Below are 144,179 nucleotides of genomic sequence, written 5' to 3' on the forward strand. Positions count from 1 at the left end.
CTTAGGGGGTATTGGAACAAGTTGAAAATCATGCATTATACACTCGGTTGATGGTGAGAAGATACATTTCTTCTTTACCGACAGATGTGTTAAGTTTTCACTTAACCGACAAGAATTTAATGTAGTTTTAAAGAACCTTTTTGGCTATAAAGCACCGGGAAACCCTCATTTTGAACTCACCAAGCATTCAAACAATCAAAGAGTGCGAAACTGAGCAAGGGCATTCTAAGGCGAAGCTGCAAAGTAATTTTTAGGCATTCAGAAATTCAAATAAGAGGTATTTATCTTTGAAATGGCTTCCTCATCTTCTGTTCCCGAGTTTATTGCAAAACCTCTTATTGTGGAAAATGTCAAATACCCTAGACTCGTATTTAAGATTATCCCTAAGATTGCAAAATAGGATGATTCTGTTTGGAGCTTTTTAAAAAATTTCAAAGGGTGTAGCATTTGCAAAAGACCCTAGAATCTACATACATTGCAACATAGAAAACCTAGGGACTGAGGATCTAAAGAAAATATTCAATGAGGTTATTACCAATGGAAATGGTGTGATTAAACCTGAACATAAAATTGTGGAAGACTTAGGTTTTGTAGAGATTCTGAATATTCTCGAATTTCCAAAGGAAGTTGTCAGACTTGTATTGAGCAAAGTCCATAGAGAATTCATGTGGTTAGAGTTAGTTTGCAAGATAACCAAGGATGCAATTAAGGCAGTTACTGGTTTACCTTCAACAAGTAGTAGGCCTGATAAAACCAACAAGATACCTAACAAAGGAGTTATGGATTTAACCGGAGCCACATCTAATAATAGGTCACTTAGAGTGAATGATGTTAAGGATTTAAATGTGAGATATGTGAGTATGGTACTAGGATATAAAGCAACTCATGCAAATAGATTGAATTCTATTTCTAGCCTATGTATTCATAGTGCATATGAGATGGTGAACAATAATGCTAAGATTGATGTGTGTGAATGGCTTAAGGATGAATTAATTGACAATTTGAAGAAGATAAAGGGAGACAAGAAAGGTACTTTTCATTTTGGAAACCTATTAGTATTCTTGATGCTATACTTTACCAAAGAGATACTTGACATAGGTCACAAGGATTTTGGTTATGGCATCCCAGTAGGAAGACAGATATAGGAAACTTTCAATGGTATAGGCACTGACAGTGTTAAGAACATCACAAGCCGCTTCAAAACATTTCAAACTAAGATGAGAGCAAGAGAGAGACTACCATAGAGCATAATTGATAAGTATGACAAAGAAATTTGTTTTGTCATTAAGAGAGATGAAACTTGGATGGAAGCAATAAGTCCTAGAACTATTTGGATAACTGAGATGGGTTATGAGGTAGACCTATCTGTTTTGGAAACTTATGCTAAATCTCTACTTGATGCACTAAGAGAGCCATCTAAGAAATTCTTTGGAAATACAGAAACTATTGAGAGCAATATATCTATGTAGAAAAGGACAAAGAGAAGAGAAAAAATTATCAGAGATGCCTCCAAGAAGGTCAAAGAAATCAAAGAAAATTTCATGAATATCAGTGGTATATCAACAAGTGAACTTGAAGGACTGCAACTTGAAGCACGTGTTTCACCAGTTATAACATCCTCCGATACTGACAGTGGTAAGGCTATTGAGTTTAAAAGAGTAGAAAGCAAGAGAAAACCCTCACTGGTACCCTCTCCTTCACCTAAGAAAACAAGGACACTAAGGAAGAAACAACAGGCAGTTAGGGAACCAAAGAAGAAGCTTACTCCTAAGAAGAAACAGACACCGGTTACCCCCACACTAGATGATTTATTGAAAGCGATTACAGAGGAAGGTAATCTGTCTAATGTAAATAAATGGTATAATTATTCCAATGATTCTGACAAAAGCACAATTGAAGAAAGTATTATTTTACACTTAGATATTTACAAGAAAGTTTTGATAGAAGTGATTGATGTGATACCAAATGATTTATACATGAGATTGGAGGCTAAAAGGCTATCTGTAATGGAACTGGACAAGAAGTTGAAAGTTGAAGCACTCTTGGTTGTACATCTGGTAAATTCTAAGGAAGAGATAGATGAGCTTATCTCTGAAGCTAACCGGTCAGTATTTGTTAGTGGACACCGGCAAGTGAGCCTAATCGCTGGAAGGGTTAAAGAAATTGCAAATGAGACTGCAGATAAATGGGACATATTCTTTGTAGAGAACGAAAAGCAAGAGGAAAGAAGTTGACCTAAAATGGAAAAGACATTCAAGGTATATCAAAAGGACAAAGGAAAAGGTAAAGTAGGTGGTGTACCTTCCATAAAAATAATAGATAACATTCCTCCAACAACCCAGGACACCCCTCCATTAGCACCTTCATCACCGGTCCATACAGCTAATCCACCAGATATAGCTATTGAAGGTTTAACCCTTGATGACACTAATCTGGAGTTTGAGATACTCTTTACCATGAATGTAGATACTCAGGTGGTAAACATTGTTGTGGGTAAAGAATCTACAGAGGTTAAGGCAGACAATGTTGAGGACAACAAGATTTTAGAGAAATCAACACAAACTATTGACTCTTAGGAAACTGAGATACCAGCTCAAATAGAGCAACCAGAGACTGAGAAACAAACAGAGGATAAGATAGCTAGCACAAGGCCATCAAAATCTAAGAAACTGGCAGTGGTACTAACAGAGAAACAATCTGAGGCAGAGGTACATGTTGAGTCTGTGACACCGACAATTGCAGAGAAGCCTAATCAGATTGAGAAACCATTAAAGGTAGAGGTACAGTCACAGATAGATCCACCAGAAGAAAAGATAAATAAAGTGGATGCATCTGATGGAAACAAAGAGGATATAGTGAAGGTGATTGGTCAAACATTTGTTGAGAAGAAACCTATAGCAAAACCAAGCACATCTACAGGTGAATTTAGACCCACTAATATTATAGAGGTACTTTTGGATTCAATTAAAAGGATTATTGATTGCAATGCCTTAGCATTTAAGGCAATTGATAACACATTACCCATTCTGAAAATGATTGCACCCAATTGTAAGATAGATCACATTAATGATTCTTTAGGGAAATTGGACACATTGTCCAAACTCATTGTTGATAATGTAATAACTATAGATAAGGTTAACGAGGATACCATAAAAGAGAGAGTTGACAAAGAGAAAAACACATTCTTTGAAAACACCATAAATAAATGTACCGATCATTTGGATACACTTTTACTGGTATTCAATTCTACAATTTTGGAGTATAAGGAGTTATATAGGGAAGCATGTAAACCTCACTGTTTAATAGAGGACATTGATGAGGAGATCAAAAAGACAAAAAGAAATTGATGACATTGCGGACAATATAATAGGTTCTTCTAGACTTATATCAGTTTTTGAGCAGGAAATGGCAGTTTTTGAGGAGAAGTTAGAAAAACTTGAGAAAGAGAAGGCAAGAATAAGGTCTAATGCCTAGGAACTAAAGGATAAACTTGGTCTTAGACAATATTATTACTCAGAGAGGTGAAATATCTAAGGCAACAGTTCAAGGAGAACAATCACCGGAGCAACAATGCACTATCTCACCGGTATGATCCAGCAGACATAGGCAACTTTAACTGACAGTAACAATTTAATGCAGAGTCTGAATATGATTTTGGCAGACATCTTTCAGATTGTAACCAACCAGCTATAGACTTTGAGGTATCATTTTTGTACTCTTTTGATTATTTATGACATCCTTTGTTATTGATGTCAAAGGGGGAGTAGTGGTGAGAAAAATGCATGTGCAGAGGAGATCACTTGCTCAGGGGGAGCACATCTTTTTGGATTTTAGTTTTGGATAATAGTTTTGATTTTTCTCATGAGTGTTGCCATCAATGCCAAAGGGGGAGATTATTGGCATTCTACACTCTTATGAGAATAGTTTATATTGTCATTGATGGCAACCAAATGGCAAATCACCAACAATTGGTTTCTACATGCCCGACATCACAAACTTCATACATCGGCAAACACTAGCATCGATAGGCACTTACACCGACATTAAGATTACATCAGAAACAAAGCATACCGGCACTCCAGTCGACATGGGATGAAATTTTGTTTATTGTAATATATTTATCTTTTGTAAGCCGACATGGTATATTGTAAAAGACTCATATATGTATGAGATCTTATAAGTCATTTTGGTGTGTAGTAGTGTTGTCCTCGATTTTAGCACGGCCAAAATTGTGAGGCAACCCTACAAAACTGGTTTGTTTTTTACCTTACGACCTCTGGGAAAGATTGATTGGCTTCGTCGATTAGCTCATTTTTGCTTCTCACTTTTTCATTTTTATTGTTTTCTAAGTTCTTTAGATTTGCAGTTTTTCCTGCAGGTCGAACTTTAAAGTCCGACCTGTAGGGTTTCTTCTTTTCAAAGGTAATTGCACATCGGACTTTAAAGTCAGATGTGCAAAGGTTTGATTTTCCCCTGCAGATCAGACTTTAAAGTCCAACCTGCAGGTAATCCCTCCCCTGCAATTCGGACTTTAAAGTCCGATCTGCAGGTTGTTTGATCAAAAGTTGCATGTTGGACTTTAAAGTCCGACTTGCAAGGGTTTTACTCATGCATATCAAACTTTAAAGTCTGACATGCACTGCATGATTAGTAATTAATGGCCGCATTAATTGTTAATTTAGGGGTTATTTATTAATTTTTGGAGTTTATTTCTTCATTTTCGTTTTGTGAATTCTCCTCTACACGTGCCCTCTTCCTTCCTCCTCCAATTTCGCTCGCCATCCTTGTGGATTTGTTGGGTTTTCATTATATTTTGATCTTTGGCCACTCAGATTCAAGTAGGATTTTTATTTGTTTTCCATGTTTTTCCTTTCCTTTTTGCCTTCGTTTTTGTTTTTGTTTTGTCATTGTCTTCGGAGGGCAGTCAGATTTTAAAATCTGATTGCTCTTAAACCTTATCGATCTGCTTGAGGGTAATCGGATTTTAAAATCTGATTGCCCTTTTAAATCTTCTTTCCCCTAGCCTGCATGTTGGGTTTTAAAGCCCGGTATGCAAGCTGATTAGCGGAGATTACTCTTTGCATATCAGATTTTAAAGTCTAATATACGGGAGGTTAAACTTCGCATATCAGACTTTAAAATCCAATATGCGAAGAGGAGAATGTCTGATTGACATGTCGGGCTTTAAAACCCAACATGTCAATCGGTTGCCCTTCCCCAACTAGCGCATCGGACTTTAAAGTCTGATGTGCAGGTTTTTCGAATGTTTTACCTATGTGCACATCGGACTTTAAAGTCCGATGTGCTAATAAAGTCCGATGTGCTAATGTTTTTTTTCCAACTTGCACATCAGACTTTAAAGTCCAATATGCAAGAAAAGATGTTTTATCTTTGCACATCGGACTTTAAAGTCCAATGTGCAAATTTTGACTACTAAAGTGCAGATCAAAATTTTTTCTCCAACCTGCTATTTTTGACAGTTTTGCTCCCAAGCCTGTTCTGAGTCTGATTTTTGGATCCGATTGATAAAATTTGATTTAATTGATGATGATAATTATCAAAGAAGCTAATCCTCAGTGTTGAATGCAATCATTTGCAAATGTCAAAGCCCTCTCATGACAAATCAGAGCCTTCTTCAAGTCAGGTGGAATCTTCTCCAAGTAAAACATCAACAAAAAAGATGAAGTACAAGTATGATAAGTACTTGAATTTGTACACGGAAAGTTCAGTAGACTCAAATATCAAGGAGATCAAAGATACATAAATTGTATATGTCAGTATGCAGGAGTTTATTGATTGAGTTGAGAAAGATCCTACTCACCTAACAAACCTGATCAAATCCGAGTTGCATAAATATGCATCCTTCCTAGTTGCAGCTCATGATCCGGATTTTGTACTTGCAGTAGCAGATCACTTCAATCCGAATACAAGACAGGTTAGGGATGTTGATCAAAATGTGATCATGACTCTGGATAATGTTTTCTTCAATAGTGTTTTCAAAGGTTCTCCAGTTGATGAAGTAGCTGACATTTCTCAAGAAAGTGCTCAAGAGTACTATGAGAAGAATGAGGTCAAATGCAAGAAAGTGATCAATAATGTGTACCTCTCTGCTGCTAGAAATTCTACCACCTCATGATGGCCCAAGTATTTTCACAGGAATGACTTCAATGAGGAGTACAATGATATGATCACCATGTTATCAAGAGTGAAGGGTTTAAAGGACTCTCACTACTTTCAAAGTTGGATGTGTTATTACATGAATATAATTAGGTAAGGGGCTGCTAGGATTGATTGGGGTGAGCAGATTAGTGATGCACTCTAGGCACAGTTGAAAGAAGTCAAAGTGACATTGAAATTTTATATGACTTCTTACTTGGTTTATGCAGCCGCTTCCATGAGGCAATATCCAGGTTTGTCTACTAAAGGTGACATGAGATTAGTTCCTGTCTGGGAATACTATGATCAACTCATGATCAAGAATCAAGGTAGCCACTTTAGAAGAGTTAATGATGCCTTATTTGTTGTGTTAAAGTGCATGTTTGATAAGAGTCGTCAGAAGAAAAGATTATCAGAGGCTGCATATAATAGGGTGTCTCATTTTGGATGTGTTTTCCTTCAGTTCCCAACATTCACTTACATCCGGATTGGATGTTTCTCAGGTGAACCCTTCATTATACCAAGGTATCCTTCTGACAAGATCATTCTCATGGAGTTGTGTCAGCAACTAATCTATGTGCATGAAAATCAATCACAAGCACATAAGATTGGGTTGAAGTTCTCCAAATCAATTAGCAGGTACTCAGTTCTAACTAACCCCAAATCCAAAAACATGGAGGAAGAAATGCAATGGAATACTATGAGAAGATTCAAGGCACGAAATAATTTTGTTTTTTGTGGCATGAAGAACAAGCTCAAGAGGAGTTACACCCATGTCTATAGGTTTGAATATGTATGGGCAGACTGTCAAAATGAAGAAGATATAAGAAAGATGGATTTCAGTCATCTTACCCTGGAACAGATTGAAAAATTGGATTTGGCAAAGATCCTAAAGACCATGGAAGACACTGATGACATAATAGACCCTATATATTATAAAAAGAAGATTGTCGACTCTCCGCTCCCACCGGTGCAATGGTCAAAAAAGGAAAGTAAATCTATCACTCAAAGAATCTCTCATATTTTGGCAAACACAAATGCATGGTTGCTAAAAAAGAATCTTAGAATGAAACAACTTCCTGCTAGTTTTGGAGATGATGATAATAGTGATGGCCCGGTTGGTAAAACAACTACGGCTGAAACAAGAACTAAGGGCAAAGTAGAATCACAAGCATTATCCTCAGTTCTTATAATGCAATCCAAGGGGAAAGGACCCAAGATCAAGTTCACAATTAAAGGGTCCAAGAAAGTTGAATCATCTTCAGCAGTATAGGAGACAACCATGAAGGAACCAGAGCAACAAAATGCCAGAGAGATTGGAAAAGAGAAAGAGATGGAAGAAGGTAAAATTCCTCAACAAGAGGAAGCACAGGTTGAAGAAACGTCACATCTTGGTGAAGTTAATGTTCCAGCCACTTCACATGCACCAACTCATTCACAAGTGATTATCCATTCCATTGATTCTAATTTTGATCAAGAGGAAGAGGAGTTCGATGATGAGGACCTAGGCATGGGCATGACTCAATCAGAGACTACTCAACAATTCTTCACACTATCCAACTTTTCCAGCCTGGATGATATTCCTTCAACCACCATTGAATCTTCAATATTGGAGTTTCCTGAAGTTATGGAGCAAGTGTTCATGGAACAATAAATGATGACTTTACCTTCTACGATGGTCATAACAGAGATTCCATCTCAAGCGAGCATTGAAGTTATTTCTACTACGACAGTTATAACAGAAATTCCACCTCTGGTTACTACTCAAGTTGTTTCAACTGCACCTTCAACTTTCTCCTCTGTGGTCATAACTGAAGAAGGGTCAACATCAGCAGTTGTTGCTACATCAGCAGGTATATCATTGGATACTTCAACATTAATATCAATCACAACATCTACAACCACTGTCAGTTCAAGCCAGTATGCTCCTGAAATGCCAAGTGAGACTCAGCGAGAAGCTACTACTCCACCGGCCAATTCTAAATTACCACCTTGGATAGAGGTAGTAGCACCTAAGAGGAAGAAATAGATGCACCTGAGAGGAAGAAATAGATGATTTCACCTGATGAGTTTGACTTTGAGTAGTTGGTTCCTCCAAAGCCCAAGGGAACAAAGAAGCCAAAGACTGTTTCCGAGTGTTAGTAGACACAACCTCTAAAAAGAAGTATGTTGAGGTCATGGTGCCATCATCGGATAAGAATAAGGATGATATACGACCTAAGGATTACATCATGCAAACTATAGAGCTTGGGGAGGAGACGCATGAGAGTGTTAAGCTGGATTCTCAAACGACTTTAAACTCTTTGTTATGAAGACTTGACCAAGAGAGGGATGAGAAGAATTAATTAAAATAAAAATGTGAAAAATTGACTAATGTTCTTCTAAAAGTTACCCAATACTCCCAGGAAGTTGAGCCCATAGGATCCTCAATGGACACTGAAGCTCTCAATAAAATTGAACTGGTAGGAGCCAAGGGCCAAGTGGTGGATGAGTGGATAGCACGGCTAAAATCAGAAGGGTCTCATCTCCTAAGTTCAACAGTTGGGTTATTGACAGATTTTGAAGTGATCCAAAGTCAGATGCAAAGTGTCAAAACTTCATTATCTCAGGAGATTGAAAATATTGAAAAAAGTATAACCCTTTGGAGCAAAATGGAGGACTTCAGAATAGACATCCTCATTGAAAATAAAGTGGTTCCTTCAAGGGAAAAATATATCCAAACCTTGTCGCTACTGTCTTACAGGAAAGAGACAATAAAGTTGATGATAGCAGAGCTGGATCGAGAACGGAAGGAAGGTGATGATGAGATTGATCTCATTTCTGCTAGGATTACTAACCTTCCTTGTTATATGTATGATGAAAATCAAAATCTTGTTACTAGTGATACCATCACACAAGAATTTATGTCCTTAATGGATCATTGCACTGGACAAGACTTCTCACTTGGTGCATTCGATAAGTTACTGGAAATCCAAGTCAGTTTTGAGGTCCTCACATCCATGCTGAAGGATGGGAAAAAGAAATTTGTAGAGGCAGAGGATATGATCTCTCGTGTTTGTGTGATCATAATTTCTACCTAGATGTCGAACCAAGTAGAGATGGAGGCCATCCTGACTAGGTTCGAGGAATTCCACAAATCAAATGGGGAGGAGAAAAATGAATAAATTGTCCCTTTTTGGCATTTTCTTTCTATGTAGTTGCATTGTTAGATGTTGCAAGTTTTCTCATAGCTACATATTTTCTTTCTATTGTAGTTGTAGTCAAGTGGGACTGTGCAGTTGAATTAGTCAACTGTGCCCACATTTTTCTCCAATTTTATTATATATAAGGGGGATCCTCATTTGTATATTTTTATCTTGGATTATGCTAAACAAAACTCTGCCAAATTTTTGCCTCAACTAAGACTTTGAGCTTTGTTGTGAAAATTTGATTAAGCAAATAAAGAAAGCGATTTTATTTCATCCCAAACTTTGTGTTGTGTTTTAAAAGAATTGCTTATATGAGTTAATGTTCTTACTTTCATGACTTATATATGTTCTTGAATTTCTTAATATAGGAAGTATTGTTAAACGGATTAAAGATCTCTTGGATTATGAAAGTAGACTTTGTGCTCTTCGAATATTTGAGAAATTTTCTATTGTTAAGTAATTAGTAGTAGGCTTTGTATTGCTACTATTGCTTGTAGTTTTTAGGATTAAGGAATTATACTCGAGGACTTTGAGTTGTAAGTTGAATTCCTTTTCATTGTGATAATTAGTTAGGTTGGTGTTATATTCAAGAAAGACTTTGTGCTTCTTGTTTATAAAATCTTGATATAGTTTGTCAGATAAATTCGTTAATTTCCTTAAGTATCAAAGTGATAGGGAAATTGTAACAAAGTGAAGGGAGAATACATTAACTCTGAAAAAAGAGAGTTATATGCCCAACACTAACCCACGAATTTAAATTTCTTATTAATTAGAGAAGAGATTTCAAAGGGAACCTCCCCTTGATGAGAGGAGAGATTAATTTCTCAATATAGCTGTGAGTGAATCATATATTTTGTCATTGGTACGCTAGTGACAAAATATTCACCCAACAAGTAGAAGACATGTATGGTAGATAATAATTGTTTAGTGACAACGAAAGTTTTGGTTATAGACTGAGCTTAAACTAGTACTAAACCTGGCATTAGAGATGTTGTTTTGAGCAGTACATTGTATTGGATTTGATAATCCATTTTGTAGTTAGTGTGACTCTTCATTGAGCAGTGAGCGCTAGGCTATTGGCCTCCCTGCATGTGCAGGCCCCTTATTGTAAGTAGTATTTATTCATTGGCCAGTGAGTAAATATTGTGGGTCACAAATCCCACCGAGGTTTTTCCCACACCGGGTTTCCTTGTTAAATATCTTGTGTTATGGTGTGTTTCTATGTTGTCTCTATTATTTCTTTTTACTGCAATAATTCTTATTTACCGGTACACTATTTTGGGTTGCAAAGTTATAAATAAGTTTAAATATTCTGTAAACTGGTTAGAAACTAATTCAACCCCCCCCCCCCCCCACTCTCAGTGTCTTTGGGACTATCATTGAATCTAACACGATTGACCCCAGATGTTCTATCTTTTGCTCTGGTGATTGCGGCGTTTGGATAACATGTTGTTGCATCATGGTGTGGTCCACTTCTCATTCCTTCCCACTGCAAGAATGCTTAGTGAAGACCTATTTTGAATTGCATTTTTTTATCTCTTTAGCTAACTTCACAATTCTATTTCATAAATCAATATAAACAAAGAATTATTGTAATGAGGAATATGATAGAAAGATATAGAGGAATTAGATTGAAAAGAAGATATATCTCCTGTTGGTTGTGCGAAATTATGATTGGTTGTGGATGATCAATATGGTTGTGTGTTGATATTGTTTGGTACCGGTGGTAGTGAGCATAAGGTTTCTTTCGACAAGTCAACTATGTGTTTTAGTGGTGGATTCTTTCTTTCTTCTTCTTCTGGGCAGTGAGCCCTCTTTCTTTTTTAGGTGATTTTAGTTGAGGAGTGAACCCACCTGCAGTGAGCATTTTTGATACTAAGCTATCTTGTAAAAATAACCTTAATCTATGTCACCCTAAACATGTGTTTTTATAATTGAGAACTAACATTCTCCATGATTTTTCCCTTCTTGGATTTTCCACGTCATATCGAGTGTTTAATGTTTATATTTGCTAATGGTTAAGTAATTTGAGATTCGTTTACTGGATTTTTTTTTTGAGGGAAAAGTAAAAAAAAATTAATGTATAACAGATTCACACCCCCCCCCCTCTTAGTTGTTTGGGATATTCAATAGCAGATGCTTCGTTAGCTGATCTTTTCATTTTCTTTCCTTTTGACACCAATGCAGTTTTGCTAAGTCTTCTTCCACCAAACTTACTAATAATCTCTTCAAAAGTTCCAAATCTTTTTACATTCACATCCTTAGGCATCTTAAGGAAAATTTTCGTAATATCCATACACTCATCTTCCAATACCTCATAAGGAATCTTGTCAACCCATGAAGTTCTAGGGATAATTGCCTCAATAAAGCAATTGTCTTTATCCACTAGGAAAGTGATATCCTCTTTGTACCATTTGACAATATTTGGAGGAATCTGGTTCCTCAGAGTCAACTCTTTTTGAATATCCAAGAAAAACTTATGATGGGTAGCATCACAATCATTCAAGTTATCTAAATATCCTTTTATTTGAACACAAATCAGAATATCTCTTCTCCAAGATATAATGTTCATTCCAAGCAAAGCATTAAGAGAGAAAAATATAAACACACAATGAGTGATCCATAGGCAAAGCATTAAGAAAGTAAAATATAAACACACAATGAGTGAACCATATTAAAAGGGATATAGGTCTTTCTTTGTCAGTCAAAGAATGTCCAACAATTGGCACCTCAATAATTCGCACAAATAATAGTCAACATTCTCCTTTTATAAGCTACATTAACTATAGTAGAAGAGGTTGAACCTTCTCGATTCTTGTAATACACCTTCTATGAAATTCCCATGTTTTCATCTTTGATATCTAGGTCATCAATAGTATCAATTCACAAGGCTCTTTTATCAAACACAACACAAGTTAGCTTGTTCACCTCATTGTTCTTGACAAATTTTAGAGTAGGTGCAGTTTCGAACAAACATAAACTAGTTAAATCACTTAGGGCCAATTTTAAAATTTGATTTGGTTGATCTAGCCACAAACAATCCTCGTGAATTTTGCTCCATCCTTATAATCTCATCATCATAAAAAATAGGAAAGTCACTCCATGCATCCAAACCCTTGTGCCTAAAATAGCATACCCATCCATAAATCCTTGTGCGCCATATACTAGATGAATTCTCTTGAAATCCTTAAGTTTTCTATGATCATATTCTTTCAAAGGAACATGAATATAATTGAAAAGATCTTCCTTACATGCCGCATTGTCAGGAATAGCAAAAAATGCTCCAATTTGATCTTTTGATGCCGAAAAAAAATATTTTGAATTTTGAACTAGGTCTAGCCTTCTCATTGTTACTAAAGATTTTAGGGTTTTCCATCTGAGAATGTAATAGGTAAAAATTAGGTTTTCACCAATTAAGCTAACAAAGACACTAATTTTGCGTAAATAACCTTTACATTGAAACAGGGAGGGACCTAATAGATTTAGGCATAATGATGATACGATGAATCAATAAGGATCCGGTCAACTACTGAGAGGGGGGGGTGAATCAGTAGATAGAAAACAAATTAAACTTTCACCAAACTTAAACCCAACTCATAAATCAATCACTGAACTAACTGGTTTAAACACTGTACCAATAACTGCAATTTCACTGTTAAGTTTACCGGTTGACTAAAATACCAATATAACAATGTAATAGATCTGAAACTCATATGCCACTTAACCAAAACATCAAACCACTTTACTAACATTAGTAATGGCACATTTCAGATCACTTCTGGTCATCTAAACATATCTAAGTGGCTTTACCAATTAAACATATTAACCATATCAAAACATGTAACCACAAAATCATTCACCACTTGACACGATGATTTTTGATGTGGAAACCCAAATGGGAAAAACCAAGGTGGGGATGAATACCCATAAGTATTCTGAACTCTTTTGAAGTTTTCCATGTTAGGAGCCAAGCCTTGTTAGAAGCTTTACAAAAATGTCCTGTAAGGAATAGATCCGGTTAAGGATCACCCGGTTGGGGGATTGACTACAATACCTTGTTAAAGGAAATACCCTATTAGGAATAACCTCGATAGAGGATTTCAAATCCAAGCTAATGGATCACCTAGTTAGAGGATTTAGAAAGCACCAAGCCTGTTAAAGCTTACCTAGTTAAGGGATTTAACTATTGTAATTGTTAGAGAACAACATGGTCTTTATTGGTATGGTAATAGCACTAATATACTTGATTAGATACGTTTATGCTCCTATCCACCTTCAAACATTCTGTAGATACTCCTTCTGGTTCGGCAATAATCAGACTACCACACACAACCAAAATTGCCAACACTATTACAAAACAACTCATCGACCTTATAAGCAATACAATAGGTCGGTAACACATCACAAAACCTAAGATCTCATAGAGATTACAAACATATCGATTCAAACATGACTGTTGGATTACATAATAGTCATCTGCAAATTGTCCTAGACAACCTCGACCTCTCCTAGATCACTGCACGTCGAATCCTGTAACTCATCACGCGTTTTCCACTTCATGCAATGCACTTGCTCATTCCGAGGATAAAACAATTATCTCTATGTGTCAAAACCACTTTTAAACTCATCACGTGCATCATGCATACATGGTATCTCCATCTTTGATCACCATTCAATCATAGATCAACACAACTGATTCACCAAGCTCCATCGGTTAGGGTTCGACATATCAACAAGTTAGGTTTACCAATTGATATCTCTGCTTCAATAGTAATACTGGTTTCCTTCACTACTCAACTACCGATTGCATTACAACATCACTATCGATTGCAATACAACTCCATTACCGGTTGCAATTGACATCAATGACAACACTTATACTTCATTAATTCAATCTTCATGCAATAAAAACAATTTCCCCATTTGGTATTGATGGTAATACAAATATCAAACCCTTGATTGTGATGATTGAGAGTAATGCACATACATAGGTATAGGAATCCTAGTTTACATTTTTCCATATACTCTCCTTCAATTGAATCTCCATGTCTTCAGTTGGTAACTGGCTACAATTCTTCTCCCCCTTTGACAATAATGCCAAAGTGAATACCAATAACAACTAGTAATCATTTCATGCTTCACTAATCTGCAACTAGTTGCTCCCCCTATGAAGTAGCTCCACTCTACACCAATCCTTCTTCAAGATTATCAATAAGCTCTGGGACTGATGTCTTCCACATCTGTTCAATAAACTTCATGTAGGGGTACAACCCCTAACTAACCTCTAAGATACTTAAAAGTAGTCTTAGGCAGAGTTTAGTAAAGATATCTGCTAGTTGTTCCTTAGTAGATACATGCTCCAATGACACATCTTTACTCTGTACTTTCTCTCTTAAGAAATGATACTTTAGCTCAATATGCTTGGTTCTTGCATGCAACACCGGGTTCTTTGAAATGTTTATTGCACTGGTGTTATCATAGAAAATCCTTACCAATTCAGTAATCTTCAACTTGAATCCTTCCAGAATGTGTTTCATCTAGATTGCCTGGGTACAATTCATATAAGTTGCAACATATTTAGCTTCAACAGTTGACTGTGATATACAACTTTGCTTCTTGTTGCTCCAAGATGCAAGCCTTCATCTAAGAAAGAATGCACCTCCAGTTGTACCCTTCCTGTCATCAACATTTCCTTCCCAGTCTGCATCTATATAGACTTTCAAATCAAAGTTACCTGCATATGGATACCATAATCCATAATCAATAGTGACAAATAAAACTTCACAAGAAGGTATATAATTTGTGTTTTCAGTCATTACTCAACATCTCCCTCAAAAGGAGAACATTTCCACTACTACAATTCAATTATCTTTCACTTCTATTTCATGGTTAATTCCAAAACCGGGGTTTGACTTAGGCAAACCCCTATTACCAATCTATTTCCCCTTCTTTATATGTGTAGGAAACAGGGTCAGAGCTATGATCTTTAGGATAAACATTATTTACAGTGACAAATCAATCCCCCATTAGAGTGCAAAAATTTTGGAGGACCAAGGTGATCGGCGACACGATCTCGACATATTGGAAACTCTTTTTTGGAATAGGTCCGAGTCTTCTTACATTGCTCAGATCTAGGTTCATGGCTCAATCCCGCAATTTTAGCTTACTATTTATGCATTTCTACTTCAATTTCCAGCACTTTTATCCTAATTTCAACAATTCAACTTATAAAATAGGGTTTATTAATTTACATCATCAAAAACCTCAATCTAAATCAAATTTCTTAGTCATAATCCTTGCTGGTTTGTAACTAGATCTATTAGATTGGATTCCCTCTTTTGAATGCAATGGTCTTTAAGTCACAAAATTAGTAGCTTCTTCCTTCTATGGTGGAAACCCTAATTTTTCACCATTACATTTTTAGGTGAACCCAACTCCTTACACTTGCAATTCTAGTTTTTATTTTTGAGATTTGAGTGTTTATGCAATTTCAAATTCAAATTTACATTTGAAAGTTTAAATTTTCATTGAATTTAAAAAATTTAGAGGCTAAATTAATAAAAACCCTAATTTTTTATTCTAAAATTAATCTTGTGGGTTGTCTAATTTGAATTCATCATTTCAGATCTAATTATTCAAATTCAAATTTCTCTCCTTTGTGCATGATTTTTACTACTATGGTTCCTACCTATAACATTCTCTTTTAGTTGCAAACATGTGTGTCTCCTTCGGGCTCTTCTAAAATTGGGCAACTAATCCAACTGCATGAGCAATATGCGGTCTATTGTGAACAACATAATGTAGTTTTCCTATCATAGACCTGTACTCCTTTTCATCCACAGATGCAAAATTATCCTCCTTAGACAATTTATAGCCTGTAACCATTGGTGTCCCAACTGGTTTACAGTCTCCCATTCCAAATGTCTTCAATACCTCTTTCACATATTTGTACTATGTGATAAAAATACCATTCTTCATTTGTTGAATTTGTAAACCTATCAAGAATTTTATCTCTCCTAACAGAGACATCTCAAATTCACTTTTCATCTCATTTGCAAAGTCATCACACGTGTCATCATTGCCTCCAAAAATGATATCATCCACAAATACTTCACTAACCAGTATCTTATCTCCTTCAGTCTTGAGATATATATTGTTGTCTTCGTTGGTTCTTTGAAAACCTATCTTCACCAAGTGAGAATGTAGTCTTTCATACCATGCTCTAGGTGCTTGCTTCAAACCATAGAGTGCCTCGTGTAGTTTGCACACCATATCATTTGCTTCAGTCAAAGCATAAACATCTAGTTGTTCAATGTAGACTTCCTCTTCCAATATTCCATTTAGAAATGTTGACTTCACATCCATCTGATATACTTTGAATCCTCTATATGGTGCAAATGCAAGTAGAGTCCTGACACCTTCCAATCTAGCAACTGGTGCACATGTCTCACCATAGTCTTCACCTTCTTCATGTGCATATCCTTTGCATACCAGTTTGGCTTTATTTCTAACCACTACTCCATCTTCACTTCATATATTCCCGAATACCCATTTAGTACCTATTACATTTTTGTTCATCGGTTTAGGTACCAATGACCAAGTATTGTTCTTCTCAATCTGGTCAAGTTCTTCTTCCATAGCCTTGATCCAGTGATCATCTCCAAAAGCTTCCTTTGCTATTCTAGGCTCAATGGTGGAGATTAGAAAAGAATTCTCTCTTAATCTTCTTCTAGTTAACACACCAGTATCTTTATCTCCGATAATCTAATCAGGATTATGATTGATTCTAACATACCTTGGAATAACATGATCATGGCCTTCAGGTTCTTCTTCTTCTTCACTTTCTTCATCTTCTGCAGAATCTAACTGTTCAGGTTGAACTGGTGCTGCAGTATTCATTTCACCAATTTCTGGTTTCACCGGTTTTGGTTCCAAAACTAGAATGTAAGGTTCATCTTCCTCCTTCTCCTTACTATTTTCTCCCAAGTCTTCAAAACACTCATCCACTCAAACATTATCACTTTCAATGATCTTCTTTGTCCAATTGTTGTAACATTTGTAGGCTTTGCTCTTGGTGGAGTAACCAAGAAATATGCCTTCATCACTCTTAGCATCAAACTTACCAACATAGTCACCTCTCTTGATAAAACATCTGCTACCAAAATCTTAAATTAACTGACATTAGGTGATCTACCATACCAGTATTCATAAGGAGTTTTATTCTTACCTCTTTTAACCAATATTTGGCTCATTGTGTAGACAGTTGTGTTGACAGCTTCTCTCTAGAATGTCTTAGCAACACCTCCTTGTATTAGCATAGTCCTAGCAGCTTCAACAACTAACCGGTTGTTCCTCTTTGCAATACTATTCTGTTGTGGTGTCCTAGGTGTAGAGAGTTGCCTCTTAATTCCATTGTCTTCACAGTATCTAGTGAATTCTTCTAAAGTAAATTCACCACCTTGATCAGTTCTTAAGCATTTAAGCTTTCTTCCACTTTCCTTTTCAACTAAGGCTCTGAATGCCTTAAACTTGCTAAAGTCTTATGTTTTTTCATTCAAGAATGTGTCCCACATCATTCTTGAGCAATCATTAGTGAAGATCATAAAATACCGATCACCTTGAATACGTCTAGTACTTATTGGTCCACAGAGGTCTGTATGAACCAAATCTAGCAAATGTTCGGTTGAGAAAGATTTGCCTTTGAAAGTTGAGGATATCTTTTTTCCTAATTGACATTCCTTACATAGAGCATTCACCGGTTTATCCAACTGTTGCAAACTTCTTACCGATTTGGACTTGCTAACTTTTACAATGTTATCAAAATTTACATGACAAAATCTTCGATGCCAAAGCCAACTATCATCTACTTTTGTAATTAAGCAGCTATTGACTTTAGAATTTAGGTGAAACAAGTTACCTTTTTTCTGCTTGCCAGTTGCAATCAGTTCATCTTTGCTTCCATAGATTTTGCACATCCCATTTTTGAATTCCAATGGATAACCTTTGTCATTGAGTTGTGCAACACTCAAAAGATTATGCTTCAATCCTTCAACCCAGTATACATCATTTGCACTACTCTTACCATTAAGAGAGATGGTTCCCTTTCCTTTTACCATGCAGGGTGAGTCATTTCCAAATCTCACAACACCTCCATCAAATTCCTTCAAAGTAAGAAACTTACTCCAGTCATCGGTCATGTGGTGTGAACAATCACTGTCTATAATCCAATCATCAAAACTATCCATGTGAGAGACTAATGCCTTCTGATATGATGTATCCTCTTTAATAGAAACAAAGGCAATATCCTCATTTGCATCTTCTTTAGACTCCTCATCTGTGATTCCTCCATCCACTGCAATGAGGCAATCTCTTTTACCTTTGCCTTTGTACTTGTTATACTTCTCATGTTTTTTCTCATTGTCTCAATTTGGACAGTTATGTGCAATATGTCCAATCCGGTTACATGCAAAACACTTCAAATTTAATTTACCTTTGTACTTACCCATATCTCTGGGTAACCGCTTGGCCAACAATGCTTCAAGCTCAATCAAATTGTCTTCATCATGAACTTCTCTGCTAGATCTAGACTCATGAGTGTAACTAGCTTCTTTACTTTTCCTTATTGGTGGGTTAGAAATTGAATCTCTAAATGCAGATTCTAATTTCTGAACACTTCCATCATAACCATTTAATTCAAATGCAATTAATTTACCAATGATGGAGTTAAGAGTTACCTTGATTTATCAATAGACTTGAGTTCATGAATGGTTGCAACTTGGATAGCGTAGACCAGTAGAAGGGTTCTCAACACCTTTCTAACCATTGTACCACCAACACTTTTGATCTCACCAACCATCTCCTTAATCCTCTGACCATACTCTTGAATATTCTTACCTTTAGCCATCCATATGTCATCAAATTTACCTCTCAGACTCTCTTCTTTGGCAATCTTCACATGCTCGTCACCACTATAGATATCCTCAAGTTTCTTCCATATTTCAAAAGTAGTTTCCAAACCATGGACATCAACATACTCTGAATCAAACAAGGAACTGATAATGGCCTCCAATGCTTGATTATTCTCTTGTTGCTCCTTCTTTTGATCATCTGACAAAATCCCACTACACACTTGTTATATTTAGTAACATGTTCCCAGTATTGACTTCCTAAGCTCTTGATATAGATCTTCATCCTATCACTCTAGATTCCATCATTTTCCCTATTGACCTTCAGACCTTCTTTCTTCATCATGTTCTTCTAGATCTTTACCTCAAGCTATTAGGCTTAAACACAGGAGGACTTGAAATGCTCTGATACCAATTGATGATATGATAAATCAATAAGGATCCGGTCAACTACTGAGAGGGGGGGGGGGTGAATCAGTAGATAGAAAACAAATTAAACTTTCACCAAACTTAAACCCAACTCATAAATCAATCACTGAACTAACCAGTTTAAACACTGTACCAATAACTGCAATTGCACTATTAAGTTTACTGGTTGACTAGAATACCAATATAATAGTGTAATAGATTTGAAACTCATATACCACTCAACCAAAACATCAAACAACTTTACTAATGTTAGTAATAGCACATTTCAGATCACTTCCAGTCATCTAAACATATCTAAGTGGATTTACCAGTTAAACATATTAACCATATCAAAACATATAACCACAAAAGCATTCACCACTTGACACAATGATTTTTGACGTGGAAACCCAAATGGGAAAAACCACAGTGGGGATGAATACCCACAAGTATTCTGAACTCTTCTGAAGTTTGCCCTGTTAGGAGCCAAGCCTTGTTAGAAGCTTTACAAAAATGTCCTGTTAGGAATAGATCTGGTTAAGGACCACTCGGTTAAGCGATTGACTACAATACCCTGTTAAAGGCAATACCTTGTTAGGAGAAACCTCGATAAAGGATTTCAAATCCAAGCTAATGGAGCACCTGGTTAGAGGATTTAGAAAGCACCAAGCATGTTAAAGCTTACCCGGTTAAGGGATTTAACTGTTGTAATTGTTAGAGAACAATAGGGTCTTTATTGATCTGATAATGGCACTACTCTACTTGATTGGATCCGTTTATGCTCCTATCTGCCTTCACACATTCTACAGGTACTCCTTCTAGTTTGACAACAATTAGACTACCACACATAACCAAAATTAACAACACTATTACAAAACAACTCATTGACCTTATAAGCAATACAATAGGTTAGTAATACATCACAAAACTTAAGATCTCATAGAGATTACAAACATATTGGTTCAAACATGACTGTTGGATTACATAGTAATCATCTGCACATTGTCCTAGACAACCTCGACCGCTCCTAGATCACCGCACATTGAATCCTGTAACTCATCAAGCGTTTTCCACTTCATGAAATGCACTTGCTCATTCCTAAGATAAAACAGTTATCTCTACGCGCCAAAACCACTTTGAAACTCATCACGTGCATCATGCATATGTGACATCTCCATCTCCAATCACTATTTGATCATAGATCAACACAACTGATTCACCAAGCTCCATCGATTAGGGTTCGACATATCAACAGGTTAGGGTTACTGGTTGATCTCTCTACTTCAATAGTAATACCGGTTTCTTTCACTACTCAACTACCCGTTGTATTACAACATCATTACCGGTTGCAATACAACTCCATTACTGGTTGCAATTGACATCAATGACTACACTTATACTTCATTAATGCAATCTTCATGCAATGCCAACACATAATCCCTCCCAGGAAGAGATCTCTGAAATATTGATTAGGTTCCACTTGGGCTAGGGTTTTGATTCCCTCTTTCTAAGTTGAATTGTGAAAATGTTGAAATGAGGGTAAATGGGTGAATATTGAAGAGATCGGGCATAAACAATGATCTATAGTCATTGTACAGAGCCACCAACCTAGATCAGAGCAGAAGATGAAGATGAAGATGAAGATATGTTCCCAAAAGTTCGACCTGACTTTTTGGGACCATGCTATTGGTCACCTTGGTCCTCCAAATTTATCTCCATCAAAAGGGGAACCTATCCATCTCTGCGAATCCTAACAATCCTCCCAAATGCAGCTCTGTACCTATTTCCTACACATAGAATGAAGGGGAAAATTGTTGGGAATAGGGGTTTGCCTAAGTCAAACCCCAGTTTAGGAATTAACCTTGAATGAATAAATACAAATACTAGAATAAATACTGGAAATATATACCTTAGATATGCAATAATTGATGATGATGTTTTGTTCTTTGAATGTAATCACATATGTTGTATGAAATGACATGAACATTATAAAACCCTAATCACATACACAAGCTTGCAAAGGAATGCTGTAATTTTTCTCCACAATGGTTGAATGAAGAAAATGCAACCTTGAAGATCTTTGAAAATGCTTGATAATGGATTCTTCATGGATGCAAGAGTGTTAGGAAATTGATTTCTTAGATTGTTGGATTGCTTGGATGAAATTAGGTTAATCAAATGTCTTTATATAGGGGTATCTAGGTAAATCATCGATTAGGCCAACCTCCAATGGTCATGTGGAGCCACAAGGATCATTTCTCGCTGGGGAAATACAACACCTGCCCTAATTTAAATTTTAATCCTATTGAGAGGGACCATGGCACTGGTCCTTCCACATAAGGGACCAAGATAAGGCTCAAGGGGGAGGGGTACCTCACCATGGGAACCACCAATGGGTGTTCCTGGCCTCGGAGTTGGAGAATGGGTACCAAACAGACTTAGAAAAGTGATGAAAATAGGACACACTAAAGTAGGGACACAAACATTAAGTGTATATTGGCTTGGTGATAATTTACGACGCTACAGAGAAAAGATTCAAATAAGAAAATTACCTTGAACAATTCTTCTTCACTTCTCCTTGTGCTCTGTTTCTTTTCGATCACATTTGCACAAATGACTTTCAAATAAGCAATATATAATTGTCAATTAGGGTTTTCCAAAAAGCTAATATAGTGTACACCCGCAATTGCCAAAAATGTTTCGAAAAACAAAAGTTGCTTAAAATCCATCAGAAAACACTTCAACACATTTGTAGTGCTAAGAGAAACCGAACACCAATCTAAGAGAAGATGACATATATTTTCCTTTTAAGATCTCCCCCTCAAACATAACTGTCTAAGCTAATTATCAGAAGAATGGTCTGCACCAATAGAAAGCGCAGATCCATCCACAATCTTTTCTTTAGTCTCAATATCTGACTTCACCCATTTCATCTTCATCTTCTACTTTTCCTTATTAATGCCAGTTTTCCTTTTCAAACCATTAAATATTTATGTTTTGCTTCTGTAATTTCTTGCAATATGACCCATTTTTTTACAATTGTGACATACCAGACTTTTCTGAGGTTTTCTATGATTCATCTTGATGTTCCCAAAATTTCTGTTTGTCTTGCACTCAACAACTTTGTGTCCATATGTTTTGAAAGCATTTAATATTTCATTAAAATTATGAACATAGCTCAAATTTGAATATCCATTCCTCATTATTCTACTTCTGCATTCAGTAGTCTTATGACCAAATTTATTGCAAGAAAAACATCTCACATGCCAATTGATTAATTTATGTTCAGACTTCTACATTCACTATCTCTATGTCCAAATACATTACAAGTAAAATAGTTACCATTAAAAGAAGAATACCTGATAGTAGGAGAATCTCTCTAGACATTTCTTAAATTCCTAAAGCTTTAGTTATTCAGAATTTTATCCTTAACATTTTGTTTGCCTTTGTCATTTCCTTAGCACTCACCTTATTTAAAGACATGTCCACTCTTATCTTTATTTTGTCTCTGCGAATTTAGAACAACATCCAATACTTTGATGCCACCTTTGAGATTTATCCCTTATCAATATGATATTTTACAATTTTCAATTCCTCCTTGAGTTTGACAACATCTTCAACAAGATTCACACATTCCCTTCTCTTCTCATCGAGGTTAGTTTCAAATTCATCAATAACCTTCTTTCCTCTATCCAGCAAGGTTCTTAAAAAATAAATATTTTCAACTGCTTTATTATGCTTTTCTCTGCTATCATCCAGATCTACCAAAGCCTTTCTCAATTCGCCTTCCATGTCAATTATACCATCCACATTATTCCATCCATTCTAATCCTTATCATCCATGTCATCCAATTCTTCTTCAAGCATAGTGTTCAAAATCCAAGATCTACCTCAACAACTAACTCTTTAGGAACTAGAGCTCTGATACCAATTGTTGAACGCTACCAGACGCTGAGAGGGTGGGGTGAATCGGTATTCAAAAAATATTATCAAATCAAATTAATTTTAACTTCATCATTCATCAACATTAGTGAGCTAAAAGTAAATTGTAGTAAAAACAATAACATCCACACAATGACACCAAATTTTTATGTGGAAAACCCAAACTGGGAAAAACTATAGTGAGAATTAAAATTACAATATATAGTAACAATTTTACAATAGACAAGGCTTCCTACCAAAAAGAGCTTAGTGCTCCAGACTTGCAGACTGAGATTCACAACCTTAGGCAAGATACAAAAGAGACACTTGCTCAGTAGAAGATCACTTCTTCAGGGCAAGATACAAAACTGATCTCATGAAGCAATAAGAATAATAGATTGAACTATATACAAAAAGCATCTATTAGAATGCAAATAACAGTTCCTGGAATATACACATCTGACTTCTTTGTATACCTTTGAACCACCACTCTTACTCACTTCACATATATCAATCATTTATCCATCTTGTACTCACATAACTTTTGCTTCTCTTATTCTCTCTATATCATGTCCACATCTATTAAAACCATATATACAATCATATAAAAAAACAACCACCATTAGGTTACCCAAGCATGCATGTGACATGTATATAGTGTTGCAAGGTGTGCATCATTGGTCTCCTTATGCTGTGCAGTGCAACACTCGAGTTTGTGACATGGCTTAATTGTCTCCCGTGGATTCTATAAGTCTAGTGGTTGTATTGGGTATTAACAGGTCGATCTTTTTGTGCAACGACAACCACACTTGTAACAAGTGGTATTAGAGCTCGGTCATAAGTTCAAACCCCTTGCTTGCATTGGGGGGGATTGTTGCAAGGTGTGCACCCTTGGTCTCCTTGTGTTGTGTAGCGCAACGCTCAGGTTTGTGACATGGCTTAACTGCATCCTGTGGATTCTATAAGTCTAGTGGTTGTATCGGGCATTAATAGGTCGATCTTTTGGTGCAACGACAACCGCACTTGTAACATATAGCATCAACCCAAAAATATATTATTCGAAAGGTAAAAAGGTTATGTAGTAAGTCGACACTCCTTTTGACTAACATCAAAAAACATTTTACACCCAGCTACTTGAACCAAAAAGCACAAATCGGTACCAAAAACTTGTTCTGCACAACGCACTACTTATCCCAAACCATAAACAAATAAAGTGGTTCATTTAAGGGAACCATGACATATGTCTCATCAAAACAATAACTTCATAATCTCCTGAGATATATCCGAAACAAATACTATTTATGGTCCATGATAAGTTTCTCTAGAGTAATCAATAGAAGTACTTCCAGAGCAGGTGAAGAACAACAAATCTCTAGAAACATATCGACACATCATTTCATATCCTCTCATTAGCACAATGTAAAGAGAGTAAACATCCAAACCAACATCTGCACACTAACTAATCCTATCCAAAATCCAAATCACCAATAACAGTCGGGGCAATATGATATTAACAAAGGTTTGACATCAATGACAACAATGACATCCATATGTGTAACACACAAAATATGTAATATTAGCAACCGAAAAAATTTAGGAGCCTTGCCCTCATTATGATTTCACCATTTTCATAGACTCGTTCACCCAGTAGTCACTGGGCTCCAACCTTGCCCTCGTGTTGCTCTTCAACTACACACTGATGTCCTCAACCCATTCCTTTTCTTTCTCACAAAGAAAGTCCAAAAGCGCAACCCACCTTGTATTGGGCTCCATCTTCCTTTCCTTCATGTTCAACATCACATTCTAGTAGATGAAGGGTTGTAGAGGGGGACACAATTCCCCAACTTAAATCCAATTTCCATCATTTGTTACAAACCCTACCCCTAGTTCTACCATTGTCATCAGAGACCAAATCCCAAACAACCATTTTGCCTTGACACACATCCTCATCACCTATTCAATCTCTTCCTTCTCTCCAAGCTCCAACCCCCACACCATCACCATGGACGCAATATTGACTTTGGTTCAATATCCGTGTTCCACATTGATGAATTCTTCACCCCATAGAATATCAATAATCTGAATGAAAATTGGTTTGAATCAAATTTAAATAAACTATGCATCCTGATCTTTGTTATCGTTCCCAAGAAGGCCAACTGCCGCTTAAAGGTCTTGATAGAAAAAATTGCTTCCATAATAGCCACAGTCTTGCCACTCGTCCCCACATACACTACATTGTCTCCACCTCACCTCACTATGTGTCAAAAAACTACCAAATTTGTCAATTTAAAAGCCGCTAACTTGTAATAAATGCCTCATTTGAATCATCATACTCATCCACCTTTGGCTGCATATAACACATTTCACAATCCTAGGCTCACATTCTAGAGATCCTCCTAGATCTCCCTATCCTTCCCATCATCAATTAACATTGCCATTTTTGATAGCGTGTTAGCTATGTTGTTGCCTTCCTATCTTACATGTGAGACTTTAAAATCTAAAAATGATTTAAAAAAATAAAATAATCTTGATATATTTATTTAGTTTCCACGATGGGGCTTCGCCTTTAATGATGACATTAATAATAATTAAAGAGTCCCCCTCCAGGTGAAGTCAAGTGACTTCCAATTTTCTTGCCATTTTACTTGCTAAAAATATTGCTTGTACCTCTACTTCATTATTTGTCCTAATCAGTAAATTTTTTGTCTTGAACACCACCATATCACCTTTCGAATCTCTTGCCACCCACCTAACTCTAGATGGTCTCAAATTCCCCTTCAAGGCACCATGAAAATTGCCTTTAACCCATCCCTCCTCAACTTTTCTCCACACCACCTCCTCAATTCCACTCAGAGTTGGATTATCCCGAGAAGGCCCTTGAGTAGGCTACAATAATATTATATTATAAACAAATAAAATATTTTATACTTTTATGATATATTTGAAATGTTCTCTTTTATATGATAATCATTATTGAAATCTATGATGTCTTTTAAAAAAAAAAAAAAATTTAAAAATTGTTTAGATTTAATTAATCAATATAAATAATAAATATTTATTTATATTCAAATAATAGAGTTTTGATTGGTTGCTAAGATATAATTGATTGATTTTTTTATAATGTGTATTTTAATATTTTAATTAAAAAATAAAAATTATATTTATATAATCTTTAGTTATTATAAATTTATGTCGTGTTTTTATTTACTTTTAGATGAGTTGTACACATGTTCTGGTCTTCTTAGTGTTACAATAAGTTTTGTGGTGGAGAAATATGATCTATTTCTTTGGATTTGTAAAATTTGTTCATCTATGTTTACACTCATATTTTAAACTCGACATTGGAAACACATTTAGCTTGCTATAAATATAGAGAAATCCTTTTGATTTTTTTGCTAATAGTTATACCTCTATGTCAATACGCAAATATACCAAACAAAATTTCAAGATACCTCTAGATGACAAGTCAATGTATAATATGAAAATTTGACTCTCTTACCTATTAAATATTTGATTGATATAGTATGTGCATCTCCTTTGCCCACATATAAATTGTTCACATTTATAGAGAACAAAGTTTTGAGGCAAATACCCTTTCAAAGGAAGGTTTACAATTGGCTATAGATAGATGGGAAATTACGAAACACTTGGAGGATTCCCATTTGCAAACAAACACACTTTTTGTGTTTGGTTAATCTTGCTCCTCTCTTTTGTTGATGGGGGGTTTTGTCTCTTCTTGGTGGGCTCACTCTTTTTGTTTTCTCATTTTCTTGGCCTCTGTTTTTATTTTCTTTCCTGTTGTTTACTATCCACTTGTTTTAGTGGCAATGTTGTTTCTTTAATTGGTTGCCTTTTTATGACCATGTTGCTACCTTCTTTGTCCTTGTTGTTTTTTCCTCCTACATAGATTTTTCAGTTTCTTCAAGATGTTATCTCATAAATTTCAATATGATGTGACAATTTTTTCTTAGGGGAAAAAAAGTGTCAATGTACATTGTGATTTTCTATGTGATGTAGATGGTATTGATATCCCATTGATTCTCAACATACAATTACCAGTATAAGTTGTGAATTTCTATGTGGGACAGATGATGTTAATATTCCATTGATTTCAGTGTAGAATTAATGACCTTGATCTTATCTTTAAATACAAAGTCTTTGGTATTCAATACATTTTTTTTTGGCAATATTAAGCAAAAATTCAAGATGCCTGGATGATGAATTGACGTGTAATATCTACGATGCAAGTCCTATTATAAGTTTTGAGTTTTTAAGTAATATAGATGATGTTGATCCCATTGATCCTCAATATATAATTAATGACCTTGACCATATCTTTGAATACAAAATCTTTGGTATTCAATTCAAATTTTTTGGTGATACCAATCAAAGTTCAAGATACCTAAATGATAAATTGATGCATAATATATAAATGCAAATGCTAGTATAAGTTGTGAAATTGTATGTGATATAGATGATGTTGATATTCAATTGATTCTCAATGTAGAATCAATGACCTCACTTATAATATTTGGTATTACATTCAAATTGTTTGATGATGCTAAGCGAAAATTCAAGGTACCTAGATGATAAATATTAAATCTCTAACATTCAATTCAAAATCGTTGGTGATACCAAGCAGAAATTCAAGACACGTAGATAATAAATCAATGTGTAATATCTATGATGCAAGTGGTAATATAAGTTGTGAATTTTTATGTGATATAGATGATATTGATCCCATTGATCGTTAATGTAGAATTAATGACTTTGGTCATATCTTTAAATACAAAATCTTTGGTATTCAATCCAATTTTTTTGGTGACACCGAGAAAAAATGAAAATAATTAGATGATAAATCAATGTGTAATTATACGATGACCTTGAACTTATCTTTAAATGCAAAATATTTGGTATTAAATTCAATTTTTGTGATGATGCCAAATAAAAATTCACGATACTTAGATGATAAATCAATGTGTAATATTTATGACGCAAGTGTTAAAATAATTTGTGATTTTTTTGAGTGATATTGATGATATCTCATTGATTGATAATGTAGAATTAATAACCTTGACCTTATCTTTGAATACAAAACATTTGGTATTCAATTCAAAGTTTTGACCATGCGAAACAAAAATTCAAGATATCTAGATGATAAATTGATGTGTAATATCTATGATGCAAGTGCAAATATAAGTTATGAATTTCTATATGATATAGATGATATTGATTTCCCATTGACTCTCAATATAGAATTAATAATCTCAATCTTATCTTTAAATACAAAATCTCTCATATTCAATTCAAAATTTTTGATTCAAAATCAATAATCAAATTATTTATTAATTTAAAAAATAAAATAAAATTGAATTCAAAAATTTCAAAATACAAATATTGATAAAAAATTCTTTCATAATAAAAAATCTCGATTTAATATATTAAATAAAAAATTATTTAATTATCACCTATCAACCTAAAAGAAATTGATGTAAACAAATATTTCATACAAAATAAATCAATTTAATATACTGATAACAAAATTCAGATAACAATAATGATCAGCCAGCAAAAATTAAATAAAAAATAAAAATAATATGCTTCTGCACCGACAAATCTTTGTTAACTTACCGAGATTTACTACGGCGTTCCGCGGAAACTCACGGAAACCAGAAACGGCGTTACCGGCGCGCCTAAATTACTTCGAAATTAAAAACTACTCATCCTCAATCCGCAAAGCCATCATGATTTAGTTTAACCATGGTCAACGGTTGAGTTTGCGCTTCTTACATGGTCTTCGCAAGGCACTGCAGACTTTGCAGACTTCACGTCTGCAGAGCAGGGAGGAGAAGCCCAAACATTTCCCTTAAACTGGAAATTCATGCAAACTGAACATACATTTATTTCTTCATTGATGTGCTACAACAATAAGAAGATTTTCAGGCTGCAAAATTCACCTGCAATATCTCATTTCACTGTGAAGAATTCAATTTCCAGCAGCTAATTTAATTTTTACAGGCTATGGCTTCTCTCTTCATGCGACGCTGCGGAAGCTCTGCCTTTTAAAAAATATCTATATAGAAATAAAACAAAAAATGATCAGGTAAATTGGCCGCACCCTGGCTTGAAATCGAGGCATCGGTGTGTTAACATTATTCTCGGCAGGTTGCTGAGGTCGTGCGGACCTAGCGAGTCTTTGTTTCCATGGCCGAGAAAGCGTTTGTAAAGGATCTCGCCCCCGCTGCCATTTGGTACATGGCAGGGAGGACATTGTTAGGGTTTTTGTTTATATTGTGACACGGGGAATGGAAGAGCCGGATGAGCCCTTGGATTCGATCCTCAGACCTGTTAAACCCTGCTGGAGGCAGTTCAAAATCGTGCCTGGTCAATTTTCTTCTTCAATGGGGGGAAGGCGGCCTGGCGTAGTGCCTCCGAGCCCGGGGTCGTTGAGAATTATCGTCCATAAGCCCGTAAGTTATTGGCGTTTTAATTTTTTTAATCCAATTTGTGTGTCAAGAGATTTTAAGCTTTTGCTTTCCATAGTTTTTTAAAGCAGAAAAGGCTTCTGGATTAAAAATTGGAACTAGCAAGTGAAAGAATCCACTTTTCGTGTCCAATTGAATGAATCGTCATTTCTAGATTTGAAAGGATTTATGTTTGTAGTTACACTTTACTGTCTATTGATACCAGAATTGGAAGAATCTGTGTTTCGTATCAAACTTAGGAGAATTGAGAGAATCTATGTATTTTGTCACACTTCGTGGTCCATTGTTAACAGAACTGAGAGAATTCATGTTTCGTGTCTCCTTTCATGGTCCTTTGTTAGCAGAATTGACAGAATCTGTATTTCGTGCCACACTTAATGGCCCATTATTCGTAGGATTCAAATAGTGTATGTTTCACACTTAATGGCCTATCATCACCAGAATTGAAAGAATATATGTCTAGCGCCATGCTTGATGGTCCATTGTTAGCAGAATTAAAAGGATATATATGTCTATCAGACTATCACACTTCGTGATCCATTAATAGCTGAATTGAAAGAATTTATGTTTCATGATGGCCGAATTTCATGGACCATTGTTAGCCCAATTGAAAGAATCTATACCTCACATCATCCTCCATGGCCCCATGTTAACACAATTGGAAGTATCCATTTTTTGTGTGCCACTACATGACCCATTGTTTGTATGATGAAGAGTCTATATTTTGTGTAACAGTTCATGGCCCATCCCTAGCATGATTAAGAGTCTATATTTTGTGTCGCACTTGATGGTCCAACATTAGCAGAATTGAAAAAAACTATGCTTTATGTCATACTTCATGGTCCATTTTCAGCGCAATTGAAAGAATCCATGTTTATGTTTCGCGGCACATGCCATGGCAATCTATGTTTTCATTGTTTTATGATAGCCATACTTCATGGCCCATTATTATCAGAAGTCAAAGAATCTACATTTGACGTTGCCTTTCATGTTCCATCATCTGAATTGAAGGAATCTATGCCTTGTCATGCTGCATGGTCCATTGATAGCAGAATTCAAATAATATGTCTTGTGTCACATTTGATGGCCTCTTATTATTAGAATTGAAAGAACCTGTGCATGACTTCACGCTTCATTTCCCATTGTTAGTAATTGAAGGAATTTGCGTTCCACATCACCCTTCATGATCCATCATTAGCAGAATTGAAAGAATCTATGTTTTATTTCACACTTCATGACACATCATCAGGGTAATTGGCCTTTTTAAGATCACTCCCATTCTTCAAAAATATTATTCAAATTGAAAATGGAGATTGTTGTCAAATTTTCTAAACCAACAGTTGTTCTTTCATAATTCATCATCTTTCAAAGAAATATGTATTATTTTGATGAAATTTGAAAACTTTTAAATTTTAATGTTTTTGTGAACCATTAAAGGAAGTGAATTTTGAAAAAAAAAACATGCCACCATTTTAATTTATTTTTCAAGTTGTAGAGATCCTTAATTTTTTTTCCTATTTGTGAGAAAGATATGAAAATATGTAATTGAGAATTGAACATAAAAACTAAACTATGTTTCCTAGAAATAACATCTGTGATAATTTACAGTGTTAAACTTATAACTTATAGAAGATGGACTATGTCATATTTGGCCGAGTCCTGTCCTAAATTGGTTACGCATTCAGGTGTTGGATTTAGGTATTGAAGTTTGTTTTCTGTTTGGGTGGGGGGCTAGATTCATAATGAAACCCTATCAGCTGACATCCACATTAAGCCCAAGGTCTCTCAAGGTCAATGGTTGGGGACAGTACATCTGCATTTGATTGGGTGGATTTATACACAGGATAATTCAAACAAAAAATTAGTTTCTGGATTATTATTGTTTGCCACATACGGTAAACGGTTAAATGCAGAAAGTAAATGCACAGAACATAATGGAAATATATTAAAGAACCAGTCTCTTTATTAATTCAACTGTCCATGTACATCAAGTGCTTATAACATCACACCCAGATATGACCATATTTTTCCACTTCGAAGGAAAGGTATGCAATATATAATGCCCGAAGGGGTGCGACCAACCGTCGTGTCCAACTGCCCTTCGGGAGAACTAACTGACTGCCGTAACCCACAATTACCGACGATAACATAACATAATACGACAATATAACAACATAACATAATACGACAACATAACATAATGATTATTCCCGACAACAATTATTATTTTATATTCTAGCCCCCCTAGCTTGAATGCTAGCCCACCTATTAAGATGCCTGGTTTATCTCACTTATTAAGATACCCTAGTTCAACTAACTAATTAAGATTTTTCATGTCAAATTATCTATTAAGATGCCGGGTCTCAACTTGTTTATCAAGATTCCCAGGTTCATAGTTAAAGGATACATGTTACTCCTTAAAGGAATAGTAATTATACACTAGACACTAATAGTAGATGGTCCCAATAAGCCAGGGATTATACCTAATAGGAGGAGTAGCACTTCTCCTCTGTGAATGGTAAAGGATTCGTAGTCTCACTACTCATAAGGGTCTCGTCTACTTGCTTGGGGATTGGCTTGTTAGGGCAGGTAAAACTTAATACAATGTTCTATACATAGAAAATGACTTCTTCAAGCATGTGTCATGCAACAGGTTGGGAGTTAGTTACAAACAGCACCAAAATATTTAGTTTTATTGAGGCAAGAGTTTGATCAAGCAATCTAAGCTTCATAGATGAACTTTTAATGTGAATACGTGGCTTGGAAATTGAGCATATCTGTAGTTTCAACTGTAATCCTGTCCACCTACTGAAGATTCTCATTAAGTTTTAACAGATTTATTCAAGCCTGAACTGAAAAGGTTAGATAAACTTGAGCTGTTGGGTTTTTTAAAAAACCGCTTGATTGATAAATTTTGAAATCACAGCTTGCACCTCACTATGCTGTTGAATATTGTTATTTCCTAATCGAAGGCTATCGTAATCTCAGCAATGTGCTTTTGCTGTGTTTGCAAATGAAAAAAGATACAGGGAGCTTTAATGCGCCTTCCTTTTTAGAGTAATTTGTGCTTTATTTTATGCTTTTTCTACAAAATAACTGAAATATCCCATTTTAAGACTGAATCTGACATCTTTTAAAGAAATTTAAGTTATCAGAAAACAGGAAGGATACAAAAGTTTCCAAGAAGAACCTTCTAACCAAAACTTGATTCCATACATATATAAAGAGAACACATCATAAGAAGATGTAGACACCATTCCATGATAGATAGATGGCAAGAGCTTTGCAGTCACTGCACTTTGGTGAAATACTTAAGGCTTTCAAACTGTCTGCATCAAACCATTCTCTAGGACAAGCCCTATGAATTGCTTCACAGGCACAAAAAGTACCTTGGATATCCAGGAAGTCCCTGATCCACCTCTACACTTTAAAAGTCAGGAACAATTTACACAGAAAACAAGGAAATGTCACCAATTGCTGATAAGAAAAAGCACATGTTTTTTGATGGCAAACAACTCAAAATTAGTGACTAGATCTTGATGTAGGAGCATCTGGGTTCACAACCTGCATCATTAAAAAACGAAATTAATGTAGGATGAGAAGAATTCTGGTTTTGATGTTTGTTTTTGAATAATGGCATGTTAGATGAATCAATGAGATCAAAGAAATTTTCCAACTGACTCCAGCAGCAACAGAAATACATAGCGCATCTTTTTAAGAACCCTGCTGGTTCTAACTCTCCTGAAATACTATTGCTGATTTGTTTTTGGATTTTCAAGGGTTTTGAACAATTTTAAATAAAAAAATAACAAGTGCACCAGGCAAGAATTGTTCATAAAACTGAAGAGATACCAAATATAGGGCAATTGAATCTATATTATGAATTAGATAACTGCTGCGAATGAAACTAATACATAAAACATACCCGTAGTTCTTCAGCTTATTTTAAATAAAGAATTTTGGAGTTTGCCAACCAGAACTGAGAAATTGACCAAAATAGGTGTACAAGTCCAGAATACAATTTTTCCAGGCCAAATATGAGATGAATCCACCTGATTATGCTAGGCGTTGGGAATGGTGCAACTACATTGCAAATTAGGAAGGCGTTTCAGCCTCCCAATCAAAACGTTCCTTTCCTGGACCTCACATGCCAAGCCTGAATTGTACGGCCAACAACTAGACACTGTATGACTGCATATTGAAATGAAATATGCTGCTAAAAGGGGTGTCTAACCCGATTTGCCCTTTCCTTATTGCAAAATCTGCAATATCTGAAATAAAGAATCTTTAATGAAGCACAATAAGACTCCTGAATGAAGCCTTCACAATTGCGATAATTCAGCTGATCTTCCATAGCCTCACAATCACATATCCACGAAGAATTTTCGTTCTTCAATGGCCAAACCTTTGAAACCCTTGTCAAAGAATTCCACAAATCAAAATAACAAGCAATGCCAAATAATCAATAATAGAGGTTGAATTGCTTGCTTTGCCTTTATAAACCCATAAAGGCATAATTCTCCAAAAAGTGTGATTTCCTCTTGAAGGGAGTAAAATACATTTAAAATGTATTTAATATTACTTTATGCAACATTTCAATTAATTCCCCACTTGGATGTACCCTTTTGATATTCACTTTATATTATTTAAGTGGCCCACTTTTTAATAAAGTTAATAATATAACTTTATAATAACTCCAAATGGTACGTTTCCCAAGAAAGTACACCCAAAATCATTTAAATACTTTTAAATGTATTTAATTTACTCTCCATAGTTTAATTTGTTTTTGGGTGTCCAAATTCACTTAAGTGATTTAATAAAAATCACTTTATAATATTTAAGTGGCTTTTAATTTTAATAAAGTCACTTTATGACTTTATAATATCCATATAAGTTAATTTAATAACTTAACCACTACAATATTAATATCTCCCTCAATATTCAGTCTTTTGACGTGCCGTGTGAAGCTGGAGTCAACATTGAATAACCCCCATATGTCCAGGTGCTTTTACTAAAGATAACACTACTGCCAGATTCCCTCAACTAAGTCCACACATTGACTGCAAAGGCCCTGGAACTGAACCCAAGACTGAACTGCAGAAGTGGAACTGCCACTGAGACTCTCTATACAAACATGTTAGCCTACAAGAGTCAAAATAATAGGCTAATCCCTCGAACTGTGATACTCACGAAAATGAGGACATTACAATCTTCATTAGCATCTAGTTTCAGTTCAGCAACAACTTGTAGCATTTTTAGTAGCCCTATCATCTTTGGAAACATTGTCTTGTGTAACTTCAGCAACAAGCAGCGTTGTGACCTAATCACACATCACCCCATCCCAGATAGGGACCCCCCCTAACTTTTAGGCCCTTTTGGTCGTTTGGTCTTGGTTTCTTGTGAGTTTTGGTGGCAGTCTCGTCAGTCTCTCCGCTTTGCAAATGTTCGAGGGTCATTTGGAGTTAATCTACTTTTCGTGTAAGCAGGTTTTATGAAGTCTAGGGCCTGTTTTGTCCCTTTTTAGGGTTTTTTCCTTTTGTCCTAGATTTTAGTGGTTTCTGTTAGGGTTTTGGAAAAACTGAACATACGACTGGAATCAAGACCCTTCAAGGAACCTCCTAGTAAAATTTGAGCCAAAACGGAGCAACTTTCTATTTTTAGAATGTTCCTATTTTTTAGGGATTTTACTGAGTCTCGGAATGTCGTCATTTTGCTAAAAAATCAAACTTACTATTTTTAGTAATTTCTATTTTTTAGTAAGTTTCTATTTATAGTAAGTCATCCCTGTATCCTATCTAGGGGTCTAACGCTGACACTTTGAAGTTTTCTATTTTTGGAAAGTTTGTTCTGACAGGACCAATCGGGCAAGGTGACAAAGATCAGACATTGGCGAATATTTCTAATTCTGGAAAGTCAGAAAGTAGACAGAGAAGGCCAGAAGATGGTTGAATGCTGGAAGCCCACTCCCGAAATGGAAAGCTTGGGAAAATTCTCTAAGTCTGGAAAAATGAAGAAGGCATGGAGGATTCACAAGATTCACTGAATCCTCCACCAAGTTAAAATTCCACCCCAGGCCAGAGATAGGCGCCAAAATGGAGGTCCCGTGGAGGATTCACAAATTCATTGAATCCTCTACCAGGGAAGAATGCCGCCCTGCTACCCATGAAGGCGCCAAAGGTGATGCATCATGGAATTCACTCCGCAGTCTGTGAATCCTTAGCCAAGGTAGAAATCCGCCCTAGGAGTTGAAAGGGCGCTCAAGGAGAAGTGTCATGGAAAAGTACAAAACAAAGAAATTACACGCCCTAGTCCACGTAGCGCCCAAAGGGAGTAGAGAGCGCCAAATCCACTAAGGAATGGAAGGAGGTAAAAGACATAAAATCCCACTCCATGGCATTTTAGCGCCCAAGAGAGGTAAAGAGCGCCAAATTGAAGGATACAAGGAATCCATGGAAGTGAGGGAATTCCTTCCTCAAGTCAAAAACCCGCCCTAGGAAGATGGAGGGCGCTAAACTAAGCATTCCAAGGAGAGCAATGAATAATGATGAAGTCCTTCACCTATGCAAAATTCCGCCCTAGCCTTACATAGGGTGCTCAAAGAGGGTATGCATAGAAAGATGGAAAAAGTATGAATTCCATGACTAGGAGCAAAATGCGCCCTGGCACAGTGGAAGGTGCCAAAATGAAGTGTGCAAGGAGAATTGAAGAAGTTGAGAATTCCTTCCCATAGGCAAATTTGCGCCCTAACAAGGAGTAAGGTGCCAAAATGGTATGTTCATGGATAACGGACAAAATGATGAGTTCCTCCTTCAGGAAGGAATAGCGCCCAAGTGCTAGGTGAAGGCGCCAGGCCAAGGTAATCATGGAAAATGTGAATAGCATGAATTCTCCTTTCCAAGTGGAATCCACATCCATGCACAAAGATAAACTCCTGAATGATTAAGGCATGGAGAAGGATCAAATTCCGAGACATGGTGAATTCCATGCTTAAGCTTGAAAATTGAAAATTTGTCTAAGGCATGAAAGTCAAAGGGTCAAAGAGGAATTAAAAGCAAAATCCCCTCGGGCAGATTTTTGAATTTTCTATTTTTAGACACCAAATCTTATCAAAATCTGGAAAGTTTTGTAGATTTGGACTCATGAGATAATTCTCTCTCCTGGACCCGGGTCCTAAATTCTAGGAAAATTCCTAAAAAAATAGGAAATGTGGCAAATTGGTCAAAAGGCTCCCTGCGGACATGATGAATTCAAAGAGCACAAAAAATCCCTTCCTCAGGGAAGAATTGCGCCCAAGAAGAAGAAATTCCAAGAAAGGTGAAAAATTGACTAAGTGATGGAAATTCCTTCCTTCACAACAGAATTCTTAGAAAAGGTGAGAATTTGGCTAAGTGTTGGAAATTCCTTCCTTCACGACAAAATTTGTAGAAAAGGTGAAACGTTGGCTAAGGCATGAAGAATTTCCTTCTCCAGGGGTAAGGAACAAATTTCTTTCCAAAGGAGAATTCCTTCACAACAAGAAATCACACCCAAGGATGAATTGAAGATAAAATTTCTAAGGTAAGGAAGGAATCAGGGATGAACTGAACAAGAAATTTCCCCCCAGGGAAAAATTTGAAAAATCCATTCTCGGGCATCAAATCACATCCAAATCTCAAAAATTTTCATAGATTTGGATTCATAGGAGAATTCTCTCCCTCTTGGACTTGAAACCCTAATTTGTGGAAAATTCCTAAAAAATAGGAAATATGCAAAATTGATGAAAAATCTCCTCCAGAGCAAGGAAAGTTGAAGAGACTTCAAGAAAATTCTTCCTGAATCAAATTTTCTCTCCCCAACAATTCGAGATGTGTAAGAGCGGATATACAACGGCAGGGTCCACTTGCATGGCGAGGATCTATTGAACGCATGGCAATATGGTGGCGCATTCATTGTTGGAATATTTGACCAAATGGCGACCCGGTCATTGCATGTTGAATTTATGGCGGATTCTCAGTGCATGTCGCCGTTGCATGAAGGATGATGGGCATTTATTCCTTGCATGGAGATGTTTATTATATTCTAGGCATGATCGATATAGTGGGGTGCATTTAATGCACTAATGGGCGCTATTTTGGGCTCATGGAATAATTGTATATGGGCTTCATGGGGTATTAATTGCAGATTCCCACCTTGTTGCATCTTGAGTGGAGAATCTTCTAGGGTTAAACCCTAATTAGGGTTTGCATTGCCTGAGGCCTATATAAGGGGTGATCCCCCTCATTTAGAAGGGGGGAGAGATTATTATCTGAGATTGTTGCATCAGGATTGTGAAGTAGCCAACTTAATACATTGTGTGATTTTGATGGTGTATTATTGTTCTATTTTGGCAATCTGCATGGTCTTGCTCTCTTCAATTAGATTAGATTTGCTTATATGTTGTTAGGGGAATTGGATTTGATAGGATTAGTTGTTGCAGAATTTGAGCTCATACTTTTGGTGTGCAGCTGATTGTTGTATACAGTGCAAAGTTAGCTTGAGCCTTTTGATGTGTATACGCTTAACTTCGATCATCAGTAAAGATTGTTCGATCCGGTGGTCTATATTGATGATTTGAAAACCCTCCATGCACCCTTTGAAGATTGCATCGTCTTCGTGTAGTTGTGCTCTGCTGGTGAAACGAAGTGTGGTTTGATTTTGCATGAGTTATCCCATCTCCTGTTCTTAGGATTAGATTAGCTTTAGCATAGTTCTCTCTACCCCATTCTCATTTACATTCCGCATAATTTGAAAAATCCAAAACTAGAGCTTTCATTGCAAATCATCCGTGCAGAAATCCTTGAGCTTGCATGAGTTTTCTTCAATTGAACACACGTAAGTCCCCTTGGGTTATCAGCAAACCCATCAAACAACTGAGTCACGTCCACGCATTGAAGGAACCTTGGAATTAGCCGTTTGAACTTTAAGCAATCCTAGCATACGAACTGATCTTGATCAAGAGAGGATAAGGTGACCGTTGGTGACTTTATTATGTGTTAGACGCTGTCATAAAAAACATGTCAACAAGCAGCACTATAACTTTTGCAGCAACTAGAATTACTTGAGCAGCAGGGTGTCAATGACCATTGGTAGAGATGTTTCCCAATGATGTGAAATCTAGACGACACTTGGTTCTTTAACTTTATTTTCTACCTCCAACTGTCAAATGAGCACATGACCTCCTTAGTTGGTTTTATTCTCCCATAGGCATTTCATCACACACTGTTCTTAATGATTTTGTTTGGGGTTGAGCAGAGCAGATGGCAAGTTTTAAATTGTTGCAAATATTGCTTTAATGGTGCAACACAAAGCTAGTTTGGTTTTGGAAGGTGGCAGATCTGAGTTTAAATGATCAAATCATTCTTTTCGTCATCCATGTGACATCTTAGGGCCAATAAAACAAAGACAATGTGTGGCTGTGAGATATGAACAGAAATGTGGTAGGTTGTTTTGGAACAAAAATTATACCCCAAGTCGTGCAAAAATTCAGAATTCTTTGATGCTCTTCCCTTTGCATGGCGGAGTTTTAAGACATCTTTTACCACCTTTGAAGGTCTACGGCGGAGTTTTGATGGCATCTTCAACACTACCCTTTGCACCTTGGGTGGACTTTGGTGCTACTTCTACCATAGGTGGAGTTTTTAACTATCTCCCCATGGCGGACTTTGGTGATATCTCCATGCAAGGTTGAGTTTGGTGGCATCTCCCCATGGCTTCCTAGAGCGGACTTTGGAGCTTGCTCTTCCTACCTTGGGCGGACTTTGGTGAGTCCTCTACCTTGGGCGGACTTTGATGAATCCTCCACCATGGGCGGACTTTGATAGATCCTCTACCTTCTTCATGGTGGACTTCTAAGGACACCAAGGGCTACTAAGGCATGGCGGAGTTTTGGTGGGTCTCTCCATGGGCGGAGGTTTGAAGGTCACCAAGGAGGGCGGAGTTTTTGTGTTTCCTTTCCAAGGCATGGCGGAGTTTAAAGACACCTCTTAGGGCGGACTTCAAGCAACATCCCCTAGGGCAGACTTTAAGCAAGGCTCCCACCACTTGGCATGCTTGGGCGGACTTTTGGAGGTCTTCCCTATAGCCTAGGCGGAGTTTGATGTTATCTATGGCGGAGTTTGAGACTTTACCCCATGGGCCTCCCAACCTATCTTACACATGGCCGAGTTTTGAGACCTCTATGGTGGAGTTTAGACAAGGCTCCCACCATTTGCAGACCTTGGGCAGACTTTTGATGGGTCTCCACATGGCTATGGCGGAGTTTGAGGACCATTCCCAAGGCTTCTCCAAGACAATGGCGGAGTTTGAGGACCATTCCCACATGGGCAGCCTTTTGATTGCACCCCTTGGGCGGACTTTGGAGTGTTGGCCACCAAGGATGCTAGGGTAGGGCGGAGTTTTACTAGGTTCCCACATGGCGGACTTTGGAGAGTCCCAAGACATGGCGGACTTTGGTGGCATCTCTCCATGCACCCCACACACACATGGCGGACTTTTGGAGGGTCTTCTCTTCATGGCCTCCCGCATCATGACATCATTTGAACCTGCAACCATACTTTGAAACCTTCGTTAGCCAGACTTAGAAGAATTCTTAGAAAAATTTCAAAATTTCACAGCTTAATCAAATTTAACCGGATTAACTTGAAATTTGAAATTCGTGCCTAGGTGGATCATCTGAGGCATCACGCCCCCTAAAATGTAGGGATTTGGCTTTTTGGGTCAAGACTTGGAAATTTTGGATCCCGGTCGAGGCAGTTCAGTGGTAGCAGTGCAAACCCTAAGTACCCATTCTGAAAAAGTAAAAAAGCAAACTTTCTAAAAATAGAAAGAAAACTTTCTAAAAATAGCCATACCAGGGATTGCGCTAGAAATGCCAAAAATGAAACTTCCTAAAAAATAGGAAAAAGCAAAAAAGCAAACTTTCTAAAAATAGAAAGTTGTCTAAATTCATCCAGATCGATTGCGATCTTTGTCCTTTGGCCTCTCTAAGCGCTTTGAAGGTGTCTTGACTCTAGAATCATTGGGTTTGCAAAAACTAACTTCCAATCTTAGGACTTGAAATGTTAGAAACTGAGCAAGGCTTGGTAAAATTGGAACGAAAGGTCATAGGAAACTAACAAAAACCCTAGAAAGCATGAAACAGAGAGGGTCCCCATTTGCAATGGGACGATTTGTGAAAAAGGTCACAACATGCCCCATTGCCCCAACTCATGTAGTAGTTCTGCGACTTGGGGATTAAGAGATTCCCATCAATATTATCCAAGACCGCATCAATTTCGCCCAAAAAGGCATGCAGAAACACCATTTGACGTAGTTTCTTAGCTTGTGCCTTACTCATCCCCATGTAGATGAGCATGGCTGAGAACATAGCTGAGATGTCTGAATTCATGCGATAGCGATGGTAGGCTCGTACAAATTCCTTCCCCAGTATTCTTTTGATGGCATGTAGGACCAGAGGCTGCCCTGTGGCCACCATGGCACACAGACGCTTGTCCATTACCACTCCAAGGAATGCCATCTGCCTTTTCGTAGATTCCAAGAGAATCGGCGTGTCCATCTTTAAAAGAAAGCTTCTGCAATGCAAATATCTTAAACCTCTGTGGACATAGTGAGCTCTGGGTCGTTTTGGCTTTCCTTATAAGCTGTTATCCACTTATCACAATGATAGCTGCCTCACCCATATTTAGTGAGGTGTCCTAGAAATGATTATATCATATCTACTTCACCCCCTGTGCTGGATATCTCACATGCTTCAACCTTTAAAGACCCTTCCCATTCCTTATGTTCGATTGTACCATTGGGTGAAATACGCAGCCATCTTATGAATGTTTCTATAAGAGATTGCCAGCACATGTCCTTTTAATTACCCCAATCTTCCTTAAATCATTTGCATGCTTTGGCTTGGAATTCATTCCTACGATTTCAAGATTTAATTAATGCCACTTTAATTCGGTGCAGCCCTTCTCCACACAGTTAAGACATGATATTCCTTGTTGTTACCTGTGAGATTCTTGCCGTTTCTTGCTAGTAACAGTGGTTTTCCACTGTCCTAAGTTATGCTTTAGAATTATACAGATCTACAAGAATGTTTTTAATTTCCAATTGGTCTTATTCAAAATTTAGTTTACACATTTGTTCCCCTTTCAGTATGATTCCCATCCTTAAGCTTTTCTACATCCTCATTCAAGATATTTTGCACCGAACATGGCTACATCAACATTTTTATGTACATGGGGGTTATAGATCAAATATTTATACTGATGTAACTAACATGTCATTTCATTTGTGTAGCTGGTGGTGAGACTGACAAAGGATATAATAAAGACATACCATGTTTGTAATCCCACATTCACATACTCTGAAAATTTCAACCCAAAGCGCTACCTTACAAAACCTTCCATGGGAGTGCTGAATGGTGGTCTGGATAACGTAAATTCAGACTATATTTTAACAGTAAATGCTGTGCTGGTGAACTCAGATAGAAATTGCAGGTACAATCAAATCACTTCCTTCTATTGCATTATATTTTTACAATATGTTCTTGCACAGGAAAACATGATCTGCTTGTATAGTTAATCATCCACAGAAAATGTTTTTTCATGCTTGATTAGTTAATAGTAATAGTAATACTTATTAATGCAAACATTTTCTTCTCTTTCAGTTGCATATATGTGCTAAATTTATAAAATAATTTTTCACAATTGTGTTTATGGAGCTATATAATTGTTGTAAGTCTGGACTGCCATTATATGTCAAATGTTGACTGTCAATTTGATTTGATGTTTTAGTCCTTCAAGCCACAACCACTTTTAGAGAAGTGGTTTTGGACATTGTAAAGATCCTATTTATGCATAGGCAGTATTTTACAGAATAGAGATATGGCCTGGATTATAAGGTACTAATAAAGGAATCATAAATATAATACTTCATTTTTAAATGTATGTTAACACAATTTACAAGTTTAAGTTGTGAATCTAGTTGATGAATGGGATGCTTACACAAGGCAAATTTTTAACAAGCTTCATTCACCTCAAACCACTGGTTGTTTTTTTGTGTTTTGAATTTTATGACCAAATGTATAAGGAATTTTTATTATATAAATTGGTATAAACGTATATCTGATTCTTTAAGACTGGGTCTTGTTTACTGGCATATTATTACAGTACCGATTGTATATCAACACTACCAATTGCAATAATATGCAGATGATAATAATACACACCAGATTGATTGTATGTGTATATCTGTTTAAATGTTTTATTGAATGTAGTGCTTACTTACAATTACAGTAGATTAGGAAGGGCCATTCAAGAATCAGACATCTTCCCTGACAACAAAAATACTATTTAGAGGACCCAGTTCTTGGTTAAACACTGACCATTGGTAATCCCTTATAACTATTTATTCATCACTGCACAAAGCCAACTCTTACCAATTGACTGTGCAACAAAGTTTTCAATGTTTTACACACTTACCAATGACTGGACAGCAGATGAATCTGCTGCCAATTGGAAGTGCTGTATAGTTTCTGCAGGTTGTACAATATTTATTGGATGGTAACCCTATAATGATGTATAATGTCAAAAAAGTATGTCGTAACTTGTCAGGCATGATTGATGTTCAATTTGTTGGCATACAGCAATGAAATAGACACAATTTTTAAGCTTGTACTCAGCACACTTTACCAAGTGTATGGTTCCTTTTGATATGAATTAGTCAATGATAGCTTGCCTTTGATCAATGGTTGGTTGCCTAACACTACCAATGGTTTGGTCAATGATAGCTTGCTTGATGGTGGGCTCCCTGGCAGTAATTTGCTTGACAATGGATTATGCATGTGTTACAATGTCATTAACCAATCCAAATTTTGGTTGTTGTACAGTGGGACCGATAGGCTGCTGCAGTCAATTTTGAGAGTATTGTACTGCTGTAAACTTGTTTTGCATAGTCAACCTTACAGACAATACAGTTGCAGGCTGCAGGGGACTGTACGCCTAGTTCAACATTTGACAATACAACAGAATGGGAGCATTGTGAATGGGACTGAGTGCACAATTTGATGTTTGAACTTTGTAGGGTATATGGTAAGATTGTGAACATGTTGCAATGTCATGAACTGATATTAATTTTGGTGGTTGTACAGTGGGATCCACAGGCTGTTGCAACCAAATTTGAGAATGTTGTACTGCTGTAATCTTGTTTTGCGTAGTCAACCTTGCAGACCATGCTGTTGCAGGTGCAGGGACTGTACAACTAGTTCAACATTTAACAATACAATAGAATGAGAGCATTGTGCACAGGACTGAGTGCACAATTTGATTTTTGAACTTTGTAAGGCGTATGATAGGATTTGCAGATAAGCTTATAGATGTGAATTCTATGTGGGGGAGTGATTTTGTTGCTTGTAAGATAAAATCATGCTCTTAGGGATTGTTGTGTGATAGGGTCAGCAATTGGTTTTATGATTGAATCTGTATTATAGTCTACAATGTCAATAAGGGAATTTACGATGGTAGAGTTGGGCGGATGTTCAACAATGTCTTCAAATGTAATACACTGGATGTTCTTCTGTTGGATCGGCATACCATAGGGATTGGGTGTGCACAAAAGTACTTAGCTGTCCATTTGGCAGTTGAATTGGATGTTGGGTGAACATTGTTAGATACTTGTTCTTTTTCCTGTACTTCAGCTTGAAGATTGTCATAAATTAATAATTATATTAATTGTCTCAGACCTGTCGATAATGTTTTAATTCTAAACATTCGTGGCTTGCTTTACACTCATACCATCCTAATCCTCTAGTCGCACTGAACTATTCTCTCTAACTTGAGTTTTAAATGTTCCCTTATTTTGCTTCTTGTCATCTCCTTCTACTTGTTCATCTTCATTATTTGCACGATTTCAATAAAATTGCAGTCAGGTTAAAATTGCAGTCAGGTTGAAGTTCCAAGGTTTCTTTAACGTTCCACTCCATGGGGCCTTTATCATTCTTCTCTATTCACGTTTCTTTATAGTCCAAATTCAATGAATCCAAGGAAGTGGCTTACTCACTACTTGATTCCCTAGATCAATTATATGATTCTGATCTTTTCAATGGAAAGTATGTTCTTTTTGTAGTTATGGTTGACTTTGGCTACTACCAACCAACTTCAATCTAACAATGGATCATACAGCTTCAAATGTAATGAGATAACAACAAATTTTAATATGAATGCTTGAGCTTCAATTATTACCTTTTGTACTATGAGAACTTTGAGCGCCATTATTCCTTGTTGGTTTGCTCCTACCAACTAGAAAGTTGCAGTACAAACAGTGGGATTGCCCAAGCTTCACTAGGAATCTTCTATAATCATGTTCATGTCAGATCCACCATCAATTGTAGTTGTCAAGTTTTTTCCAAGAATCTCCATATGCATCATTGTTGTTCTTTGAGCTAGATTTGGTTCAAGAAGCATGGACAAATTATCTAATCTCTTGATAACAAAGGTTCAATTATTGGGTTCTCCTTAATGAGTGGTAGCATGCACCATTTGATCCTTCTCAAGTACAATTTTATCCATAACATTTCTAAGTTTGAAAATACTTTGCAATAAATTCACTACTTCAATTGGTATGATGGTTTGAAGTACTTCACTTGCAATAATTTTATTTGCCTCCAATTAGTTCCTTATTGAATTTGCATATTCATTTGAGTGGCGACATATATTTTCCATAGCATCCTCTATTTTGGCCTTTGTGTTGTGAAGTCTTTCTTTTTCACTACATGGGTTTGATATGAGGCCTTCTTTGCTTGGGCTTGTGTAATGGTCAATACTTCATCCTCAACTACATCAATCATGTTGATGTTCATGCTGATTTTTTTGCGTTGGACATCTAGTGTCAACATGATCACTAGGTCCACACCATCTATAAAGTAGTCTTGTATTGCCTTGATTTCTTGGGTAGTTTGTTGCAAAGTGGCCCTGTTTGTTGTACTTTTGACATTGTATGATGGGCCAAGTCATATTGTATTTGACTAGCATCATTGAGTAGCATGAGAATGCCTTGCAAGCTATCAACTTTCTCTCAATAAGAAATGCAAGGAGAATCTTTTAAACTGTACAGGGCTAGCTGAGTTGACTCTTGTTGAGCTGGGAAAAATTGAAGTATTACATTCCCTAAAGTCATAAGTATCACTCATGTACCCCTTTGTGAAAATGTTTGTATATAGTTTCTGCTTTGTGTGTCTTGTGTTGTTTTGTTGTCATGTGTTGTTTCTAAGTCTATTTATGCTGTTCACTAGGTGATCTAGGAAAATACATGACTCTTTGTACAACAAACAATTTATTTGTCTACTTGCAAAACTTGAGATTTTGGAAGCTCTCCTATGTCCCAAGTATGTGTCCTAGTCCCCTGACGGAGCCAATTATTGTATCTATACCAAAACAACTTGGATTACCCAAATCACTAGTATCGTTTTACCCCATTTTGACTATTTAGGATGTTACTTGTTTCATTCTGACGGCAGGTAGGGCTTAACAAACAATAGTGGAGAAAAGTGCCAAAATCTCCTCTAGGTGCATCAAAAATTCAAAAAATGAATTTTATTTGATTTTAATGAAAATTTGTAGTTGAAACAAGATTTTCAATGAGTTTGGAATGTCATCTTGATCCTGAAATTTGACTAAGTCTGGAAAATTGGAGAATCCTTCAAAAACTAGATTTTGCATTATTAGTCCTAGAGGCCTGAAACCACTCTCAAACATCCTGACAATATATATGAAATATAACTTAAAGTATAAGCACTTATACTTAAATGTTATATTTCATATATAGTCCGCCCTCTTGAGAGACCTTCAAAGTCCGCCATGGGTTGGGAGGTCATGTGGGAGCACTCTTCAAAGTCCGCCCAAGCAGATGGAAAGTGCCTCAAAGTCCGCCCAAGCATGTGTAGAGCGCCTCAAAGTCCGCCCAAGGTGGGAGCACTCTTTTAAGTCCGCCCAAGCATGCCAAGTGATGGAGAAGCCTTGTCCAAAGTCCGCCCAAGAAGAGAGGTCATGTGGGAGCTAACTTCAAAGTCCGCCATGCCTTAGGAGAGTCATGAGGAGGGACCTTCAAAGTCCGCCCCATGCCTTAGTTAAATTTACACCTTGATGGAGGCCATGTTGAAGGAACACTCACCAAAGTCCACCCAAGAAGAGAGGTCATGTGGGAGCTAACTTCAAAGTCCGCCCCATGCCTTAGTCAAATTTACACCTTGATGGAGGCCATGAAGGAGCAAAGGCTAAAGTCCGCCCAAGGTCTTCAAGGCCATGTAGGAGAGACCTCCAAAGTCCGCCAAGGGTAAAGAGAGCCATGAGGAGAGGCCTTCAAAGTCCGCCCCATGCCTTAGCCAAAAAAATTCGCCATGAAGGAGCCTTGTCCAAAGTCCGCCATGCCTTGGGAGGCCATGAAGGAGCAATGTCTAAAGTCCGCCCCATGCCTTAGCCAAAATTTCGCCTTGGTGGAGCCAAGTCTAAAGTCCGCCAAAGGTTAGAGAGCCATGTAGGAGGTGCCACCAAAGTCCGCCATGCCTAAGGGGACTCACCAAAACTCCGCCCATGGTGCTGGTCATCCAAAACTCCGCCCAAGGTGCTGTTGAGTGAATGGCCTTGAAACTCCGCCCTATCCTACCATGTTGGTGGCCAACCCTTCAAAGTCCGATGGCCAACACTCTAAAGTCCGCCGTGTGTGTGGGGTGCCCAAGGGGTGAAGTCCAAAGTCTGCCCTATGTTGGAGACCCATCAAAACTCTGCCCTACCCTAGCAAAATGATGCAAAGGTCTAGAAGTCTGCCCATGTTGGAGATGTCTTAGAAGTCCGCCTAGGGGGTGTGTTCCAAAGTCCGCCCTATGCCCTAGCTAAAAAGCCGCCTTGATTGAGCTTTGCTCAAAGTCCGCCCTCCATGTTGAAGGGACCCTTCAAAACTCCGCCCAAGGAAGTAGATGCTAAGTATGATGTTGAAGAGCCTTCTCAAACTCCACCATGCCTTGGAGAGGTAAGGAAAGTCCGCCCAAGTTTGAGGAAGATGAAGGTAAGCCTCCAAAAGTCTGCCTACACATAAAAGTCAAACAGAATCAACAAAAATACAAAGTGATGTCATGAAAATCCTTCAAGATTTCGAACTTAAATCCAAAATAGAAAGTTTTCAAAAGGAGAATATTGGAAGATTAATAAATATTTCGAACTTATAGCCAAATTGGAAACTTTTGGAAGATATTTTCTTTGAATTTGGGAACATGACAACACTTTCCAAAAGAATGAAGTTAAAATTGGAAACATGATTTGGAAGATTTTAAGGGTTTCTGATTGAGGATTTAACTTTATTTACAAATACTTCATTGTAAACTTCATTTCTACACCAAGAAGTTCGAAAATATTGAGAGCATAGTAAAATACTTTCAGTTTGGAGTTCATCTGGAGAAAGTTTTGGATATTGCTGGAAGATGGATAAACTTTTTTGACAAAAGTTTCACAGATTTTTGGAGAAAGACAACCACTATAAGGACCGAATATTGAATCTCTCCTGAATTTTTGAGTATTTTTGAAGGTGAAATTAAATTCATGATGCAGATTTATGTATTTTCTGAGTTTTTTTCAGAGTTTGAGAAACGATTTTTAGTAAATTTGTTCGAATTTCTAAGGGAGGAAAATTATTATTTTTGGCTGAGTACAAGAAATTTTCGGAGTTATAACACTTGGTGTTGGATTATGATCACAATTATCTTGAAGGTTGGAGAATTTACATGTGAAAATCCCATTCTAATGGCTAAGTATGAAAATGAAGTGAAATTTTCCAAACACTTAGCCGTTCGCAGCCTCAATTTTCTTTAATCCAAGATAGATTTCTAACTTATTTTCCTTTGGTTTTACAGGTCGCAGGATGAAATAGAAGTGGGATCATCATAGAGATCGCAGTTGGAGTTTCAAGCCAAACGAAAGATTGAGGACAAGTTCATAGGCAAGATTCATCCGGGCGTGAAGATAGCCAAAATTTGGCTAAGTATGGGAAATGTTTCACAAATAAAATTCCAATTTCCTCAATTATGATGAAGGCATGTCAGGGTATCGAGAAGAAGGACATGATCACAGCGAATGCTTGAACAACTTGATCCCATCATTTCATATTTGCAAGGGGTTACCCAAAGCTTTTTAACCCTCCTCCCACGCAACATAAATTGGCAACTGAAGGCAGGATCATCACAGAAAACACAAATGGAGATTCGAGCCAATTTTAGAATTGAAAACGGGACCACGAGCAAGGTTCGTCCGAGCATAGAGAGGGACAAAATTTGACTAAGTATGAGAAATACTTCGCGAAGAGATTTCTTCTCCAAATTCGAGGCACTTGAAAGAATCTCAAGTCATCAAGAAAGAAAAGTTCTCAGACTTGGTGAAAATATGGGAAAGTTAAATAAACTTCCAACTTCTTGAAGGATTTCATCTTCGGAAGGAATTGAAAAATACAAGCTCCCAAGCATAATCAAATGGTGACAAGAAGGAATCAAATTTCCATACTTAGACAATTTCTTGACACAAATTGGAAAATTCAAGGAAGACATTCAACACATTGAGGTGGCGCCTCGTCATCTTCCAACCAATCAGATCGCTCCAAGTCAGCATGTCCAGATTCGATGAACCTGACTTATCCAGAAGCTTCTAGAAGGGCACACTTCACAATGCAACAACCTTTTATTTTCATTGATGGTTCATATTTAGCAAGAAGGACAAGTGTCCCAAATGTAATTGGTCGAGGGTAGTTAGTTTTGGGAAACCCTAAGGGGGTTTTATAGCTTTCAATCTGGGCCCTTGATCACTGTTTGATCTCGGCCGTTCATTTATTCTTGAAGCTATATAAGGTTGCCTCCTCTCATTTGGAGAGTGTGAGGTTTTTGATGTATTGTTGCTTAAGGTCATTTTCAGATAATATATTGCATGTGCGTTGCTTTGTAATCTCTATTATTTGAATGATTTGCATGGTTTGAATTGCCTCAACACTTTGTTAGAATTAATTTAGATTTGCTTTCATTGTTGTTAATTTGAATGAAGGATTTGATAAGTGTCAATTGATGGTGTATTTCCGCTCATACTTTTGGTAAATGGATGATTTCCATTCTACCGTGCAAAGTTAGTCTGAGCCCATCCCATGTGCATCCCAACATCTCGATCATAAGCACAACCCATTGAAGATTGCACTGGCCTTGTGTAGTTATCCCTAGTGCGGCGAAGCAAGGTTTGGTTTCTCGAAAGCACCCAGTTGATACTGTCTCTGAAATTTGTAGGATTAGATTAGCCTTCCTAAACCCTATCTCTTTTTCCCTTTCTTTTGAAAGTCTAAATCCCAAAAAAATTCCCCAAAAAAAAAGAAGAGCCTAAAATTGCTAAATCCATCTAAGTTGAGCAGTTCAAAAATACTTGTCAAATGTAAGTCCCCCTTGAAAATTTCAGCATACACTACCCAAGAAGCTATTCCACTAAAGTCGCTTGTTCGCACATATAGACCTTGGAATCAGTAGTGATTTTTCAGGAGAGGATAGAATACCTTCGGGTATCCTATCCTAATGTTTGGTAGATGATAAAACAGACACCAACAGGAATCCACAAGATTTGATAGGAAAATATTATTATATTCACTCCAAAAGCCATTGATGACTTATTGGGCATTCTTGTCTTAGACTCTATTGTTGGGGTTACTATGGCTACATGTTAGGCACGATAGGATTCAAATGAAGTGTGCTTGAAATAGGTTTTTAACATTTTCATCATTGCTTGCACAACAAAATGAGGCTTTCAAGGTTGTTACAAAAACTCTTATAAGAGATGAATTTAATTATGTCCTTGGTTGTATAATCATATTGGTAAACATGATTTAGGAGGGCTAGAGACAAGGATATTACATTTGTGGATGTTTTATGTGTTCAACATGGTTAGTGTTGCAACTTACAAGTTCGATTCGGATTTCCTCATTTGTGAAAGCGTCTATTAGCAGTTGCATACAAGAATTCTATATGATGTCATATTTGGTGTACAACTTTACATGTGAGGACGTCCCTAGGTTTGAACAAAGTGGGTGAATATGAGACCACTAGCCTTATCTATAGTCATCTTCCTCAACTACAATATGGATACTCTCTTAGGAGACTACATGTATTCATTGAAAATTTGATTATGAGCATGGACACATCATATGAAGAGCAGCTTTCACATGAAGCCATTAGGGAAATTCATGAAGATGAGATTGGTTCATACGATTTCCAACATTTACTACATTAGGGTTGTAGGATTCAATGGAAGGCCTCTTATGCTACCCAGGTACCCATACAACAAGTTTCTCTTACTATAATTGAACAAGCAGTTGATAGTAATTACTTCGATTTACAAATCCATGCACAAAGAGGGTCCACTAGGGCCTATACCTATTGGTCATTATTCTTGTAGGGCAAGTGAGGTTGCTAAGGGTGTTGATAAAGATATTGCTATTTATAACTTTGGGGTGCTTGAAATTAGGTCGTTATTTGGCCTAGGTGGTTAAGTGGAAGAAAAGATGGGAAAAAAGTATGTGCATTTACCCCATTTAGAAGAATGTTGGGCAAATTGTGAAAACGAATCTCAAGTTACAAAAAGGCATTATTATTGCTTTACTATAACTCATATATAAGCATATTATTTATTTAAGTGTCTCGATGAGCTTTTAGAGGTGAGATCACGTATGATAAAAAGGGTTAGTTACAATTCCATTTCCAACGATAAATTGGGCTGATCCTTTTATCATATTCTTAGCTATGTTATTGGTCCACCCCCTAGAGGACCCAGGAACCTAGTCGCAATCTAGTTTGGCTCGGGTTCGAGGTCCAAATCTGGTTCTTCATGGGTGCTGCTAGGGCTAGCCATGTCACCTGTGTGTTTGTCTCAAATAAACCCAGGAGAACTTGCGACAAATTTCACATGTTTTTCTTCATTTTATCTTGTATCCTTTTGCATCATTTGTCGTCGGCAGCTGCTCCTCTCTCGGGCTTTGGGGCCAGTGAAGGCTAGCGAGGTTCTTGGTGCTAGCTCCTTAATCTTCGGGAATTGGGCTAGAGGGCAGGCACTGGCACGAATGGTGGCATTTCGGGAGCAATTTGAGCATTTCTTAATCCTCAATGTTGTAGAGGCAAACCGCACAATTGGAGGCTTTGGCCTCGACTTTTAATTCCTTGACCAAATTGTATTTGAAAATTAGGAAGCTCTTGATCACCGTTTTCTCCAGTCTGGGCAACATCTCCCTGATAAACTAGTCTTCCTCATTATTATTATTATTATCATTCATGCCATTGCCGTCAATGGTGCTTGTGTGGCTGCAGTTGTCGACGAAGATGGCAAAGGCAGCCATGGAGCAATAAATGAACTACAAATATATTTACATATTTCATATATATATATATGTTTTTGTATAAATGAACCCAAAACGAACCCAACCTGTTTTTTTTGGGCTGAACCTATGAACTGAACCCTCGAACCTAGACCTGGACTTGCATTGGTAACTTAGATCCTTAGAGCATAGCAGTTGGAATGTGATTTAAAGAGCTTCTAATTGGATACACATGAATGAAAAGAGCTCAAGGAAAAGAAGATTATACGTGCAACTTCCTCTAGGATTCCAAAACCCACTAAAATTCAATCACATCAGCATTAAGTGGCATAAAAGGAACATAATATTGCTGTATCTTCAGCTCTACAGGTTACTCTTTCTAGTGGATTGAAGAAGAGACATGCAAGCAGAGTTATTATAGTGGCATCGGGCGATGCACAACCCAAGAGAAGAATCAAGATCCTTGCAAAGAAAAGGGTAACATATCCTCCATGGATGAGACTTGCTATTCCTACAATAGATACTCCAAAATCAGTAGACAAAGAGAGCATATCAGAATCCATTGCCACCACTTTAGCTTGGGCGGGGAAGTCACTTTCAACCTCTTCAAACCTTGACTCCCATTTATTTGTTCATTTGAGGTTTCACCCATTTCTTTGTCTACTCCTCATCAACTTTCGCTTCCACTTCCAAGACACCCACTTATATCTATGAAGGAAAAGTGGTGAATCTAGGTGGGTGTGGAGGTGAAATCAAAAGAAACTCAGCAGAAGGCTCCCAGGTGGTTAGATGAGATGGTAAATAAAAAAAGAAAAATAATGGAAATGATACTATTGAACATCATAACCAATCTTTTCCTTGCTCAAGGATTGTCCTACAAATAAGGCAAATTTTCAAACCATTTAAAGGAGGGAGGATCAAGAAAATATCTCTGTCTAAACAGTTGGACTACCATTCAATTTGGATATTCAAGATGCACAACCAACATATTACACAATTGTAGAAACTCCTTTGGGTAAGGGCACTAGATAGTTAGATCTTAATTCGCTGGTAACAACTTTGGCAAAAAGGAATATAGAAGGATGGAAAGGACAAGGTCAAGTTGAAACAATATATCAGACCCTTGATAACTTATATTGAGCACTTGCTCAATCCCATCCTAGACATTTCTTCAGCTCCATTAGGTGTGAAAGACTCCATGGGTCCACGACTGGTTAAGATTGCATCATATGGCAAAACAATGGAAACTTGGATTGAAAAGTTTTAGCGAAGATTGGCTGAAATTAATTTAAGGGGATGATTATGCAATCAACAAAGAGATGGAGGAAGATTACAAATAATTGCAAAGCATATTCTCGAGATGAAAAACATGTTTGAAGCAGAGTAACGAGACTTGCCAAGGCGAGTCCAAGGCAAGCTAGGCTGGCCAGTTTTGGGAGAGACTCGGTCTTCGAGTCTTTCCCAGATTCCTGGAGTCTTGGCGAGTCCCGATCCAAAGACTCGACAATTTTAATTTTTTTGAAAAGAAAAACCTGCAAAATTTCTATGCTTGTTTGGTTTACGACATGCCCATTTAGGATTTAAAAAAACATCAAAATGGTGTGGCCTGTACTCCAGTGGGGGTGCTGCCCCCAAACCCCTGTAAGGGGTGCTACTCCTCAAAACCATTTTGGTGTTTTCCCCAACCGCCATCAAACCATTAGTCTAAGCAAGTAGTAGGCCAATGATGAATCATGATCATAAAAATCTACAAAATACATATCCCTTGTTGCAAATCTCTACATCTTCACAATCAAAGCCACAATCAAGGATTATCTTGTTTCATACATTGGACAACTTGATTAGCATATAAGGACCACCATAGGCAAAGATGGCATGCTATAGTCCTTGTACTGCTAAATACAAGTTAAATCATAGTTGGCAAGAAATGCCATTTTCATAATGCAAAATGTATCAATCATGCCTTATATAGACAATCTATAGAAGAATCCCATCTATTAGTGTCCTAGCTAAGGTCAAATAGAAAATAACCTTCTTTAACCATTCTTAATTGTTAATGAGCTTGTCAACAAAACAAGCAGTCTTGAAGGCTTAAAGAGAAATTTAATAATAAATTCTTCACTTGAATACATACACCAATCATTGAGACACAAGCAAATATCATGGCTACATCATTATCTAGGACCTATCTTAGATGCTAGCACATGACTTAGCATGATGTTGGGATGAATAATGCAACCTCTGCTGATCCATAGACTTATAATTATAGTTTCAATGCAATGGATTTCATATTTGATGAGTTTTATAATTGTACACATTTGACAATGTTTATATATCAAAGTGAGTTGTTTCCTTAAGCTAAAATTTGCATTTATACATACTTGATCAATTTATACTTGTTTATTTGATTAAATTAGCTTCTATTTGATGATGTTATTGTGTCTTTAAGGTTTATTTATCAAAGAGTGCATGAAACAATTTTTAAATCCTTAAAAATCTCTGAATTTCTTGGGTTTTTCAATTTGCTGAGTGTTTACTGAGTTTTTGCTGAGTTTGGGTGCTGAGTCCAAGTCTTGTAACTATGTTTTGAAGTTGAATCATTCTTTTGATTGGTATGAATCTGCTGCTAGGTTCTTTGTGGAGATGGCACAGTTTATTGTTACCGCTTTAAAGAAATGACAAATAAATTGGAAGGATTGAAATGTGAGGTCAATTTGTTCCTCAATTCAACTCTTGCTTTGGAAAGGATGTAGAAGGAAACAATAGGGAAAAGGATGAGTTGGAAAAGGACTTCACAAACAGTGTGAAGGAAGACCTGGCAAGTCCCACATAATTCAGTGAGGAGAAGATAGGGTAGCTGATGGCTTTAATGCAAACCACCCAGTTTGAAGGGCAAGGACAACAAAAATAGGAAAGGTTAATTGTTGAGAATGATTAAGTGCTGTATACTGACGAGTTGAGGCTTTGAAGTATTTCATTGCTGGATCGAGATGGAGTGAAAGCAGTTGCCAAAGTTTTCAGAGAGTACAGATTGAAGAAACAAAGTGATCAACAAGAATTCACTTAATCATCAGAACAGCCAGTACAATCATCGTAGTGATTGCAATTTCCAGCGAGTGTGTAGACTGCCATTTTCAGACAATGTAAAAAATGGAATCATCTCTGCATTGTGGTTAGCAACAAAAGCTGGCTCTTACCATATGAAAATGTGGATTAGAAGAATAAATATCATTATCAACCGCCATGGAAGATCTAATACAATATATAATGATTTTAAGGTTGAGTGACTTAGACTTAGTCCGCTTGATTAGGCAATCTGTGGAGGGTGAAAGGAATGCCTCTTGGAAACCATCCTAAAATCCAGGGTTGTTGATCCTCTCACTGTAAAGAAGAAGTTGGAAATATACTTTAAGACTGCTTGGACTATGGACAAGGAGTTGTTGCTGATCCTCTATAAAGAATAATTGACTCTCCTTTTATAGTGTGAGAAAAATAGGGTTGAGGTACCTTGGTGGCAACTTGCAAAGGGGAACAGTCTCATTGATTTATCATCATCTATGGTTAAAAAATATCATTAGGAGGAATTTTGATTCTTCCAACAACTGTAATATGTTTAAAGTAGGGGTAATTAATTTGATGGTCCAAGGATTTTTGTGAGAAGGTTGATATTTAGAATGCTTGCTTTCTCGAGTTAAAGATCCAAGTACCTCTAATTGGGACTAAACAAGGTAGTGTGCCCCTTAACCTTGTACATGCAGTAATATCTCATTTGGATTTCATAGTATATGGGACATCTTGAAATAAAGTGCTCCTCATTCTCTATCTCTTGTAGAGAGAAAAGGTGAAAAATCCTATCAACTTAATGAATATAGTAGTTGGTATCAATCCATGAGTAGCATGAGCACACTCTCAACTAATGAAGAAGAATCCTGATGTAATGTCCCGTCTTAGGAACAATGCAGTTTAACCACAAAATGCAATGCTCTGATACCACTTATAATGTCCCCTTATGGTCAAACTTAGGAAATTGGGACAATTACCTATCAAAGATCATTTGCAAGAGATTTCTTTTCTTAATAATCTCAAATAGTGCCTAAGATAATAACAATAGAAGTTGATACTTTACCAATGAGGCTTATTATAAAATACAATTGATGTTACTTATATTCTGATATTATAAAATAGATGAAAACCAATATTGCTGCTATCTCTGATTTTGCTCTAAAATATACACAAGGTGATTTGGTCTATTTATTAATAATGATAAGATTATCTTGCTATCTCAGATATGAATGATAAATGTGCAAAGAAGATCTTTATTGCCTCACTGAATCCCATCAACTTAATGAATATGGTAGTTGGTATCAATCCTGTTGAGACATGGACCAGCTAGGACTCGAACCTAGGACCTTCCATACGCTGCTGGAGTGCTCTACCACTGAGCTACTGGCCCCTCTTGGACCAGTCCATCGTCGGTCCGGGTGTGGCTTATTTCCAACATCGACACCCCCCCTTAAGCCACACCTCTCGTGTGCTTGGGGCTCCTAGCCTGGACCTGGCTCTGATACTATGTTGAGACATGGACCAGCTAGGACTTGAACCTAGGACCTTCCATACGCTGCTGGAGTGCTCTACCACTGAGCTACTGGCCCCTCTTGGACCAGTCCATCGTCAGTCCGGGTGTGGCTTATTTCCAACACCAACAAATCCATGAGTAGCATGAGCACACTCTCAACTAATGAATAAGGATCCTGACGTAATGTCGCGTCTTAGGAACAATGCAATATAACCACAAAGTGCAATGCTCTGATACCACTTATAATGTCCCCTTATGGTCAAACTTAGGAAATTGGGACAATTATCTATCAAAGATCATTTGCAAGAGATTTCTGTTCTTAATAATCTCAAATAGTGAACCAGAGGAGCGTACATCATGTCCTGTCCACAGATTAAGCTAGATGTGTCGGACAGAGGATGGGATATGTGTTTTGCCATGAGCCGATATAGCTGGACACTTGTTGGCCATTCTATGTTTTCTCCTAATGTTTGTTTTTATTTTGCAGGAGATTTTCAGGAATTCTATTCAGTAGTTGTGGTGTTCATCGATGCACATATCTGGTTGTTTGAAGGTTGTTTTTTTGCATAGTTTGTATCAGTCTATGGATATCAGCTTCAAACATTTCAAGTTTTGGTATTTTGTATTATCTGCATGTAGTCAGAGGGACATTATTAAATTAACAGTTTGCAGATAATTTGTAATTATCTCTGGCAATTTTGCCTAAGCGACATAAACACTGATGTATCTTTTTATTATATTATTTATAATATGTTGGCTTCTATGTCTTTTAATTAAAAAAAAAAATAACAATAGAAGTTGATACTTTACCAATGAGACTTATTATAAAATACAATTGATATTACTTATATTCTGATATTATAAAATAGATGAAAGCCAATATTGCTGCTATCTCTGATTTTGCTCTAAAACATATGCAAGGTGATTTGGTCTACTTAATATAATAATGATAAGATTATCTTATCTCAGATATGAAAGATTGATAAATGTGCAAAGAAGATCTTTATTGTCTCACTGAATTTACTATTGCTAATAGCGATGTAATGCTCTTTCCTGATATACTGATATGAACTTGCAATGTTCTTGTTGATACTCTTGCTAGTGTCTGATCTTGGTCCTTAAACTTATGCAATTACTTTCCAAATATCGCTTAGAAGGATATGATGGTCTGCTGTTCCTTATATGTCTTTATGAGTATGCAGAGGTATATGACGATATCACTTACTGTGATATGTTGCTGTCCCTGATCTGAAATTATATGCTTGCAACAATAGTTAATGGTGTTGTTTCTGATATGAATTTTGATGTATGCAACCTATATGCCAAAGGTGAAATGCTCAAGAGAGCCGATCCAAATAGGATTCAACTAAAGAAGACAAGTTCCAATTTGATGATTCCTTGGGATGAGTTCGTTCCCCATGAAATATCTTGTAGGATTGAAGGTTTGCATCCTTGGGTTGGGAATGGACATACCTTTCCCTTAATCGCAGCTCTTTCTGATTCCTTAATCACTTCCTTTGATAAGGAATAATTAATTAACTAATATTAATGACTGTTTATTGATTAAATATGCTTAGTTCGATCTGCTGTGTAAACATGGATTACTTATTAATTGTTGCATGCTCTTATGGATCACACTATTAGTGATGATGAAATCGCAATTATATGAAGTCACCTCAGATTTTCTTATGTATTTGTCGTATACTTATCTTGCTGTCTTAATATGATCTCTGCATGTTATAATTAATTGCCACCTTTGTCTTATGAAGCTATACCATTCCATGGTGAAGTCACACTTTCATCTGTCTTCATCAACATTGAATCTTGCATTAATGTTTCCTCCAGCTTTATGAAATCGCACCATATTGGAGTTGGCTATTTCATCAGAGTCTTCTTCTAATACAATCGTTGATCTTTCACTTTGTAATCTGATCATATCTTTTACCAACAGAAATGTTGTATGAGGTTGCTATCTTAGAATCCTAATGACTGTATACCATCGCTGTCTTGTCATTCTCCAATATACTCAATGTTGTATGTTATATTGATGTGATCGCTGTATGCTAATGTTAGTTACTTTACCTTGTGATCAAGTCGCTGCTTTTAGTATATGCATAGGCTGTACAATATGATTGCTGTTTTTTAACATTAATCTCTTTGGCATACTTCCTTAATCTTATAATATCTCTTAATGCCAACTAGGGAAATCACCTTATTTATTAGACTTCATGATTTCCCTGATACACTTTGATGCTTATTAACTACTTGAACTCTTATTTGCTATGTACAAATAACTACTAACGATCTTGTAACTATCAGGAGGTGCTCAAGGTCTGCCTCTCCTTGATCTCATATGTGATTTATTGTTGTTTCATTATTAGGGAAAAGATGGAGACATCGGACCCGAGGCCATGAATCTAATGATGCTGAATTCTTGGACAACAATGTGCTTGCAAAGAATAATAATTTATCTTGTAGATATCTTCTTGTGTTGACATGCATCCAATCACATAATGCGAAGTATCATCAAACTTCACCACAGATAGGAGTCCAAGTTGGCTCAATGTTTAGACTTCTGATAGAAATGCCCACTTATCTAGATTTGAACTCACAATGCTTACTTAGGAAAAAAACTCACGATATTTTGAATACATTCACCATGTCTTACAATTACTATAGTCAGCACTGCTGGTTCAATCGAATATTTTCTTACACTATACTGTTACACACAGTCGGGAGATTATTCAATTCACTAGGGACACTTATTTGAGTCTTGGGTCTATCTAACATATTCTTTGGTAATTGGCATTTGCCTATTTTCTAATTCAATGAGTAATTTGATATTTTTCTTGATTTGCTAGAGCTAATTCTAAAGCATTTTCAGGTACATTGTCAAAGATCTGCTTGGCCAAGGGACATTTGGTCAAGTTGTCAAATGTTGGTCCAGTGAAACAAATGGCCTTGTTGCGGTGAAAGTAATAAAAAATCAGCCTGCTTACTACCATCAGGCAGTGGTTGAGGTCTCCATTTTGAATACGGTAAGCATATCTAGGCATTTGATTGGGTTCGAGCAATTTTCATGTGGAAGTAACAATTGTATGCATGTTCTTGTAATTTTAAAATTTGCATTATAATCTGTTTTGTCTTCTTGCAGTTGAATAAGAAGTTTGATCCAGAAAATAAACATCACATTGTTCGTATGCGTGATCATTTTGTATTTCATGGGCACTTGTGCATAGTGTTCGAAATGCTTGGAGCAAATTTGTGAGTTTATAGCGTATCTAGAACCCACACAAACTGGAAAAAAATCACATTTCTTTTGAGAGTGGATTGTTGGAAGTTAAATGTTCTATGAAGGTTTATCCACAAGGCTTTCAACACATCATTTTTTTGGCCATTCTAATAAAGTCCTCTTATTTTTGGAGGGGTTCAACATTGATCCACTCTCTCTGACCTTAATTGAGTCTAGATCGAAATTTCGATATGAAGGAAAATTTTATATGCTTTGCTATATCTGTTAAAAAGAACATTATATGTTGTTTTCTTCTCATTCTTCCTGTTTATATTTTTTGGCTTGAATGCATTTCACATTTTTATAAACCTCCCATATTTCATTTTTTACAAACATTGATTCTTTGGCTTAATACCTTACTTCAAAACTTGCAAGATGTTTTAGTTTGTCCAGGAGGGTGATTTTTGATCTTTGCCTTATTACATTAATGCCCTGGCTCATTTTGCATTGATCATATAATTTCAATTTGGAGTTCAAGCAAATGTATTTTAGTTTATATTGATTTGTAATTTCAGTATCGTTTCAATACATGGATATGCTTTAATTGTTGTGTTGAAATTTCTTTTGTTCCCGACAATTAACAAACTATGAAGTTTTACAGGTACGAATTGATTAAAACGAATCAATTCAGGGGAATATCATTGACTTTGTTGAAGATCTTTGCAAAACAGGTATCCTGGATTGGTGTTTAAACTTCTACCCAATGCAGTTGACTAGAATTTTATCTTGTATTGTATTTGTTGGTTATACTTTCCAATAAAATTAATATATTGCTACCCATGATCATAATAGCCCTGGTAGTATTGCCATTACTTGTATTTACTGTTTTCTGTTTGTGTTCTAGATATTAGATTCTTTACTTGTCTTGCGAGATGCAAGTGTGATACATTGTGATTTGAAGCCAGAAAATATTCTTTTGACAACAAGGTAATTGACTTTCTTAGGCATGTTACCACTTTTGCTGCTTCTTTTCCTTGTCAGACTACTGACTTAGCTCCTCTGAAAATGTGCAGTATACATTCAACAGAAATCAAGCTCATTGATTTTGGTTCTGCATGCATGGAGAACCAAACAGTTTATTCTTACATTCAGGTATACACACCACAAAGTTTAACCACATTGTCAACCAATAATTCACATTTGTATAATTTAAAGACTTAATTTAAAGTGAATCTCTAATTCATGCAGTATTAATAATATACTTCTTGGGATTGTTACTGCAGAGCCGCTTCTACAGATCTCCCGAAGTTGTTCTTGGGCATCCGTATCCTCTGAAGTTTTGATATTATTGATTGTTGTTTTGTTAGACGATCATTAGGAGAAAGAGTGGTAAAATGTTTTAATGTTGACTTATAATTAGTCATCAGCATGTTTTGTTGCACTAGTATGGTGATGATTAAAGTTTGACAATGTTCTTTCTCGATGACTCATAAAGTTATTTTCTTGGTCCATCAATTGTTTACTGCCTTGTCAATAGTTTAAAAATTTAATATCTCCATGATGCATGACATACCAATATGAATCTAGGAAATGGAAAATTTGGTTGAGCATAGAAGCCCTTCTTGCCCGTCCCTAGCACTTACGTAAGTCATCTGTTCTGAAATCCCTCTCTTCCATAAGGTGGGATTCCTGATAGCCCCATTTTAGACACCATAACTGGTGAGGAGACTTGGTCTATAATTTGTGTTAATTTCCTCATTTTGTTCTATATCTTTCAATTGTTAATTAGTTGATCATCTCTTGGATGTTAATTGTCCTATATTCATGATAATGGTATCAGTTTTTCCAAACATCTACATGTAATATTATGAATTAATTGCACCTGATTCCATATTAAAATGTCACAGAGAGGACATACCTAAAATACTTTATGCATAGTTATCATGCAAGATATATCTCTGGAAGAACAGCATGTAAGCAGGCATAACAGCTAGGAAATTCACTTAGAAAACTTGTGCAAAATCCGTTGTGCGTTTCTGGCCAAGCAACATGCTGTTTTATTACGGAAACCCATGTTTGCAATTATTTTTTGTTTTCCTTTTTATGGTTATTTAGTTCTGTTTTTTAATGCAATCGAGTGGATTTTTTTCCCTTATAAATTTGACAAAGCCATGGGGGATGTAAAAATGCGCCTGAGAAGAATTGTGGTGGATAACACATGTCGTGTCCTGAAGCTATTTAGCAGGGTTCTACCCCCAAACTTAGTCCCAGTGTGAGTTGTCTCTCTATGCCAGGGCAGTTTGTGTTTTGAGGAGTCAGGTACACCCCTTTCCACATACACTGCTCAAACTTGGGGTGTGCCCTGCCTGAAGCCAACATTTACCCAGGTTCAAAACCAGGTGTAGAAAAAACAGTTTCAAAAACATTAAAACATTAAACCTAAATCCAAAAGTAACTATTGTAAACTGTAAAATGACATCAGAGAATAAAAGCGAGACAAAAAAATCTACCTCTCATTCTACACCCACCTTTCATTGATGCCCAGGGCTGAAACTTTGTAATATCCCCTTTTGAAAAAGGATTTAATAATAAATAATAAAAAAAAATATAATATAATTAAAATTTAATTCAGTTTAATGAATGGTCAAAAGGCATGAAATGAAGAGTTATAATCCATCAAACATGAGTTATAAAAAGGAGAAGAGTTCATTAGTGTAATGTCCCCATTTTTCCAGTGATCACTCAAGAATCCTAGATTTGCCTGTTAGTCATCTCTGTAGGCAAATGATGGGGTTAGGAGATGTTTGGTTCACCGGGAGGAGTTATGCTTAGCCAGTTTTGGAGCTTTGTGGGAAATTATTCAATAAAGTTTATAATAAAAGCTTATAAAAGCTTATAAACCTTATAAGTTACTTTTTCTATTAATAGAAAATTTAATGAAAGTAACTTTATGAAGTTATAACTTTATTTTACAAAAGTTAATAAAAGTAACTTTATGACTTAATAAGTAACTTTTATTACCTTGCACAACTTCCTAGGTGAGTTTTTAATTAAAAGGTGGCCACACTTTAATGTTATGTTGACCCCTCATGCTGGTTGAATTATTGAAAAGAGGAAAGATTCCATTGGAATCTTTAGAAGATGCCAAATGAGGTCGAATTAGGGATTGGCGGCTTAAAGAAGGTTGTACGTGCAATTTGGGCATTATGTTTTTCGGAAATCATTCATTTTTTCTTCTCTGCAGCAGTATGCCATAGCAGGTACAGCTTGTGGATTTCTGATTGAGGATGAAAACCTTCAATCCAGGGTTGGTTGGACGAAACCCCAGCCATTTCTAGCATTTCAGCATTCAAGGAAAGCCTCAAATCGGGTAACAAAAGGCCAAATTTAGAGGTTTTAATGATTGATCAGCATCAATAAAGCTTAATTCTCAGATCTAGGTGGTTTACCATCATTTCCAGCAAATAAATGGTTTCTACAGCCAGCCGTACTATTCCTAGGCTAGCCATATCATCCTTGGAAGCCTGAGAATTGCAAATAAATTGATAAGGAGGGTTTTGGAGCAGCTATCACTTGTGAAATCATTGTTAGGAGGAAACTAAGGCATTTTGGTGGTTTATTTGGTGAAACCCCAGCATATTTGAATGATATCAGCAAATTAGTGGGGAAAAGGAAGCAATTTTGGTGATCTCTCCTGACAAGATTTCAAAATAAGACTATTCATCCCTTCAATTGTTTTTGATAATTATTGTTTAGAGGAATAAAACATGTTGGAGCAAAGAACTATGGGAACCAGGTCATAGATGCCTTGGGAAAGGCAAGGCACATCTTATAGAGGTTTTTTTCTGATGGTGAGGATGAGCAAATGTAGGATACAGGTAATGAGGATACATTGGCTTCTGCCCACATTACAATTGCCTCATTGTTCGGAGTACCGTGGTACTACCCCTTTCGAATGAAGGGAACTTCTAGTGGACAACCAGTGGATTGCTTGGTAGATACAGGTGCTACCTACAACTTCTTGAGTGTGTAGTCAGTTGAGAAGTTTGGATTATAGGTTGAGGAATTTTCAGGATTTAGAGTGACAATTGCTAGTGGTAGTACCTTGAGTTGCACTACGAGAGTTCCTCAACTTAGCCTTCAGTTGGGAACTTATCTCTTGACTGATGATTTCTATGTGATACTGATAGAGTAATATGATGTGGTCTTAGGCATGCAGTGGTTTCAATCCATTGGTAGATATACATTTGATTACCATAAGTTGCAGTTGGAGTTCTCAGTGGATGGGAAGGAAGTGGTGTTGAAAGCTTCATCGGATGGCAAGCCTAAAGGAATGACAACATACTGGTTGGAAGCTAATAATGGTGCATCTTGTAGTAAATCAGATTTTGTGCATTTTGGGACAGGTGATATAGAGCAGTGTCAGAGGTTGAATGAAGATTGGTTGGCAAGAGCACGACATGCCAAATTGATAGCCCAATAAGCTAAGAAGCATCTCCTACATATTCATGACCTTCACTATCCTATGTTGAATGATGGACAAATTTTGTCTAATTCTGAAAACTCAGTTGCTGATTACATCTTTATTAAGAATGAAGTTGTAATTGATGATACTTTTAGTGGGCCAGCTACTCAAGAGGTGCCTTTGATGATAGTAGAAGGTATCTCTCACTCACCTGTGGATTGGTCACCGATTCCACTTCACATGACAGCAGTATCCTTGCTGATTGGTGCTTACATTTTCTCTGGTTTTGGAGGGATTAGTGACTGTCCTAGTAAGGACTGTTTGGCACTTTTGGACTTGGTAGGGTCTACACTAGTTTTTCAGCAGTATGGAAGTGTTTAGAGATGTATTTTGGAGATAGAGATAGAGTTAGGGGTGTATCACATTGATTGGTGTTTGTTTGACCGTATGTTTGATAACTTATGTGATGTCGTATTCTCCTACTTCAGCATCTTCAGCGGATTCTTCATCTTTGTATGGGATCCGGGTATTGTTTTGATTGGGAATTTTTATCAGAGTGGAGCAGCGGGTTGCTTGATGTTGCTTGAGGGCAAGCAATCCTGGGAAGGGAGGATTGTAATGACCCCCTTTTTCCAGTGATCACTCAAGAATCCTAGATTTGCTTGTTAGTCATCTCTGCGGGCCAATGATGGGGTTAGGAGATGTTTGGTTCACCAGGAGGAGTTATACTTAGCCAGCTTTGGAGCTTGGTGGGAAATTATTCAAAAAGTTTATAATAAAAGCTTATAAGACCTTATTAGTTACTTTTTCTATTAATAGAAAATTTTAATAAAAGTAACTTTATGAAGTTATAACTTTATTTTACAAAAGTTAATAAAAAGTTACTTTATGACTTAATAAGTAACTTTTTATTACCTTGCACAACTTCCTAGGTGAGTTCTTAATTAAAAGGTGGCCACACTTTAATGTTATGTTGACCCCTCATGCTGGTCGAATTTTTGAAAAGAGGAAAGATTCCATTGGAATCTTTAGAAGAAGCCAAATGAGGTCGAATTAGGGATTGGCGGCTTAAAGAAGGTTGTACGTGCAATTTGGGCATTATGTTTATCGGAATCATTCATTTTTTCTTCTCTGCAGTAGTATAGCTTTTGGATTTCTGATTGAGGATGAAAACCTTCAATCTAGGGTTGGTTGGACAAAACCCCAGCCATTTCTAGCATTTCAACATTCAAGGAAAGCCTCAAATCGGGTAATAGAAGGCCAAATTCAGAGGTTTTAATGATTAATCAGCATCAATAAAGCTTAATTCTCAGTTCTGGGTGGTTTACCATCATTTCCAGCCAACTGTACTATTCCTAGGTTAGCCGTACCATCCTTGGAAGCCTGGGAATCGCAAATAAATTAATGAGGGTTTTGGAGCAGCTATCATTTGTGAAATCATTGTTAGGAGGAAACTAAGGCATTTTGGTGGTTTATTTGGTGAAACCTCAGTATATTTGAATGATATCAGCAAAGTAGTGGGGAAAAGGAAGCAATTTTGGTGATCTTTCCTAGCAAGATTTCAGAATAAGCTCCAGATCAGCTATTCATCCTTTCAATTGTTTTTGATAATTATTGTTTAGAGGAATAAAACATGTTGGAGCAGTTGGTTCACATTGGGAGCTCCTGTAGCAGCAATTTCATTCAATAAGGTCAATAAAGAAGCCCTCCAGGCAAGGCGTTGGACCCTTGGTAGGCCAATTTGGCATGTTAGTGTTGAAATTCATTTATTCTTGGCATTTGTTAGTTGCTGTTAATAAATCAGACATTCTGAAATTTAATTTCAGTAGTTGTAATTTGTTCCTGTATTGATTTCCAAAATTGCATTATTCATACTATCATTCAAAAACCCCCAAAACGCATTAAAACTCAAAAACCTCCTCAAAACCCCAAGCTACAATACGCTGGTCAGAGATTGAATTTGAAACAAAACAATTCAGAGCTGATTCTTCTCCTAGTCGACATCTTTCAATTAGAAAGGGCATATGGAGAAAAGAACAAAGGAGGGAACATGCGAATCAAGAAAGAGTTGATGGAAAGAAAAACAGGAATGGGAAGAAAATAAGGGAGTGACTCCTTCAAAAGGCAAAAATTATGAAGGGTTGTGCTCTTTCAAAGGGCAGTGATTGTGAAAGTTTGTGACTCTTTCAAAGGGTGGTAATTGTGAAAGGATGTGACTCTTGCAAAGGGTAGACATGATGAATAAGTGTGACACCCAGATGTGCCTCCTGATTGAAATCACCAATTAAAATTGAAGTGTCTAATGTCTTAAACTGTCTGTTTCTGCAGACCATGAAAATTGAAGTGTCTAATGTCTTAATCTGTCTGCTTCTGTCAAATTCTTATTGTCCTGGTGGATGTGTTTACATCCACCTCAATAAGAAACAGTCTAGACATTTTGCAACAGTTTTTCAAAGTCAGATCTGTTAGGAATCGTGCCATAAGATTTGACATGATCTATTGGCAGTTATCTAGCTGATTTAACAGAATTCCCAAATAATTCTAATCAAGTTATGTTGTCCATTCTTCTTATTCTGGTAATCAATCTTTCTTGTCTATGGTTAATTCATACGGTTTTGATAATATCTTATGTATTACTGTTATACATGGTAATCTATTGGAGTCAGTTCATAGTCAGGTAATGTTCTTGAAGATTTTATATTTTCTGATTTTTAAATGGTCTTTATGTTTTGGCAGTTGCTATACAGTTATGGTTATGAGACAAGCTTTTACAGATTGTTTTTACCTGCAATTTCAGATTTCGAAATTTCTTCTGGCAGTGGGGGCTACAGTAGACTGTTATAAGCCTGCAATTTAATAACTTAAATCAATGCGCATTATTATGATTTTGGTGTTAAAATAAAAAATGTTGATTACCTGCTTCTTAGAGGGTCTTTTGTCGTATTATATACATACTACATTGGACATGAATATTTCATGTATCCTGGTGACATATAGTAAATAAAGCTTCATAGGTTTGGGGCTTTTGCAGCCTTACCTTTCATAGTTTTTTATGGAGTTGGTTCTGTTGTTTGCTAAATGGAACTGTCTATGTCCTAAATTAGATGATTTTAACACATGAACATGCTCTATGAGCTTATTTGTATCTTTTGAGTTTTGTTTGATTCCAATATTTGGGTACAGTGATGATCTTGTGCTGAATCTGTTTGTAAAACTTGTATTGTAATGAAGGGTATATTCCCTGACATCTGGATTTTTCATGGTATCATGAAGTTCTGTTGGATGTGTTTGGTAACATATTGTATATTTTGTGGTGTATTGGTATAGATTGTCTGCTTCTTGACTTGCATGCAGATACACAACATCAATTGATATGTGGTCTTTTGGGTGTATTGCTGCTGAGCTTTTCCTAGGTTTACCTCTCTTCCCAGGGGTTTCAGAGTACGACCTTATGAAGCGAATGATAGAGAGACTTGGGTAAGCTATATTTATTTCTTCATTGAGGCATGCACGAGCCAGATTACATATTAGGGGGCTGTTGGATTTTGAAGTAGACTCAGTAGACCTGATAATATTAGTAATTAAGATGTCTTTGCTTTTCTTAGTTTGTTTTGTCCTTAAATTTTAAAATTGACCAGATACCCACTAATTAAGATTAGAACAGAACAAATAATAGTAGCAAAAAATTAAGATTAGAGCAGAAAAAATCATAGTAGCAAAAATTGGCAAAAAGTTGCGATTAGTCATGATTTATCACTGCTTGCAGTGTATGCCTATTTGAGTTGGCTGAGATTGCTGATATATATATTTTTTTTCAAAAAACGGGCATGTGTTACAAAAACAAAAAAACACAATAAATCAGGAGAAAAATCATTTTTAAAGTTGCCAATCTTTTCCCAAGTCTTTCCTGATTAAATTCCAATTCATTCATAAAGTCCTTATCTTTTCATTTTCCAAGTTATTCCCAAGAAATATTTTTGCTAATTTGGAGTAGTCTTGACTTATTCATGGTATTTGCTGTCATTATGTGCAATTGCTTAAAACATTTAATTGAGGTTGGATTGCAGAGATTTATCCATTTTTTACTTCTGTTATTTTCACTCAGTTTGTCAGTTATATTTATGTTATCTGTGTCTGGGTCCACGGAGGAGCTGCATGTGCAATTTTTTTGATGTAGGCTTCTTAGAATTTGTTATGGTTTTTGATTATGTTATGTTTGATTGTAATTTATATCCTGTTCTTTGATCACAAACACTTTTTTATCACAGTTTTTGTTTTGTGTGCTTTCCTTTATCATTTTGATTTATAATGCAGTTTTGAGCTATGCTTAAGCCATTGGCAATTTCTGTTTAATGTTTTATAGTGTGATATTTTGTTTCCTTGAATAAATATACTTTTGTCTTCAGTAAACTGTTTTAGCACGCATAGAGTTTTCTGGTCCTGCTATTTCTTGAAGTACTTGTTTCCAACTGAAATGCTGGTATTTCCATCTAGGTGTCAGCCCCCAGATCAGATCTTGAGGACTGCAAGGAATTCAAGTAAATATTTTAAGCATGCTGGAAACAGCTGGGTTGATGAAAGCCAAGCAGGGAAGGGAGTACAAAGTGCATACCAGTTTCTGTCTGAATCAGAATATGAAGCAGTGAGCTATCTACAGCTTACCTACCTTGATGCTTCTTTTTTATAATACGGTTTATGATTCTGTCAGTATGGATGGATTTTTTTTCAAATCTATTATTTTTCTTTCCCAATTCCTTAGTGCATTCCTTTTCTAATCTTGTTTTAAATTATGCTACTCTATTTCTTTTTGCATTTGTTTCCTTGTTAGAGAGAAAAAAAGAAGCCGGTATCAGGGAAACGTTACTTCAATCATGTAAGACTAGAGGACGTTATATTCAACTATCCTTATAAGAAGAAGATGTCAAAGGAAGAGCTTGTGAAAGGTTTGGACTCTTACTTTTTATTATCTTAAATAAAGCCTTCTGGCTGGAGGGTTGATTGGCTTAGCAAATTCTGTTTCTATCTTCATGCTGAGATGCTCAGTGCTTGTTTGCTATATAACAATTAATTTTAACTGATCTTCATAACTACATATTTTCTAATATTTTAGAACTTTTGTGATAAGGTTTTTATAGTCAATTAGGTTGTCCATGGTTCTTTTCATTTTCTCATAAAGCAGTCTCTTACTGCACAGAGAATCAAACACGCTTATCATTTATAGACTTTTTGAGAGGCCTTGTGCACTTTGACCCAGTAAAGAGATGGACACCTAGGCAGGTACATGATTTTCCTCCTACCCTGTCAATATTCTCATATTTATGTAAGATGATTCATTCCATTGTTAAGTTTAACTTTAACATGATAGTGATTTGGTAAAGAACATTTTGTAGGCTGCCCAACATCCTTTTGTGACAGAAGAGCCATTCACTGGCCCTTACAGGCCTTTTCCAGAAGCACCCCACATGGTATTCAATTGGTTTAATAAAAAAATTTCAATGCAAAATTTTGCACAATTCAGCAGTGGTTACTTTTCCAACTACTGTAACTTATTTATCTTGTTGTAGATTGTTTTCCGTGAAATTATGGTGGATGATAATATTGAACCAAGTCATTGCTTTGGTAACAGCACTTTTCCTCGGGTAAGCAAATATTATGAAGTTATTCTTGCATTCTTCTTTTTAATATGTTATGTATGCCCAATGATGTTGAGAAGGTTGAGCCTATTTTTTTTCGTTCTTTGTGTGCTTTAATATCTATATATTGTTCTTAAATTCAATTTCAGGTTGTAAACATGAAGGCAGGTATTCATTACAGCAGTCCACAGTATCATTCTACTAAGTTTGATCATGCAAATAGCTGTGGTAGTTTAGGAGGCTATGGCATCCTTGGAGAGGATTTCAGCTTTGCTAATAATTGTGGGTGCCAAGGCTACGCTCATATTCCAGTGAGTTATTGCCCTCTTGATGCTTCTGCACTCAAGTCCCAGGAAGATGGTGTTAGTGGAGATAGTAGTTTTGGGAAAAGTCCTAAAACTTATCAGAAAACAACGCTAGTCCCTCATGGGCATGCACTTGGTGTAAGCCCCTTGAATGGTATTTTCAAGCCTCTGTCTATTGGGGTCAGCCCTTCAAAGTTACCTTTGAGCTCTCAAGTACATTTTTCTCCTGCATCTCCTGGCAAGCATTTTCTGACTTCACCTGCAAGTGGTGGCATTCACAGCATTGCCCTTGGAAGGGCAGCTGCTGTTGGTCCGAATCACAGAAGAAATGGTTTGGGAATACTTGAAAGCTCTCATCTTTCATCTGAGGATGACATCCGTCTACAGCAGAAGGCTAATCATAAAAAATATGGCAGTGCGAATGTAGATATCAATATGCGCTCTTTCAGTTCTTCAGACTGTAATTCTCAAGCTGGGTACCTTGGTACTCCTTGTGGTGGTCATGAATCTTCTCCTCTTCATCCTGGGAGTCAAAGGTTTGGGATGAGCAGCCATACAAGATTGTCTACAACTTATGATAATGAAACTCGGGCTTCTTCCTTTCCAAGGAGGGATTTTGTGACCACACAAGGGGGGTTCTCTGGTGGAGGGGAAAAGATTTTGCCAGTTCCTGGTCCAGGAGTTTGGTATCCAAATTACAAGTAACTGTTTGTACCCAAGGGCCAAATGCATTATTCCTCATCTTTTGGACTGTTATATTTTGATTGGCACAAGTTACTTCAACTTCAATGTTCCAATTGGTTTCTAATATCTATTGATTTCTTTTGCAGCAATGATTTATTTTTTCAAACGGATGGTTCGGATCTTGTACCAATTTCTACATTAGGGGAAAACATTCAATCGGGACAAGCTACATGTCGTGCCACTTTAAAAGCAGGTGGAGCGTGCAAATCCGCCCAAAGTTATATTGCGCTGCAAGAAAGTCCACTGCAAACTTCATATGCTTTTAGGTATGGGTTCTATTTGTTATAGAGAACTGCAAATTAATTGTGGCAAATCTCTTTTGCAGAGGATATGATATGCGTTTCTTTCTTTTTGTTGACTGATTTAAACCTTCTATCAGCTTTTGGATTTTGTTTGATGAAGTGTGTTGGCTTGCAAATAAGAATTAAGACTGTATTTATTGAATTCCGAACAACTTTTGTGAAATATCATCACCTGTTGTTATGAAGCGTGTTGGCTTGCAAATAATAATTAAGACTGTTTTTATTGAATTTGAAACAACTTTTCTGAATTATCATCACCTGTTGTTAAAAATGTTACTTTTCTCTATTCTCCTCTAACTTTGTATGTGCTCATCCCCATACTAAAGATGTTTTCTTGCATGCATCTCTGTTGAATCCATTTTGGATGGATGCATTTTACTTTAATTGCATGGCCTTGATTAGTACATTTAGCTGAAGGATTGTTACAAAGTATCTATACAATTGTTTGTGGTCTAAACAAATCTGCTTGTCAAGAAGGCTTGCTAGCTACCTCTTGTTCATTGGTGATGTCTTAGCAAATAACTAGCATTGTAAAGAATGAGGCACATCAGATATTTGCTAATCACTTGGACTTTTTTTTCTGCATGTTGCAATAAGAAGTGAAATTATCAAGTTAAACTATTAAAGTTGTATATGTTCAATTTTTTAAGGAAATTGCTTTCATTTGCGATAGTTATACAAAGCGCATGGCTGTTGTCTGATGCTGGGACATTGAACGAGGTTGGAGTAGTCTGGAATTATGGAGACGTTTGTGGATTTTATGAATTGATACAAAGATATATCAGTGGTTTGCTATTGATAGATTCTGTTACAAATCCATTTCTTCTTTTCTTCTGTTTTACATTTCCTGCAATGGCTGTGTTTGTCACAGACGAAATGGATTAATCAAAGGACAGAGTAACACAGAAGGCAGGCCAACATTGGTGCATGAATCACAGCTAGGCTATATGCATTCAATGGCAAAGAATTCACGTCTTGAGTATGATCAACCTCAACAAAATTCTCCAAGTCAGATGGCATTGCAGTCATCTCTATTTTTTGAGCAACAACTTCAGCATCCGTATCAATCACAGAACAATCCTGGTCAGCATTTGCCATCTAATATAACAGGGAAGCACCAAACATCTTATTCTTCTGATCTGTTTTCACAGTCGACCTTTCTTTCTTATTCTCATTTTCCTGTTTTGAGTAATCATGGGTGTTCACTACCTTCTCAAAAAGATTACCCAGCTTTCTATAGTCAGGGCCAGGATTTCATTAGTGCAAGCAGTGGGATTCACACTAGTTTTGCTCATCTGGGGACAATGGCACCTCATTCGCTGCATTTAGGTAATAAAATGCATATTTCAATGTTCTCTTATAATGATTATGCACAATCTTTATTGCAATTCTGAGATTCTTGATTCATTTAAAAAATTATTGGGAGCCCATGTCATATACTTTGTTATCAGTGTTTTAGTCAGTCCAAATTTGTGATACCCAAAGTTTTTGCATCTTGTTTCTATGTGGGTTTATGCATGTCCAGCTTATATTTTGTGTCAATTTGCAGGGAAAGGGAATCCACTTGGTACTATTCCAACCAAAGTTCAAGGCACACATGATCAGTAAAGTACTGGTTGAACTGTTCTTGTTGCTTCTGTTTCCTGGTTGAGAACAATGGTAGGATTCATACATTATGAAGATTAATAAGCCTTGTCTGTGTTATGCAAGATGTAGCTATAGTGATATTAATTTCAACAAGCAACGATGTTTTGAAACATATTTTCTTGATCAAAACATAAACATTGTCATTAGTTAAACATTTCGACTTGGTAGAATAGTTCAAATTGATTCTCACATTAGGAAGGTGCTTTAGATGAATGATGATTAAATTTGCCATGACTGAAACTTTCGTATATTAAAATGTTTTATTTTGTCTTTATTTGTGTTTGCTAATGTGCATTCGCTGATTAGTTTTCTGTTTGTGGTATGGATCAACAAGTTGAAGTTGAAAAAGAGACTTGTCTCGTGCTGTAGTGGAATTCACGTTTCTAACAATAATTTCAGAACCACACATATAATTTGATTAGCTGCCATATTTTGCAAATCAGCACATCAACTACATAAAATGTCTATATTTGAATGTTATGAAAAGTATCAGAGTTAGATCAGATTATTCTAAATACCTCAGCAGAGAACTACAAGACTGCAAATATTTAGGTTGCAAGATAAAGGCATTTAAGGCATATATATATATATATATCTATCCATGCCCGATTCTAGATAACCAAAATAACATGCAAGGATTGTACAACCACAAGGTTGGTTATTTTAATCCTTTGTGGGATGAGGAATGCATCATTGGATGCCTATCTTGCTAGACACAATTTCAATTTTATTGTGATTTTGTCAATGTCAAGAGTGGGGATTGTCATTCATTTGTCATGAAATATCCCTTACGTTGTGTGTGGACCTCATCCTTTAGCTGACCCTTTACATATCATCCGTGTTGTGGATTACAAATGGCGAATGACTTCCATTAGATAAATCACTATAGCTTAGACTTTGAATCATGTAGCAGATTAACATAGAAGACATTTGTAAAGATTTTTTACGTGTTTGCACCACAAACCACATAAGCAATAATCTCAAAAAAATTGCAATGAATTGCAATTTATCTTTTCTCGCTTCCACCCTGTGATTTTCCCTCGAAGAGTTGTGGTCAATTTAAAAAAATGGTGAAATATGTTTTTGACCAGTGAAATCACGATTTTCTCAATATATGTCTACTGCATTTTTTTCAGTCACTTCTATGATGTCAAAAGAAAAACAATATATATTGCTTTTTACAGTTTTTCAGCACGGTTGGATTTGAGGGTACATTTATCGAATTGACTCACCACATTCAAATTTAGCAACTAATTATTTTAAGCCTTTGGGTAAGGGTTTAATTTCTTTTTTAACTTATAATTTTAAAAATTAAAAGTAGTTATGTTATGTGCTAACATACCCTTAAAGAGTAGTTTTTTTATAGGTTTAGTGAGGGTTAGGGTAATGTTTTATAAAATTAGTATGCTAGCACACCCTAACACTAAACCTAGACTTTGATTTTTTTTCAACTTTTGGAGTTAGGGTTAGGCTTTTTTTGGTTATTAGAGTACTAAGACTTAATTTTTATAATATAATTAAATCAATTTAACTTTGATTAGATTGATCTAGATTTAGAATGGATCATAAATGATGAGCCATTTCTTAATGAAGGTGACCTTTTTGTCTTTAGGGAGGACAAGGTATTTGATGAAGAGCAATTGTATTGAATTAGGAGATACATGAACATTAGAGCTTTACTATTACAATGAGCAACAACCCCCCACTAGATTGTACTTTATATTAGCTAGCTTCATTAGGTTGATCCATTTAATATTATTATTATTAATATTAATATTATGAGAGAAGAAAGGGGAAAACAAAGACAAAAATGCAATGCAATGAATCCTTATACCTTGCTTTACATCATACCTCCGTTTGAGCAAGAACAGGATGGATGTGTGCCCAATAAGCTTGGTAATCCTTCAATGGCCTCCAAGTATCCTCTTGATGTGCTCTTCATGTTGATGTGTTGATGGTGGAATATGGATAGGAGATGGATGACTGAAATTTGATTTGAAGATCAATGATGGAGGATTCATGAGAGGTTAGAGTTGATGAGGGATTGTCAAGTGACGTCTTTGAATTGATGCACTTGTGAAGGGAGGATTGAGGAAAGATTGGCTTGGCCAAATCCATTGGTGGAGGATGAGTTCTCTCAATAGTGTTTCATACATGTGTGATAACACTGTAGTAAGACAATTTTGGACAAGTGTCCTCACATATGTGAGGGCACCTTGGGAAAAGAAAAGGGCACACACGTGTGAGGACACCTTGGGGAAGGAAGATGGAGATATGATTTCAAACACATGTTTGAGTCACATTGTTTAGATAGAGGGAAGGGATTGTTTTGAGCAAATAGATGCACCTTGGGAAAAGAAAAGGGCACACACGTGTGAGGACACCTTGGGGAAGGAAGATGGAGATATGATTTCTCACACATGTTTGAGTCACATTGTTTAGATAGAGGGAAGGGATTGTTTTGAGCAAATAGATGGTCAAGATTTTATTGTAGCTTTTAAGGATAAATGGGACAAAGGGTGTGATTAATCAAATTAATCACACGTAGGTATATGTGAGGGATTAACATAGTTAATTATTTGTTCTCACTAGTTAGTTGGATTTGAGGTGGAAAAGGGAACTTAAATAAATGATTTTTATTTGTTTAATTCTTGTGGGATTGAATTATAAGGTTGGATTTGATTGAATAAATATAAAATTATTCAATTATAGGTGAATATTATGATAACAAATGAATCAATTAAACAAAATAATTAATTTAATTGGGTAAATTTTAGTGAGGACAATTTTAGGTGTCTACATTTTGTCCCTCTTTAATATGGAAGTGAGACTAAAACAAGTGGTTTTGTATCAAAGAAGAATACACCATAGTTAATAGAAAGGGGTGACATATACTAACATGATGCCCCAATTAATAGAAGGATGGTATGCTCTTTCAAGGGGACAACTGGCTTCAAAGAACATGGGTGTGCTCTCAAAATGAATAAATGGATAGAGGGTAGAAGATGAAAGGATATATGGATTGAAATGAGGATGGCTGGGTTAGGATGCAAGTGATGGAGGAATGGAAAATGGAGTGTGATTGCCATGCTACATTGCTGAGAGAAACCTTTATTTGATAATTTGCAAGAAAATAATTATTTTAATCATATAAAACAAATGTTTATTTATGCCAAATATTTAGCAACGTGTTTAGCAATATTAATAAATTATTTGTGCCTAGTTGTAATGGTTAGATATTTTATGAGAAAGGTTGCACATTGGAAAAATATTTAACATTGTGAAAACTTTGTATCAAAAAGTCAGTTTTGGGATCAATGATTTTTTGCACTAATAATATTGAGGAACATGGTTTTGCCTTTACCACTTTGTTGATTTGTGTGAACTTGATTTAATAAAAGTAAGCACATGTTTAGTGGTTGGTTTTGGTTGGTCGACTTGTTGACTAATTGGTTGTCATATGTATTGAGCTCTCTTGTTGAGTGCATATGTAAAGAATGGCATAAGATGCGTGGTTACATTCTTGGACATATAGAGGATGGTTTGCAGAAGCTTGATGTTTCATTAGTATTCATGCAAACTTGTAAGTATATTGTAATGCTTCATTATTAATGTAATATATTAAATTTCTTCTTGCAAAGGATTTTTTTTTCTTGAGAATCAAAATAATACATTAATATTAGGATGAATCAGATGTTCGTAAACATAACTGACTAATCCTTTTACAACGATGTATAGCTAGAAATTAAGTTAACTTTCCATACAAACACTTTGTTGTAACGAATAGGTGAAAATATCTATTCTTGTGATGCGAGAGCATCTTGAAGAACCTAAATATATCAGACCATGTAACACTAATTTTCTCCATGTAATGGAAAGGAGGTAGCATGGCAACTCTTCTACAACATATCAATGTGGAAGCAACTGGTGACTCATCAATTGGAAGATCCATTTACCAGAAGTTTGCCCTATTAGGCAGCTTGGGGTCAGACCTAAAGGAGGTAGCATGTGGAATTTTTTTGAACCTTGCGAAGCTTGCACAACACATCACATAATAGACATGAGGCAAGGCAACCTTCAAATATATCTACACCCCTCCACATTGAATTTTTTGTCTCCTTTAACCTTTTGGATCTGACCTACACATTTCATTGGAGATAGGACTTGGGACCTAATTGAGGCTAACACAGATCGCTTGTAGTGCCTAGAGCTAGTATTTAAACACCTTCACTGATGATTGGAAAGTAGCTTTTGTAGTTAGGGAATTATTAGTTAGGCAATTAGGATCCGAAAGCCTTTCTCAACATTTTCATTGTAATAAGCTCATGGCGACATGTATGCCAACATTTGCGGCCAACCAAAGCGGAAAGGAGTGTGAATCACAAAATGGGAAAGGATGGTGGTGAAACTGAACGACGAATTCATACCTATTGACTATGAGTTGGAGATGTTGGAGAAACTTCAAAAATTGTGGCAAAGGTAGAAGACAATAAAGGAGCACACCAAGGAGTTCCATAAAATCATCATAAGGGTTGGACATAGCGAAGTTGGAAGGGAGAACAAGCTGTGGTAAATCAATGGCCTTAGAACCAACATTCAAGAGGAATTAAGCTTGGTTCTAATGATCACCATGGAGGAAACCTATCGGTTTGTATTGAAGGTAGAAGAAAAGATAACCAAGAGGGCATGACGATTGCTGAGGAGAAGCTAGAAAATTGCAGAAGGTTGGTACAACATAATGAGAAGAGGTCATATACTGAATGAAACAAATGACAAAGTTCTTACTAGGAGGAGAGAAAACCTAAGGAGGACTAATACATCAATTAGAGGGAATGAGAATACTGTCGTGATGACTGATATAGGAGGAATGAAAGAAGATTTAATTGAGGACCATTTTAAGGAACATGTTTCAAATGTGGAGAGGTAGGACGTTATGCCTTTGGATGTTGCTAAGGAAGTGCAAGGAAGCGTGGAAAATTCAGAGCTAAAACAACATATAGTGAGGAAGAACTTGATAGATCATCGAGATCCATGGGGCATCTAGAAATAGGAGAGTCATTGGTCATGATGAGAGCTTTGCTATAGGTAGAGGTCAAGGAGAAATCGACGTAGAGAAAGATCATATTCCGTACAAGGTGAAAGTCGAGGGGGAAATGTTACAATGTCAACATTGACAATGATAGCATAAACAATTTGGTTTCAGAAGAGATGATCCAGAAGTTAAACTTGAAGAGGATGAAACATTTGAACCAATACTAGATTGCTTGGATTCAAGATGATAACAAAATCTTTGTGAGGAACTATGCAGGAAAATTGGTGCAGAGAAAGAGCCTATTCCAAACAAGGTGAAAGTTAGGGGGCAAGTGTTATAATGTCATCATTGACAATGATAGCATAACCAATTTGGTCTCACAAGATATGGTCTAGAAGCTAAAATTGAAGAGGATGACACATCTGAACCCATACTAGATTGCTTGGATTCAATATGATCACAAAATCTTTGTGAGTGAACAATGCCTTGTCAATTTTCACATTGGATCTTATAGGGATGAAGTGTTGTGTGATATTATGCCAATGGTTGCCTAACATTTGTTGTTGGGGAGACCTTGGTAGTATGATAGGAGAGCCATGCATGATGGAAGAAACAACACCTCCATAGTTACCATGAATGGGAAGAAGCACATTTTGACCTCTTTAGAGGAAGAACAAAAGAAAGTAGTGTGCGGTAACATAAGTATCTATATGGTAGATGGAAGTTCCTGTGAGAGTTGAGAAATACAACACCACATGAGTCTAAATGATCTCTGCACACTGAATAAACCTATTACAAGGAGAAGCAAGGAAGCAACAGAGAAAAACATAAATACAGGAAAATGCTCAAGAATATGAGAGCTCTATATTCACAAAAATGTGTAATAGAATAATGGTACAAAAGAAAAGATTCAACGTCTAATAGGTCAAAAAACCCTAAAAGGGAAAACCTTAGGCTTGCACACAATAATTAATAAAAGAATTAATTATTATGCACCTAATGTTAGCTTAAGTGTAAAAGAGATAAAGGGGAACTTAATTAATTAAACAAATATCGTTTAATTAATCAAGTAAAGACCCGATTACTCTAACACCCCCCCTTAAGCTAGACTTAGGGAGAAACTAAAACCTAGAACAATTACTGAAAGCAGGAAAGATGGGTCCTGACAACAAGGCCTGATTAGGTACCCAAATACAAGGAAATCTCTATGAAATGGAGAAAAAAGAGAAAACCCAGTGGGAAAAAACTCTTGTCCAAAAAGAGATAAAAGAACATGCTGAAAGAAATAAGAAGGAAGGAAGGCCTCATAAAGACCCCCCAAGGACAACTTCCTTCACCCCAAGCATAGAGCGCAACTGAAGATAGCACGACGATGCAAAAGGTTTCGTGAAGATGTCTGCAACCTGCTCGGCAGTGGGAATGCACTCCAAAATGAGAGAACCATCCTAAATCAGCTGGCGGATGAAATGCATTTGAAGGTCAATGTGCTTCGTCCGCTAAAGCTCCGCCGGGTTGCAAGAAATGTGAATAGCACTCTGATTGTCACACCAAAGAATAGTAGGACTATCAAGAGGAAAACCAAACTCAATCATCAACTGTCGAAGCCATAAGATCTTCTGACTTGCGAGCACAACAACTCGGTACTCAGCCTTTGTAGATGATAATGCATGAGCAGTTTGCTTCTTGCAAGACCATGTGATAGGACCAGAGCCAAGACAAAAAACAAAGCCAGAAGTAGACTTTTGATCATTGACATCACCAACCCAATCTGAGTCAGTGTAGCCAATAATGTGAGGTTCCCGTGATGTGTAGCGAATGCCATGAGAAATAGAGCCTCGAATGTATCGCAAAATATGTTTGGCAGCTTGCCAATGACTCTCATGAGGATCATGGGAGAATCGAGAGACAAAGCCAACCACAAAGGAAAGGTCAGGACGATTGTGTGTCAGGTACAACCAATTGCCAACCAACTGCCTGCAAAGTGTAGAATCTACTGAAGGAGTGGGGCAAGTAGTAATTAAAACAACCCTTGACTGAAAAGGAGTGGGGGCAGGCTTCCAATCAAGCATGCCAAAACGCTGAAGCATGTCAAGAGAATACTTCTGTTGGTAAATGGAGATCCCATTGGAAGACTGAATCACTTGAAGACCAAGAAAATAGTGCAGAAGACTGAGATTTGTCATCTCAAATTGGTCCATCAAAGCTCGTTGAACATGCAGAATCATAGAGGATGAGCTACATGTGATGAGGAGATCATCAACATAGAGCATAAGAATCAAGATCTCACCCTCAAGATGCTGAATGTACACTGGGTGATTAGAATGACAACAAGTGAAACCAGTGGAGAGCAAGAAAGAGTCCATATTCTCATACCAAGCCCGAGAGGCCTATTTGAGACCATACAATGAACGCCGAAGTCTGCAAACCAAAGAACTGTCCTGCACAAATTCTTGAGACTGCTCCATATAGATTTCCTCCTGTAGGTCTCCATGCAAGAAAGCATTCTTCACATCCATTTGAAAAACGGGCCATCCCCTAGAAGCTGCAAGGGACAGTATAAAGCGAATAGAGTTTATCTTGGCGATAGGGGAAAATGTCTCGGAGTAATCAATACCCTCAACCTACGAGAAACCCTTCGCAACAAGACGTGCTTTGTACTTATCAATCAAACCATCAGCAACATACTTGGTGTGATACAACCATCGGCACCAAACCATCTTTTTGCCCTTAGGAAGAGGACAAAGATCCCAAGTATTATTCCTCATCAAAGAAGAATACTCCTCCTCCATAGCACAATCCCACTCAGGGTGGCCTATTGCCTCTGAAAACTTATGAGGATCATCTGAAATGGCATGACTCAAAAGACTAGAACCCACAGTATGAGAACGTGTGCGATGAGTATCTGAAGGATCATCGACCATAGATCCTGCCACCTCAACAGTAAAGCGAGCCCACTTGGGCATCTGAGGTGGAGTAGGTGGAGGTGGGGATGGTGGATCATCGGCAACATCATCAGAATCATCCTCAAAATAATCCTGAAGAGATGTAGTGGGAGGAGTAGGTAGAGGGGTAGATACTAGAGACAGGGTATCCACTGTGGGAAGGCGCTCATCAAACTGAACATCTCGTCGAAACATGACCACTCTAGAATCAAGAACAAACAACCTGTACGCCTTAACATCCTCACAGTAGCCAACAAAAATGAGGGGTTGACTCTTCCGCTCCATTGCTCTCCTCTGAGCATCAAGAATAAATGCCCATGCCTCACTACCAAATACTCGGAAAAAAGAAACATCAAGCTTGTCATGAGACCAAGCCTCCTCAGAAGTCATATGTCGAATTGCCTTGTGAGGCATCCGATTCTGAATGTAGTTGGCACAATTGACTGCCTCAACCCAAAAAGATGAATCCATGGACCTGGACTGAATCATACAATTCACCATCTCCCGTAAAGTCCTGTTCTTTCTCTCAGCGACACCATTCTACTAGGGGGTGTAGGGAACAGTAAACTGTTGTAAACTATGCTCAGTGCAAAAATATCTGAAAGCCTGATTCACATACTCCCCCCTATTATCTGTACGTATCCGCCAGATAGAACAACCAAACTACTTCTCTACAAATGTCTTGAAGATTCGAAATGAATCAAAGACATCAGACTTGTACTTAAGAAAGTACACCCATGTGCGTCTAGAGAAGTCATCAATAAATGTGAGTACATACTTGGCCCCAGAAAAAGGAGTAGGGAATGACATGAGGTCACTATGAATCAACTCCAAAGGTGCCAAAGCATGAGGGGCTCTTCAATTACAAAGTTTGTAGAATGTGGCATTAATGGGTTTGTGTAGATTGACAACTATTGGTTTAGTTTGGGAATTGATTTATTCCCATTTTTTTTTTCTCATCATTGATTTAGATGAACTACCCTTGTTAATGTGGTCTTGTACAATGTGACAAAGTCACATGCTTAGCTTGGTATCATGCCAAGGATTACAAATAAATTGATAAAATATTTTCTTTATTGGATTATTGAGATGAGTGCTACAAATATGTGCTTTAAAGACGTCTGAGAGATGTGTTGTCATTGATGTCAACATATTTCTCTGTTTGATGCAATGTTGTAGTGGAGGTCAGCTAGTGAGATTGTTTTGTATGTTGATAATCAGTGTTTGCGGATTAAAGGGTTTGTAGAGGATTGTGTTTAGTTGATTCAGTGCGATTTTCAGAGGTCCGCATGAAGATTTGATTGAGTTATGAGTATCTATGTTGTGGCCAGTTTTTCTGTTGTTCAGTATTATCAGTGCTCAGTATTTTGATCTGCATTGCTCCGCATTGCAATATCTTGATCTACGGATTTGGAATTATGTTTGAGACATTGATGTGTATCTCCAATTCAAGTAGCTTGTGGTTTGGAGCTTCACAAGTGAATCTTTCAGGTTGATAGTCAGTTTAGTTAATGTTCTTGAAGTTCGATATGATGCTAATGATGATTCTAGTAATTTAAGTTGGTATGAATGTTGCTGTGATAATTCATGATGCTTGTGGATGTTTCTAGATTGGGTGCTATTCGTGTTGGTGGTCCGCATTGATTGGTGATCGCGTTATTGATGATTTTCTTTGGTCTAGTGGTGTTCATGTTCTTGGCTGACATGATGTTTGTAATGTGTTGCAGATGTTTGAGACTTAATTCTTAGAGGTGTTTCATATTCGAGGCGTGTGATATTGGTCCATGCTGTCTTAGCCGACATTGTTTTGGCCCGCATGTGATATTGTAGCATGTATGGTTATATTTTGTAATTAGGTGATATGTGTTGAGTCAACCTTGGTGATATTGGTCCAAGATTGATGTCATGTATAAATAAATGTAATAATCATTATGAGATGTGTGTGGAGTGTGCGAATAATTTATTAATCATTCAGAAGAAGAGATGAAGTGTGAGAAGAGGATGGAGGTTTTGTGCTTAACCAGAACTGTAACTAGGCATTGAGGATGCTATTTCTTAGTTCATGATTTTCCAAAAGTGATCCGAATCTATTTTTAAGGTAGTGAGCCTTCCCAAGGTTGTTTCCCTTTGTTGTTTTTGAGGAGTGAGTTGTAGGCAGTGTGCCTGAATGCATGTGCATTGCCCATTGTAATATTTTATATACTTCTAACAGGGCATCATCATATTGTGGTTAGGTTCCCACCGTGGTTTTTCCCTTGACCGAGTTTTCCACATCAAAAATCTTGGTGTTATGTGCGTTCATGTTGTGTTGTTGATTTATGCTTTCACTGTTAATTATCAAATCTAAGATTTATGTAAGTTGTTGCAAGTTTTGGTGACAACTGATTCACCCCCCCTCTCAATTGCCTGCCCTATTTTCTTCAATTGGTATCAGAGCTAGTTCCTCTAGAGAAGTTTAACAACTTGAGGTAATCCGAGATGGCGACTTACAAGAAGGATAGTTCGAGATTTGATGGAACAAATTACTCTCTTTGGAAGAGTTGGATAGAATGTCATCTCAAATGCATTGGCGAAGATTACTAGACTATTACAAAGATCAAGTATACGGTTCTTGTAAATGGACCTTCAACTCCAGATAAGATTAAGGAAGTTGAATGTAATATTAGAGCCAAGGAATCATTGTTGAGTGCCTTGACAGATTCTAAAATGACAAATGTTATGGAATTGCAGACTACCACTAGTACATTTGGAGCAGTTTTTCGACCACCGTTCGTCGGAATTCAGACAAGTAAACGTCAAAATTCTGACGTATTTATTCATCGCTATTTTTTCGTCGATGATTCTGATGACGGGTTTCACATTGAAAATTAGACGACACCACGTCGTAAATTTCTATGCACCCGTGATATGTTTTTTTGACGAGGAGACGTCGAACTTCCGACCTCGTTGCATCCTTTATTGCCGTAACCTTTGCTGATGACCCTTTATTTATCATCGTAACCTTTGTCGATACATTTTTACTTTGGCAGTGTCCATTAGGGTAAGTCTTACCAATATCATCATCGGCTATCGACAAGACAAGATTTCTACTTTGTTGCTAGGCGACATGCTTGTTTGACGAGGACACGTCGAAATTTCGACCTCGTTGCATCCTTTATCGTCGTAACTTTTGCCGGTGACCCTCTAACGTCGTAACCTTTGTCAATGCATTTTACTTTTGCCAGTTTCCATTGGGATAAGTCTTACTAATAGCCTCATTGGCTATCGACAAGACATGATTTCTCCATTGCCGCTAGTGTGTGTTCTGTCGATAGACCGTCTTCAAGGATATGTTAGAATTTTGACGATTAAGACGACAGACGAGGCTGCATCGTGCGACGTTTTTGTTGTGGTAGGTATGGCTGTTGGCATTTGCATGAAGATTGCATTAATGAAATGTTATATTGTCATTGATGTCAATTAACCAGTAATGATATTGTTATAATGTTGTTTTGTAATTGGTAGTAAGAGCTAGTGAATGGAAACTGTAACCAGTAGGTAAGTTTGAGGAGTGAACCGATATTGCTAAGTATTGGAGAGTTGAACTGGTAAACCCTACCTATTGATTTGATAAACCCTAACCGATTAAGTTTGGTGAATTGGTTGTATTGGTTCATGATCTGATGATGAGCGGTAATGATTATGACACATATGCTTATTGTATGAAGAGAGTTTCAAAATGTTTTTGGCACGTTGAGATGACGATTTTTGTCTAGGGAATGAACAAGTATATTGCATGTAATGCAAAGCGTGTGATGAGTTACCAAGTTTGATGAAGCGGTGATCAAGGAGTGATCGAGACTTTCTTGAATTATGTGTAGAGATTGTTATGTAATCCAACGGTCATACTTGAACCGACTAGTTTGTAATCTCTATGAGAGAATTAGGTTTTTGTTGTGTTATCAACCTAATTGATTTGTTTATAAGGTCAATGAGTTGTTTTGTTTCAGAGTTGGCAAAATTTTAGTTGAGTGTGTGGTTGCCGAACCGGATGATGTATCTGCAGTTTGAGTAAAGACAGATAGGAGCATAAAAAGGATCTGAACAAGAAAGTGTAGTGCTATTCAAACAGATCAACAAACTCCTGTTGTTTTCTAACAATTACAATAGTTAAATCCCCTAACCGGGTAAGCTCTAACAAGCTTGGTGTTATTTAAATCTTCTAACTAGGTGGTCCATTAGCTTGGATTTCAAATCCTCTACTGAGGTTACTCCTCATAGGGTATTGCTTCTAACAAGGCATTATAGTCAATCCCTTAATTGGGTGGTCTCTAACATGATTTGTTCTTAACAGGACTTTTTGTAAAGACTTTAACAGACTTGGCTCCTAACATGGCGAACTTCAGAAGAGTTTAGATAGTTATCTTGTGAGTCTCATCTCATCGTGGTTTTTCCCATTAGGGTTTCCGCGTCAAAATATTGTGTCAAGTGGTGAATGTTTTTGTGCTTATGTTTTCTATGGTTGATTTTCTTAACTACTTAATCCACTTTGATATGTCATGATAATCGGTAGCAATATGAAATGAAGTTTTACTTATGTTAATAAAAGCATGTGGATGTTTATGAGTTTCAAGTTGTTTACTATTAATCTGTTGTAACAGACAACCGGTTTAACTTGACAGTTTATTCTGACGGTGATATTGCATTTATAGTTCAGTGGTTTAACTTGTCAGTTCTAAGTTTACTTTGAGAGATTGATTCTAAGATTGGTGAAATTTATTATCAGTTTTTTTTATCTACTGATTCACCCCCCCTCTCAGTAGTTGACCAGATCCTTATTCTTTCATCATACCATCAATGGCAACATCGTTGGTTGTCTTGTGGTGTTTTTCAGAATTCTGACCTTTCGCAAGATTTAAAAAAAAAAAAATCCCAACTTCTTTTGTCTACACCGATGACCCTTTATCGCCGTAACCTTTGCCGATGCATTTTACTTTTTTCCAGTGTCCATCGGGATAATTCGTATCAATAGCCTCATCGACTATCGACAAGACAAGATTTCTCTATTGCCGCTAGTGTGTGTTTCGCCAATGGACTTAAACTGTGTATGCTATCCCAATCACATGCTTCTACTTGTTGGTGTTATCATTGGGTTGAATTTTGCCGATTACAAATGATTAATATCAACAACATTAATATCAATGAGCTTACAAAGGATTAAGTGCAGTAGGTACTTCATTATTAGGAAGATAAAGATAAAATAGCTACAAGAATGCATGCAAGAAGACTTATCATAAGGAATCATAATAGTAAATGCCAAAAATGTCTTACAACCAGTACATAAACCATTCATAAATAGTCATACAGATAGTCATATTATTGTTTAAAAATACTATCAAAGGAGGATATTATAAAGATAGAGACCTAGAACTCAGTATGCAGTCATGGATAACAGTTTAGGGTTAGGTATAGTCATAGACCTTGTTTAAAGGGCAACATGTGATAGTGCACGTGCCTAAGGAAAACTCTACAAAATAGTGAGCAACAAGACTATCAAGAACAATATTTTAGTCTTAGGCATACACAACTCAAGGAGATAATGATTAACAAATAAAACACTTACAAAGATATGTGTAGTCATAAAAAATAATCATTTGAGTTGGAGACATGAGAACATTGTAGAACACAAAGTAGACAGTGCCATCATAAGGTGTATACTCCATTTCAAGGCCCCAAACTTAAGGGCAATAGAAGGAGATTCCATTAATTCCAATTGTAGTCCATAAAAGCCTTGTCGCAAAGAAAATTAAAGACAAAGTATAGTCATAAAGAGATATGAAGATACCAGATCTAATCATCAAGATAGTAGGACGATATAAATAATGCCACTATAACTATTGGAAGATCTCATATCTGATTAATAATCAATATGATAACCAGTTGACCAATAAGAAATCATTAATATTAGTTTCACATCCTTATGACAATATGAAGAAATCAACAAAATAAATAATAAAGACTAGATTGCACCAATGATCACAGTCTGTGTATTTATGACAATTACAATTTGAATAGCAGTTTGGGTCAGATCACACCCCTTACGAAAGGTTGCAACGTATATGAGATAGCAATTTAAATTGTACACTTTGCAACCAACACTACTTTATTAATTTGCCCCAAAATTAGGCACATCAGATGACGAATAATCACTGAGGACCAACCACGTATGGACCTTGGAGAAATCCAAGGGGAATCAGGTTTGGACCATGACCCAAGCAGAATCAGGATCCAGGGATTTTAGTGAAGAATCAATAACTTAGTTTAACAGTCAGTTTCTAGCAGTTCCACCTCCTTTTATGCATGCTCTTTCTTCAAATTCGACCCAAAATAAACTCAAAATGAACAATGAATGAACAAAATGAGGTAGTGTGTCTATTCTAAAATAAAATGAACAAATGTTAAGGAATGAACAAAGAAAGTGTGTCTATTCTAAAACACAATAAACTCACAAAACCAATGAGACATGCATTCACTTGTAATGGGGAACTGTCTCGTAGAAGCATGTTCACAACCTACAACAGTGAATATGTAACTTGCAAACAAGATGCTTAACATGAATAAGATTAATAGTGGAACATAATGAAAGAATGAAAAGTGCAATACCTTATTGATCTTCTCTTTGTTTCAAGAATAGTTTAATATTCTCTACTTAACAGGGCCAACTACGCAAAGCTGGAAACTCATTTGGACCCCCCCCCCCCCCCCCCCTAATATCACTCTAAATTTCTCATTAACGTCTAACATTATTTCATCCATTAATGGAACATAACATTCATTCATTATCATGTAACATTCATTAACACATAACATTCATTAACATTCATTAACACGCAACATTCATCAACATTCATTAACACATATAATTCATTAACATTCATTAACAAGTAATATTCATCAACATTCATTAAAACATATAATTCATTAACATTCATTAACATTCATTAACATATAATTAAATTCATGCTCGTGATCTAGTTAATGTATGCCTTGTCATGTACTCACAATGAGGACACGTATGCAAAGGGGGGTCTGCTACAATAACAAAGAAATGGGTTAAATTATTATTGTTACAAGTATTTCATTAAATAAAAGAAAATTACAGGGGTGCTCTTTACCTGATGGGGCCACATCATCTTCTTGATCATTTTGTCTAGCCTCATCCTTAACATCCTGAACACCCTCTAAATCCTCTGGAGTTGAAAAATGAAAGGTTACATTAATCAATACACCAATTGCAATTAAACTCGTTTAAAGGAATAACAATGGTCCTCTTTACTTGGCGGGGCCCCATCATGTTCTTGATGTTGTCTACCTGGATCATGCTCAACTTGCTCACCACGGTCTACATGCTCTAAAATGAAAACAAAAAGGTTACATTAATTACTACACCAATTTCAATTAAAGATATTTAATTGTAATAATCTTTACATGCTCATCCTCAACACCCTCTAAATCCTCTGGACTTGAAACATGAAAGGTTACATTAATCAATACACCAATTGCAATTAAATTTGTTTAAAGAAATAACAGTGGTCCTCTTTACCTGGTGGGGCCCCATCATGTTCTTGATGTTGTCTACCTGGATCATGCTCAACTTTCTCACTATGGTCTACATGCTCTAAAATAAAAACAAAAAAGGTTACATTAATTACTACACCAATTTCAATTAAAGATGTTTAATTGTAATAATCATTACATAAAAAAAAATTGTTTAGCACGTGAATACCTCCAGTATTGGGATGCACACCATGACCTTCATCATGTGCAGGTTGTGTTCCACCCTGTGTAGACTGCATTCCAATGTCATGTGCATTGTTATGATTGCTTGATTATTTAAAACAAGTATAGTCACATTATGTTGAAAATTAACATCGAATATATTATTTCTCAAGTATTCAATTTTAAATAATTTTCATTTAGCTTATTTACATGATTGACAGATCCATTGGATTCTTCTTTTTGCCCACTCAATCCTTTTAGACGTTCAAACACGACTCTATAGCCCTACATTTTTAGCTTAATATCATGAATTTTGCTTGTATTATTTAATGATTAATTTTTTTTTGCAATTTATTATTTCGATGCGATATTTCATTATTGATACTTACAATTTGTGCAACAACTTTGATATAACCACCCGAGCCGAGTTTGTGTTGCCCGTGCTTTTCTGTTCTTGCCTTAGTTGCCTTTGATGTGTCGAGCAGTCTATGAAAAGTTTGAAATATGTTAGATTATATAAATATAAAGAGTAATTAGTACATAATTACATTATTAATAGTATCACATACCTTCTTCTGCCTGGTGTTGTATTTCCTTTTTTCCTTTCTGTTAGAGTAAAGGTTTTAATTTAATCATGTTGATTAAATTACCTTTATTCCTCTCTTAAGATTTCACTTTAGTTTGCATTTGTGACATTTAATAATTATATTAATTATTAAATGTCTACCTATTAGGGTTTCTTTTAGGGTTGCACAATATCCTTATATAAGGATTCATCATTGTAATTTATCTCTCTCTTGGATGAATACATTTTTCAGCTTTCCGAGCACCCTTGCTTGTTTGTCTCCATCTCTTCTTTCTGTGATAGGTTATTTGCATGCAGGTGATCTTCGGGGTCTGTGAAGTTGGCTTTCTCAACTTCTACATGGTATCAGAGCTCCAGACCTGTTGCTTCCTGTTCGTCTTCTGAAGAATTTGGAGCTACGAGGGTTAGATCTGACTTTCAGGTTTCGGTTGCATCAGATCTGTGTTTGTCTTCTGTTTTTTATTTTGGAATAGGGGTTTTTTTTTTTTCGGTGCACTTTGGGCCCAAACGGACCTCACCGTTGAGCTCGTAGCGCCCAAAAACCCCTATTTCCATATAAAATTCATCCGATTTGGACACAGTTGCTCCAGAAGGCAAAAAATTTTTTGCCCCAAGGCCGTACGGCGCTAGGGCACGCAGTTCGAGATGGGAAAATTCAAAAAAATAAAAAAAAATATAAAAAACCGTGGTTTTTTGTTTTTCGGAAGGCGCAGCCAGTATATTATCATTGCGCGCCACCGGTGCGCAGCCCGGCGGCCACCGCCGCCGGCGGTAACCCGCCCACGCATCGCCCGCGCGCCACCTGCCGCTTGCGCGCCGCCATCCGCCCGCCCGAAGCCCGTGCGCCGCTCGCGCGCCGCCCTCCGCCCGCGCACCGCCCCTGCACCGCCCCCGCACCGCCCCCGCGCCGCTGCCTCTGAGCTAGCCCCTGGTCGCCCAGCAGACCAGGGGCTTATTTTTTTTTAGCCCTTGAGGGCTATAAGGGCCTATCTGGGCTCTTTTGGAGCTGTTTTACAAAATCGGGCATAACTTGGGCGTCCGATCTCCGTTTTTCGAAAACGAATAGGCGTTGGAAAGTTGGTTCCGAGCCCGATCTAATTGATGGAGGTCTTTTTCTTTGATTTTTCCGTTTTGTAGTGTTTTTTGCCAGTCAAAGTCAGAACAAATTTTTTGCATTCCAGGAGACGTAGAATGAGCATCCGACCTCCGTTTTTCGAAAAATTTATATTTTCGGAAAGCGTGTTCTGTGTACTTTCCAGAAATATGATTTTTTTAATCTAGATTCTGCTCCATGCATATTTTATTCAGTTTTTTTCTTTTCAGCACTCTGGTGGATATCGTGGTTGTTTCAGGTCCTGGGATCTCTTTTCTGAGTAGGATGTCTCTACTTTGATTCTCGTTTCTATTTCCAGTCTTCTTATCATTGTAGCTTGTAATTATGCAAATGCACTGAGATAAAGTGCCATAATGCATTGTTTACTTGGAATCTTGCATATCAAGTGCCATGAGGGGGTTGATGTTTGCCTTTGTTTGCCATCTTCCTTTGTCAAGTGAGTGTTCCTTCCACGACATTCGCCTCATGATGCTATATTTCAGCACCTTTGATGTTCTTGGTTCTTCGTCATGCAATTGTTTTTGGCTGTCCTTTTCAGTGTTCCTGTCCCTCTCCCACTTCCGCATTATGGGGAGGTTTATCCTGTTGGTTCTAATGCTTCCGTGGTTCGATTGATCAGCTCTTCAGGCTTTGGTTTCTCATGCCATTTGTATCTTCGATTTCAGTTGTTTTGCCTTGTTTTCCTCCTGATTCGAGTAGTGTCATTTGAGGGCACTCATGCAGATTACAGTCTTCTCTACCTGGTCATGTTCTAGTTCAGTGGATGTTCTTTAGATCAGCAGTTATTCTTTGACAGAGTTTGCATGTTCTTCATGCTTCAGTGGTGTTCTTCCATCTCTTTTTGGAGTAGAGTTTTGTTCCCATGTGGTTTTCTCTATTTCTCCACTTTATAGAGATTTGGTTGTAATTGGGTACCTGATCAGGCCTTGTTGCCGGGACCCAAGTTTACTTTCTTGCATTGTAGTTACCTTTGCTTTCTTGCACATGTTTGTAACTGCACTTTTGCTCATCTTAAGGGGGGGTGTTAGAGTAAAGGTTTTAATTTAATCATGTTGATTAAATTACCTTTATTCCTCTCTTAAGATTTCACTTTAGTTTGCATTTGTGACATTTAATAATTATATTAATTATTAAATGTCTACCTATTAGGGTTTCTTTTAGGGTTGCACAATATCCTTTTATAAGGATTCATCATTGTAATTTATCTCTCTCTTGGATGAATACATTTTTCAGCTTTCCGAGCACCCTTGCTTGTTTGTCTCCATCTCTTCTTTCTGTGACAGGTTATTTGCATGCAGGTGATCTTCGGGGTCTGTGAAGTTGGCTTTCTCAACTTCTACACTTTCAACTCTCTCCTTTGCATCCAAAATCAGGTCCTTCCACTCCCTCTCTGGAATCATGGGGGGATGCTTGTACTTTTTGTTCTTCTCTAAATGTATCCTCTACTGGTCCCTCACATACTTTAGATGTTTGCTAGCTTGGTCAAGGACCATTGTTTTCTCGAATGTGTTATTTCCGAAAAACTCAGCCAAATGGTTTATGAGATCATCTTTTAACTTTTTTTCTTGCTCATTCCACTGTTTATGTATGGTGGGCTTGAAGATCTCCAATGTAATTTCATTAAATTTTTTCTAAAAAATATCATTCCCTACAAACAAATCATGGGATGATTAGTCCAAAATGAGTGATCAATAAGTAAATTACAATTACTTTATATATCATAATAATTTTAAAGTACGTGGAACCTTCTCTATCTTTACGGGAAGCAAATCTTCGGTCACCACAAATGTGATCGGCAACGTTCCCGCACTAGCAATACAGGAATATCCAAGAAATACGGCTATGGTATCACCACTAGTGACCTCTGCATCCTCATGTACATGTCTTGCTGCAGAAAATGAATCCACTATGAAATGCCCCCAAGAAATAACACTTCAAGGGAAATCAATACATAACAAAAGAGAGAGCAAAAGAGGGATCTACCAACTCCGAGGTCAATATAATGTGCACTATTGTATGTCTGCATGTTGCATGTTATCGACATTGCAGTTGGCAATATAGGTGGGGATGATGAGATTTGATGAGGCAGGGTTTGCATAGGAACATGGACATCACCTGAAAAATAATCCATTAAATATACAAAACATTAAATATATGAGAAATAACACCGTGGTGTAGGAGCACCAAGAGCACAATGAGGAACTAGGATCAATTTTTTAAAGCACTAGTTTTAATGTATGGAACATGGACATCACCTGAACTACTTGGAGTACCCTGATCATGACCACTAGCTTGACGAGGAGGCAATATTTCCTGTAAAAACAACACGTACATATTTTAGTTCCTGACATAAAAGAGTATAAAATATAAACCATTTTTGAACTTATGTTATAATTAAAGATTTCATTATTGCTCACTTGCATGTTTTGTGCTCTTTGCATCAATTCTTGCAACCTCTCTTTTATTGCACCGGTTTGAGGGACTTGGTATGCTAGAGCAATAATTTCTCTATTAACTTTTTTTTGGATCTTTCTCATCATTGCGACAGGGTCTATGGAATATGTGATGTCATCATCCCATAATAGTGAGTCCACTGTTGTATTGTCATTAGGTAATGCAGGTACCTTTCCCCAAACATCCGTCAGTGACAATAATATTAGTAACATTATCAAAATTACTTGAAAATCCTTAAGAAAAGAACATAATAATATAACATTTTGCTTCTATCTAATTTGTACAATTACAATGAGGTTTACCTGCTGGGTAGAAGGCCTGGGAGCTACAGACCATCTGTGCTATGTGTTGGATGAATGTCGACCTGTGACAAAGATTAAATATAAAATAAACATTTGCATCCATAATGTGAAGTAAAAGTTGCAAATAATTGAAACTTATACTATCGGCCAAAGTTATCCCGATGAAAACACTTATACAAAATAAGTAGCACATGGTCGAGATATCATATACCGATGCATAAGCATGATAAGCTGAAGTCGGATGCATCGGTGGAAGTCGTATCGATCATTGCCAAGGATCCAAGGAAGTCAAGTAGATTGGGGAAACATATACCGATTATGGTCATCGACAAAACATACACTGGTGGCAAAGGAAAAATATTGTCTTGTCGAAAGCCATTGAGGCTATTTGTAAGACTTATCCTAATGAACACAACCAAGGATAAAAGTGCATCGGTGAAGGTTTTAATGAAGAAAGATCACTGACATAGCCAAATGAGTCAAGATGTGTCATTTTGAGTCTCCCCGATGTCTGATGAAGTGATTAGTCAGAAGATCATCGGGAAAGATTATACCGATGGAACATGATGTAGCGAGAAAAGTTATGCCAAAGGAAAAGGTCATCAGGAAAACTATGCTTGTCGCCATGACACATTTGAAGTTACCCCGATCCCCGATGATAGTATCAAGTTGACATATATCGATAAAGAAGAAGGAGAGTCATCGGCTTATGTTACCTTGATAGGAAAGATAAAGTTTCTAAAAGGAAAAGGGATTTTGTTGATGACGCCAAAGATGAAGTTTCATCAGAGAGACATACGCCTATGAGCTGTTATCGTATCAGAATTTAAAACTAAAACAGTGAGCTTTTATTAAATGCTTGCATCAGGTAGATTTATTTATGGTTCACACGAGGTAGATTTATGACAGGATCATCATTAAAATTTTTACATAGAAAAGCAATTGATAGAATAGAGAATTGAATTCCTGAGACTTAGAGAAAAAAATTGTGATTGAAATGGGGTCTTGGAGTTCCATAGGAAAGAAAAGAGCGATAAAAAGATCCGAATCTAGGGCTAAGAAATCTAAGAAAGAAGAGGAAGCCTCAATTTGAATACTGAACCAAGATATGATGCAAGCACCGGGCCCTAAGTCTAGAAGATCGAAACAACATTTACCGGGGAGGGACCAATTAGAAGATAAATACAAAATGGTTGGAGATGTGTGGACCAAAGTGAGGATATGAATTATTCCCGTTTCACTACCTGAGAAGAGACAAGGAAATGCCATTGTGCAACCAATGAAAGACCAATTTGGGTAAGCTGATTGTCCCAAATGTGTTTGTAAGTGTGAAATTTCTAGAAACCCTAGTGAAAAACTATAATTCCGTGGGGATGTATATTCAAGCCCCCAATGGAGATGCCTTTATTAGGTTTTCTGTTGGTACACTGAATAAAGTATTTAACGTGGATCCCAACCCTGATAAACCCTTGTCTTTCAAAGAATTGGAAGAAGAATACCTCAGAATGGATACAACATATACTGGGTGGAAGTTAGCTATCCATAAGAAGGAGGCAGGTATACTGACAAAGCAGGATGAGCCACCATTCAACATTGATTTATTTAGACATTACCTACATTATACTTATATGTCTCATGGGCAGTTAGGAGGAGTTGAAGTTCCGAATCTAATGAGTACTAGGCCGTTAGTCTTAGCCTCAGATATCCAAATGTATGAGCCTAGACCATTTGGTTACACCTCTTATTTCCAGGTAGAAAAATTACATGAGGGTTTCCTGAACCTTAGGGATAACAAAAGCCCTAATTTCAAGTTTTATCCATTGTTGATACATTTAGTATTGTTTTATGGATGTTTCAAGGGTATGTGGCCCTAGGCGTTAGTGCTTAATACCATAAATAGGGAAGGGGAGGGACAATCGGTTCAATTATGGACTTCTATTTCTCTCGCCATGTGAGATCAAACTACATAAAATTTGAAGAGTGGATAGTGAAACCATTATACAGGATGTATGAAGTTCCTTGTGATGGATCAATTTCAAATGAGATTAAGGCATTTTTAAGGCCTAAAGATTTTGATGATAGGCAAATTGTGAATCATAACTGGGGAGATTGGTATGTGCACCAGAACTTTACTTGTTTTAGGATCTATGGATTTGAAGGAAGCCCATACATGTTACCAAAATGTGTTCCTGATAGAATAGCATATTTGGAGATTTAAGACAATTAAGTGTCTTAAATGCTAAACACTTTGGAGATCAACATAAGTAGGCTTTCTTGAGAACTCTTAGTTTTGGAGATTTCACTATTGTTTCTACAAAGGCATATGAAATAATTGAAAGAAAGTTAATGGAGGAGTATAATTTGTTTGAACATATTGTAAAAAAAACTATGATTCGGAGGGGTACATCCACTCCTATAAGAAAAGACAAAATCTAGGAGGTTATTTGCACTTGAGTTTGGAAGCAGAAGACATCTTCAGAAATATGGAAGATGTTGAAGCACAAGAGGTAATTGATAATTTGAATAGAGAGATGGAAGAAAAGAAACAAAGGTTGATGGAAATGGAGACAAAAGAAGAGATGTCAGAAAGTGAACCAGATGACCATGAAGTTGTTTCTAGATATTAGGAAAAGGAACAAGAAGAAGAACCAAATGAAAATGAGCAAATTGTGACTAAGATGGAGATTCATGCAGATTCAAGGTTAGAAGAACATTCTGCTTTTGTAGCAGATGATGTATTTGTGAAATCTAAATAATTTAAATCTTTTCTCTATAATTTAAAAGGTAAAAGGTTGAGGGAATCTATCCCACATATAACACCTAAAAATTAGGCAGAGTTATTGAAAAGGTTAAAGGAGGATATAGAAGCAGAGTCAGTTACAATGACTCCCCCAAAAGGGAGACAATTACTTGCAGAAGTCGGAGTAATTATGTTTCCAGGATGGGATTTGAGTGCATCTTTTATTTTTGATAGTCTATTACACTCTGACAACAAGGATTTTAAATTGGACATTCAAGGAGTAAATGATGGGTTTATTGGATCCGGGTTTGACCAAGATGAGGAATCTTTACTGCTATGGGTATTGTATCCTCCGAATAAAAGCCCTAAAGTTATTGATGTGAATAAAGAATTTGGCCATATGATGAAATTGAAAGTTGGGGAAATTGATCCCATTGTTTCAACAGAAATTGGAGTTGACATTTCAAAGTTTAACATAGGACAAATAATTAGAATAGTAAGGGACAAAGATCAATGCAAAGGATTGTATGAGGAAACCATAAAAAGAAGTGGACAATCTATGCCAATGATACTTTCCCCTGATAATTCAAAATGGAAAAAGAAATGTGAAGAGCTGCAACAAGAAAATTAGAGAATTCTTAAACAAATGCAGAAGGTAAGAGTTGATACTACCTCTTTTCTATTGAATAAAAGAATCAAAATTTTGAAAGGATATTTGGAAGAGTTCTGTGTTGTTTTTCAAAAGAATATGGACAATGCTATATCACATAATAGGATAAAGAACAGATTGGGAACCAGACTACATGACAAGACTTTGGAAGGGACATGTGCTAAAGAAATTGAGAAGATCAAAAGGCTGCTTGCGAAACATGACAAATTTGATGCAGAGTTACAAACTGAATACGATGAATGTAAAGACATAGTCCAGCATGGTATCCCAGTGCTAATTGATCAGAGGGGAGAAATCAAGGATAAAGACAAGTGGATTTCAGAATGCCAAAATCTACTCAGTGCTGCCCTTAATGCTTCTCGATTAGATGGAATTGATTTGAAGAAAACAATTACATATGAAACAATTCGTCACATGGGAGATCGTTGTCAGGGAATTGATCCATGATGCAGACACCTACAAATTAGAAAAGTACTTGGAGTATATTTAGAAATGTGGTGAGATACTTGGGGATTGAAACTATTTTCAAATATTTCAAAATGTTATCTTCAATGCTTTTATGTAATATGTCTAGTAGTTAAGTTAGTTTTAGTTAGTTAGTTTTTAGTTAGGAGTTTAAGTCTTAGTTAGTTTAATTCCAAATGAAAGGGTATGCCCTTTCATTTTGGAACTGAATCCTCATCTATTTATAGGGGATCCTTTTGATGAGAAGACATTCATGATCATTCTGTTCAAGACTTATTTTATGCAAGTCCTTTTGAAGTTTGTTTTCTAGAAATGCCAAAACTGGCGAATGACATTATGTTATACTAAAACCAGTTGATTATCTTATGCTTATTTCAATATAAAGATCACATATTTTGCATCTCTGATGGTATCTATCTTTTCAATTGTTTGATTAGTTCCCTGTGATAAATCTATTTAGTTAGTTTGTTTCAATGTGCCATCTCATGTTATTATAATTTGAATTAGGTTTCAGTTTGAATTATCAGTTTGAATAATTCATGTAGATGCCTTTGAAGTGATGGTCTTGTTTTAAAGAGCAAGTTTAATAAGACTGTCTCCAGGGTTATATTCTGGAAATGCCAAATTGGTGAAAAGACATTGTGCTATATGTAATTAGTTGATTATCATATGTCTATTTCAATACAAAGTGTAATACCCTAAAAATGGTCATCTAAACCATGGGCCCCCTAATCTCGATTTCATCACCAAGGTCCTAACCAAAGGCAATTAAAATCAACCTTGAGCACTAATTAATTAATTTCTCAATCATTAATGTTAAATGACAAGTTAATCACTCAACATTAATTAAATAGATATATTTAATTAATTGATCATTTCAAGTAAATCATTTTAAAATAATTATCCTATTTATTTTATTAAATATCATCGTATATTTAATTAAATAAATCAATTTTCCATTAAATCATCAAAAAAGGAATTAATTGGAATAAAGAATTAAAATTTGAGAAAAGAAATCAAATGGAGATAATCTTGAAAATCTAATAAATTGAAAAATATCAAGAAAAACAATTAAAACAATTAAATCTCAAAATTGAATAAAATAGAGAATAAATCAGTTTTTTCTGATTTTTATCTTAATTTTAGTTCAATTTCCTTTAAAACTGAGAAAAGAAGCCAATCACATCAATTCACCGGGATTGTGCTTCTTCTTGGAAAATATTGACCGCTCATCATCATTTGATCTTGATCGTCGGTTTCTTTCTGAATTTTCTATAAATTCAGGCTCTCATCTCCTAATCAAGGATCTTGGAGAATATATTATTATCATGCTATTTTTGCTCTAGCTTCATTAAGATTTCATATTGAGAGTATTTGCATATTAGTTATTGCATATTTGTTAAATCATTTAGCTTAATATTCATTCATAGCTTAATCATGTTAGCCTAATATCCATTAATCTTGCATATCTTGCATTTATCTAGCTTTATTTTGCATCCATTTAGCTCAATTTCATACTCATATATATTAAATCCTTTGTTTAGGTGTTGTCTAGTCACTGGCATTGCATATAAAAATATGAGAGCAAGACTAAACTCACATCTACTAGAAGGCAATAGGTTGCTTTGTGATGGTTTATTGTTCATTGTTGATTGATTTACTAACCATGCATCTAATGACTTAATTGAAGTGTTGTGTATTTCAGATACAGATATGATCCACTTTTCACACACACACAAATATCAAGTGTTTTTCATCTCTGATGGTATTTATCTTTTTGATTGTTTGATTAGTTCCCTGTGATAAATCTATTCAGTTAGATTGTTTCAATGTGCTATCCTATGTTATTATAGTTTGGGTTAAGTTTCAGTTTGATTATCAGTTTGAATGATTGGATGTCAAGCTTCATTCTATCTTATTGGTCTTTCATAGTAAAGTTAAATTCAGTAAGACTAACTGCAACATTATGTCAGGGGTGAAGGCACTGGTCTACTATTGTTTGAAAATAATTTAATCAGGTGTTTTTAGAGTAATCTCAATTAAAAAATCATACTTATAATAAAGTAACCTTTTATTTAAAGCATTCATTTACAAGCAAGCAATTCAAAATTTTCAGTAATTATTTAATTAAAGTGACAATCTGAGGAACCGTTTGCCCTCTAATGCACATAAACCTTGGAAACATTCAATTCCAATAAGGTATACTTGACAACAATGGGATTGATACCCATCAAAAGTCTCTTCTCAATCTTCAAAACACCCTTATAAGAGAACAACTTAATAGACACCAACCATACTTTAAGGAAGACAAACGTGAAAAAGGCTTCCCTTACCTTGTAATTAAGCCAATCGCTTCGGTCAGTCTCTTGATATCATTGTTAAAGACTTATTCTCCAATTTATAGAAAGATCCAATGGTTCAAATGAAAGTTATGATAATTCTTCCAAAACTGCTGCATGATACAAGAAAGACAATATTAAGATAAACTATACAAGATACACATTATGAAGAAAACTAGTCAAAATTGTTGATAACATCAAATGAAATATAGTGTTTGATTAGATTCTACATTATTTTAAAGTTCTATACAATCCCCAGATTTCTATTAACCCATAACAAAATACACAACTAACAAATAAAATGAGATAAATTATTCATATTTCAAGCCTCCAACTCAAAATGATTATGCATGATAGAACCAATATCCATTTGGACTCATTTCACCTTGTGTTTTATGATGATGAGTTCAATTTGTAGGGAAAAATTTATGGGATTGTGAGGCGTGTTGTGGCTCTTGGTCGATATCTTTTGAATGCATTGGCCATGGTTGCAACATTATGTGGTCTTGGCAAAGAGATATTATCATTGAAGCTTCATTCACTGGAACATTTCCTTAGTCCAGATGACAAGTATGAAGTTGCCGAACAGGTAATGGTTATAGTAACCAACCAAGTTGGTGTTGACATAAACCTAGCAACATCACATGAATGAATGTTTTCTTCTTTGCAATTTGTAGCTGGCCTTGGACCTAGAAAAGTTGCTTCCATACAAAGGGCTATTTTGAGGGCTGGAAGTGTTTACAGTCGCAGAGAATTGTTGACCCCTCTAGAAGCTATGTAGCGACTTGTCTTTATAAATGTTGTTGGTTTTTTAAGGGTTAGAGGGATTAGGCAAGCACCTTTTGGGAACCATGTTATGGATCCATTGGACTATACTAGAATTCATCCAGAGTCATATGAACTAGCCAAGAAAATGGCTGAGGATGTATACTGTGAAGATGCAAAACTTGATATAGATGATATGGATGAGGAAACACAAGAAATGGCAGTTGAACATGTCAAAAAATATCCCCATGTGTTAAAGGCCCTTGATATTGATGCATATGCTAGAAGTGTGGAACAACAGACATCCAATATAAGGTGGGAAACTCTTGCTGACATAAAGATTGAATTGGTACATGGATTTAAGGATTGGCGAACACCATATAAAGAGCCATCCCAGGATGAGGAATTTTATCTGCTAACCGGAGAAAATGAAGAGATCCTTTCAATGGGGAAAATTGTACAAGCAATTGCCTGTAGAGTCTTAAATAATCGTATAAAAGTTGCTTCCATACAAAGGGCTATTTTGAGGGCTGGAAGGGTTTACAGTTGTAGAGAATTGTTGACCCCTCTATAAGCTATGAAGCGACTTGTCTTTATAAATGCTGCTGGTTTTTTAAGGGTTAGAGGGACCAGGCAAGCAGCTTCTGGAAACCATGTTATGGATCCATTGGATGATACTAGAATTCATCCAGAATCATATGAACTAGCCAAAAAAATGGCCGAGGATGTATACTGTGAAGATGCAGGACATCATATAGATGATATGGATGAGGAAACACAAAAAATGGTAGTTGAACATGTCAAAAAATATCCCCATGTGTTAAAGGCCCCAGATATTGATGAATATGCTAGAAGTGTAGAACAATAGACATCCAATAAAAAATGCGCAACTCTTGCTGATATAAAGATTGAATTGGTACATGGATTTAAGGATTGATGAACACCATATAAAGAGCCATCCTAGGATGAGGAATTTTATCTGCTAACTAGAGAAAACGAAGAGACCCTTTCAGTGGGGAAAATTTTACAAGAAACTGCCCATAGAGTCCTAAATAATCGTATAAAATATGCTTCCATACAAAGGGCTATTTTGAGGGTGGAAGGGTTTACAGTCGTAGAGAATTTTTCACCCCTCTAGAAGCTATGAAGCGACTTGTCTTTATAACTGGCAGCCGCAAAAGGGAGAGGTTAAGGAGGTTGAGGATCCATATTTTTCTAAAGAGGATACCATTAAACAAAGTGAACAAGAGAATGCAAGGAAAGCTAAGGAACTTGCAAAAAAATCTTGATGACAAGATCGAAAGGACCAACCTCTTGTACAGTTGTTGTCGAGCATATATCTGCAACAATTGTGCCCAAATAATTGCCCTAATTTTAAGTTTTACTCATTATTGATGCATTTAATCTTATTCTATGGACGTTTTAGGGGTATGTGGCTCGAGGAAATGAGTCTTAACGTCAAAAACAACCAAAGAGAGGAGCAGCCTGTTCAATTATGGACTTTTGTTTGGGATTCTCATTACATAAGATCAAATTATATCAAATTTGAGGAATGGATAATAAAGCCAATTTATCGGATGTATGGATTTCCTTGTGATGGATCAATCTCAGATGATATTAAAGTTTTTTAATACCTAAAGATTTTGATGAAAGAAAGATAGTGAATCATAACTGGGGAGATTGGTATGTCCAACGACTTGTCTTTATAACTGGCAGCTGCATAATGGAGAGGTTAAGGAGGTTGAGGATCCATATGTTGCCAAAGTTGATACCATTAAACAAAGTGAACAAGAGAATGCAAGGAAAGCAAAGGAACTTGCAAAAAAATCTCGATGACAAGAAGGAAAGGACCAACCTCTTGTACAGTTGCTTCTAAGCATCTATCTACAACAATTGTGCCTACTTCCTCCTGATTTTTGCATCCCGAGCCTGTGTATAACGATGGCGCGTGTTTAGTTTGTTTTTGAAAATACCACATGTTCATTGGAATTCCGACATTAAATATGAAATCTATGCTATTGGCAAAATTCAACCCAATGGTAACACACAAGTAGAAGCATGTGATCGGGATAGAATACACCAATGAAGTCCATCGGTAGAATGCACACTAGTGGCAATAGAGAAATCTTGTATTGCTGATAGCCGATGATGCTATCAATACGACTTATCCCGTTGGACACTCGCAAAAGTAAAATGCAACAGTGATAAAGGGTCAAAGCTTATGCTGAGGAGATATAATGTATCGAGAGGAGCTATGTCAAGGGAAAAGACATCAGGGAAATTATGCCCATTGCCTGAACACATTTTAAGCTATCTCGATGCTCGATGAGACTAGCAGGATAACTCGCACTGATCAGTAGGAAGAGAGGTCATCGACTAATTATATCTTGATGAGTAAGAAGAAATCAAGAGGCTATGAAAATCATTAGACCAATATATGCTGATCAATAGGTAAAATCCGTGTTTGTTGGGATGTTGATGTGAAATTTCAACAAGTCTGAATTCTGACGAACACGAGGTATACTTTTTAAAAAACCCAAATTAATATGACAAAGAAAAAGAAATTCCATAGTTGGTCAGAAATGTTCGTCGGTTTTTCGTCTGAATTCCGATGGGAAATTTTAACACGTCAGAATTTCAATGAAAACAAGGTAATTTTTGAAAAAAAAACAAAGTTATCCGACAAAACAAAAGAAATCCCATAACTTGTCGGAAAATATCTCCAAATGTACTAGTGTGCTCATGAGATTTGGATGAAATTGGAAACCCTATATGAAAGAGATAGCTATTTGAAGATTGCTAAATTGCAAAGCCTGAAAGGAAAGTATGAGATGTTGAGGATGGGCGAAGATGAGAACATTACTTCTTTTATGCAGAAGGTGAATGAACGTGTTCAATATTAGATGTGCCGATGGAAAGTTCGAAGAATCAAAGATTGTTGCTAAAGTGCTTAGATCCTTGCATCCTACAAACATAAATTTGTTTCTATTGAGGAGATCCAGACTATGACTGATGTGACCAGAGACCTGTTGATTGGTAAGTTATCAACCTTTGAATTGAGTGAATTTGGTGATTCTCTTCCTAAGGTATAATCTGCATTCAAAGCTTCTGTTTCTGGGAAGGACAAGCAAAGATTTGATCCGGGTGAAAGTACTTCAAGAACGATATCTAGATATGACAAAGAGATGAAGGAAATTAAAGAAGAAGAGAAAGAGCTTGAGGAGCTTGAAGCGCTTATTAATAGGAGATTACCTAAAGGAGTTGGTAAGTATGAATAAAAGTTGCCTCTTTAATGTTTTCATGTAATAAGATAGGACATTTTGCTTCAAGGTGTCTAGAAAGAGTTCCTAAGAAAACCTACAAGCCTAAATTTTAGAAGAGATGTTATTATGCTGCTGATGAAGGTGTGACAAATGATGAATCTAATAAAATAAATTCAAGTGATAATGAATGGGTGTTTATTGCTATCAAGGAAGATGATCCAATACCTACTGATTCTGCTAGATGCATTAATGAAGAAAGAGATTTGGCTGATAACTCAATGATGAATCACTAGTACCAAACCGGTACTGAGAGGGGGGGGGGTGTCAATCAGTACAAACACAAATATAGTCCAAAACTGGTTTGACAACAAATACTCCAAATGACTGATAAACAGGGATACCGATAAAACAGAGTGCATCCGGTAACATCCAGTATAGCTCAATCAGTCATGAATCAGTCACTCAATAAGCTTTTCTCTTAGCTCAATACCACAATATCATTATATTCTCATGCATAAACCAGTAAACTTAACCATCAGATCTTCACAACAGTGAGTTCAATATGTTTTATAGACAAGCATAAAACATAGAACCTTCATGTGCTTAACAGATAAAATAGAGCATCACAAGACAAGAGCATTACACATGACACACATATTTTTCACGTGGAAACCCAACTGGGAAAAACCATGGTGGGGATGAATACCCACAAGCTGCTTTTTGAACTCTTTAGAAGTCTGCTCTGTTAGGAGCCTTGTCCAGTTAAGGACATTACAATAGGTTCTAGTAGGAACCGATCTTGTTAAGGATCACCCGGTTAAGGGATACCCAGTTAAGGGTTAAACCCGATAGGGTCACCTTGTTAGAGGATTTTAAGAACTCAATAGCTGAAAAGATATCCTAAGCTTCTGTAGCTTCTCAGAACTCATTAGCCTCGAGTTACCCGGTTAAGGGATTTGAAACAATCCGGTTAAGACCACCCGATTTAAGGGATTTTGAATCAAGCCAATTAAGGCTACCCTGTTAGGGGATTTTACAACTGTTGAAGTGGTTAGAGATCAACAGGTATTACAATGATCTGTTAACAACACTTAATGCTAATGTAGATCCGTTTAGGCTCCTCTTTTCCTTCTGCACATTCACTTTGCAGGTATCTCTTCTCTCCTTTGGTCTGGCAAGAATCACGTGTCACTTTCCTTAGATACACACTCACAAATTTTGCCAACAACCTCAGACAGAAAACCAACATCAACCTTATAGGAAACATACAGGTCAGTAGCAAAAACCCTAAACCCTAAACCAGTTAGGTTAAGCAATTCAAACGGTTCAATCTTGACTGTTGAATCATACTGCATTAAATGCAACAATCTTGAATCGATCTCAAGACATTCTCCATCATCCATTGTCCACCGTTTTCATGGCGACTGACAACCCTTCACACATTATCACTGTTTGATAGACTTTGCACATTCCCAAGGTAGATAGGAATAGTCATCTTCATGCAAGATCCTTCACGCACACAGAGCTTACGTGGCAACACGATCTGTCCTCCATCATATTGCTAACTCATCACACAAAGATCACCGATTGAGTTACACAGACTTGAGGTAATCCAATCAGAAACCCCGAAGTGGAAGCTACCTGCCAACCGGTAGTCATATAGTGCTTCCATGTGCCGGTTCCCATAACTTCATGCCCGTTCATTTTGAACAAATATACCACTTCACTTTGGCATATAAATCGGTTCACACATATGCTGGTTCCTCTCTCTTCACTTATCACATGTGCCGATTCACACCATGTCTCATATTGACATCAATGACAACATACAATATCATTATGTCTTCATGCCGGTTCACATAATGCGAACAATCTCCCCCTTTCGCATTGATGGAAATATACAAAAGGTATCTTCTTTGCTTCACATCTTCACCCCATTTGCTGCAGATATCTTTTCGCTTCACTCCTTCTCCCCCTTTGACAATAATGCCAAAGTGGAGGTACAATCATCACTGTTTCATCATGCTGCTCCCCCTGAGGAGTAGCATCCATAAACACACCAATCAACCAAAGATTTATCTTTTTAGTACCTGACTGATGTGGACCAATCACTTTTAGTTCACCTCCTGAAGGGGCAATACCCCTAATTCACCTCTCAAATGCACAAATGTTGTCTTTGGGAGAGGCTTGGTGAATATGTCTGCTAACTGCTCCTTACAGGACACATGCTCCAGTGCAATCTCTTTATTCTGAACCTTTTCCCTCAAGAAATGATACTTAAGCTCAAAATGCTTGGTTCTAGAATGTAAAACCAGATTCTTTGATATATTGATAGCACTTATGTTATCACAGAATATACTTACCGGTTCAGATACAAGGATCTTGAAGCCTTCCAGTACATGCTTCATCCAGATTGTCCGAGTGCAGTTCATGAAAGCTGCAACATACTTCGCTTCCACTGTAGACTGAGAGATGCAACTCTACTTTTACTCATCCATGAGACCAATCTACTACCGAGAAAGAATACACCATCGGTTGTGCTCTTTCGGTCATCCACATTACCGGCCCAATCAGCATCTGTGAATACTTTCAGATTGAAATTATTGCTGTATGGGTACCACAATCCATAGTCAACTGTTCCCTTCAGATACCTAAGAATCCGCTTGACTGCACTCAAGTGAGATTCTCTTGGACTCTTTTGGAACCTTGCAGTGATGCCAACTGCATGTGCAATATCCGATCTGCTATGCACTACATAATGCAACTTACCAATCATTGATTGGTATTCCTTCTCATCAACCAGTGCGGAATCATCCTCCTTTGTCAATTTGCAACCGGTCACCATCGGTGTACCAACCAGTTTGCTATCTTCCATGCCGAAAGTCTTCAACACCTCTTTGACATATTTGGACTGAGTGATGAAGATTCCATCTTTCATCTGCTGGATCTACAGTCCAATGAAGTACTTAATCTCCCCTACAAGTGACATCTCAAACTCTTTCTTCATCTCATCAAAAAACTCATGACTCATCTTGTCATCTCCACCAAAGATGATGTCATCAACAAAAACTTCATAGATCAGAATCTGATCTTCTTCAGACTTCAAGTAGATATTGCTATCTTCACTTGTTCTCTCAAATCCAATCTTCACAAGATGGGAATGTAGGAGCTCATACCATGCCCTAGGTGCTTGCTTTAGACCATATAATGCTTTATGTAGCCTACATACCATGTCACTGTCTTCAGATAGGGCAAACCTATCTGGTTGCTCAATATACACCTCCTCTTCAAGTACACCATTTAGGAATGCAGATTTTACATCCATTTGATATACCTTGAACCTCTTAAAAGCTACATATGCAAGAAGCATATGAACTCCTTCCAATCTGGCTACAGGAGCAAAGGTTTCCCCATAGTCTTCACCTTCTTCTTGAGCATATCCTTTGCATACCAGTCTGGCTTTATTCCTAATCACCGTGCCATCCTCATTCAACTTATTTCTGAACACCCATTTGGTGCCAATGACATTTTTATGCTCTGGTCTGGGTACCAAGGACCATGTACCATTTTTCTCTATCTGGTCAAGTTCTTCTTCCATTGCCTTGATCCAGTCTTCATCTTTATGAGCCTCTTTGAATGACTTAGGCTCAAATTTAGAGATCATACATGAGTTTTCTCTGATCTTTCTTCTAGTAAGGATTCCTGCATCCTTATCACCTATGATTTGCTTGGGATCATGATTCAACTTGCCATACCGAGGAATGGTCTTAACTGGTTCTTCTTGCTTTTCTTCTTCATCCTCATCTTCATCAGTATCAGCATTCATCGGTTCAGGAACACTGTTATTGGTACTAGGTTGACTAACAACGGGTTCCCAGAAGGTTGCAACCGGTTCATTTACAACTTGCTCACTGCCGGTTTCCTCAGTCTTCTCAGAGGATTCATCAACTCTTACATTGATGCTTTCCATAATTCTCTGAGTCCTATTGTTGTAGCACTTGAAAGCTTTACTCTTGGTGGAATATCCTAGAAATATTCCTTCATCACATTTAGCTTCAAATTTGCCCTGATGTTCACTCCTCTTGATGTAACATTTGCTACCAAATACCTTAAAGTAGTTAACCATAGGTGTCTTACCGGTCCAATACTCATAAGGAGTTTTGTCCTTACCCTTTTTGATGAGTACCCGGTTCATAGTGTAGATTGCAGTGCTCACCGCTTCTCTCCAAAAGGTGTGAGAAACCTTTCCTTGGATCAACATAGTTCTAGCTGCTTCAACCACAGTCCGGTTATTCCTCTCTGCTAGGCCATTCTACTGTGGAGTCCAGGGGGCAGCCAGCTGTCTCTTGATGCCAAATTCTTCACAGTACTTGTTGAATTCACTGGAAGTGAATTCCCCTCCTTGATCAGTTCTGAGACACTTGATCCTTTTACCGCTTTCCTTCTCCACTAATGCTCTGAAAGCTTTGAATTTTCCAAAAGATTCAAACTTTTCTTTCAAGAATGTGACCCACATCATTCTTGAGCAGTCATCAGTGAGAATTATGAAGTACCTATCACCCTGCACACTTCTAGTTTTCATAGGACCACATAAATTAGTATGCACAAGATCAAGCAAGTTGTCAGCAGTGAAAGATTTACCTTTAAAGGTTAAGGAAGACATTTTCCCCAATTGACATTCTCTACACAAGGTATTATCCGGTTTGCTCAGCACCGGCAACCCTCTAATTGCCTTGATCTTACTAGCCTTTACAATGTTATCAAAGTTCACATGGCAGAATCTCCTATGCCATATCAAGCTATCATCAATCTTAGCCATAAGACATGTACTTATATTCATCTTTAGATGAAATAGGTTACCTTTAGTCTGCATGTCGGTGGCTACCAATTTACCATCTTCACCTTTGATTCTGCAAACTCCATTCTTGAATTGCAGAGTGAGGCCACTATCATTTAACTGGGAAACACTTAGAAGGTTGTGTCTGAGACCATCAACCCAATACACATTGTCAGCACTACTCTTTCCATTCAAGGAGATGGACCCTCTGCCTTTGACCATGCATGGTGCATCATTGCCAAAGCGAACCACACCACCATCATACTCTTCTAAGGATAGAAACTTGCTCCGGTCACCAGTCATATGGTGAGAACAACCACTGTCAATGATCCACTCATTGGAATCATCAAACCGGGAGACAAGAGCCTTCTTGTCTACCACATCTTCCTTGACAACAACGAACACAATGTCTTCATTCTCTTCATCTTCTGATTCCTCATCTGTGACACCTTCATCAACTGCCACAAAATAATTTAATTGGTTTCCTCCTTTGAATTTCTTGAACCTTTCCGGTTTGTCCTTGTTGTCACTATTAGGACAGTTCATAGCAATATGTCCTATCCAGTTACAGGAGAAACATTTCAAAGGAAGCTTACCTTTGTATTTACCAGTCCCTTTTGAAAATCTTCTGGCAAAAAGAGCTTCAAATTTCATCAGAAACTCTTCATCTTTCATTTATCTGTTCTGATTGGGTTCCCCACTAGTGCTAGCCTCTTTTCCTTTTCTAGATGGTATAGCAGAAGCTTTAAAAGCTGATTCTAACTTTTGAACACTACCATAAAAACTATTCATCTCATAGGCTGTCAACTTGGCTATGATGGAGTCCAAGGATGCCTTAGACTTGTTTATTGATCTCAGCTCCTGAATAGCAACAACCCTTATTGCATAGACTGACAACAAGGATCTCAGGACTTTACTTACCACAGTGGAATCTTCTATTTTGCCACCTGCACTCTTTATTTCTCCAACAACTGTTTTGATTCTTATTCCATAATGCTGAATGGTCTCTCCTTCAACCATCCGCATGTCTTCAAACTTTCCTCTCAGGCTCTCTTCCTTAGCCTATTTTACATGCTCATCACCACCATAGATATTTTCAAGAGCATCCCATACCTCTTTGGGATTTGCCTTGTCCTGAACATCAATAAACTCAATGTCAGAAAGACTACTGATGAGGGCTTCCATGACTTGCCCATTTTCTTGTATCTCTCTCTTTTGGTCATCGGTGAGAGTACCGGTAGGAACAACATATACATTTTTAACATAACTCCAGTGTTGAACACCCATGCTTTTGATGAATATCTTCAACCTGTCCTTCCATATACCAAAGTTTTCCTTGTTGAACTTTGGACCTTCCCTCTTCATCATTTGGCTAGGATCTTTTCCTCAAGCGGTTAAGCTTATAACACAGAGGACCTGGAGTGCTCTAATACCAATTGATAACTCAATGATGAATCACTAGTACCAAACCGGTACTGAGAGTGGGGGGGGAGGTGAATCAGTACAAATACAAATATAGTCCAAAACCGGTTTGACAGCAAATACTCCAAATGACTGATAAACAGGGATACCAGTAAAACAAAGTGCAACAGGTAACATCCAGTATAGCTCAATCAGTCATGAACTGGTCACTCAATAAGATTTTCTCTTAGCTCAATACCACAGTATCATTATATTCTCATGCATAAACTAGTAAACTTAACCATCAGATCTTCACAACAGTGAGTTCAATATGTTTTATAGATAGGCATAAAACATAGAACCTTTACGTGCTTAACAGATAAAACAGAGCATCACAAGACAAGAGCATTACACATGACACACATATTTTTCACGTGGAAACCCAACTAGGAAAAACCACGGTGGGGATGAATACCCACAAGCTGCTGTTTGAACTCTTTAGAAGTCCACTCTGTTAGGAGCCTTGTCCGGTTAAGGACATTACAATAGGTTCTCGTAGGAACCGATCCTGTTAAGGATCACGCAGTAGGGTCACCTTGTTAGAGGATTTTAAGAAGTCAATAGTTGAAAGGATCTCCTAAGCTTCTCTAGCTTCTCAGAACTCATTAGCCTCGAGTTACCCGGTTAAGGGATTTGAAACAAGCCGGTTAAGACCACTCAATTTAAGGGATTTTGAATCAAGCCAGTTAAGGCTACCCTGTTAGGGGATTTTACAACTGTTGAAGTGGTTAGAGATCAATAGGTATTACAATGATCTATTAACAACACTTAATGCTAATGCAGATCCGTTCAGGCTCCTCTTTTCCTTTTGCACATTCACTTTGCAGGTATCTCTTCTCTCCTTTGGTCTGGCAAGAATCACGTATCACTTTCCTTGGATACACACTCACAACTTTTGCGAACAACCTCAGACAAAAACCCAACATCAACCTTATAGGAAACATACAGGTCGGTAGCAAAAACCCTAAACCCTAAACCAGTTAGGTTAAGCAATTCAAACAGTTCAATCTTGACCATTGAATGATACTGCATTAAATGCAACAATCTTGAATCGATCTCAAGACATTCTCCATCATCCATTATCCACCGTTTTCATGGCGGCTGACAACCCTTCACGCGTTATCACCGTTTGACAGACTTCGCACATTCCCGAGGTAGATAGGAATACTCATCTTCATGCAAGATCTTTCACGCACATAGAGCTTACGTGGCAACACGATCTGTCCTCCATCATACTGCTAACTCATCACACAAAGATCACTGATTGAGTCACACAGACTTGAGGTAATCCAACTGGAAACTCTAAAGTGGAAGCTGCCTACCAATCGGTAGTCATACAATGCTTCCATGTGCCAGTTCCCATAACTTCATGCCGGTTCATTTTGAACAAATATGCTGCTTCACTTTGGCATATAAACGAATTCACACATATGCCGGTTCCTCTTTCTTCACTTATCACATGTGCCGGTTCACACTGTGTCTCATATTGACATCAATGACAACATACAATATCATTATGTCTTCATGCCGGTTCACATAAGGCTCGTGCCGGTTCACATAATGCCAACATTGGCTACATAGAAAAATATGAATGGGTGATTGAAAATGGATGCTCTCATCATATAACAGGTGATAAGTAAAAGTTTTTGAGCTTGGAAAAGTATGATGGTGGTGTTGTAAGTTTTGGTGATGATAAAGTTGGTATACTTCATGGTAAAGGTTCTATTTCTCTTGATGGTAAGGACAATACTGATGATGCCTTGTATGTAGAAGGCCTAAAGAATAATCTTTTGAGTGTTGGACATATGGTTCACAAGGGATATAATCTCTAATTCAAGAATGGGAAGTGTAGAATCTTGAGTAATTCCGGAAATGAGATTGCATCATGTACAAAGACAAAAGGTAATATCTTTCACTTGAATGATGTTGGCAAAAGTTGTTTGATTTCTCAAATTGATGAAATATAGTTGTGGCATCGAAGGATGTGTCATGTGAATTTTGATAGCATGATCAAGATAAGTTCTACTCAGGTAGTAAGAGATCTTCCTAAATTGGTGAAGCCTACTAACTCTATATGCAAAGAATGTCAATTGGGAAGAAAACCAGAGTTTCTTTCAAAAGTAAAAAGCATTTTTCTAATGGATTATTAGATCTCTTACATACTGATTTATGTGGTCCCTCTAGTGATGAAGGAGCATCCCTAGTTCATTAGCAATCTTGCATCAACCAAAAAAAATATTTGCTTTCAATTTTGTTTCTTGTTCAGTTCCGTGTTTCAGTTTCGGCATTTCACTCTGGATCCCTCCAAGTTGCTCATTCTCTCTACAAAGATGGATTTGTCTTGTAGACATGTTCTTGTACGTTGATCTTGGATTTTAGCTCATTTGGATATTTTTTTAGTAGAATTTCGCTTCCGAATTGTTTGATAGTTCTTAGTTTTCGGACCAATTTGAACCTTAGCGGCTAGATGATGTTTCCTTATCTTGCAAAGCATCTCCTTGACTTGCAGAGCCAATTGGCACTTCATACAATGTTCCCAAACGCTTGGCCAACCTTCCTTTTGGTCCGTGTTTAATTTCAGTTCTTTTCTGAAGGATTTCCTTCATGTTTGGGGCTGACCTATTTGCATGTTACACTTTCCCGCCTTGGGGATTGTAATATTTCTTTGGCCGAACCAGATGTGTTTTGGATGTTATATAATGATGTATTAAATCCTAGATGAGTAGTTAGTTGATGATTGATGATGATCATATAGATATTAATTGAATTTGAACATCTCTTTGGTTCCGAATTGAATGTGTATTCTGTAATCAGGTCTGCTAGCATGCTTGTAGCCCACATGTTGCTGACTAGTTGTATTGGAATTCATGACATAATTAAAGTCCAATTTGACATTCTCTCTATTCTGTGTTGTTGTTTTCGTCATGTTAATTTTGTTGCACGGTCCAAACAATTCTCTTTGAGGACTCTCCAGCCGTGGCTGCGTTGGTATCAGAGCAAAGGTTCTTCATCTGGGAAGATTGTATCCTATTGAAACTTGTTGTAGGGTGGTGGATTGTGGATCTGACCTGCAGTTGTAGAGGACTCATCTAAATGGTGTGAAGAGGAAATGTTAGAGGTGGAGCACAGAGAGATGCAAATCCGACGGTGATGGATATGTTGAGACAGATTGCGGTACAATTGGAAGCTATTGAAATGACCCAGAGAAGAGGTCTACTGATTGATGATGTGAGTGTTGATGAACACGAGTAGAATGTTAAATCGAAAGATGGAGTTCAACTGAAACTCAAGAAAGGAGATGAAACGTTACTGAGAGCCCTAACTCACAAGAGTAACAATCTACATTTTAGTCCACCAGAATATAATGATAAATTGGATTCAGATTTGATTTGATCATAGAGATGGAGAAATATTTCAATTTTGAAAACACAAGTGAAGACAAGAAGGTGACATATGTTTGCATAAAGTTGAAAGGACATGCATCACTGTGGTGGGAACATTTGTAGATGGATAGACAAAGAAGAGGCAAAGATAAAATTAAATCTTGGGATAGGATGGTAAGTGAGTTGAAAGCAAAGTTCTTACCTAGAGATTATCAAGGGAATTTGTTCTAGAAGTTGCAAATCCTGAGGCAGAAGGAGTCTAGTGTGGTGGAGTATATGAAAGAGTTATAAAAGTTGAACATAAGATCTAGACATACCGAGAATGAGATTGAAAAGATTGAAATGTATATCAATGGATTGCAGATGAATATACAAGAGGAGATTAGTTTAATCAAGTTGCAGAGTGTGTAAGAGGCTTATAAATATGCCTTGAAGTTTGAGGAAAAGTTGAACAAACGACATGAGTAGAGATAGAGAGGAAGAGGAGGATGATTTAAAAGAGATACGACATTTACTAGAAGTGGAAGATATTTTGCAGAGCAAAACACAGGCAAGGAAGAAGGAAAAGATGATAATTCACACTGGAGAGTTGATAGGAAATTTTATTGGAATGGTGAATAGGGTGGCTACCGAAATCAGGGTTTAAAGAGAGATGAAAAGAGGAAGTTTGGGGTAACTTGTTTTAAGTTTGGAGAAGAAGGACACCAAGCTTTTGAATGTAAATGAGGTAATTCAAATGGAAGGAGAAAGAATAGTGGAAGAACTGCTTTTGCTGAGGAGGAGGCTACTAAATCCCTGAATAAACCTGGAGATGGAAAAGCCTTGATGATACGGAGAAACCTACGTCAGAATGAAATAGACCAGGAACTATTGTAGAGGAAGAATTTATTTTAGACAAGGTGTAAGGTTGAAGGTAAGTGTTGCAAAGTCATAATTGATAGTGGTAGTTCAAAAAATCTAGCCTCAGAGGAGTTGGTGAACAAGTTGAAGCTACAAAGATTAAAACACCCTAAACCCTACCAAATAGCATGGATTTGGGATGCTCATAAGGTACTGGTGGGTGAAAAATGTTTGGTAAAATTGAAGATTGGATCCTACCGTGATGAAGTTCTATGTGATATTATGCCTATGGACGTATGTCATGTCCTATTAGGAAAACCAAGGCAATATGATAGACAAGAATTGCATGATGGAAGGAAGAACATATATATTATTGTTTCAAATGGGATGAAACAAACTTTTCTACCTTTGGAAGAGACTCATAAGAGTGAGATTTGTACAAATGTGAGAATTTGTTTGGTTGATGGACGAAAATTTCTGGATGGTTTGAGGAGTGAAAATATGTGCTATGCTTTAATCTCTAAAAAGTTTGATTTGAAATTAAAATAGAGACAACCAAAGGAGAAAGAAGTTGCAGAAAAATATGAAGACATAATTTTAGATAAAATACCTGTTGGATTACCACCTATGAGGAGTATCAATCATTGTATGGATTTGAATCCCAGAGCTAGTTTGCCTAATAAAGAGCTGCACACTGGATGACACCAACAGAGAATGAATAACTGAATAGACAAGTACATGAGCTGTTGAGGAAATGTTTGATTAGGGAAAGGTTTGATCAGGGAAATCTTGAGCCCTTGTGTAGTCCCCATTGTGTTAGCACCTAAGAAGGATGGAGAGTGGAGAATGTGTACTGACTCTAGAGACATAAACTAGATCATAGTGAAGTATAGGTTTCCTTTTCCTAGGATGGATGACATAATGGACTATTTGAGTGGAGAAAGATATTTTACAAAGATATATTTGACGAGTGGATATCATCGGATCAGGATCACAGAAGGAGACGAGTGGAAAACTGCATTCAAGACAAAGAAAGGACTATATGAGTGGTTGGTGATGCCTTTTGGTCTGACTAATGTACCGAGTACTTTGATGAGGTTGTTGAATGAGGTATTGAAGAAGTTCTTGGGTATGTTTGTGATTGTGTATTTGGATGACATTTTGATTTTCAGAAAGATAAAAGAGGAGCATTTGTTGCATTAGAGACAAGTTTTGTAGAAGTTATGAGAAAAGAAATTGTTAATAAACCTTAAGAAGTGTAGTTTCATGAAAATAGAACTAGTATATTTGAGATTTGTGATATCTACGGATGGATTAAAGATGGAATCAGAGAAAGTAAGATCAATTGTTTAATGGCCTACACCAGAAAGCATTGGAGAGGTAAGATCATTGCATGGATTGGCTAGTTTCTATCAGAAGTTCATTAGGAATTTCAGTTCAGTTTGCAGCCCTATGATTGAGACCATGAGAGGAGACCAGAAGGATTTCAAGTGGACATCTGGAGAAAACAAAAGTTTTGAGTTGTTGAAGAAGAAAGTGACAGAGCAACCTGTGTTGGCGTTACCGAATTTTAGCAATTTATTTCAAGTGGATTGTGATGCAAGTGGGAATACAATTGGATCAATGTTACGTCAAGAGGGAAGACTAGTAGCTTATTTAAGTGAAAATTTGAATAATGCAAGGAGAAGATATTCAGTGTATGATCAGGAGATTTATGCTATAACTCAAGAATTGAAGAAATAGAGATTCTGTGTGGGAAATGTGGGTGACAGAAACATAAAAGTCTGATTCCAAAGTGTCCTCACACCAATGAGACTCTTGGTGCAAGTTATGGGAGCTATATTTAATAGCTCAACTTCCCAAGGTGTGTCCCATTGTTCTCTATCTGACAGGCCCTCAAGTCAATGCCTTTGCTCTCAGATCACTGAGAAAAGTGACTTAGGAATGACGACTCTAAGAATGAGTGATGTTTAATTAATTTAGCATGAATGCATTCCTAGATATGTATGATATTGAATCTATGATGATTTAAACTAGTATGAATATGATGTTATGATAAAGATTAGTAATCCTATCCTAACAATATATATACTAATCTAGCATGGATATGCTATGATATTTTAAATTACTTCTAAAATGCTATTTAAGATGATTTTTATCAAAGAGAGGCTAAATGCTTAGTAAAATGACTATAAATTAGATGCATGAAGCTTGGATATATGAAAATGAGAGAATGAAAGCTCTATTTATAGGAAAAATAGGACAATGGATGGTCAAGATTGGACAATCTTAACAAGGGCCAGGATTGAATGTTATCGATCCATGTTTACAATTCTCACCGATGAAATGGTGACAATTGTCAACAAGAGGTTGCTTAAGAAGAGATGAAAGAAGCATTAAATGCTTGAGAAGAAATGAAGGTTACCTTAGGAGGTAAGGGTTAAGGTTAGGTTAGGGTCATCCATTGGATAAAGATTTTACCCAAAGGATAAACTCTTGTGCAAGGGTTAAAGGGATACCCAAGGTTAAAGCCATGAATGCTTGATAAGACCCTTGGGTTAGATGAGGGTTGAATTAGAGAGAAAGTATCTAATCATGGAAGAAGGTTGAGTTAACCATTAATGGTTATGAAGACTTTGAGGGTTAACTTGTTGAGGACATAAAGCCTTTAATGGTTATTGAAGAGTTTGAGAGTTTGAGAAGTGACTTCCCTTTGCTTAGGATTGTGACAATATTTAGGAGATGGATTAGGCTAAATTGGAAGTGATTAGAAGAATATAGAAGGGGTTTAGGGAGGCAAGTGGGAGATGTAGGATTTTGCAAGTGGATGGAGAGGAATTTTAATTAAAATAAATTACTTTATTTCAATAAAAAATGAAGCAACTTGCATAAATACCAGTGGGGGATTTAAATAAATAAATTAGATTTATTTATTTGAAAGGATCAATTTAATTAAAAGGGGAGAACGGGGAATTAATTAAATAAAGTGATTTATTTAATTATAGGTTATGAAAGGCTTAGGTGAACTTAATCAAATAAATCGAGTAATTCATTTAATTAAATAGATGAACGTGAAGAAATTAATTAAATAGAATTTAATACAATAGAGGAATGAGGTTAAAATGAATATTAAATATTCACTTATGAAAGTGGTCAGATTTGTATGTCTACATTTTGCCCTTCTTTGAAGTGACGTGTGTGCACATGTTGATTCGAAGAAACTTTGTTAGATATGTTGTCAAAATTTGATCAATATGATGTCATGTGTCGCGATGTCAATATAATGCCCTAGATTTGATGAACGATATTGATGATGCCCCCTCGGGAGATGAATCAAGGATTTTGAAAAAATTGTTGATTTGATGAGCGTTTTTGAATTGACTGCATTTTGAATATTTTGACTGTGTTAAATGCATTTTAATTGATTCATCTCTCAAAAATGATGTTGATAAGGTTAAAAGTGAGAAAAATGAGGAAAATACATGCCCCACTTACTAATCTTGTGGACTTTTACCCTATATAAAAGTAAAAAGTGATTTTATTCTTATCATTTGTACATTTGTCTCCTTGTGATTGTGACACTTGAGCTCTGACGAAAATGCCGGTTCCATATGCTTCGCACTGATTTGAGCGCCTTTGTCGATATCGAAGGCCTGTCGCGTATGGCTCACTTGTAAGTGATCTAAAACTTTCCACGTTTTTAATTGATTTTGCCTATTTTGATCACGTTTTTCATTTTTTAGTTGAAAATTTGTCATTTTAGCGTGTAGGGGTTTTGTTATAGTGCATATGATAGGAAAGATAGTGCATAGGGTTAACATAGTTAGGTTAGTGTTTAAGTTGCATTCTGGAGTGTGTCGGTAGGTTAGGATAGTGTGTCAAGTGATTTAGCACATAGGGTAAACAGGTTAGTGCATAGGGTAGATAGAGTAGCGGGTCTAGTAAATTAGTGCATAAGGCTAGCAGGGTAGCGCAGTGACAAAACTAGTTAGTGTATAGAGGGATTTAGCACGTAGAGTAAAGTGTCTAGCGCATTGGTGAAGAAAGATAGCACATAAGTAGCAGCTTAGCACGTTGGAGGTCTGTTTTGGCGTGTAGGGTCCAAAAATGGGTGAAGAAGGTTTAAAAGAGTGCATTGAGGGTCAAATAGATTAGGTAGATGGCATAGGGGCTGGTAGGTGCCTGTTGAGTGTTTCAAGATGGGTTTTGAGCCAATGTTTTGCCTGCTATGATGATGTCCAATTTTTGGATTCTGTTCAAAGTTGCTGTTGAGATGGAGTGCCAAGCTGATTGATTGTTTGAATGAGGATCCTGATTTTCTTTTCATGTGGATCTGTGATTTTTGCCTTGCGATATGAATTTGATGTCCGATATGAGTTCCGATTCCTGATGTTCGATATGATTCTTGATTTGATGCTTACGTTATGAATCTTTGATTGTCGATATGGATCTTTGATATTGCTTACGATATGATGCTTGTGTTATGGGTCTTTGATTTTCGATATGGGTTAGATTGTCAATATGATGCTTGCATTATGGGTCTTTGATTGATTTCTCGATATGGGTTAGATTTTTGATATGATGCTTGCGTTATGGGTCTTTGATTGATTTCTCAATATGATACTTGCATTATGGGTCTTTGATTGATTTCTCGATATGATGTTGGCGTTATGGGTCTTTGATTGATTTCTCGATATGGGTCAGATTTTTGATATGATGCTCTCTTGAGATGTTTCATTGTTTCAAGTTGATTTTGTTTTGATTGGATATATCAGATAGATGTGGGAATTGATGATGGACATTTGTTGTTTTGCAGGCACAACTTGGTGTACTTCAGTCACGAGAGTGGTTTCTATGATCGTGGTCATTGAGTCTGCGATTGTCACAGGCTAATAGGGATGTGATTGAGAGATATGGTTTATCTTCCTTACTAGACATGCCTCGGTATATCATTAACCAGGGTTTGTTGACAACTTTGGTAGAGAGGAGGCAAAGTCACACAAACACCTTCCACTTGGCAACGGGCGAGATAACAGTCACACAAATGGACTCTTATCGCATTCTACAGATTCCTATAGTTGGGGCCTTGTTGCCATATGAGAAAACTGAGGAGGGTTGGACAGAGGCTCTCCGTTGCATCTTCCAAGATGATCAGATTTGTGGATATGAGATCCCTTGGCAGGAGTTTGTGGATCTGGATTATACTTCGTTTCCCTCTTTACTAGCAGGTTTTATTGGTGGATTTATGTGTCCCAACCGTAGGCCGAAGGGACTAGTTGTGGGATGGGGATTGGTTTTGGAGGATATGGTGACATATGGGTGCAGATTCACATAGGGGTCCTATATGTTAGCCCACATTTATAGAGAGATTCACTAGGTGGTGTATCTAGGATACAACAATTTGTTTGTAGGGGTGACATTACTACAGGTGTGGGCCTGGGAGCACATTCTTGTGTCAAGACCACTTGCAGATAGGGATAGGCTAGTTGGACAAGCATATGCTTGTGGGTATACAAGTATAGTTGTCCAGCGTAAGTTGGGAAAACTAGAGCACTGGTGAAGAGTATTGGATGATATCGATATGGTCATATGGGGACCGTATATGGATTGTGAGATGTGGGCTGAGGACAGAATAAAGATGCCCTATGTGTATATGTCAAGATATTTGATTGGGCAGACACCCTTTATCATTGGGTGATTTTTGCATAGCCATGTTCAACGGTAGTATGGGAGACAACAGTGAATGCCACAGGGAGCATGTTTATATGGTCACTAGAGACAGGATGTGCCAGAGTGGGGACCCACTATGGATAGTGTAGCCGCAGTAGAGGAGTATATGACATTGGCAGGCTAGATTTGGGATTATGGAGCTGGGGTTGTTGATGCTAGGATGACAGAGGAGTTTGCAGCGTACTTTGTGGCACATACAGTGGTGTAGATATCTAATCCAACATAGATGTTACCTGCCTTTGATGATGATGAGGATGAGCAGCTAGAGGGGCGAGGGGGAGTTAGACAAAGAGATGAGGAGGAAGAGGAGGTAGGAGATGGAGGTGGAGATGAGGGAGGAGGTGGTGGAGGAGGTGGTCGAGATGGTGGGAGAGATAGAAGGAGAGATGGAGGAGGAGGGGGAGATGGTGGGAGAGATAGAGGATGATGAGGTGATGGAGGGAGAGATAGAGGAGGAGATAGAGGATGAGGAGGTGATGGAAGGAGAGGAGGAGATAGAGGGAGAGGAGGAGATAGTGGAGGAGGGCTCCTTCTTGGTGTTTGTAGTGGTGGTAGGGTAGGTGCAATGTTAGAAGCAGTGGGTGGTATAGAGAATGTTAGGCAATCCACTCAGAGGAGGAGATCTGATGTTCTACCTCCACTGGCGCCTCAGACAGGGACAGGTATGGGTAGGACCATGACATAGGTACCTGTTCAGATTAGGGTACTAACCCATCGACAAGATTCACAAATTAGATCCCTACAGGTCACAGTGCAGAAGTTATAGGCACAGGTGCTAGCACAACAACGCCAAATTACACAGTTTATGGTATAGCGAGATACAGAGAGAGAGCACCATGGCCATGCAAAGGATCTTACCGAGAGATTGGAGAGAGTGACAGGTGGTTCTGGGTGTGGGATACACTAAGGGAGATATGATATACGACCAAGGAAGCCGATTACTATAGGCATTTATATGAGGAGCTGGTCCCTAGAGAGCACAAAGCTCCTAGCTATGCAGCCAGTTGATCTGTTCATAGTCAGACGAGGATGAAGAGCAGAGGTGTTACGGGGCTGCCTAACGTGATCCATCTGGTGGAGATCCAAGAGCTGGGCCATCTACTACGAGACCGTCGACCTCAGGAGATAGTCATACCTGAGAGACTTGTCATTGTTGTATTTTGATAATTTTTATTATATTTTAACAGACATGATATCCATTGTACATTTCAACCATTTTTGAGATATATATACCACATATTTCTCTGATCCACATGTGATGTGTTATGGATGATGGTTTATGATATGCATTGATATGATGTTTCTATGATGATGATGTAATGCTTAGATAATAATGCTCTTGATTTTGATTATGATGTGAATGTGATGGTGCATTGTTACCTTGATTTCTTTGATTTATGAGATGTATCTTGAAAATGAGATGTATGATAATGATAATGATAATGATGTGAGATGTATCTTAAAAATGAGATGCATGATAATGATAATGATGTGAGATGTAACTTGAAAATGAGATGTATGATAATGATAATGATGCGAGATGTATCTTGAAAATGAGATATATGATAATGATAATGATGTGAGATGTAACTTGAAAATGAGATGTATGATAATGATAATGATGCGAGATGTATCTTGAAAATGAGATGTATGATAATGATAATAATGTGAGATGTAACTTGAAAATGAGACGTATGATAATGATAATGATGTGAGATATATCTTGAAAATGAGATGTATGATAATGATAATGATGTGAGATGTATCTTGAAAATGAGATGTATGATAATGATAATGATGTGAGATTTAACTTGAAAATGAGATGTATGATAATGATAATGATGTGAGATGCAACTTGAAAATGAGATGTATGATAATGATATTGATGTGAGATGTATCTTGAAAATGAGATGTATGATAATGATAATGATGTGAGACTAATGTAAGATGAAATGTGATTTTTGGATGATATGCAAGTTTTAAAATGATATGCGACTAAATGCAAGTTTTAAAATGATATGCAACTAAATCCAAGATTAAAATGATATGTAGCTAAATCCAAGATTAAAATGATATGCAACTAATGATCACCTTCATTTTGTCGTTTTCATTCCTGTTTAGTCACTTGTTTATGATCTGTTTGTGTTTATCATCATTGAGCTTTGATATGTTGGAAGTTTATACAAGCATAATGGTATAATTGAACCATAATGACCTGAGTGAAACGTACATGGATTTTGATATTGCAAGATGACACAAGCGTCAAGGTATAATTGAACCAATATGACCTGAGTGTTGCTTGCATAAAACAGACAAGAGTTAACCATTTGTATGCACAAAGTGGAAAATGTCTTCAATGATATGTTTCCAATCATGTCTCAAGACAAATTTGCACAGTACAAGTGATCATCTCACTAACAGAAAACCAAAAAATATCAAACTCCCCCGTCGCCTTCTCTAGCTCGATGCATCTTCGAGAAACTTAGGAGATCCAATGATTCAAAATTTTGAGATACAAAATAGTCAAAAATTTATGCTAGATGTAAACAAATTATAATTCAGAAAATCATCCATCATGTGTGTGTTAAAGTTATATTTGGATAATGGTCTTATTTTCTAGCCTAATGAGCAGTTGTTGACACGATTTCCTTAGCGTGTTGTGATCCTTGTTTGTTGTTAGAATGGTTAACTGGAGAGAAACAATGTCCCTAGATACATATATCTATCGATGTGGATATACATTGATCACCAAGACATGGTGGGATATGATGAATTGATCTTCAGATAATCAAGGACAATGACTACATTAAGTATGTTTGGGATAATGCTATGTGAATAAGTGTTGAGTGATGGCCATTAGCTTTGACTTGGATGGTTCAAATATATGAGTACTGATAGATAGAGGATTTGTTCTCTCACAAATAGTGTCTGTTACCAGGTTTTCACTATTGTTTTTATTTCATTTTTTTTTGTTTTTGATTTTTTTGTATTTTTCTTATTTTTTATTTTTTTTTGCATTTTTTCACTTTTTCTGTGCATTAGATGACTCAAGTGTAGAATTTATTTAGATGGATGTTGTTGGTTGGTTCATCAAGTACTTCACATTTTTAAGTTTTTAGCTGATAGGAAACTGATCCATAGGCTGATATGATGACATAGGGACCCAACCAGTTAGGTTCAAACTTCCCCTTCTTTTCTCGATCCTGTTGATTTTTAAGATTTTATTTGAGTACAAGATCCCCAATTTAAAAAACCCTAGGGATGACTCTGTGGTTGTAGCTTCTGCACATGTGTTGCTGGTATGCTTTGAGATGATCATAGGCATGTTGTCATTTTTCATCTAGAAGCTCTAGTTCATGCGATCTGTTTACCCGATATTCCCCATCCAGTATGAGGCCTTTCAAAGATACTCTGGGTGATGGAATTTCTACCTCAAGAGGTAGAATTTCTTCTAATCCGTACACTAATGAATATGTCGTAGCCCCTGTAGGTGTCTGAATGCTAGTCTTGTACGCCCAGAGTGCCAGATTGAGTTGTACGTGCCAATCCTTACCCACATCATTTACTATTTTCTTGTGGATTTTCAAGATTGTTTTATTTGATGCTTCTGCTTGACCATTCCCCTGTGGGTAGTAAGGTGTAGAGAAGTGATGTTGGATTTTGAATCTTTCACATAGCTCTCGTACGTCTTGATTTTTGAAAGGACACCCATTCTCTATGATGATGGAACTTGGAATGTCGTATCTGTAAATTAGCTAACTGATAATAAATGAGGCAATCTGTTTTCTAGTTACTGTGGTCATTGGGACTACTTCAATCCATTTTGTAAAATATTTTGTGGTAGTGATAAGGAACTTGTGCCCATTTGAAGAGGAAGGATGGATTTTCCCTACTAAATCAAGTCCCCACTAAGAGAAAGGCCAAGATGTTGTAAATGGCTGCAGCTCCTGTGTTGGTGCATGGACAAGATTGCCATGAATTTGGCACTTAGGACATTTCTTTGCAGATTGATAAGAGTTTTTCTCCATTGTCGGCAAGTAATATCCCATTCTTAAAAGTTTTTTGGTGAGAGTTGGACCACTTGAATGCGTGCCATAGATACTCTCGCGAAGCTCATGTAAGGCAGAGTTAGATTCATTACAATAAAGGCAATGAAGAAGAGTACCATCTAGAACTTGATGGTAAAGTGTGTCAGAAGTTAAGGTATAACGGGTGGCTTGGCAGATAAAGTTGTGTTTTTGGTTACGAGATAGGTCGAGTGGTAGGGAATTGTTCTTAAGATATTCAGAGATTGTCCTGTATAGAGGGGAGTCTGAACTAGTTAAGGCATAGATGACGTGGGATGTAGAATTGTCATAGGCTGGGGAAAACAATTTCTCTACCGAGAACTCATAACGACTCTGTTGCTCTGGAATTTGTAGCAATGAAGCTATAGTGGCCATTGCATCGGCTGCTCTGTTGTCCAACCTTGGTATTTGTTGGAAGGTGATATGTACAAAGTACTGTTTGAAATCGTCCACCATTCTCTTATAGGATAGTAGTTTATCATCATTTGTCTGATATTCATCATTGATTTGATTGATGACTAATTGAGAGTCTCCATAGACTCTTAAGTCCGCGATTCTCCATTCCACTGCCATTTTGATTCCTGTTACCAGGGCTTCATACTCAACGATGTTATTAGTACATGGAAAGATCAATCTATAAGATCATGGAATTTTGTTCCCTTCTGGAGTGACAAACAAGATGCTGACACCCGATCCATGTTGGGTATAGGAACCGTCAAAGTACAGGGTCCATTGCTTGGGTGTGACAGTAAGGACATCCATGTATGGAAATTCCACCTGCATTGGTTGTTTATCTGGTAATGGTGCTTCAGCTAGTTGATCTGCAATTAACTATCCTTTGATAGCCCGATGCTCTATGTATTGGATATCAAACTCACTGAGAATAATAACCCATTTAGCCAGTCGGCTTGTAAGAGCTGCTTTGCTGAGTAAATATTTGAGAGGATCAATTTTTGCTACTAGTTTGATTGTGTGAGCTAGCATGTAGTGGCATAACTTTTGAGAAGTGAATACCATAACTAAACAAGCCTTCTCAATGAATGTATAATTTAGCTCATATCCATTTAATGTTCTGCTGATGTAATATGCAACTCTTTCCTTTCCTTCTTGATTTTCTTATGCTAGCAGTGCCCCCAATGATACTTCTATTGTTGATATGTAGACGATGAGTGGCTTCCCTACTATTGGTGGTACCAAAACTGGTGGATTCAGAAGATATTGATTGAGTTGATAGAATGATTCCACACACTTGGCTTCCCATTTGAAAGGTATGTTCTTATGTAGCAGATGATTGAATGGTAGACATTTATCTACTAGTTGGGCTATGAATCGTCTGATAGACTACAACCGTCTCTGTAGAGATCTGAGTTGGATAATGTTCCTAGGAGGTGGCATCTCCATGATGGCCCGTACCTTCGCTGGATCTACTTCAATGCATTTTTGCAGACACAATGTAGCCTAATAGTTTACCTGATGTGACCCCGAAGACACACTTCTTAGGGTTTATCCTAACTTGGAATTGCTCCAATCTTTGAAAGATTTTATCTAATATGCCTAGATGTTTTGCCCGGGTGAATGAGTTAGCCAGTAAATCATCCACATAGTCCTCCATGAAGGTATGCATAATATCATGAAAGATTGTCGCCATCGCTCTTTGATAAGTTGCCCCAGCATTCTTGAAGCTGAAAGGCATGACGTTCCAACAATACGTTCCCCATAGACATGTGAACACCATTTTATCTTTATCCTCTGGAGCTATCTTGATTTGATTATAGCCAGAGAAATTGTCCATTAATGATAGCATTGCATGGCCTGCTGTTAGGTCCACAATTATGTCGATACTGGGTAAAGGAAAGTCATCCTTTGGGCATGCTGTGTTGACATCTCTAAAATCTATGCATATTCTAATGCTTCCATCAGGTTTTGAAACTGGTACAATGTTTAAAATCCATTCAGCATAGTCTATAGGCTGAATGAATCCGACGTCTAATAAATTATTTAGTTCAACTTTGACTGTTAATGCCACATGCTGATTCATCTTTCTTAATTTCTGTTTGACTGGCTTAGCTTCGGAAGCAATAGATAAATGATGCATGATCAGGTTTGGATCTATTCCGAGCATATCAACACAGGACCAAGCAAAATTAATTTTCTTTTCTTTGAAGAATCTGATAAACTCTGGTTGTTCCTCTTATGTCAGTGATTCTGCTAGGTGTATGTTTTTAGCTGCCGCTTCTCTATCGATGTTTATTGATTGAGTGGGCTCGATCAATATGCGTGATCTTTCTTGATAATATTCTGAAAAAGTGTCAAGTCTTCCATCCTTAGGTGCTTTAAAAAGGTTTTCACTCTCAGATGCGTCCTTTATTTTGACTTTTTTGTGATCTAGTGTTGCCATTGACTTGTTTTCAGTATTAGATCTTTTGTTTCTTTCATTTTTACGACTGAGAGACTTGCCACTCCCCTGATTGTAGATATCGTTGTTTTGTTCGCTAGTAGAGAATTTTTTCGGGTTGACTGTACATAGATACTGGACAATGGATTCATCATCTGGGAAAATGGGTATATCATGATGTTCAGGTTCTTCCTAGTTTATGAGATTAGGAAATACAAGCGGTAGAGAGTCATTTGGTGGGCTGAGATCGGTTGTGGTAAGTGTCATGATAGAGGTAGCGTTAAAGTTGTTTGGGATGCTAGTTAGGTTAATGATATTGTCAAGGTCTTCGATGGTATCATCTTCGATGTAGACTTGTTCGTAGTGGTACTGCTCGTTCTTCTTAGCCTCGTAGATATGTCATGGTCTGAATTCAAGTAATCAAGATTTTGCACCTTGTCCCTCCTGAGAAAGGGGTGTGTGTGAATGGATAGTACCTTCCTCGACATCCTCAGTAATATTTGAATAACTACCCCATTCATAGTCATTAGTATCAGTTTCAGAATTACTATCCCAGAGTCTCTCACTGTTGCTAATAGGTACATTGTAAGGTGAGAAAAGATCTCTGATAATTGATAATAATCTTGTAGTTTTTTCTGATTTAGAATCAGATCCTGCTTGCACCCTTTGCATTTGTTCATACATTGTTTCTCCTTGGAGAGTAATGATTTCTTCGGGTGGTGACTCTGCCTTGTTTTGAATAGATTCCTATACATGATGCACTTTCTTATAAGATGCTTCTTCCCTTTGAATGGCCAGTTCCTCTTGTTGTTTCTCTTTTTCTTGGTGTTCTTTCTCTTTCCTTGTTGTTTCTACTGCTTGGTGTAGTGATTCCTACCATGATTTCTCATTGTATTTCTTCTTTGCTTTCCACTAAGGTTTTTGATACTTATTTTGTTTGTGCCTTGGTGGTATATTGTGTCCATATCCCAGTCCTGTTTTGTCTCGTTAAAATTGTGAAGGAGGTTCTAGTGGTTTTGTAATGCCTTCTTGGTGCTTGCCTATAGGTCCTTTGTCATTGTATCCCATCTGTCGCATGATTCACAATCCTTTTCCATATTGTTGTGTTGGTATGGCCACCTCCAGAGTAGCAGCTTTGACCTCTTCTTCATCCTTGTATAGCCAACTAAGGATGTCTTTGTCTTCTGATTCATTTTCTAGTGTGCCCAATTGGATAAATTTGCCTTCAAACTTCGTCATGGGTTGTGTCGCTTGATGTGTCGATGCAGAAGGTTGTCCATGAGAATTTGGTGATGTTGGAAATTTTGATAGACATATGGGTTCGAAAGAGTATTCTCTCATGCCTTGATCTTAGATTTTTATCATTTGTTTGAAGTCCATGGATAAAGACTTGAGTTTTTCTTGATGATGATCTAATGTTGAGGAAGTTGGAGCTTCCCTGTTGTGTGGAACCAGGCTGTCTTGAGTTGCCCCCATAGCATTGCAATGTTGAAAAGGGTTATTATCGACAGATATGGAAATTTCCTATCTATTATACGAGAATTTGACACACTAATGGTATGTTGAAGGCACTTCTTTCATTTCATGTATCCAAGGACGACCCAATAGACTATTGTATGTTAAGTCTATGTCTAAGACTTGGCACATAGTGTCCCTTTGTATCGGTCCTACTTAAATAGGTAGTATCACTGTTCCTATGGATGACCTTTCTTCATCATCATAGGCCTTGATGGTGATCTTTTTGTTTGGATCAATAGACTGTTTAGAGAAGCCCAATGCATAGATAAACTTTAAAGTATATATATTGAGACCAACTCCTCCATCTATTAATACTCTTTTAACTCGATGTTTCAACTAAGACTTTGATATGGAGTGGAGTGTTATGCAGATGATTCAAGGAGACATTATTGTGTTTGAAAAAGGTGAGGTTATGAGGCCCTATCATATGAGCCACATGGCTTGGAATTTATCAATTTCCAGATCTTGAGGAACATTTGTTTCAACCAGTGCTTGTTCCAAGATGTCCTTATGTTTTGGTGAGACTTTGAGTAACTCGAGTATGGATATTTGAGCGGGTGTTCTCCGCAGTTGATCAACCAAATTATATTGAGTCTTGAGGATAGTGGTGGATGTTGATATATGCCCTTTCAGGATGTATTTATGAGCTCTGGTTGTCACATTTTGACGCATGGTATTGTTTGTCCTTGATTTTTATGACATTTATTTGGTTGTCATCTGTCGATATGTGATTGATGGTGTTATTGTATAGGTGATTTATATGAGCTCCTCTAGTATTATTTGATGATGAAGCTCCTCCCTTGTTGTAATTTGGAAGAGGATTTTTAAAGGCATGATGGTCACTATTTGTTTTGAGACCAATGAACTGTAAAATCACCTCTATCGATCATATCTTGAATGATGTTCTTAATCCTCATGCAATCATTTGTGTGATGTCCTTTGTTTCTATGAAAATAACAGAAATGTGAGTCATTCCACCAAGGTGGTTTGACCTGGGGTTCAAAGTTGTTTATGGTTGGAAATGTGATAATTTTGTTCGCCAGGAGTTCTCGAAATGTTTATTCTAAGGTTTTCCCTAATGGTGTGTAGACACGTCTATTTGGGAAAGTGTTGGTGTTACCTCTCTGGTTTGTATTATTCCCTCAGTTAGCATTGTTTCCTTGGTTATTGTTGTTGCCTTGGGTATTGTTGTTGGTGTTTGAAATTGAAGGTCCTTGATTGGTATTTTGTGGATAAGTGTTAGTGCCTTGATTAACACCTTTTTGATTTTTGTTAGATTGTGGACTACCTGATAAAAATACTAGTTGTTTGGACTTCATATCATTAGCATCAACTCCTCCATCATTAACAATGTTTTTGTTTCTTTTCCAAAATTTGGATTTGTCTAAAGTATTGTTGTTGTTTTGACTGCTAAAGGGGTGAGTGTTGGATGAGTTAGTTCTTTCCTTAAAGAACTTCAATGTTCCTTTCTTGATGCAGGCTTCCTCTACTTGGATTCCGTTTTCTATCAACTTGGCAAAAGATGGTATGCATTGGAGCTTGAGTTGATAACTCATCTCACCATTTAGATTGTCGATAAAGATCTCCATCTTTTCCTTTTTAGGTACATCTCGAGGATATCTTGAAGCCATATGTCTCCAACACTGAAGAAACACCATGAATGTCTCATTGTTCTTTTGTTTGGTGTTACATACATCCAACATGGTGATTGTGTGTTGAATATTATAGGCAGTATTGTGTGATAAATTTGTTTACCAACTCATCAAATGATTTGATGGGAGGTGTACGTTTAGACAACCACTCCATTGTTTGCCCTCCCAAACTTTGTGGGAATAGTCTCATCAAGTAAGTGTCATTGTGAGCAAACTCTAGGCTTATGGTACAAAATCCTCAAACATGATTGCAGGGATCAGCTTTACCATCGTATTTGTCATACTTTGGTATATCTGAATTTAGGGGGAAAGGTATCATGTTTAATCTTCTGTCAAAGGGATAAGGACATATCTTGTCCAAGGAGTATCACGCCGTGGTCCCTTGTTGCATGTCTTGCATTTGCCTTTGCAGCATTTGGATTTGTTGTGTAAGAGCGACCATGGGTGCATTTGTACATTGAGGGAGAGCTTCCTCCCTTTCATTAAGATTATCCCAAGTTCAGGCATGGTTGTGTTTGGGGTTGTTATTTTGTACATGTATTATTTACAGGTCATTTGTTTCTTCTTCTCTTTGTTGGTCTTGATAGGCATAATTTATAGACCTTGTTCTAAAAATTCATTCGTCTACATTCCTTAAGTTTTCAATATTGAAATCTTTAGGAAGTCTAACTCTTTTGCTAGTTAGCATGAGTATATATTTTTCCTTGTCTACTTCAATAAGTCTTTCCATAAGCCTTTGGCATGAGGGGTTTTCTTGACACTCTTGGAGAAGTTCATCGTTGATCTCTGTATCTCCCATATTAGCGTACTCATCAAAAGGGTTGGATAATCTATGACCCACACTTGATTCTGGTTGTGATTAGCTTTGCTTGTTTCTCTAAGAGCGAGTGACAAAGGACATTTAGTAAATTCTACCGTGATGAATTCTTCATTTTCTATGGGAGTTCTGTGTGGTGTTGTTGGTTTAGGTGGATAAAATATGTTCCTTAATAAAAACTTTCTGTTACAAAGGGGGTTTCTTCTTCTTCTCTCTCAGGGTTGGTGGTTTAGGTCGAGCTTCGTTATAAGTGATACATATTTGTGGGAACAAAGAAGGTTTGATCCTTCCTCCACAATTTAAGCCTTGGTTGAATGCTGCTTTCTGAATATAAGCTCTGCTTCTCAAAGGTTATTTGTCAAACTCATTTATTTTGCCTTGAATATACAATCACATGTGACACAGAAATGTACAATGTGATTTAAAGAGTTGGTGATTGATATAGAGAAACTTATTCCTTCTCGCAAGTTCTTTAGAACTAGGTTGTCTCTTCTTCAACTTAGTTTTGCGATGAAGACTTGTTCTTCTCAAAATATAAGGAGTGGTCTTACACGAATGATCAATGGTTTTCGTTGATGTTGGATTGTGATACTTTGTTTGAAAACTCAAGCTTACTTTATCAAGTAGAGGTTTAGTTAGATTCTCCTTCATGACAGAGTGTGTCAAATTATATGGATAAAAGTCTCCCGATATGGAAACTTGATTTGACAACTTAAGGATTAAACTTGGTATTTTGTTTTGATAGAATCCGCTAGATGGTGGAACTTTGATCAATGTTATGATACTCCCTGATTTTGGTTGGATGAAATCTTATCTCGAGCTAGTTTTAGATTCAAAAACTTTGTTCTAAGGATGCTTGTTTGATTTTGGAATTATTTTCTCTGATAATCTGGTTCGGATTTTGACTGTTGGGTTTGATAGAGGACCAAAAAGGGTACTCACAACTGGTGGTAAAATTTTTCCAAAATGCATGGTTTGCTCTTTGTTTTTCTTGATTTTTACTATGCGCTAAGACAAGGACTGTATGCGCTAACAAATGGTCTAGATGCACCACAGAAAGTTCTCTATGCGCTAAGCTGCCTCTTCTACATGCTGATTGAGATTTGTTTGAAACTATTTTGATTGGAAAGGTTACGCGCTAATATGTCCCTGAAAAGCGCTAGTGTTTGAGCAGAAAGCACTAAGATATGCCTCTTACGTGCTAAGATGATGTTAAAATGCACTAAGTTGGTATCGTAAAGCGCCACTGAAAGTTTACTTAGTTTGAAACTAGTTATGCGCTAATTTGAAGGCTGAGAGCGCTATATCTTGGTTTAGATGCACTACAAAATGGTTGATACATGCTAGGAAGTTGCTCCTATGCACTAAGATGCCTTGATTTCTTTGTTTCTGCTGTTTTTAAGATTTTTAACACTTCTGTTTTTTTTTTTTTTTATGGATGATTTTTTGAAAAATAAATTGCAAACACGACACACAAAAGAGAACAAATTTTGCCTATGCTAGACAAATAGTGTATGTTCTATGAGGATGTGTTCAAATCCCCGATGTTTTCATAGGTTTAGATAACAAGTAAGACAAATCAAATAGACTCTTTATTCAAGGGTCATCAACAATATCGAATCAGATAGACTCTTTATTCAAGGGTAAGACAAATCGGATAGAAAGTTAGTAAAAACTAGAATCTGATGTGGGCTTACATAAGCCTAAAATTATTTTCCCTCGGTTACAGTTTTGTGTTTTTCTCTATTATAGTCATCTGCTAAACTATTGTACGTATGCGCTACAGAAAAGTTCAGATATGCTAAACTGGCCACCTAATGCGCTACATTTTTTACCGAATTCGCTTCTCTGTTTGTTGAATGCGTTATGATGATATAGAAGAAAGCCAGAATACTAGGCACTAATAGAAAGTTTGAATGCACTAGTGAAGAGGTCTAATGCGCTAAAAAGTATACCAGATGCGCTAACTAAAGGTTTCTTTGTGCTAAAGAAAGGTAATGCGCTAAACTAGCCTTTCTGCGTGCTTGCAATCTTGCTCCTGTATCAAAAATGATAAGATTAATGGGGTCTTTCCCCATGGTGGGTGCCATAAATGTGTGTGGGAAATGTGGGTGATAGAAACATAAAATTCCGATTCCAAAGTGTCCACACACCAATAAGACTCTTGGTGCAAGTTATGAGAGCTATATTGAATAGCTCAACTTCCCAAGGTGTGTCCCATTGTTCTCTATCTCACAGGATCCCTCAAGTCAATGCCTTTTCTCTCAGATCATTGAGCAAAGTGACTTAGGAATGACAACTCCAAGAATGAGTGATGTTTGATTAATTTAGCATGAATGCATTCCTAGATATGTATGATATTGAATCTATGATGATTTAAACAAGTATGAATATGATGTTATGATAAAGATTAGTAATCCTATCCTAACAATATATATACTAATCTAACATAGATCTATGCTATGATTTTTAAAATTGCTTCTAAAATGCTATTTAAGATGATTTTTATCAAAGAGAGGCTAAATTATTAGTAAAATGATTATAAATTAGATGCATGAAGCTTGGATATATGAAACTGAGAGAATAAGAGCTCTCTTTATAGGAAAAATAGGGCAATGGATGGTCAAGATTGGACAATATTAACAAGGGCCAGGATTGAAAGTTATCAATCCATGTTTACAATTCTCACCAATGAAATGGTGACAATTGTCAACAAGAGGTTTCTTAAAAGGAGATGAAAGAAGCATTAAATGCTTGAGAAGACATGAAGGTTACCTTAGGAGGTAAGGGTTAAGGTTAGGTTAGGGTCATCTATTGGATAGAGATTTTACCCAAAGGATAATCTATTGTGCAGGGCTTAAAGGGATAACCAAGGTTAAAGCCACGAATGCTTGATAAGACCCTTGGGTAAGATGAGGGTTGAGTTAGAGAGAAAGTCTCTAATCATGCAAGAAGGTTGAGCTAACCATTAATGGTTATGAAGACTTTGAGGGTTAACTTGTTGAAGACATAAAGCCTTTAATGGTTATTGAAGACTTGGAGGGTTTGAGAAGTGACGTCCCTTTTCTTTGGATTGTGACAATATTTAGGAGATGGATTAGGCTAAATTGGAAGTGATTAGAAGAATATAGAAGGAGTTTAGGGAGGCAAGTGGGAGATGTAGGATTTTGCAAGTGGATGGAGAGGAATTTTAATTAAAATAAATTACTTTATTTCAATAAAAAGGAAGCAACTTGCATAAATACAAGTGGGGGATTTAAATAAATAAATTAGATTTATTTATTTGCAAGGATAAATTTAATTAAATGTAAATTTAATTAAAAGGGGAGAATGGGGAATTAATTAAATAAAGTGATTCATTTAATTAAAGGTTATGAAAGGCTTAGGTGAACTTAATTAAATAGATGAATGTGAAGAAATTAATTAAATAGAATTTAATAAAATAGAGGAATGAGGTTAAAATGAATATTAAATATTCACTTATGAAAGTGGTCATATTTATACGTCTACAAAGACATTATTTGTTGGCTAAGGAGATTGTGTTGTATACAAATCATCAAGCATTGCAGTATTTGAATAGTCAAGGCAAATTGAACAAGAGACACATGAAATGGGTTGAGTTCATGCAGAGCTATACTTTAGTTTTGAAACATAGGAGTGGAAAATCAAATAGAGTTGTTGATGCCTTAAGTAGGAGAAGAAATTTATTGACCGAAATGAGAATTCAAGTGTTGGGGTTTGATGAGTTGAAGACCTTGTATGAGGAAGACCTTGATTTTAATGAACCTTGGAAAACTTGTAAAGACCCTATTATGATGGACTGGAGCAAATGGTTGGATTATTTCATTCAAGATGAGATCCTATTTAGGGGAAATCAGTTGTGTGTACCACAAAGTTATTTGAGAGATAGTTTGATAAAGGAAAAACATAGTGGAGGATTAGCAAGACATTTTGGCTTTGTCAAGATAGTGGCTTTGGTAAGTGAGATTTACTCTTGGCCTCAGATTCATAAGGATGTAAGGAAGTTCATTCAGAGTTGTAGGATTTGTGAAGTTGCAAAAGGGGGAAGTCAGAACGTAGGATTGTATAAACCTTAGTTAGTACAAAAGAGACCTTGGGAAGACATAAGCATGGATTTCATACTTGGATTGCCTACGATATAGATAGGGAATGATTCTATATTTGTGGTAGTAGATATATTCTCAAAGATGGCACATTTCATACCTTGTAAGAAGACAATAGATGCAATGCACGTAGCAAATCTATTTTTCAAGGAAGTTGTGAGGTTGCATGGGTTACCTAGAAGTATTGTTTTAGACCAAGATACTAAGTTTGTTGGTTACTTTTGGAGGACACTTTCAAGGAAGATGAAGACCAAATTGAAGTTTATCTCTATAGTTCACCCACAGACAGATGGACAGACAGAGGTAGTGAACACAATTTAAGGAATTTTGTTGAGATGTTTGCTTGGAGATAAACCCAGAGGTTGGGACTTGATTCTCGCACAAGAAAAATTTTCATACAACAATTCAGTGAACTGGAGTATTGGAAAAACAACATTTGAGATTGTTACCATAATGAATCCTAAAGGTATATCCGAGTTGAGAGACATCAGCCATTAGGATAAAAGAAGTGTGGAAGCAGAGGAGTTTGCATAGCACATAATCAGGTGAAACAATATTAGGAAGATATGAACCGGAAGTTTAAAGAGAAGACAAATGAGAAGAGAAGACATAAGGAATTTGAAGTTGGAGATGAAGTAATGATGTATTTGAGAAAGGGAAGATTTTCAGTTGGAATATATAACAAGTTGAAGATGAGAAAATTTGGACCTTGTAGGATCTTAAAGAAGTTTGATTTAGGTAATTCATATGAAGTTGAGTTACTGGATACCTTGGATATATCACCTATATTCAAAATCATAATATATCTCTATTAGTATCATGAGGAAAAATTTAGTGATGACAATGGACCAGATTTAGAGAGGTAGTTTCCTGAAAATAAACTAGATGAGATTGAGAATGTTTTGGATAGAGGAGTTGATAAGAGCACGTGAAGAAAATAGTACATAGAATATCTTATGACGTGGAAGGACGGACCAGTGGAAGATTCTTCTTGGATATCTCAGGCTAAGGTAGACCATCTTGGTTTTCCTCTAGCCCCATCAAAGTGAGGGACTCACTTTTCAAATAACCCTAGATGTCTGATGCAGGAGCATCTCTGGTTCATTAGCAATCTTGCATCAACCAAAAAAAAATATTTTCTTTTAGTTTTGTTTCTTGTTCAGTTCCGTGTTTTACTTTGGATCCCTTCGAGTTGATCATTCTCTGTGCAAAGATGAATTTGGCTTGTAGACATGTTCTTGCACATTGATCTTGGATTTCAATTCATTTGGATCTTTCTTTGGCAGAATTTCACTTTTGGATTGCCTAACAGTTCTCAATTTTCAGACTAATTTGAACCTTAGAAGCTAGATGATGTTTCCTTAGCTTGCAGAGCATCTCCTTGACTTGCAGAGCTGATTGGCAATTCATACAATGTTCCCATGCGCCTGGCCAACCTTCCTTTTGGTCTATGTTTCATTTTAGTTATTTTTAGAGGGTTTCCTTCATGCTTGGGGCTGACCTATTTGCATGTTACACTTTCCCGTCTTGACGATTGTAATCTTTCTTTGGCCGACCCAGATGTGTTCTGGATGCTATATATTGATGTATTAGATCTGAGATGAGCAGTTAGTGGATACTTGATGATGATAAAATAGATAAAGATCAAATTTGAACATCTCTTTGGTTTCGGATTGAATGTGTATTCTGTAATCAGGCCTGTTAGCCTGCTTGTAGCCCACATGTTTCCGACCAATTGTATTTGAATTCATGACATAATTAAAGCACGATCTGGCATTCTCTCTATTCTGTGTTGTTGTTTTGTTTCCATTGTGTTAAGTTTGCTGGATGGTCCGAGAAAATCTCTTTGAGGACTCTCCAGTTGTGGGTGGATCATCTAAATTTTGAAGTTTGTAAAGAGTTAGATGTTTCATATTACTGAGTGATGATTATTCTAGGGTGATGTGGGTTACTTTATTAAGGGAGAAGTTTGAAGCTTTAGAGAAATTCAAAATTTTCAAAGCTATGGTTGAGACTTAGACATGATTGAAGCTGAAGTGTTTAAGATCTAACAGAGGTCGTGAATTCATTTCCTGTGAATTCAATACATTTTGTGAAGAGCATGGTGTAAAGAGACAACTATTTGCTTCGAGAACCCCTCAACAAAATGGAGTTGTGGAAAGGAAGAACATAACTGATGTCATTGAAATGGGGAAAAGGTAACAACAAAATTCAATGTTAATAAGTTAGTTTCAACCATAAAACCAAAACAAAGAACTAAAAACTATTCCAAACATATCAAAAGAGATTTCAAAAAGCATGAAAGAAGTTTAACAAAACAAAAGAAAGGAGAAGAGCCTCCCTAAGATGCTTCCATGGTGACTTTTGATGCTTCTCCCTTGTTTCTCCCCTCTCCAAGTCCCAAATGAGTGTAACTCTCAGCTTTTAGCACTAGCCATGGATGCCATATGGAGATTCAAGATGGTTGGATATGATAAACAAATGCTATGCAAGTGTAGATAGTGATGCTATGAAAAATCTCTATGCTAATGCCAGTATAGCAACAATACTCTAATGCTTCCTCTTTTTCTTGAGGAGAAGGGTTCTATTTATAGAAGAAATGGGGAAATGAAGGGTTAAGATTGAGCAATCTTAACAATGATTATGATTGAAGGATATTCAATCCATGTGAGACTTTCAACTCAATCCCATGTTGACAAGTGTCACTATGAGGAGGGTTGAGAGGAGAGATAAGGATCATTAAATTTTTGAGGGGACATGATGGTTACCCTAGGCAGTTGGGTTAGGGTTAGGTTAATGGATATTCTTTTTATCCAAGGGATAAATGAATGTGCAAGGGTTAAATGGTTACCTTAGTCAAAGAAATAAATACTTTGAAGAGACTCATGAGTCAAAACGATTGTTAAGGTAGAGGAAAGTCTCTAACCAAAGGTAAAAGGTGAGTTAACCATAAATGGTTATGTAAGAGCCTTTAATGGTTTGGAAGACTTTAGAGGTTAACCATTTGAAGATATAAAGCCTTTAATGGTTATTGAATACTTTGGAGGTTTTTGAGAAGTGACTTCCTTTTATTTAGGAATGTGACAATGATTAGGATAGGATTTGGATAATTAGAAGAGTTAGAAGAATCTAGAAGGGATTTAGGCATGCAAGTGGATTTTTTAGGAGAATGCAAGTGGGAGGAATTTTGGGATTTTCAATTAAAATTAAATCATTTATTTCAATTAAATGGTGTAATTTGCATTTGGATAATGTGAATATTAAATCTTAATTTATTTACATGAGAAAAAGGAAGATAAAGCATTTAAATGCTTGAAGACTTTGAGGGAAACCATTAAAGGCTTAAGAAGTCTCTAGAAAGAAGCTATTAAGTTTGAAGACTTTAAGGGAAACCATTAAAGGCTTAAGAAGACTTTAGAAGGATGCCATTGAGTTTGGAGACTTTAAGGGAAACCATTAAAAGCTTGAGAAGACTCTAGAAGGAACCCATTAAGTTTGAAGACTTTAAGGAAAACCATTAAAGGTTTCAAGTGGGTGAGGATAAATAGGATTTTAAATAAATAATTTATTTATTTAAAATAGTTGTGCAACTTGCAAGTGGGTGGAGGATAAAGGTGATTTAAATAAATGTTAATTTATTTAAATGTGAGAGATGAGATTTTTGGGGATTTAAATAAATATTAATTTATTTAAATGTAAGAGAAGATTTAATTAAACAAATATGATTTATTTATTTAATTAATGGTATGAATTTGGTTAAGTGAATTAAATCAAATAAATTGAATAATTTATTTAATTAATAGGAGAAGAGGGTTAAGATGAATTAATGAAATATTAATTTAATTAATTATTGATTGATGGTTAAATAATCAAATGAATACTAAATATTCATTTAATTAAGTGGACAGATTTATGTGTCTACAATAACCATTCAGGAAGTTACTAGAACTGATGATTGAAGAAAATATTTCACATGTGTAGTGGAGAGAATTTTTGGATGTAAATACTATATCAAAAGGGATGAAGATTTAGGAAAGTTTGATGCTAAATGTGATGAATGAATATTTCTTAGTTATTCTACTAAAAGCAAGGCCTACTCATGATATAATAAGAGATTGAGGAAGATAGTGGAGAGTGATAATGTTAAGGTTGATGAAGGTATGAAGAGACAACCCAGATCCACCAAATGTGATTCAGATGATCGGGAAGATAGTTCTGATAAAGGAAAGCAAGTTCAGACCTAGAATCAAGTTCAGATTGTTCTGGTGAATCCAGTAAATCAAGGTGAATGAACTAGTGCAAGAGTAGAAGAAAGAGCTCAAGAGTCAAAAAATCAAGAAAATCCTAACACTCCTAGGTATGTAAGATTGAATCACTCAGAAAATCAGATTATAGGAGATAGAAATAAAGGTGTGCAAACTAGGAGAAGAATTGTAGAAGATCAAGTTGAGTATTGTTTGATTTCAAAGATTGAACCTAAGGATGTGAGTGAATCATGTAAAGATGTACATTGGGTAAAAGCTATGGAAGAGGAATTAAATCAGATTGAGAAGAATAATACATGGGATCTTGTTCCTAGACCTAAGGACAAAAATATAATTGGAACTAAATGGGTCTTCCGAAATAAATTGAATGAGAAAGGTGAAGTTGTTAGGAAGAAAGCTAGACTTGTTTGTAAAAGGATATTCTCAAATGGAAGGAATTGATTTTGAGGAGACTTTTTCTCTAGTGGCAAGAATTGAAGCTATAAGATTATTTCTTTCTTATGCTGCTTATAGGGATTTCAAAGTCTATCGGATGGATGCCAAGTCAGCATTTATTAATGGCAAATTGGATGAACAAGTGTACATTGAGAAACTAGATGGATTTCAATTGACAGATCAAGGAGATATGGTTTTTCGGTTGAGGAAAGCTTTGTGTGGATTGAAACAAGCCCCTAGAGCTTGGTATGCCAGATTGGATAAGTATTTGTTGAAGCTAGGTTATTACTGATAGTAATCTATATTTCAAGATTGAGCATGATAACATTTTGATTGTTGAATTTTTTTTTGATGACATTATTTTTGGAGTTAATGACAGTTTGTGTAAGAATTTCGCTGATGAGATGCAAAATGAGTTTTATATGTCTATGATTGGAGAGATGAAATTATTTCTAGGATTGGAAATCATTCAGTTAGATAAAGGTATCTTCATATCTCAGTCAAAGTATGTGAAAGATATGTTGAAGAAGTTTGGATTAGATGATTCAAATCCAGTTGGTTCTCCTATGGTGATCGGATGTAAGATAACTAAAGATGATGATTCCCCTAAAGAAAATCAGACCAGATACAAATCCATGATTGGTGGATTGTTATATTTAACTCAGACTAGAATTGACATCATGAATGTTGTTTGTCTTGTTGCTAGATTTCAAGTTGATCCTAAGGAATCTCATGTTGTTGCTATTAAAAGAATTTTTAGATATTTGAAATGAACTATTGATTTTGGTTTATGGTATCCTAAAGATAATGATTTTACTTTGAGTGCTTTTACCGATGTTGATTGGGAAGGAGATGTTGATGACCAGAAGAGTACTAGTGGTGGTGCATTTTTCTTTGGAAAAAGATTAGTTTCATGGTTTAGTAAGAAGCAACATTCCTTTTCTTTATCTATAGCAGATGCGAAGTATATTGCTATTGCTAACAATTGTACTCAGGTTATATGGATGAAGCAGATGTTGAAAGATATAGAAATTGTGTATGATGAGCCTATTTCTATTTACTATGACAATTCAAGTGCAATGAACATTTTGAAGAATTCGGTGTTGCATTCAAAGACTAAGCATATATCTATCAAGTTTCATTTTCTGAGAAAGGAAGTCAATGAGAAAGAAATCAGGTTGGAATATGTGTCTACAAAGGAACATGTTGCAGATATCTTTGTGAAGCCTTTTCCCAAGGATAATTTTGAGTATCTTAAAGAGAAGTTAGGGGTGATTGTACCTCCTGATCAAAACTAAGATGCATTGGTATGCATCAATATGGTGCATTTCATAATCATATTTTGTGTTCCAGATTGATGAGTAGAGGCTACTACTTAGGGGGAGTAGTTAGTGAGTTGGTTTTGAATTTTTGTAGTGCAAATATGTGTCTTTGTCATTGATGTCAAAGGGGGAGAGATTCATGTGAAAATTGTATAATGATTTCTAAGGGAGAGAATATTTGTATAGTGGGAGAGAGTTATCTAAGAGAGTTGTTGATTTCTTTGACATTGATTATTTTTCACATCATATGTTTCCATGAATGACAAAAGGGGAGATTGTTGGACGATTGAGATGAGTGAAAAAAATATGTGCTTTAATGACATCTGAGAGATGTGTTGTCATTGATGTCAACATATTTCTCTGTTTGATGCAGTATTGTAGTGGAGGTCAGTTAGTGAGATTGTTCTGTATGTTGATAATCAGTGTTTGCAGATTAAAGGGTTTGTAGAGGATTGTGTTTAGATGATTCAGTGTGATTTTTCAGAGGTCTGCATGAAGATTTGATTGAGTTATGAGTATCTGTGTTGTGGCAAGTTTTTCTATTATTCAGTATTTTCATTTGCATTGCAATTTCTTGATCTACAGATTTGGAACTATGTTTGGGACATTTATGTATCTCCAATTCAAGTGGTTCATGGTTTGGAACTCCACAAGTGAATCTTTTAGGTTGACTGATAGTTTAGTTAATGTTCTTGAAATTTAGTATGAAGATAATGATGATTCATGTAATTTGAGTTGGTGCATATGTTGTTGTGGTAATTCATGATGCTTGTGGATGTTTGTAGATCATGTGTTATTCGTGTTGGTGGTATGCATTGATCAATGAGCATGTTATTGATGATTTTGTTTGGTCCGGTGGTGTTCTTCATGTTCTTGGCCGACATGTTATTTGTAACTTGTTGCGGATGTTTGAGACTTAATTCTTGGAGGTGTTTCATATTCAAGGCATGTGATATTGGTCCATGCTATGTCTTAGCAACATTGTTTTGGTCCGCATGTGATATTGTAGCGTGTATGGCTATATCTTGTAATTAGGTTATATGTGTTGAGCCAACCTTGATGATATGTGTCCAAGGTTGAAGTAATGTATAAATAAATGTAATAATCAATGTGTGATGTGTGTGGAGTGTGCATATAATGTATTAATCATTCAGAAGTAGAGAAGAAGTGTGAGAAGAGGATGAAAGTTTTGTGCTTAACTGGAATTGTAACCATGCATTGAGGATTCTATTTCTCAGTTCATGATTTTTCGGAAGTGATCTGAATCTATTTGTAAGGCAGTGAGCCTTCCTAGGGTTGTTTCCCTTTGTTGTTTTTGAGGAGTGAGTTGTAGACAATGTGCCTGAATGCATGTGCATTCCGCATTGTAATATTTCATATACTTCTGATAGAGTATCATCATATTGTGGGTAGGTTCCTACCATGGTTTTTCCCTTGACCGGGTTTTCCACATCAAAAATCTTAATGTTATGTGTGTTCATGTTGTGTTGTTGATTTATGCTTTCATTGTTAATTATCAGATATGAGATTTATGTAAGTTGCTGCAAGTTTTGGTGACAACTGAGTCAACCCCTCTTAGTTGTTTTCCCTATTGTCATCATTCTCATCATATCAAACTGGATAAGGTTTATCAGATGGAAGTGGTTTTATCTCAATCAGTGTGATCAAGTTATCTTCTAACAATTTTGCAAATACTGTTTAAGTAATTGAATATTTTTGAAAATGATCTACATTTTTGAAGTGTCATTGTTGAGACCTCAGAAACCTTAGGTATAATATTCATTCTTATTTTCTAAGTGAAAGGTTTATTTTTCTTAGAGTTTTCAAAAGAGGCACTACCTTGGTTATTAGAGTGAGATGATAAGGAAGAGGCCCAATAGTGATCTTGTTGATAATTATGCAAGCCAGTGCAAAGATGAGTGAATGAGTTGTATTTAATTAATAAGATGTTATCCCTAAGAAATGGATGTACAATTTTTATGAACACTCATTATACATCAAAGTTTGGGAGTGCATAGGGAATACATGTAAGTAATGATTAATATCTAAAAGCAAAATCAGCTACCTTTCACTAGGTCCTTACTAATAGTGGACAAGGTCAGTAAAGGTAACCTGTTGTCCAATATTAGCTTGGAAGTGTTAGAGGAACTAATTAATGAATTTATAAAATGTGGAAATTAAGTTATCAAGAAGAGAGAATAACTAGCTCAACAAGGTATCTTGCAATGATCATGAGAATAGCTTTGTTTGTAGTGCATTGTAAAAAAATAAAATCATTGCATAATATATTAAATCCAAAGACATGAGATTGAGGGCCTCGTTTTACATTATACTTCTAAAATATCGATGCTTCAAAGCCTTGTGGTAGAGGTGTGTCAAGTATGTGCAAGGTCAATGGGCTACATTTCTAATATGATTGGATCAAGGGTTGCAAATAAGTGTTTGATAGGTTAACAATTTGACTTTGGAATTGACCCATATTTTGTAGTTTGGAGTGATAGAAGTTTGTAAGTGGATATTTGTGTGGTTGTTGATCTTTCTCTGAAAATCGGTTGAGAAGTAAAAATGGGTTGAGAACTGGATGAAGGTTGAGTAGTGAAAATAGGTTGAGAAGTGATTAAGGGTTGATTGCCCACCAAAGGCTAAGAAGCACCAATATTTTTATTAAGAAAATCAAAACAAAATTTAGAAGAAATACCAATATAGAAACCACTAGAAGGCACAACTATTATGGTCACAAGTGATATACCCAAAATATTATAATAGGAACTTGCATCCATATAGACATTTGTGTGCCACTTACATTAGACTATGTATATCCCATATTTCATGAATTTGAAACATAAGAGGGGACATTTATTTGCACAATATGCAACAAAATCATAAGAAACTCAAGTCCAAGTTATGATTAGAGATTAACACATTGTGGAGAGTGTTTAGAACAATCACATCTTGAGGGAAAGAATAATTAAATAGAAAATTTTTAAAATCCCATAAATTATCTTCCAAGTTTTGAATTTTCTCAAAAGGAACTGTTAGAGTAACATCATGATCAATAAGGTTCCTCAAAGTATTAGGGGAACCACTTGGTGAAGATGGATTATAAGTAGTAAAAGGGGAAGAATTATTAGGAGGTAATCGCATTGTGAATGCTTCAATCATAAAAGGTTGTCTGGCCCTTAGAGGAGTGGTAAAATGTTTATTTCGAGACATGTTTAGATTTCTAAAACTTCTTATATCTATATCACTAGAAGAGATACATTGGGTTGTGAAACTGATAAGAGTATTACAACTCACAATCCATCTAACTTTAAAATGATAAGAGAAGAAGAAATGAATTTTCTTTAGTTTTTTGGTTTGTACCATTTTGTAAAAAGAAAAAGTTGAAGAATGTTGGGTTCATCAAAATTTAATATATTAAATTATTTCTTGCAAAGAAAGAACACTTTCCTTGAGAACCAAAATAACACATTAACATTAGGATGAATTAGATGCTTGCAAACATAACTGACTAATCCATTTATAATGATTTACATCTAGAAATGAAATCAAA

The 144,179-nt window shown here is 36.6% G+C and overlaps 1 protein-coding gene across 2 annotated transcripts; it reads left to right on the plus strand.

Annotated features, from left to right (window-relative positions):
- Positions 1-29,328: 29,328 nt before the first annotated feature.
- LOC131048401 (dual specificity protein kinase YAK1 homolog) lies at positions 29,329-73,624 on the plus strand. Of its 2 annotated transcripts, XM_057982355.2 has the most exons (18): positions 29,329-30,048; positions 42,370-42,569; positions 59,907-60,060; positions 60,177-60,286; positions 60,916-60,985; positions 61,159-61,241; positions 61,328-61,406; positions 61,538-61,578; positions 68,074-68,196; positions 69,214-69,361; positions 69,548-69,662; positions 69,914-69,996; positions 70,110-70,184; positions 70,284-70,358; positions 70,502-71,358; positions 71,488-71,667; positions 72,575-73,032; positions 73,253-73,624. In XM_057982355.2, exons 1-18 carry the CDS (start codon positions 29,884-29,886, stop codon positions 73,309-73,311), a joined length of 3,075 nt encoding a protein of 1,024 aa, XP_057838338.2. In that variant the 5' UTR covers positions 29,329-29,883; the 3' UTR covers positions 73,312-73,624. The 2 variants fall into 2 exon arrangements, with proteins under 2 accessions (XP_057838338.2, XP_057838339.2); XM_057982356.2 differs by lacking the exon at positions 42,370-42,569 and having other exon boundaries at positions 29,917-30,048.
- Positions 73,625-144,179: the final 70,555 nt, after the last annotated feature.

The sequence above is a fragment of the Cryptomeria japonica genome, chromosome 8 (genome assembly GCF_030272615.1).
Source record: "Cryptomeria japonica chromosome 8, Sugi_1.0, whole genome shotgun sequence".
Lineage (NCBI taxonomy): Eukaryota > Viridiplantae > Streptophyta > Pinopsida > Cupressales > Cupressaceae > Cryptomeria > Cryptomeria japonica.

What these genes read in the sequence shown, in the direction of transcription:
- LOC131048401 (XM_057982355.2), top strand. Translation starts at nt 29,884, where the DNA reads ATGGAAGAGCCGGATGAGCCCTTGGATTCGATCCTCAGACCTGTTAAA. An exon ending in AACTCAGATAGAAATTGCAG is followed by an intron (nt 42,570 to 59,906) that starts GTACAATCAAAT and finishes AAGCATTTTCAG; the next exon opens with GTACATTGTCAAAGATCTGC. An exon ending in CTGAATCAGAATATGAAGCA is followed by an intron (nt 69,362 to 69,547) that starts GTGAGCTATCTA and finishes TTTCCTTGTTAG; the next exon opens with AGAGAAAAAAAGAAGCCGGT.